At 38.3% G+C, this 116,199-nt stretch overlaps 7 protein-coding genes and 1 pseudogene across 13 annotated transcripts; 5 read left to right on the top strand and 3 right to left on the bottom strand.

Annotated features, from left to right (window-relative positions):
• Nucleotides 1–3,932: 3,932 nt before the first annotated feature.
• Nucleotides 3,933–6,585, top strand: LOC137717053 (phospholipase D alpha 1-like; annotated as a pseudogene).
• A 1,225-nt stretch (nt 6,586–7,810) lies between these two features.
• Nucleotides 7,811–11,297, top strand: LOC137718483 (uncharacterized). Of its 6 annotated transcripts, none has more exons than XM_068458043.1 (6): nt 7,811–7,978; nt 8,202–8,340; nt 9,855–10,108; nt 10,529–10,616; nt 10,889–10,955; nt 11,045–11,296. In XM_068458043.1, exons 2-6 carry the CDS (start codon nt 8,252–8,254, stop codon nt 11,096–11,098), a joined length of 552 nt encoding a protein of 183 aa, XP_068314144.1. In that variant the 5' UTR covers nt 7,811–7,978; nt 8,202–8,251; the 3' UTR covers nt 11,099–11,296. The 6 variants fall into 6 exon arrangements, with proteins under 6 accessions (XP_068314144.1, XP_068314147.1, XP_068314143.1 ...); XM_068458046.1 differs by having other exon boundaries at nt 8,262–8,340; XM_068458042.1 differs by having other exon boundaries at nt 8,226–8,340; nt 11,045–11,295.
• A 7,361-nt stretch (nt 11,298–18,658) lies between these two features.
• Nucleotides 18,659–19,126, top strand: LOC137717054 (uncharacterized). Its single transcript, XM_068456370.1, has one exon. The coding sequence runs from the start codon at nt 18,659–18,661 to the stop codon at nt 19,124–19,126; it is 468 nt and encodes a 155-aa protein (XP_068312471.1).
• A 9,361-nt stretch (nt 19,127–28,487) lies between these two features.
• LOC137717251 (EIN3-binding F-box protein 1-like) lies at nt 28,488–32,189 on the top strand. Its single transcript, XM_068456554.1, has 2 exons — nt 28,488–28,764; nt 29,434–32,189. The coding sequence occupies exons 1-2, from the start codon at nt 28,740–28,742 to the stop codon at nt 31,350–31,352; spliced, it is 1,944 nt and encodes a 647-aa protein (XP_068312655.1). The 5' UTR covers nt 28,488–28,739; the 3' UTR covers nt 31,353–32,189.
• A 3,424-nt stretch (nt 32,190–35,613) lies between these two features.
• On the bottom strand, nt 35,614–40,024 carry LOC137717385 (protein WVD2-like 5). 2 transcript variants are annotated; one of them, XM_068456748.1, is made up of 9 exons: nt 39,602–40,024; nt 38,785–39,041; nt 38,450–38,695; nt 38,275–38,315; nt 38,007–38,078; nt 37,799–37,895; nt 37,627–37,698; nt 37,435–37,545; nt 35,614–36,524 (listed from the first exon to the last, which is right to left on the bottom strand). In XM_068456748.1, the coding sequence occupies exons 2-9, from the start codon at nt 38,959–38,961 to the stop codon at nt 36,054–36,056; spliced, it is 1,287 nt and encodes a 428-aa protein (XP_068312849.1). In that variant the 5' UTR covers nt 38,962–39,041; nt 39,602–40,024; the 3' UTR covers nt 35,614–36,053. The 2 variants fall into 2 exon arrangements, with proteins under 2 accessions (XP_068312849.1, XP_068312848.1); XM_068456747.1 differs by having other exon boundaries at nt 38,785–39,061.
• A 26,097-nt stretch (nt 40,025–66,121) lies between these two features.
• On the bottom strand, nt 66,122–69,846 carry LOC137718426 (putative L-ascorbate peroxidase 6). Its single transcript, XM_068457974.1, has 10 exons — nt 69,658–69,846; nt 69,455–69,557; nt 69,235–69,350; nt 68,857–68,927; nt 68,653–68,695; nt 68,468–68,564; nt 68,133–68,216; nt 67,750–67,865; nt 67,295–67,352; nt 66,122–66,627 (listed from the first exon to the last, which is right to left on the bottom strand). The coding sequence occupies exons 1-10, from the start codon at nt 69,824–69,826 to the stop codon at nt 66,525–66,527; spliced, it is 960 nt and encodes a 319-aa protein (XP_068314075.1). The 5' UTR covers nt 69,827–69,846; the 3' UTR covers nt 66,122–66,524.
• A 1,024-nt stretch (nt 69,847–70,870) lies between these two features.
• On the bottom strand, nt 70,871–79,258 carry LOC137717055 (G-type lectin S-receptor-like serine/threonine-protein kinase SD2-5). Its single transcript, XM_068456371.1, has 3 exons — nt 79,098–79,258; nt 71,545–71,701; nt 70,871–71,425 (listed from the first exon to the last, which is right to left on the bottom strand). The coding sequence occupies exons 1-3, from the start codon at nt 79,256–79,258 to the stop codon at nt 70,871–70,873; spliced, it is 873 nt and encodes a 290-aa protein (XP_068312472.1).
• A 17,502-nt stretch (nt 79,259–96,760) lies between these two features.
• Nucleotides 96,761–97,138, top strand: LOC137717056 (uncharacterized). Its single transcript, XM_068456372.1, has one exon. The coding sequence runs from the start codon at nt 96,761–96,763 to the stop codon at nt 97,136–97,138; it is 378 nt and encodes a 125-aa protein (XP_068312473.1).
• The last annotated feature ends 19,061 nt before the right edge of the window (nt 97,139–116,199 follow it).

Consider the following 116,199-nt stretch of genomic DNA (forward strand, 5'->3'; position numbering starts at 1 on the left):
GGTGACGAAGTCATAAAGTGTAGTGATGTGGAAAATGTGAGTAAGTTTAAACCTAGATGTGCCTAAGTATAAGAGTGCGTTGGTGAGCGGGAATGAACCCATTTCACACGTGATGTCAAAGCATAAGTAAAGTACAGTAAAGTAGAATGAGAACTATACCATCGAAGATAACCACCTATACCAAGATTTGCCAAGAATTGTCGTCAACACGAAAGCTTAGCTACTAAAACTTGGAGGGGCGAAAAACAAGGGTGAGTGGGCCTAGAAATAAAGCTTTATAAAAACCTTTTTGAAAACATTATAACCACTCGCCATAAAACAAATATAGTTTCCAAAATATACATACTACGTGTAGTATGAAAATACTTACCGTAGCCTGCAATAACTCAAGAATTCAATATGTCACAAAATTCGTAAATAGCCATATACCTTCCAGTAATCACAATATCTCACAGAAATAAACATAGCACATCGAGTGCTCATCAACATATGCTGACACACGAGTTCATGCAGAGGTATTTTGACATGAACGAGAATGGGTGTAGTAATGATTTCTGCTCTAGTACTACAATCACATGAAGACTGGCGCTATACGCATCACATACGAATCCTAATTGCTTATAGCAATCTAGGATAGAATTGGCACCTACAATGGATCCAAAGTGAGTGTACTGTGCGATGTGAACATACATGTGAAAGACTAGCCCTGGCCCGGGCGAGTACTAACACCATTGCAACACATGATGAGCAGATAACGTAAATATGATCATGCTATAGTGAATCGATAATTCTAATCAATGCAATGCTATTCATAATCGTAAATACTATTAAAGCATCCATACTAATATGTATACATGTGCATCCCGTGGGATGTAGTATAATTGCATGAATTCTATCAATACGATAATTTTATATACGTTACCCTAATCTAAGTGTAACGTAGAAAATTCTTTATCAAATAGATAAATGGACACTAACATATATATATATATATATATATATATATATATATATATATATATATATAAGAAAAGACCCACTCACAGATAGTTGCAAGTTCACAGCCGTTCGGACTAAAGAAGTCAGAGTCTTCGATAGTAATCGCACCTAAGCATAATATTAGGGCTTGTTAGTAAAACTCAACTAAAACACTAAATTTGGGAAAAAGGAGTGCTGATTCGGAGTCAGAGCGTCGAATTACGCTAAGAGGTGTCCTAGGTAAATTTTGTAAAATGTCAACGAAATAGTCAACGGTCAACCCTAAAAAGTCAACCGAGATGCTCTGGCAGTCAACTACGGTAAAAATTTGGAATTTCACTAAATGGATATCAAAAATGTACTCGGGACATCGAAATTAGTTTAGAAGGGTTTCCGAAAAAATTTCGAAAAAGTCAATATAAGGAATATTCCAGGAATATTTCTAATCCACATTAGAATTCGGTCGGGCCGGATTCTGGGTTTGGATCCAGATCCAGGTTGCGGATCTGGTTTCTTAATTTTTTTTCTTTCTTTTTCTCAGGTTGGGTTGACTTGTTAGGCTTGTGGGTCAGCCGAACACAACGAAGGAAAAAGCTGGAAATTGGAAAATTTAGCTGGGAAAATTCCCCGACTCCGTTTAACTTCAAATCTCAATTAAAACTAGCAACCCAATATATCAAATTGAAGCCCAAGAAACAAGGAATCAAAATATACCATTGGGTTCCTCGGCCGTGGCCGAAGTTGGCCAAAAAAATCTCAAAAGTTGCTGGATTTCTGCCGGAATCTGGGGTGTCTTCCTCACAATGGTTTTGTACCAAAACCCACATCAAAACCCTTAAGAAAGCTAGAAACATATACTAAAACATGAACCAAGAATTTTTAGGTGTCCTCAAAGCTTACTCTCGTTGAAAGTTTGTGAACTCGCCGGAAAACATGGTGGCGTTCTCCGTCGAGTTTCTGTACAGTGTGCATGGAGTCCAAAGAATGAGAAATCCAAGGGAGAGAATGTAGTGCGTTGTTTTGTGGTTCAAGCTCATCAAAACAACGATGATGATGGATCGGTTTCTGGGTTTCACTGATAGGGGAAGAGAGAGAAAACTAAGATAGATTTAGAGTTGAGAGAGATGAAAGGGCGGAAGAGTGTTCGAGAGAAAATGGAGCAGTGTGAGGTGGTAATCTGGGTTGTGATGCTCGCCGGAGTCGATGATAGTGGTGGTGGTGCTATGCTTCACAGAGGATGGGAGAAGTTCGAGAGAGAGAAGGAGAAAGAGTTTTAAAATAATAAACTTAGTAAGAGGGAGTGAGGTGGCAACAAGAGTGTGGTCCAAGAGTTTAAAAAAATGAGAGTTTGAAAGAGAGAGGGACCAAAATTTATGGAGAGAAAGGACATGGGACAAGGCAAGAGTGAGGTGTGGGCCCCATGTGGCTCACAAAACAAGTCACAAAATATCTCTAAACATGAAATTATCAAATCGCCCTTCACATTCGTAAATCTGTAAAATCTCCGTCGTAGCTCCAAATTCGATTCCACTTATGGCCACGCATTCGTATCGTCGCGTACTATGCAAATACGCTAAAAGAATATTTTGTATGTCTCACTATTCTCTAGTCAACGAAATTCAACAATCTCACCTCTAGGGCATTTTCGTCAAATCACTCTTTTAAAATTTATAAAATCGTAAAATTAGGGACGGGTTGTCACAATTATATTTTGATAACCCAACTTTTTATTTTCTAAGTCATCATTTATAGGTCATTTTTAAGATGAATTGTTAGATCATTCTTACGAAAATAGATTTGAACTATTAAGACATCTAACTGCGACAAAGAAAAACACAAACATCTAAAAAAACAATAATAAGACGATCATTTAATCAAATGGTCAAATAATTTCCGAGTTAGAATGTAAAATGATCTTTAAGGAAAGACTTAAAACATAGTCTTCTGATCATTAAATTAAATTGTTCTTAAATTGAATTGGTCTTACGAGAGTATTCCTTAAATAGGTTTACTTGGAAAATCTTTCCATTCAATTTCTCTCCATGCTAACGTTGCAATAAATAACCCCTATACAATTGTAAAGAATTTTCATATCAAGGCAAATTTCTATTGCATGATATTATGAAATAGAGTACTGCATGATATTATGAAATAGAGTACAGTGAATTTTTTTTTTTTTAACAAATGATATTATCTATATTAAGGGGGAGGGGGTAGGTTTAGCCTCACAATATGCTAGCAATAATGTGGTTCAAATTCGTTTTTGGTGAGAATCGAACCTAAGACCTCTCACTTACAAGTGAAGATGAATACCACTAGACAGTCGTACTAAGTGGCATAGAGTACAATGATTTAACACACCTTTTTTTTTATCTTATGCATATCCTTTATTAATCTCGATTGTTAATTTTACTTCAATTGTTTAGCCTAACAACTACGAAACTAGATGGATGTGTATGAAGTAAGAAAAGAGTGTTAAAATCAATTTCTAAATATTTGTTGAGAAAAGCTTATGATCCTTGACTAAATCATAGTCATTTTCCCCAAATTGTACCAACCATATTCTAGTGCCTCCAAGAATGTGTCAAAATTTATTTCCCCTTCAAAATTTTGTAACTTTAAATCCTCTTTATCCTACACAAAATGAAGAGATGTCCTATGAGTCTGTGACTGGCATTCTATAAATCTTTCTTCTACTGTTTTGTTTCCTTACACGCAAATCTTCTTGCTAAAAAAAAAAAAAAAAAAATAGGTCTAGCCACTTAGTACTACAATCTAGTTGTATTCCTCTTCACTTGTAAGTGAGATGTCTTAGGTTCAATTCTCGTCAAAGGTGAATTTGAACCATATTATTACTAGCCCATTATGAGGCTAAACCCCCTAGTGTAGATAATATCATTTGTTAAAAAAAAAAAAAAAAAGGTTCTATTTCATCTTTGATCAGTAAAACAGCCATGCAGATTAATCTATTGATTTGTAACATTTGTTTCCATACATTTTTCTAGAATACCATGTGCACATATAATGTCTGATATTTCAAACTTTTTACCATCTTTCAATGGTTAAGTTCTTTTAAGCTCAAGTGTTTTTATCTGATACTTTTTCGTCCTTTACTTTTGACATTGTGGATGCACCAAATTCATCTCAAAAGTTTGCAGCTCAAGTCAAGAAGTTGGTGCTTTGCGGACATCAGCATGTACATTATTCTTTATTTGCTAAATATGTTTATCTAGATAAGGCGAGGGCCGGGCGGACGCAAATGATAAATGATCCAAACAATCCGCAATGGGGGGAAATTTGACATCTACTGTGCCCACATCTCACACATTATATTCACTGTCAAAGATGATGATCTCATTGGGGCAACCCTAATTGGAAGAGTCTATATACTTGTTGAGGAGATAATCAAGGGTTTTGTGGTCGACAGATGGGTTGAAATTTTAGATGAAGGTTACAATCCAATCCACGGTAATTCTAAAATTCATGTCAAATTATAGTTTTCTGGTGTTGCAGAAGATTTTCAATGGTCCCTGACTCCCTTGGGATTAGAAACCCTAAGTATGAAGGTGTTCCTCGAACATTTTTAAATCAAAGGCAGGGTTGTAGGGTTACCCTGTACCAAGATTCAGATGTCGCAGACGAATTTAATCCTCATATTCCTATGCCCCTATGAGGATTATATGAGCCCTAGAGATGTTGGGAGGACATCTTTGATGCAATCACTAATGTAAGGCAATTTATTTACATAACTGGCTGGTCTGTGTACACTGAAATAACGTTGATAAGGGACCCGAGAAGGTGAAAAGATGACATTACACTAGGGCAGCTTCTTAAGAGGAAGGCTAATGAGGGTGTTTTGGTTTTGTTGCTTGTTTGGGATGACAGGACTTCTGTTGAGGAGATAAAGAAGGATGGTTTGATGACAACTCATGATTAAGAAACAGAAGAATATTTTCGAAACACGAAAGTGCGTTGCTTCTTATGCCCTCGAAACCCTGATGAAGGGAAAAATGAGATTGTCACAATGTTTACTCACCATCAGAAAACAGTTTTGGTGGACAATGAGATATCCGGCGGAGGATCACAAAGGAGGATTGTGAGCTTTATCACAGGCATTGATCTTTTTGATGGAAGATATGATACTAAAAAAATCCCTTGTTTGCAACACTAGGCACAATCCTCCAGAATGATTTCCACCAGCCCAACTTTCCAGGCTCTTTAATTAGGAAAAGCGGTCCAAGGGAGCCATGGCATGATATTCATTGCAAATTGGAAGGTCCGGTTGCTCGAGATATCTTGTACAACTTTAAACAGAGGTGTAAAAAATAGGTTGGAGAAATGTTCTTAATTCCACTAGGAAAACTTGAAGAAATCACGGTTCAGCCTTTACAAAATATGTTTTCGAATGACAACAAATCATGGAATGTTCAACTGTTCAAATTGATATTGCTTTCCTGAAAAGCCTCTTGAAGCAACAAAAATGGGACTTGTGAGTGGGAAGAATAACATCATCAACCGAAGCATTTAGAACGTGTATATCTATGTTATCCGGCGAGCCACAAACTTCATTTACATTGAGAATCAGTATTTCCTTGGCAGCTTATTTGGGAGACATTAGAGATAAGGATATCAAACTTCTTATAATGAAGGAGCTTTCGGTGAAGATTTTAGCAAAATCGAAGTGGGAAAGAGATTCATCATCTACATTGTTGTCCCAAAGTGGCCAGAAGGTATACCTGAGAGTGCTTCTGTTCGAGCTATATTGGATTGGCAAAGGAGGACAGTGGAGATGATGTACACTGACATCTCTGAGGCCCTTCAAAGAAAGGCCTCAAATGTAAACCCTAAGGATTATCTCAATTCTTCTGCCTTGGCAACCTGAAGATGGAGATGGATGACGAATATAAACCTCTTGAGACTCCAGAGCCAGACACCGATTACAAAAGAAGTCAACAGGCCCGACGTTTCATGATTTTACATGCATTAAAAAATGATGATAGGTAAATAGACTCATAAATTTAAAGTTAACATTAGTACTAGCATGTCAGAATGTGCAGTCCTAATTCACAGTCTAATAACACAACATGTTAGATATACTATACCAGACTATTAGCCATGTTCGAGTGCAATTTGACGAATATTCTCTAACATGTTTTTTTTTTTTCTTTCAGTTGGTGATGAATACATAATCATTGGATCTGCAACACATAAATCAAAGGTCAATGGATGGGGCAAGGGACTCTGAGATTGCTATAGGATCATTCCAACTTAACCAGTTAGCTTCCACAATCCCAGCCAAAGGGCCAGATTTATGCTTTCAGACTAGCACTATAGTATGAGCTCCTCAAAGTGGATGACAACTCCTTCTGGCATCTAGAATCTTTGGAATGCATGCAACGTGTAAACCAGATTGCCGAAAAGAACTGGGAATTTTACTCGGCCGACACTTGTTATCAAGACCTTCCAGGTCATCTTCTCCACTACCCCATTAAGGTAAGCAAGAATAGAGCTCTAACAACACTGCCGGGCTTTGAATATTTCCCCAATACAAAGGCTAGAGTTTTCAGCACCAAATCCAAGTACATTCATCCAATCCCATTAAGGTAATGCAAATGCAGGGGACAATCAGCCATAAAAGTGATCCTTTTATTAGGCAATAGAGTACATGGTGTATGCTCATGAGGGAGAAATTCTTGATTGCGGTTGCAGGAACACATTAACGAGGGATAGCGTGTTGTCCTGGTCATACCTTAGAATTTCTCCATATGACCTCACCAAAAAAGACATTACGGCAGTAGCTGTTTGCTATCACCTAACAGTTTTAAAACTGATACATCTAGAAAGAGTTTTTTCGTGTTATATACAGAATTGTAGATTAGTTGGTACCCTTTTTTTCGCCTCATCCACTTCAATCCATAAAGTCAATATTCTGATTCATCCAAATTAAATCAAATCTTAGAATGTTAGGAAGACTAAATGTGTAGATAAAATTTTGTAAACTAAATGACATGGAAGTTGCTGATTGAATTATTACTTAAGTGTTGATTAACATGCTTATTTCTTATTAGACATATTATTTACAAATTTAGTCTACCTAACGTTACTTATACATGTATATATGTGTGTATTTATTTTGGGTAACCATAAAAATAATAATTATACATTTTCTACCGGGGACCCACAAACAAATGGGGAGAGAGGTGGCAATTAAATAATTGAGTTCTTTTTACCCAGATTCAATTACAATTAACAAAAGTTATCTAACCATGTACCTCAACAAGAAAATGATTTAAAATGATGCTAATTGAATGATGATAACATGATTGATGCTAATTGAATGATGATAACATGATTGATGGATTCCGTCACACTAGAATGGACCCCTCCAACACCAACACCTTCTTAAAATTTCATACAAATGGTTATAACCCGCAAGAAGGAAATGTAACAAAACAACCCAAAAAAGCAAATAAGTTTTCTTGACAAGCAAACCAAAAACAATAGTTAGGTAAGGACTTCATAGATACTGATCAGCGGTTCACGACTAATGATTATAGATATAATCCTCAAATTACATATTATTATCACATAAACAATGCAATGTTTTGTAATTCTATTATACACCACGACAGTTCAATACAATTAACTATAAAAACATTCATTATATATTGTATTTTATTTTATCAAATTTTCAACGTTCCATTTTTACATGATTCAACAAATTAATCTCTCCAAAATTACACAGCAAAAAGTGGTTGTACCGTTGGTTTTGCCTCCCACCTCCCAATAAATAAACTAATAATCACAAAACACACAAAAAAGGTGTTGAGAAAATAAAACAGCAAGAAGGAAAGAGGAGAGAAGGGGGGAAGGAGTTGAAGAACAAAAAAAGTGTGCCCCTTTGGTTGAATCAGAAGCCAACCAGAGGGCCATCTGTTTCATGAAGGAGAGAAGAACCTGACCTATACCCAATTTCAAATCCAACCATGCCATCCTTCAGGTTCATTATTATTAAATTAAATTAAATTAAAAAGTGCAGAATTAAAATTCTGTTTTTTTTTTTTAAAAAAACAAAGTGATCGGAATCATTTTCCTTTTTTTTTATTTTAATGTATTTTTTTTCCCCTGGGAATCAATCAGAAACATGATTCTTAGTGATTGCATATGAATTTTGCTAAATTAAATTGTGGATTAATTCAGATTAAATTGCTCCGAAAAAACAGCTGTAATTGTATGGGATTATGCAGGATCGTGAGGTTTGTCTTTCTCCTTCATGGATTTAGGGTTTTGGTGGACAAGTTTGAGCTTGGCCACTTGTAGATATCTTCCCTCTTGGGGCTCTGCCATTTTCACATGCATGGGGTGAGTTTCTTTTTCTTTAAGTTAATTTTTTTCTTAAAAAGTTGTGGGTTCTTTTTGTTTCCTGAGAAAATTAAGGGAAATGAAGAAAAATTTGAAAACTTGGATCGTTGTGAGAAACAAAGGGAAGAATTAAAAAAGTGAGACTCCACATGTCATGAGATTTTGTCTTTCCAAGTATTGAGACTCTAGAAATTGAAATCTAAGCTGAAATTGGATATGCAACTCGTCGGTGTAGTAAAATTGATTTTGCTCTTTTTGGGATGTTGACATCACAGGAAAAAAAGAAGATTTAAAAGTGGAAATTTGGTGTTTTTAATTTGTTTTTCCCCATGCTTTCTGGATGACTAAACAAGGGCTTCATGTTTCTTCTGTAGCACAAGCTTGTTCCTTTAACTTTGTTTTAGAATCTTGGTACTTTGGTTTACTTGTTCGTTAAGTGATTTTGAGAGTGAATGAACATGAAACGTGTTTGTAGCTTTTTATTTGGCATTCTTTGCTTCAAGCCTTGGGCATTTGGTAGTTATATTCTTCGGTTTCCCTTCGCATGGAGTTCTGTAGGAAATATGTATTCTAGGTGTTGTTTTTGGTCTCAGACAGCGAGATGCTTTGAGAAGAAATCGTGCTGTTCATTTTTTGTGTTTTCCAGTGCTTGCTTTCGAGCTTTTGTGGTTGTATTTATGGAGAAAATCCATAGGAAATGCAAGGCTCTTTTCAGAGTAAGGGAAGCAATTTCGTTCTTTTTCATACATAATTTATTTGTAATGAATTTCTACTCCGGGGAATGATAGTGCCTTGTTCTTGTTATAAGAGTTTTTCGTAGTTGGGTTGTCAGTACTGTCTGTGAAGTGTGGTGTTTGTTGAACTTGGATCTGGTGGCGTGAGTTTGAGTGGCTAAGTTATTTTCTCATGTGTGAGTTTAACTCATAGGCTTTATTTGTTGCAATGGTTGAATTCGGTATCATTGCGTTGATATTTTCGCCTATGGATAATGACAGGGCTTAATTCATGCATGGCAGTGTATTTCCATTATTGTTGAATGTTTCTTATGGGACATTGCCTCATTATTTTCTACCTGCATTTATTTCTTTTCTTATGCAGACTATGATTTAACTTTGACAGCAATTCAAACCTTTTTTGTGAGAATGCATGTTTAGGAGCTTGCATCATTTGTTCTTGTAAGGTTCTGTCTAGTTTACTCGAAAAAGAAAGCTGATTTGATTATAGGTGGAAGTTTCATTAACTTGAAGATTGTACAGTTCTAAATCATGGGGAAATGTATGCATTTGCGTTTTTATCATTTCCTTATTTTATTTGTTTCTGGGGTGTGGGGACTTAGAGAGATCCCAAAGAATTTTTGTATGCTGATTATATAAGCCCGTGTTTATTAATTTTCAATTTTCTTTATTTGTTACTGTTTGTCTTAAAATTTTTGTATCGCCACTCATGTTGATAGTTGTAGCAATAATCATTTTTTGTGGTTACTTCAACGGTCAACCTAATTTGTAACAGAGCAGAGGCTGTCTTGGATGCTGTAGCCAACCCCGACTACTTATTCCTGTCGACGAGCCATCAAACGGACTGAGAATTCAAGGTCAATCAGTGAGAAAAAATAGCATATCAGAGGATTTCTGGAGCACTAGCACAATTGAAATGGAGAACAATGGAATCCAGTTTCAGAAAAGCATCTTATCAATTAGCACTTCAAACCCCCTTGATTCCCATGGTACTTCTGGCAGCACAAGCAGTACACCTGAATTTGTAAATCATGGCAAGTTCTCTCTCTGTCTCTTTCTCTTCAGTGTACTTTTTGTGGGCACACCATGTTGACTGATATCCATGCACATTTTCTTTTATCTTCAACAACAAAAGAGAAGACAACGGTGGATATTTACGAAAGCTTGATCCACATAACCATTTTATTTTATTTTTTGTCATCATTGCTTTGATTGATTTTAGTGCTTTCTTTGCGAAAAATAGAAGTTTAGCCTGCTGTTGATGTTGCCATATTATCAAATCTGTAATATTTTAGACCAGCAAAGTGTAAGCAATGAATCAAAGGTTTTGCAGTGCTTTCTGGAACTATGCGGCTTTACTATTGTCTGGAATCGTTTTATTGTTTTACAGTGCCTCTAAATCGAATTGTTCTGTCAAACTAAATTTTTAACATTGAAAATTTAAATGGATTCAGGTCTTTTACTCTGGAACCAGACGAGGAATCTGTGGCTTGCAAATAAACAGCCTCAACGCCAGACACAACTTCGAGAACCTAGAATAAGGTGAATTTTCCCTGCACCTCTCGCTGATATTTCATTAAATCATCTCCGAACTGGTCAACCTTAACACTTCAAAAGTGTAAGCCGACACTTCAAAGCATGTAGAAATATGTGCCCTGATTTACCAACTTCACCACTTACTCAACTTCACTTGATTTTAGCTTCTCCCTTGTTTGCACCTTGGATTGTAATGCAGTTTTCCCCTACGCAATTATCTGTTCCTCGTGGTTGAATTATCAAATTTTTCGCTGATGATCGGTTACTGTGTTTTGTAGTTGGAACGCCACTTACGAGAGCTTACTCAGTACCAACAAGCCTTTTCGCCAGCCGATCCCTCTTCCTGTAAGTTGACATGGCTCCACACTTGTTTCCTCTATTGCTACTCTACCGCAACATTGTCATTCTGACTATTTCTTAAATTAAAAAAACAGGAAATGATCGATTTTCTCGTCGATATTTGGGAGCAAGATGGTTTGTATGATTGACCAAGAAAACCCTGAAAAAACACTTTCTTCTCTTCCTTTTTGCCCAGCTTTGTAATTTACATAAATACTGATGGTTTGCTTAATTATCATTTGCTACTTTACAATACTTTCCCTGCTATTGTTTTTGGGAGCTGTTATTAGTGTTTCAAAATAGTTGTTCTGCGCTTTCCTATTTTGGAGTGCTAATAATAATTTTCTTGTGTTTTCGGCAAAAAACAAAACCCAGAGACTGAGACTAGTGTTATGTATAGGAATTTGATACCAATAACATCAGTGCTACACTAAGAGCAAGTCCAGCCCAGCAGCAATTGACTGGCACCAAGTGAAGAAAATAGCCCGGCATGCAAGGAATGAGCTCCAGCCCGCACAATTGACTGGTACCCAGCCCGTGCCAGTCAACAGCCCAGCCCAAAATGGACAGACCCAGGAGCCGGTCTGTTTCTTGGCGCGTGCACAACACGCGGGTGCCCAGGCGAGTAGCCGACAGGCTTTGCAGGCGCTGGGGCCCGCGTGCAGGTCAACTTGCAGTCATCCGGGTGAGGGCTACGTGGCCCTCCTCAGAGCCGTTGGATTTCCAACGGCTAGTTTTTGTAGGCCGTTGGATTTCCAACGGTAAAAAAAATTTAAATTTAAATTTTAAATTGGACCATCCGATCACAGGTCAACGGTCCACGTTTATTTCACCAAAAAAAAAAAAAGGCCCAACGGTCAGAAATTTGACTGTTGGCCACGTGGCATCGTGTTGGCTGTTGATTTGATTATTTTTCAAATCCAACAGTCTAGATTAATTACAACATTAAAATTTATTAAAAATTAATTAAAAATGTCAAAAAAATTTTAAAAAATACAGAAAAATTTTAAAAAATTAATTTTTTTTTCTATAAATACCTAACCCTCATCTTCCACCTTACACCACATTTCAATATTTTCTACACTTTCTACACTTTCTACATTTGAATATTTTGTACACTTTGAGAGAAAAAAATGACTTCGTGGAAGCTCAATGAAGATGTTACGTTGTGTGAATGTTGGGTTCGCACTACTCATTACCCGATTACGGGTAATGAGATGGATAAGCGAGAAATGTGGAGTAAAATTACGAAATCGTTCAACGATGTACATGGAAAAGATGTACATGGAAAAGATGCCAGATCTAGTCAAGGTCTTCAAGGTCGTTGGAAAAAACTCAACGCATCCTTTACTTGTTGGAAAAACGCCCTCTCTCATGCTTCTGGTAATTTGCGTAGTGGGACAAGTTTAGCAGATGAGGTAACAATATTTTTATTTATTTATATGCATTCCACCCACATCAATATTTTAATTTATTTAATTTCTTATGTAATTTTTATGTAATTTTTATATAATTTTTATGCATTCCACAATTCTTATGTAATTTTTATAGACACTACAAGCACAAGCATTCTACAATGCAAAGAACCATAACAAATCATTCAACAAATGGGAATGTTGGCAAATTGTCAAAGATTGCCCTAGATACAAAATTGTGGCAACCGGTCCAGAAGTTGTCATGCACGGTATGGGTCTACACAGTTCGCCAGAAGTAGACACAACCGAACAAGAAGCCAACACATTTGAAGACACGGAAGGGATGCCTGAACAAGTGCCAGAGACCCAACCGACTCGTCAGTCCCTCAGGCCTCAAGGTAAAAAGGCATCAAAGAAAAAAGGTAGTTCTTCCAAAAATGACTACACTAAATATATGGAGGAACTTACTCGTCAAGGTGAACTGAACATGGCATGGGAAAAGACTAGAGATGAGGAAAAAGCTGCTGCCCTGGCAGCAATTATTGCAGCTACTGAGGCTCGTGATGCGGCGGCTGAGAGACAAAGAGAAATAGTTAATCGAGAGAACGAGATGATTAGAGAAGCACTTCATCGAGAGAATGAGATGCTTAGAGAAGAAAGGATGGCTCAAACGGATCGTGACACTATGAACAAGTCTCTAGTAGGACTGTCTCCGAATTCAAAATATTTTTGGACATCAGAAAAAAGAGATGTCGTGCGAAGGAGGCATGCAAGAGATGCCGAAACAAGTCAAGGGGGTTCCAGCTGCAGAAATCCTAGCAACCAAGATCCTAGCACCACATATCCTAACTCCACATACTTTATTTAATTTCTTATGTAATTTCTTATTTATTTTTAGAACTTTATTTGATTTCTTATGTAATTTCTTATTTACTTTTAGAACTTTATTTAATTTCTTATGTAATTTCTTATTTACTTTTAGAGCTTTATTTAATTTCTTATGTAATTTCTTATTTACTTTTAGAACTTTATTTAATTTCTTATGTAATTTCTTATTTACTTTTAGAACTTTATTTAATTTCTTATGTAATTTCTTATTTATTTTTAGAACTTTATTTAATTTCTTATGTAATTTCTTATTTACTTTTAGAACTTTATTTAATTTCTTATGTAATTTCTTATTTACTTTTAGAACTTTATTTAATTTCTTATGTAATTTCTTATTTACTTTTAGAACTTTATTTAATTTCTTATGTAATTTCTTATTTACTTTTAGAACTTTATGTAATTTCTTATTTACTTTTAGAACTTTATGTAATTTCTTATTTACTTTTAGAACTTTATTTAATTTCTTATGTAATTTCTTATTTATTTTTAGAATTAATTTCTTATGTAATTTCTTATGTAAACTTAAAACACCAAATAAAATTACATAAAACACCAATTAAACTTAAAACACCATTTAAACTTAAAATTACATAACCTCACCATTTAAACTTAAAACACCAAATAAAATTACATAACCTCACCATTTAAACTTAAAAAAAAAAAGCAAACACACTAAATAAGATTACTTAAAAAACAATACACTTTATTCTTCAACCACAAGCCTTATTTTAATTATCTTCACCTTCGTGCAATCTCCATTGATGGTCAATCAAGTCATTCTGGCGGGCTATGTGCCAGTATGGCTCATGCAATGAGGTGTATTGTTGAACGATCAATTCATTGTAACGTCCATCCCGTTCCAACGCCTCGTGTTGCATGGGATCTTCGGTCCGGTCATGAGCATAGTAGATTTGTGTTCTTGAGTTGTTCATCGGATCCGGCTCGTATTCATCGACGGCATCATAATCATCAACAATCATGTTGTGGAGAATAATACACGTCATCATGATGGATCGAAGAGGCTCGACATCAAACATTCTAGCTGCAGCCCTGACAATGGCCCAACGAGCTTGCAGGATACCAAAACAACGCTCGACATCCTTCCTACACCCTTCTTGACATTTTTGCGAAGTGTTTCTCTTTTTCACTCTGCGGGTGTGGCACTGTTTTGACAAATGTTGACCACCTTGGGTAAATACCATCTGCAAGGTAGTATGGTCCCTCGTATTTATTACCATTAACCCAATATGTGCATCTCGGCCCACGCCCTTGTAGCAGTTCGTCAAACACTGGAGATTGGGCAAGGACATTTAGGTCATTCTGAGCTCCTGGAACATCAAAAAAAGCATGCCAAATCCATGTATCAAAAGAAGCCACCGCTTCCAGAATGATGCTTTTGGCTCATTTTCTGCCGCCATAAGCTCCTTGCCATGCACTTGGACAATTTTTCCATGTCCAGTGCATGCAGTCGATGCTTCCAATCATGCCAGGGAAGCCTCGCATCTCACCCTTCCTCAGAAGCCTTCGCATGTCCCTTGTCGTGGGTTGCCGAAGGTACTCATTGGTGTAGAGGGCTTCAATTGCAGAGCAAAACCGCATCAGGGACTCCAGAACTGTTGTTTTTCCCATCCTTGCGATCTCATCCACTTGATCTGCAGATACTCCATATGCAAGCATTCGCAAGGCAGCCGTAATTTTTTGCTCAAGAAGAAGACCTAGAACATGAAAAGCATCATCTTTTTGCACAAAATATGGATCATGGTTGCAAACATCACTCATGATTTTAGCAAACAAACTTCGTTGCATTCTAAAACGACGTCTAAAAACATGATCAGGGAAAACGCTGTTGGGAATAAAATAATCTTCCAAGAGATCTTTACCTCGTCTTTCCCTTCTTCTATCGATGTTTGCCGCACGTCCGGGTTTGGCTATCTGACCCATAACTTCCATGATACTACGGGAATGTGAGGCCCTCCGCCTTCTATGGTGATCATCCTCATCCTCCTCCATTGCGAATGCCTCATCTCCACCTCCACCTTGGTCAAGATTGACCAATTCTTCCTGTTGTGCCAACAACCTTTTCTGCTGCTGTTGCAACTGTTTATACGCTCTCCTTGAAGAAGACATTGTAAGAACTCAAGATTTGAAAACGATAAAGAAGAATTCTGAGCTAAAAAAAAGGATTGAGTTTAGTGTGAGGATAGATGTAGGGATGTAGGGTTTATATGGACAAAAAAAAAAGAAGATGAGGTTCTGGACAATGCCACGTGGCACTACGTGATTGGTTGAAAATCTTAGCGGAAATCTATTCAAAAATTAGTACGTTCGGATAATGACACGTGGCGTGACGAGATTGGTTAAAAATCTTATCGAAATCTTGCCTAAATTATTGTAAACAGGAAGTGACATGTGGATTGTCAGGATTGGTTGAAAATCTTAGCGGAAATCTATTAAAAAAATAGTACGTTCGGATAATGACACGTGGCGTGACGAGATTGGTTAAAAATCCTATCCGAAATTATAACTATTTTTTTTATATTATTTTATAAAAAAATTATTTAATATTTTAAATGGACTGGGTGCCAGCGCATTTTGTAGGGGTGGAGATCATTTGTGCCAGCGCATTTTTAAACTAGGTGCCAACACATTTTTTTTGGGATGGAGATGCTTTGGCCTATTACTGTTCATTGGGTCTATTACTGTTCAATTAAGTGGATAAATGGGCTGGGTGTTGGCGCAAAATGGATAGGAGTGGACTTGCTCTAATGTGAGTTCAATACATTAGTATTGCACTCATCAGTTTAATATATTTAACTTATGAATATAATATTAATGTCAAACTCAAATTTTCCAATTCATATTAAGAGTGTAACTTTTATACGATTTGAATATATTGATATCACACTCACTCATAACTTAATGCGATTTTTCCATAACATCAAAACCTTTGAAAGCCAAGGATCACTTTGCCAAACACGAAATGTGGAGTCCCTTTTTCCTTTTTATTTTTATTAGGAAAAGACTTGGCACCTCAAGGATCGAGGATGAACTCCTCCTCAAGATATCTTTTTGCAGAAAAGTGATTTATAATATGTATAGTTTTAATCATAAACATGAACTTTGTACATGTGGCACAAAAGTATCTCTTTATTATAGGCGGTATAAATCTAGAGATGATAGAGTTTGAGCTCAGAACAGTGAGTTGAAAAATAAACTTTATTCACTATGATAATCCATCAAGAAGAAAAAAGTATATATTATTATGTACCAACTGAATCGATGATTATTCACGATTCCATAATTGAATCAATTACATAATCCCCCACTAAGAATCTTTTTTGTTGGATTGTATTATAACAAATTTTTTTGGCAGTTTTTAGGAAATATCTTAAAATTTTATTTAAAGTATTGCGTCAATTTAAAAATGCATCAAATAGGCAAATCCAACGAGAACAAGACAGCTTGACCAGAAAAATAAAATAAGAACAAGACAAATGGACAATGTTAAACTTTGATCATATGATGCACTGAAGACTTAGATTTAATGAATTTTTTTTTCTTTCTAAAATCCATAAATCATGGTTTTTTAAGTGTCGACTTTTTAATATAGTTGAATCGAATCGAACAAAATCGAAATTAAACCTAACCATCAAACATGAGACACTCAAGATGATGACAAAAGAAAGGAGAAAAAAAGGTACTAGCCATCTTAATTGGACCCAAGTCAAACAAATTGGAGGACTTAGGATTAATGTGATTGATATTTGAGTATCAATCTAGATACAATGTTTTACATCATGGATGTTCCATGTTTCACGTTTAATAATTGTATAGTAGAAAAGAAAATAATAAAATAAAAGTGGATGTGCGCAGTGTGAACCGGCTGCTAACTTCTCCTTTCAGTATGTTATGTCATAAATTCAACTTCATCATGAAAGTAACTTATAAAAAATGAATTTATCATTACTCTAATGTTTTCATTTGATAATATATTGTTATGAGAAAAAAGATTTATACCTACCAATGTTGTAATTGATGGGTTGATAAATGCATGAATGCCCACTTAAAAAGAACAAGACTTAGGAATAGTATTTGATACTTTCAAAAGTATCATCATTATTTTGTGGATAGTTGTAGTTACGGGGAGTCTCTTTATAAATAGAGCACTCTGTCTGTTAGTAAATGCACTGCAAAAGAAAGCAAGAGAAATAATATCAGTATCCCTCCCTCTCTTTATTTGTCATCCTTTTTGTGTTATAGCTGCTAAAGTTATAGTGTGATATTTTGCACCTACTTCGCTCATGTCCTTGGAAAGGTTATTTCTCTAACTTTTGCCTATTTATAACACGTTATCAGTACGACTCTCTAACCTTAAATAGTTCACATCTCCCTTCACTGAAAGAAAAAAAAAAATGCTTCCTTTAAGGTTTTTCCTGTTTTTCTTCTTCTTCTGCTTCATCTGCGTGATGCACCATCACGATGAACTGCTAGCACCATGCCTGCTTCTTGTTCTAAATTTAACAGTTACTTATATCTTTGATTTGTCGTTTGGTGCAGTTCTTGGTTTCTAACCCAATGTTTGTTTATGTTAATTTTACTGTAATCAAAGATGGTGCGGTACAATCGTCCATCTTGAACTGCAAATTTAATTTTCACTGCGATCAAAGATGGTGCGGTTGTGACATCCCACATCGCCTAGGGGAGTGATCCTTATATGTATATTCTCATCTCTACCTAGCACGAGGCCTTTTGGGAGCTCACTGGCTTCGGGTTCCGTAGGAACTCCGAAGTTAAGCGAGAAGGGGGCTAGAGCAATCCCATGATGGGTGACCCACTAGGAAGTTGCTCGTGAGTTCCCAAAAACAAAACCGTGAGGGAATGGTAAGCCCAAAGCGGACAATATCGTGCTACGGTGGTAGAGCGGGCCCAGGAAGTGATCCGCCCTGGGCCGGGATGTGACAGCGGTACAATCGTGCATCTTGAGATGCAGATTTAATTTTACTGCAAATTTTAGGTAGTGCAGTATAATCGTCCACATTGCCCTGCATATTCAAATCGATTATATCTTACTCTGCATAATTTTATCGCAATTTTAGGTGGTGCGATATCATCAACTACCCTACCCTACATATTCAAACTGCTCTACATATTAAAATTTTCCTGTTGTTTAAGTGGTGTGGAATAATCGCCCATCCTATACTTGTTTCGATAATAATGGTGCGGTACAATCGCCCTTCTCATTAATCATGAAAATCTCAAGCCTGAAGTTTCGAGTGCTTATCAATTTTGGCATGAAGATCAAAATGAAAATTTGTAAGAACCAGAAGTTCTAACACTATATTCCCTAGGAATACATATTATTGCAAGTTCTTACACATCTCACTTTTCTTTCAGAAAGAAAAGAAAATGACGAACTTGGCAAAACTTGATTTTTCTGCCCTGGACATTACTGGGAATAATTACCTTACCTGGGTACTGAATACCAAGATTCATCTGGAAGCAAAGAATCTTAGAGATACCATTAGGGAAGAAAACATCTCATCCTCTCAAGATCGGGCGAAGGTCATGATCTTTATTCATCACCATCTTGATGAGGGACTAAAGAGCGAGTACTTAACGGTTGAAGATCCGTTAGCTCTCTGGAAGGCATTGAGAAACAGATACAATCACCAGACAACGGTGATTCTTCCAATGGCTCGTTATAAATGGACTCACCTAAGGATCCAGGATTTCAAGTCAGTGGCTGAGTACAATTCTGCGTTGCTCAGAATCACCTCTCAGATGAAGCTATATGGGGATACCATTACTAAGGAAGATATGTTGGAAAAGACTTTCAGCACATTTCGTGCCTCTAACGTGCTCCTACATCAGTAGTATAGAGCACGAGGCTTCACTGAATACAACCAACTGATATCTGTGCTCTTGGTAGTTGAACAAAACATGAGAAATCGCGGAGATATTTGTCTTGTAGATAACATAACCACACATACAATACTTCATGATCGAAAGTATTTCTCAAGCTTGATGCTTACAAGAGTAAGGGCAACAATAATATCAGGTCAATCGAATGTAATTGAAGGCCCAAGGAAAGCCTATATTATGTTACCAAATGGAACAATATTGTCATATAGAATGCATTGTATGTTACTCGATCTACTCGAAATTTGTTGAGTTTCAAAGACATACGTTTAAATGGATACCACATTGAAACGAAAAGTACAGAAAATGTGGAGTATATATGCATTACCTTCAATGATACCCAGAATCGTATATTGGAGAAGTTCATTGATGTGGAACAATATTGTCATATAGAATGCATTGTATGTTACTCGATCTACTCGAAATTTGTTGAGTTTCAAAGACATACGTTTAAATGGATACCACATTGAAACGAAAAGTTCAGAAAATGTGGAGTATATATGCATTACCTTCAATGATACCCAGAATCGTATATTGGAGAAGTTGCGTGGTTTGTCGAGTGGATTGTATTATACATACATAAGGACAATTGAATCATATGCTGTCATGAACCAGAAGTTCATTGATTCACAAGATTACATGCTTTAGTATGACCGTTTGGGTCATCCAGGATCCACCATGATGCATATAATCATTACCAACTCTAATGGACATCCATTATTGAGCAGAGACATTGCTATCTCAAATGATAACCCTTGCAAAGCTTATTCTCAAGGGAAGTTGGTAATTAGACCATCACAACTAAAGGTTGATGCTGAATCCCCATCATTTTTGCAAAGAATTCAAGGGAATATTTGAGGACTTATGCAACCATCTTGTGGACCATTTCGATATTTTATGGTTTTGGTTGATGCATCTACCTGATGGTCACATGTTTGTCTCTTATCTACACGAAATATTGCTTTTGCGAGACTTCTTACTCAGATAATCAAGTTGTGAGCATAGTTCCCAGATTACCCCGTTAAGTCAATTCGACTTGATAACACTGGTGAATTTATGTCTCTAACCTTTGAAGATTACTGCATGATATTGGGCATTGATCTTGAACACCATGTTCCTTATGTCTATACTCAAAATAGTTTAGCAGAAGCATTGATCAAGCAGCTTCAATTAATAGCTCGCACTCTGCTAATCAAAACAAAATTGTCAGTTTTTGCATGGGGACATGCCATCTTACATGATTTATCATTGGTTCGATTGAGACTTATAGCCAACCACCAATACTCCCCAATACAACTCGTATTTGGAGATCAACCAAACATTTCACATTTACAAGTTTTTGGTTGTACTGTTTATGTGCCTATTGCACCACCGCAACGCACTAAAATGGGACCTCAGCGTAGACTGGGAATTTATGTGGGTTTTGATTCACCATATATCATTAGATATTTGGAACCCCTGACAGGTGATATGTTTACAGCTCGTTTTATTGGTTGTCACTTTGATGAGACTGTCTTCCCGTCATTAGGGGGAGAAAAGACCGTTCCAGAAAAACGGCAAGAGCTGACATGGGTTGTACCCACCTTGTCTCATTTTGATCCACGTAGCACTTAATGTGAAAATGAATTGAAAAAGATCGTTCATCTTCAAAGTATTGTCAATCAAATGCCAGATGCATTTAATGATGCTATGAAAGTGACAAAATCACATATATCAGCTGCAAATGCACCTGCAAGAATTGATGTCCCTGTTGGACAAAATAAAATGGTAGTGAATGATTCATCTGGTGCACGCCTGAAGTGTGGTAGTCCCCCCAGGTTCAAAAGATTCAGCCCCTCGAAAGAGAAAGACAAAGACATAGCTAAATCCAAACGAAATCATTCAGGAAGAAAAAATGAATGAAAAATCCGCAATTCATGATTCTGTACTTCCAGAAAAAGAAAATGTCCTTGATGAAACACATGTCCCTGAAGAGACAGTAGTACATGAAAGCAAAGAAATCTCCATAAATTATGCATGTACAAAGGAATCGTGGGATCAGAATGAAATAATCATCGATGATATGTTCGCATTCGCAGCAGCCATTAAAATCATATTAAATGATGATATTGGGCCTCGCTCTGTTGATGAATGCAAACAGAGACAAGATTGGCCTAAGTGGAAAGATGCAATCTAGACAGAATTAAATTCCTTGGAAAGACGAGGTGTTTTTGGATCGGTCCAAACTCCGCCTGATGTAAAGGTTCCAAAAAGGCTTAAGTTGCTTGAAACAACTAACAAACCACGATGTATGCTCTCGATCAAATTAAGACGATCATTGTATGGGCCGAAACAACCTGAACGAATGTGGTATAATCATCTCAGTGAATATTTGATCAAACAAGGATATATCAACAATGTCATTTGCCATTGTGTTCATTAAGAAATCCAATTCTGGATTTTCTATAGTGGCTGTATATGTTGATGATATAAACCTAGTTGGAACTCCTGAAGAGCTCAATAAAACTGCTGAATATCTGAAAAGCGAATTTGAAATGAAAGATCTCAGGAAAACAAAATATTGTCTCGACCTACAGATTGAGCATTGTGCTAATGGAATTTTGGTCTACCAATCAGCTTACATTGAAAAAATCTTGAAGCGATTTGGCATGGACAAGGCTTATCCACTCAGCATGCCAATGGTAGTTCGTTCTTTGGACATTAAGAAAGATCCATTCCGTCCAAAAGAAGATGATGAAATGGTCTTTGGTCCAGAAGTACCATATATGAGTGCAATAGGTGCTTTATTGTATTTAGCGCAATGTACTAGACCAGATATAGCTTTTTCAGTTAACTTGTTAGCAAGGTATAGCTCTGCTCTAACAATTCGTCATTGGAAATGAGTTAATGATGTTTTGCGATACCTTCGTGGGACAACAAACATGGGTCTCTTCTACTCAGGAAAATCCACAAATGACCAGATCCTTGCTGGACATGCAGATGTTGGTTTCCTCTCTGATCCGCATAAAGCTCGCTCACAAACTGAATATGTGTTCACTAATGGAGATACAGCAATCTCATGGCGCTCAACAAAACAAACATTAGTTACAACATCTTCAAATCACTCAGAAATACTTGTTTTACATAAAGCAAGTCGTGAATGTTCCTGGTTAAGATTAATGATCCATCATATCCGGAATTCATGTGGTCTACCTTCGAAGACAGACAATCCAACTATCATCCATGAAGATAATGCAGCATGTGTTGTCCAAATGAAGGAATGATTCATTAAGGGAGATAAAACTAAACACATATCTCCAAAAAATTTCAGTGCAAATGAGCTTCAGAAGGCTAAAGTTATTGAAGTCAGACAAATTCGTTCCAATGAAAATCTGGCAGATATGTTCACCAAATCTCTACCAAAGTGTACGTTTCAGAAGTTAGTGCAAAGTATCAGATTACGTCGACTTATTAATCAGCTAAATTTGAAGAATGCGGAATCAGAGGGAGCATCCATGATACATGCTTGTTGTACTCTTTTTCCTTCGACTAGGATTTTTCCCACTGGTTTTTCCTATCAAGGTTTTAACGAGGCAACATAAGCATACTTAAAACTATATCAACCATCCATGTAAAGTTGTACTCTTTTTTCATTCGCTATGGTTTTTTCCCACTGAGTTTTTCCAAGCAAGGTTTTAACGAGGCAATTGATGTTGATATGTAGCATCCAAGGGGGAGTGTTGTAAAATTGATGGATTGATGGATGAATGTATGCCCACTCAAAAAGAACGAGACTTAGGAATATTGTTTGATACTTTCAAAAGTATCATCATTGTTTTGTGGATGATTGTAGTTACGAGAGTCTCTCAATAAATAGAGCATTCGTCTGTTATCAAATGCACTACAAAAGAAAGCAAGAGAAATAATATCAATATCTCTCCCTCTCTTTATCTGTCGTCTTTTTGTATTATAGCTACTAAAGTTATAGTATGATATTTTACATCTGCTTTGCTTCTATCCTTAAAAAGATTATCCATCTAACTTTTGCCTATTTATAACAACCAATACATTATTTTGCCAAAAAATCACGTGATAAGGAACCCATTTTATATGAGTATTCCTCCGCATTTGTTCACTCTGTTTGTCTTCATACTACACAGTAGACATTGACATTCAGGCACCATGTTTTGTCCCACTCCTTCCAACATTGAAAATGGATGTAAGCCATCTCCATTTGACCTATATAAAGATAAAGATGGGCCTGCCGGGCCAATAATTGAGGTGCATAAACAAAATGCTTCAGATTAATTATTGAAAAAAAATTAATTAATTGTCCTCATGGTGAGATGTTAGTGAGAAGATAGCTTTTGTCATAAAAAAAATTAAAATTTAAACCTAAAGTCTGTTAAGATTTAAACCCCAAATTGAATATTTCAACTCCACACTGTATTTGATTTTTATACCTTCCTAGATACAGTTGCATTATTAGCTGACAAAATGTTTTTGTTATTTAATTTTTTAATATAAGATAAGGAAATGGGGAATGGGTTGTTTATATGGTAACTTTGAGGATAAACTAAATATGGATATGAAAATCGTCAACATGTTAATCGGAAAAGGAAGAGCAAAAAATAGTAAGACATTTTAGGTTCAAATTCTAATCGGTGAAAGTATAATTGGCACATGTGGTCTAGGAATAAATTAGATTGGATAATTCATTAGATTCAAAGCATGTTGACGCAAGAAATAAAGAAATTTTAATCAGGTTGAAAATAGAAGATGAATTACTCTCGAATGAAACTTACCTCTTCCGATCTCCCCAAGTCCGTGAAAAATGAGAATTCTTTACCCCTAACTTCATTTTTCACCTTGAATCTTATAAAGTTTCAATCTAATTCAATCTTAAGTAACCAACGAGCCCTTAATTGTACACTTGAGATACGCATGTAGACGATAAAAACAGAAATCAAGAATAAGTTGGCCAGCATGATCCCTCAAAATAAAATAAAAAACAAATCTTTTAGGTTTATTAGGGGATGTCATAAGATTTTCTTCTTCTTTTTCCATGAGAAGTCCTTACCTACAACTTAAATTAATATTTAGCTGGAAAAAACATATTTCAGAGAATCTTGGAATATGGATTCTGTTGACTGAGACGATCCAAAATCCATCCTCCTAGCAAATGCAAAACATAATTCTTAATTATATATTGATAGACCCACTAAGCCAGCCAGTGATGTTGCATGCTAATTAATTAGGTTTAGCTGGCTGATGATCTGAACCTGTATTAAAGTTGCTAGATTTTGTATATTTATGCAAATTAAGCATCATAATGCTTGTGCCTCTGAAATTTTGACTGGAATGGGTCTCGTACGACTTCTGACTAAGACAACATGAAATATTGGGGACATTTGAGGTTTCGCCGCCGCGGTTGAAAAACCTTCCAATCCAAGTTCTTGCGTGTTGGAATTGTAGGTGCAGTCGGATTAAAACGCAGCCTCGGCCCTTTTGCATATTATTGAAGAATAACTTCAAATATGCAGATATAAAGAACAAACAACACAAACATTCACATAATATAGCACACTGCTAGTTCCAACAAGGAATAAGGATTTTTACTAGTCTCAATAAGACGGAAACTTTAATTTATCATCAACGTGACAGCGTGTTTGTAGTGGATTTTAGTATACTTTCCGACATTTTAATTAATGAATGAGTAATGTTATTCATACTATATTTTTGTACCACATTTTTATACCATCTTAGGTTGCATTTGATGTGGACAGCTACATCATTTGAATTAATCAGATTTTTAAATTTAGTTCATTATTTAATAAACTAATAATTAAGAAAAACTAGTTAACTAAATAATGATTGTGGTATACGATGAGTCTTTCTCCTTCATTTCCTTGGGTTTTGCAAATTTTTCAAATGATATGACTGTCCACATCAGATGCCACCTAAGATGGTGCAGAAATGTGGTATAAAAACATGGTATAAATAACATTACTCTTATTATAATTCAAGCCGCTAGATTTCGTTGCTTAATTATAAACTTAATTGGGATTAAAAAACTGTGATTAATTAGCCTCAAAAGCAAGGATTCAAAGAATGAAAGATGTGCACAAAAGCCTTGGATGAATTGGAAAACGGTCAAACATAGGAGGTACACATGCATATGATGCACCAATTTCAAATTGCTTAAGAATCGAGACAGGGAGAAAGAGAGTAATATTAAAGTGTTCTTGTAGGTATCATGGGACTGCATACATAGGACTTAATTCTTTAATTAATACAAGTGGATGTATCTCAAGGAAACAATGATGCAAAATCACTGTTTTAAAAATCTCCATCCACTGCCGCAAAGGTCTCGTGGCTGGCAACTACCTTAATTAATTCCTTAACCGTTTGAAAATTTATAATGGATAGATCCGCTTAAGTCGTAACTCTCACTTATATAGAAGATAGATAACTTTCATTTTTTATTTTATTTTTTCAATAAATTGTAAGAAACTTGTTGAATACTTTGATAAATATTCACTATATGCTTGTTCCCCATGTTTTCAATATGTCCTATTTTATAATCTATATGTCATCTTATTTTACAATTTATGTAGCACAATACAATTATGTATTTCTTTTTAATTATAAGTAGACATTTATTTATTGTATAATAAGTTTACTTAAAATTAAAAAAAACCACCTAAGTCTCGCCTAAGCACTAGACACTTGCTTGCCATCCGACTAACACCCTTAGAACCTTGTGCCAAAATGGTTGGAGTATTGAATATTTCAATATTCCCTAGGGTTTGCTTTAAGTCACCAATGTTATGCTATGTAATTAAAGTAAGAGGAAAAAATATGGATAATACAAAAGGTTAATACATCACACACATTGACATTATTGTTTATGTCAAATGAGAAAAGATATCACGAGGGCAATGAGAGTGAAATGGTTATCCGAGCAGTAAACGGAGAAGTTTTTGCGTAGCGAAACTAGAGTGCAGTTGTTGTGAGAGAGAAGGTGAGACTAAAGTGGAGTCGGATTAGCATGACAAATCAAGAGATAGAGTAGGTTAATTCTTTTTATTTCTTGGACTGTCTGAATGAGTTGATTCGGAAATCAGACTTTAGAATTCCTCCGTTGAATGACATTTTAAAAATCAAAGCATGAATGAGGATCGTATAAAGTCAAGAATCACAATCGTGATTTTTATGGGGAATGTGGTATTGGGATTTATGGAGAAATGGCAGATTCACGAGTCCTATTTTTATTTATAATGATCGACTTTGATTCGCAGTCGCTCTGATTCATCACTCATGCTTGTCGAATTTGATCCTCTTGTAATTCCCCTTGAAACAAACATTATAAAATGTTAATAGCATTTATTCTTTGTGACATGAGATGGAGGAAAAAACACTAAATTTTAGTCTTTTCTTGGAAGGAAAAAGGAAATGAAGAAAATCATTAGAAGATTGAGTGTCTCGTTAGTATTTTAGTTGTTAGATTGTACTTTTATGATGGTTAAATCTTATATTTTTATTCTCGACAATTCCTTTGTTGTACCATTTAATGTTATCTACCATTGAAAAAAAATTGCGTAATCTTTTCTTCATGCATTATGGAATACAGAATTTACAAATGAAAACATTTGATTTGGGAAGCAACAAGTTCAAATTGGGTAAAAAAATAGGATCCTATAGTGAAAGGGATATGTTATCCATACACTTCTTTTTACTTCGTATACACTTTTTTAATTTCTGGTTGTGAGATCAACTGAATTGAAAAAGATCAAATGATAAAAATTAATAAGTTGTGTATGAAAAGTAAAAAGAGATGTATGGATATCAAACCTTATAGAGAAAAGTAGAGCTAAAGAAAGAATGAAAGCTTAGAGGTAATCCGTACATGTCATCCCTCTCTCCCCCCCCCCCCTCTCTCTCTCTCTCTCTCTCTCTCTCTCTCTCTCTGTGCATACCGCAACCTTTCAAGGTATTCTGTGCATTGTAAAAAGGAGCCCTAACGACGGCCTCTAAAAAATTAAGTAAAAGGTTGAAAATCTAACATAAATAAAAAATAAACCGCAAAATATCGTACCGCATCGACCTCTATCCCAATAAGTAAAAAAGGAGTAAATATAATATAAGAGGATGTATATGAATTGGTTCCGCTTCGGACTTTAGTGTTCATAGTCTAAAAATCAAAACATCTAGATTATTGATTGATGTGTAAAAGAAATCAGAATCGTTGATTTTGTGCGGTGGGCCAGGAAAATAAGTTAATGGGGACCATTAGATTCAATTTGTGCGATCCAGATGAATTGATTCTTAGACTCTGGACACTAAAGTCCGAAACGAATCCAATTTTTGTGTACCGGTACAAAATCGAACTGCATACATTGCTTCGCAAAATAAATAATAAATAAGAAATCTTCTGTCGTGGACTAAATCTAACATAATAGACAATCAAGTAAATTTTATCTTATAATAAAAAGGAAAACTAATGAAAAGAGCTTGAAAACTTTGAATTTTAATGATAAGGACAAAATATAGGGTAAAATGAATAGTATCAGGATTGACTTTTTAGTGTAAAAATGTGACTTTTCGTTAAACTGAACGTTACTATAAGTTTTCCGTTAAAACTCCTTATATAAAATACTATCTCATTCTCCATTTTCCTCCGTACATTGCAATAGCACTCTTAGCAATCTTCTTACCCTCCAGGAAGCAATCCAAAGAGTTTTCACATTAATCTTATTCCAATAAGGAGTGTTCTCTCACATATCTTTTCTTAATCTTCGAACCTCAGATCAAATGAATTAAATCAAATGATATGAACGAACAGAAAGTGTGTGGAAAGTAAAAAGGGATGTGTTGATAACATCATCTCGAAACCTAACCTTGTGTCCAAAGACCCCGGAAGAGAATCCTCTCCAGATCCACTTTGTGGGGATCCTAAGAATCCTCACATCTTAACCGTTCATCGTACATCGTGTGGTCATTTTTCGTCAAGTACTATTTGTGTTTAATTTTAAATAAAAATTTTAAATAATTTATAACCGTACGATACATAATGAATGACTAAAATGTAAGAATTCTTAAGATCCCACAATTTGGATCTGGATGGGATCCAAATCCCAAACACCCTAACTACGCAAACCCTCCCAAGCAAAAACCAAAGGGGAAAAAGGCAGGTTGCGGTTTGTGTGGTATTGATTGGATGGGTGGGAGAATATTACAAAGAAACCTACTTTCATAGCCCAAATGCATTGCATGTGAGTTAATCTTGCGTGTATTGTCACGTACCGAGCCCCATCACTCACAATAAATCTCCTATCAGACTAGTTCCATTCTTCATTACTCTCAGTTTCCTCTCTTTCCCTCTCCTCCATCTCTCCTTTTTTGCCCTACCTGATAGGGTTTCCATGTCCGTATAGCTCCAACCTCTCATGCATCAGTGCCTTCAACCTTTACTGATCGTTGTTGCAGCCTTAATCGTTTCCGGGTCTCTCTTTTTTGCTCTCTTTCGAGGGGTTTTTGGCGGAAAGCTTTGCACTTTCGGCCTCCCGGAGGTTTCTCAGTTGCACCCATGTCAAAGCTACTTGGTTTCTCCGGTAAGTCTTGAGATTTTTTATGTATTTTTGTTGAATTTATTGTTTTTGGGCTTAAATAATTGTCCGCTTGTTTGGAATTTGTGATTTGAATGATGTTTAGCTGTTAAATTTGTACATCAGAGATGGGATATTTGGAATTTTGATGAGCTAGCTTGTTGATCTGTTGGGTTTTCTTGTTTTTGTGAATTTTGATGATTTTAGTTTCATTTTTTAATAATATTTTGGATTTAGAATAATAATTTAGGGGGCTTAGATGAAATAGTTTTGGATTTGAAACCCTAAGATCTGATCAGCCTTTTGGTTCATGTATTCAATTTTGGGGTTATTGTATTTTTTTTTTCTTTTTTGGGTGAATTAATTGCTTTCTGAAATTAGATGAGGATTAATTAACCGATCATGGATCTGATGTGAATTTTAATAATATGGGTAGATTATGATCTGTCTTCAAATAGTTAGGGACCTGTCTGACCCAAATTTATCTTAGATCTCGGTTGAAAGTCTAATTTTGAATTCAATTTGGAATTATTTTTTTCTTCTAATGTTTCTGGATGAACTTTTTATTTCAGCTGAACATGTTTATTTGATTAGATCTTCATTAATTTATTATGTTGCCTTAGAGAGGGATTTGTAACATGTTGTGGATTTTAATATTGTGTTATTGGTTAGCAGGTAAAGATGATTTTTGCCCCGGGGGAATATACACAAACCTTAAAGAAGCTGGCCTCTTGTTGTCTCTTGGACATCATGCTGATGTCCTTTTTCCTCCTCGCAAGAGGTCTCGCATCAGTGCCCCCTTCATTTTTAGCGGAGGATATTTTGAGAAGAAGGAGGTGTCTATAAATGTTCTACCAGATGAGTGCCTCTTTGAAATCTTTAAACGAATTCCTGGAGGTGAGGAAAGGAGTGCATGTGCATGCGTTTCCAAGCGGTGGCTTAATGTTTTAAGTAATATTGATAGGGACGAATTCAGCAGCAACACAACCAACCAATCTTTCAAGCCTCAGGATGAGGTCTCTGGAAATAAGGCTGAAGATCAGGAAGTTGAGGGTTGTGGATATCTTTCCAGGAGCTTGGAAGGAAAGAAGGCAACAGATGTTAGACTTGCTGCAATGGCTGTTGGAACTGCTAGTCGTGGTGGACTGGGAAAGCTTATGATCCGTGGAAACAATTCTGTTCGTGGGGTGACAAACCTTGGCCTTAAGGCAATATCCCATGGCTGTCCTTCTCTGAGGGTTCTTTCTTTGTGGAACATGTCCTCTATTGGAGATGAGGGCTTGTGCGAGATTGCTAACCGCTGTCATCTGTTAGAGAAGCTTGACCTCTCCCGGTGTCCTGCAATATCTGATAAGGGTTTGATTGCAATTGCCAAGAAGTGTCCCAATTTGACTGACGTATCACTTGAGTCTTGTTCCAACATTGGAAACGGAAGTCTTCAAGCAATTGGCCAGTGCTGCCCCAATCTCAGATCCATTTCAATCAAGAATTGCCATCTTGTTGGGGATCACGGAATTGCTAGTTTGCTATCTTCGACCTCTTATGTCCTGACAAAGGTGAAGCTTCAGGCTTTGACCATCTCTGATGTGTCTCTTGCTGTTATTGGACACTATGGCAAGGCTGTTACGGATCTTGTCCTTACCAGCCTCTCGAATGTGACTGAGAGGGGTTTCTGGGTCATGGGCAATGGTCAGGGACTGCAGAAGTTGAAGTCCTTCACTGTTACATCCTGTCAAGGTGTTACGGATACAGGTCTTGAAGCAGTAGGAAAAGGTTGCCCGGACTTGAAACAGTTTTGCCTTCGCAAATGTCTATTCATATCTGACAGTGGGTTGGTATCGTTTTGCAAAGCAGCAGGATCTCTTGAGAGCCTTCATTTGGAGGAGTGCCACAGGATCACCCAATCTGGGCTTTTTGGTGCTCTGTCAACTGGTGGTTCAAAATTGAAGTCTCTGGCTTTTGTTTCCTGCCTGGGATTGAAAGATCTAAACTTTGGATCACCTGCGGTGTCTCCATGCCAATCTCTTCGATCATTGTCGATTCGTAGCTGCCCTGGATTTGGGAACGTTGGCCTGGCTCTTTTGGGTAAACTTTGCCCTCAATTGCAGCATGTAGACTTCAGTGGTCTTGAGAGTATAACAGATGTTGGGTTTCTCCCACTGGTTGAGAACTGTGAGGCTGGCCTGGTAAAGGTTAATCTCAGCGGTTGTGTGAATCTAACAGACAAAGTGGTTTCATCCATGGCTGGCCTACATGGTTGGACTCTGGAAGTCCTAAACCTTGAAGGCTGTAGAATGGTCAGCGATGCGGGCTTGGCAGCTATTGCAGGGAACTGCACATTGCTTAGTGATCTTGACGTCTCAAGGTGTGCAATCACTGATTTTGGAATTGCATCCCTAGCCCGTGCAGACCAGCTAAATCTGCAGATCCTCTCCGTATCTGGGTGCCCTTTAGTATCCGACAAGAGTTTGCCTGCCTTGGTGAAAATGGGTCAGACCCTTCATGGTTTGAATCTTCAGCATTGCAACGCAATCAGCAGCAGCACTGTTGACCGGCTCGTGGAGCAGCTGTGGCGTTGTGATATCCTTTCCTAGGCTGGGAAGAAACGGGTAATTGTTCATTTCAGAATCAGAATCGTCAACCACAGTGATCGGGATTGAAATAGTCAGGAAGTCCACAAATCATAGTCAGCTTTTGTGAGTAGCCACAGTTCATTTAGTTTTTGGGTCCATCAGCTATGGGTCTTTAGTCGTCAAGTGCCCCGGTTCCCTTTTTACCAGGGAAAACTGGCCATTTACCATTTTTTTGCAGGTTTCCTATCATTGGAGATCTGTTCCAGGTACTTGTGCCGTATATATCCCTGAGCAAACTGCTTTGGGGTGCTTGATCTAGGTTGCCCTTCCGGTTTCCAGTAGTTCTGGTTTGTATTGCTAGGTGCAGGAAGCCTCGACTTTTTGCTTGCCCATGTCCAATGCGTAGGCCAAGCTCTTTTAGGATTCCTACACCTAGTTCTAGTTCTAAGTCAGTCCAGTGTTGGTTTTACCGAGTCGCTCACGTTTTTTTACTTGTATGCCGTACGTGATGGTTGGGTCGTATGTTTTCCTCAGAGGGTGGGATCAGAGTTCCGAGGTCATCGATTTGTCAAAAGTCATGTAATCCGGTTGCTTTGGGCAGTTCCGAATGTGTGGTGTCCTTGTGTTTGGGGGCTTCGGCCTTGGCGGCGTTGTTATGCGTCTGCCTCGACAATCCTTTTCCTTTCGGGGAAAAGATTTGTTTTTTCTCCAAGCCCCTGTTTTTTGAGGCACCATTTGTTCATGGAATGTGCTCTGCAACTTCTTAATATTGTTAGTGAAATAAAATTCAGTTGAGGCACCCTTTGCGATGTATCCTTCTTATGATATGAAATAAAATTCAGTTGTGTTTTAAATGTGTTTTCGATTTCGCATATGCTTAGTAAATTTCCTTGTGAATAGAGAGTCCCGTTTACTGAATTTGATGTTAAAAGTTGAGATTAAAACACATAATAATCCGTCGGATTTGATATCAAATGTTGAGATTAAATCATTTAGTAGTTTGTCAGATTTGATATCAAGGGTTGAGATTAAAACACTGGTCAAGAACATCTATGTGAAGTCATGGATGTAAGCAATTGTTGGTAATGCGGAAGCTGTTTCCCAAGTGACAAACCATGTCGCTCGCTTCCTGGCACGTTCATCAGATATTTCAACGAGGCTTATTTACGGCAGAAAGTCCTTTCAATTAAGCGTTTGTTTGTACTCCCACTCCCATTTTCTCCTTCGGCACTCTCCCTTTAATTCTCCTTTGACGAGTTATTTTTTCCAAAACATTAGAAAGTCGAAGGTAATAGTGGAGGACATAAAATGGGGTGCCAAAGTCACCATCGCAGCGGCGACTGTTTGATAATTATTTTATTTTTAATTTTTTGAAAACTAAAAACTAAAATCTTATTTGGTAATTACTTTTAGTTAAAAAATAAATAAATAAAAAAACGAAAACTAAAATTTTCCTCCGTGAGTTTTCAAAATTTTGCCTTTGAGTTTTCTTATTATTGTTTCCCCGTTTTCATTTTTTTTAAAACTGAAAGTAATTTTTTTTTTTTTTTGGAACAAATAATATTATCTATACTAAGAGGGTGGAGAAGTGTGATAAGTCTCACACCGAGCTAGCCATAATAATATGGCTCCTATTCGCTTTTGGCGTGAATCGAATCTAAGATTTTTCACCTACAAGTAAAAAGGAATACCACTAGATCGTAGTACTAAGTAGAAAAAATAAAAGTAATTACTAAACAAAATTTTAGTTTTAAGTATTCAAAAAAGGGAAAAGTGACAACTACAAATTAAGAACGAAATAGTTATCAAATAGTCTCACAGGTAATGATAGGGCCTTGTTAGGGTTGGCTTGAAATGCAAGATAGAATAAGATATTTAAATAAGATTTGTATGTCTGGATGATGGTGGGCTTGACCTAATAACATATATGGTGGTTCCACATTTGCCTCTATTGTGGTGGGTTGCCCCAATTACTCGTCTCGATGATGGATGTTTTGACCTGTTCACACTGACATCAAACTTATTGAAGAAAAGTGGTGACAAACAGATTACCCACTACAAGATTGTTTGTGCCTCTGAAACATCACTGATTGGCTATTTGTATATAATCATGAAATCGTGATTTGTTTGCAAAGAGAAATAACTCCTCGTAAGCCGAGTACTTTCCTTTACGTTGTTGGGAACGTTTTGAAGTTGGAATTAGTGGAAGTTTAGGAAATTTATAGAGAAATGATTTACGCACACCTATTCTCGTTGTACAAACTGACATTCCTGTTTATAGCTTTTGATTCTCCTTTATTCTATTCGACCCAAAAGATGTGCGGGAATCTCTACATATCAAGGAAAAACAGAAAAAATGCAAAAAAGTTAATCAAGTTGAAGAATTTCTGCATTTGGTTGAATTACACTCTGTCAATGCAGCTGGAGTTGTTGTTCTGTATCAACTTTTATCCAACTCAAGACAGCGGAAATGGACCGAGGTTTATTTTTTTACCCTGGATAAATGTAGCAAATATTTAGGCTTAGTTACCGTGCTACTCCTCGAAGTGTTTTGGAGTCCCACTTTGCCCCGTAGAGTTATTTTGACCCAACTTATGCCCTAAATTATATGCAACACATTGGATCATTAGCATGCCACATTAGCATCTTAAACGAAAAAACTTAATGGACTTAACAACTGTTTGGGCCCAAAATATTATTTTGGGCCGAGCTTAGAGTCATTCTCGTCCCAGTAGCATTCATCTAGAATCTTGTTATGGGTAATATAGTCAAGGCCGGCCGAATCCTATTACAAAGAGGTTTGGTTTAGATAAGAGTGAGTTAGTCGAATCCTAGTGCAACAAGGAGTTTTAAGACTAAGGATGCTAAGAATTAGGGGATGAATCCGGTTTGTTAAAGAGTTTAGTTCAAAATCCAATGGGATTTAGGATTGGCCGAAACCTAATCGGATTGGGTTGAGGAGTTCTAATCCTAGTCCATTTCTAGTTCGGCCATGAGGGGATTTGCTTCTATAAATAGAGAAGGGAGTGCATCATTGAAAGCCCCTCCAATTCAACACACAAATTGTCCTGCGCAAAGCTTCTCAACAACTTTGAGATTTTATCTTCTTCCCCTTTCTTCCCGCCAACACATCTTCATTTTGGATATATAGCACTGTGAAGGCAACTGGCGACATTTTCAGTTTGGATAAACAGCACTGGAGCCGTAGAATCAGCCAACCAAGAAACACCTTCAGTTTGGATAGACAGCACTGCTTCGAGGCCGACTGGTTATTATCCAAGTCTCGGTCGACAAGGATTCTCGAGTCCTTATTGGTAGAGGTCATCTTATTAGCCTTCTCGCACAAAAGTGAGGTGTTACAAGTTACTAAGCTCGGCACATTGAACGTCAAGTTTGTTTTATGATTGGGTATTCACAAGTACGTTTTAGAGTTCAACATTCTAACGGCTAAACCACGTTTACCATCAAGACATATATCTCATTTGAGTATTTGTGTCCGTATAGTTTGGTGCCAATTCGGCGTGCTTATACACTTACGAATATAATCTCTGTGACCAAACCCGATGCCGACGATCTGTGAACTTCACAAGACTAGTAGCCTTGTCTTTAGGCTCTAAAACCCAAAGACCGAGACGTGTTCCTTCCTCGGCCGCAGTCACAAGATCGAGAAGTCAGCAGTGCGCTAAACACGACATCAGCATATTTTACTCCCCAATCGAGCTCAGCCGTCGAGTTGGCATGCCTCGCACATAACCAGAAGACGTAATTAGCTTATTAGTTACTGGACCTGTGCGCTATATAGTCTTAGTAGTTTTTAGGGTCAGCAACAACATATAGTAAAGTGAGACACCAAAACATGATTTGGAATGCATGTTGGGTCAAAATGACATTCAAACGTCTTGGTTATTTGGGACTACACTCAAACATCAAACATCAAACATCGAGTCTAGTCCACAATCCTTATCAGGGTACCGAACACAGGCTTTCACTAAATTGGAATAATAACGCATCCATTGGTAATTACAAAATTAAGTTTTATGTAGGTTTTGTTTAATTAAGGTCGTTTGATAATCATTCTTTTTGGTTTTTAGTTTGGTTTTCACTTTTTTGAGAACTACAATCTTGTTAGGTAACTACTTTCAATTTTTTTGAAAAAAATTGAAAACCCAAAAATTAAAAAATTAAAACTGAACCAGCAAGACACCTTTGTAAATTTTCCGTGGAGTTGAAGTAAAATACAGAAAGCAGTAAAGTTCAAGACATCGAAGCGACCAGGAAAATCTACAACACAAAATCAGCCTTGATTGATTCACTATTCCCAATTGTTCAACAGAACCAGCTTAACATATATCTTTTCCAAGCACCAACTATATATATCTAACAAAAGTTTTTCCAAAATTTTCCCCAAGTCTTCCCAATTATCTGGCAACTAATGCATACGCTTAAACATATAAATTAGAAAAACAACCCTGCAAATAGTTACATACGGTGCGGAAAACTGGAATTCAGAGTTCCGATGACAATGACCAGCAACCTTGAAAGCAAGCACACAAAACAACCATGCTGCTGACTACGGACAAGACAGACATCACAAACCATAATGCAAAATTCTTCATGCCTTCGTCGTTGAATTGATTCAGGTCTATTACCTTTCTTATTTTCATAAACGGTGTCTTTTGATGGAGCTCTCTCTGTGCGTCCAGTTTTGTCCATGCTTTCTGCTCAATGCTCCGAGGTTATAGGTTCTTGAACATAGACGGGCTGGTGTTGGTCTTCATCCGCTGTCTCGTCATCTGTATGGGACTGCTCTTTGCTTGCCTCGGCCTTGGGAACTGCTGCCTCCTCTTGGGTGTGAGATCCAGCTTCACTTTCTGCAGTGGGCACGGTGGCATTCTCCTCAATCATTGCAGCAATTAAGTTGGTCTTTTCCTCATTTACTGCCTTAGAAGTCGTTTTTGGCTCATTCACCACATTTGGTAAAGTGGTCTTCTCAGACGGGAGTCTAGGAAGAGACTTCCGTTGTGGCTTCTTTGGATGCACAGGAGAGGGCCCTTTAGCAGTGTTCTGAGGTACTTTCTCATCCAGACTAAGCCTGCTAGATCGACCATTGGTATTACCGTGTGCTTCAGAAACTGCAGGAGGTAAGCTCTTCCTACGTCCGAGCTTGGGAGACTTGGCTCTTGTAGTTGGTATCTGCATCAATTGCACTAGACATCAAGGCCAAAATATAGCAGTGCACTGCTGTCAAATAACAGCCAAGTATAGTGAAGCATGATTATCACGATGCAGTTCCAACTTAACTAATCATAGTAGGAATACATGTTTAGACTACATATTAGTCAAGAAACTTGACACCAATTTTTTATAAGCTTTCAGTAGACTAACAAAGTATGAACTGTAATGCTCAGTGCAATTTTGGGTAAAACAGTTGTTCGCAGCATCAAAATATTACGTCTGTCATGCCTCCTTTCCAATCAAACGGAGCATGGTAGCTGTACTAGACTAGTCAATAATAACTCAGATACTACCACTGTTCCAACCGACTGAATGGGGTAAGATTGTGAGAGTCTGATTAAGTGATTGATAACTTTAAGGATTGGCTTGATTAACATGTTCAATTTTCCAAAAATGAAAAAGGCGCATGAATTCAGAAGTATAAGTGATAAAAGATGCACTCTCTTGCTGTCGGACCTGAAGGAAAATTACACGTACAATACTGAAGAATGGGAAAATAATTTAGGACCAGTACTTTACCAAATAAGCAGTTGTTAACAGTTGCACATGCTACTAAACTAAGAAATATAAGCAGAACCATATAGGAAGATCTACCAAAGGCATCCTATACGACAACTGTACTATAAGAAAACTGGAAATGCAACCAGAATGCGTCCAACAGGGTCATGGCCAAAGTTATACACTAACCACCATTTAGAAGTCCGTCAATAATGTACTTGCACACCCCACCACTTTCTATATATGACAAAAAAAATAAAGAGTTTTCCAAACTCAAGCACAAAATCAGATTCACCAGAAAACTGGAAATTACGCATGAACAAAAGAATATGCATCATGCCATTTGTGATTTTGAAAGAAAAAGATGTACCTTCTTCAGCTCCACTTTAGGAGGTGGAGGCTCCTGATAGAAGCTTGGCATTGGAGTTGCTTTAAAAGTCAGTTTCTTCCTGAGCATCCTAATCTCAGCTTCCAGAGTTTCCTGTAAAAGAACAGACAACATTCATAATAAGAACAGGATTCGCACACAGGTTTCGGTTGACCACCATTGATTGAATACCACCTCGGACTTGGCTTGCAAATTATTCTTCTCCATCTCCTTTGCATGTATCTTTTCCTCCAGTTTAGTATAGAACTGCCCAAGGTAATGGTAAACGTTACATCGATAACAGAGATAGTGTTGGAAGACTCAGCATATGAAAAAAAATCAGAAAGATGCAATGCAGAAAACTAACCTCTCTCCTTTTCTCAGCTCGTTCATCGCACCTAAAACTGAAACCATATTTCGGAAGTGTCCCAACCCTAGGCTGTTTATCTCCTTCTGTTGGACTTCTAAGATGCAGTTAAGGATAAATGAAAAATGAAAATAAAAGGCAATAGACAAATGATGTAAGAAGACCAGCAGATTTAGTAGGCAACAAATGTTCAGAGGGTTAAGGATACAAAGAGGATTGCGATTCTCCTTCAGCCTGATTCTGGGAGCCTTTTTTCAAAGGCTTCAGCTTCGCCTTCTCCCTGTAAAAGAAAAATCACAATTAGCAAATAGCCAAGCGAACAATTCAATAGAGATAGTTTCCAAATTAAACATCTCAACTCAAGATGGTCTCCAAGAATTAGGGAGAAAAATCTAAACATAAGCTATAAGAGACATAAACCCCTAAGGCATAAAGAAGAGACAAGGAAATAGAACATAAACACAAGCACTACTCACACACTGCCTTCAGACAATTCTGCATCAAGTTTTTCAGGTTGCTGTTGGAATCAAATAAAAGATTAGACAAAATAATCAACAAGAACAAAGATATCAAAATAAAACAACACAAATGTTGTATCCAAAGATTGGAAAAGCTGCAAAAAAGGAAACCGAAGGTGAAATTGACGTTTACATTGGATGACTGAACCTGTCTCCCATTAAATGATCTATTCTTGTTAGGCTGTTTCGGGCGTGAATTTGAAGCAGCTGAACCATTTGAAACAGAAGCTTTTGCCTCTGTGCCATTTCCATCTTTGCTTTTCTTCATCAAAGTTGGGGAGACACTCTTGGGACCAGGGGCCTTCTCATTCTTGCTCTTACCTGGACCTTTATGCACTTTGGCGGGCTTTGAATGAGTAGAACCTTTCACTTCATCTTCCTGCAACACAGACATGCAGATGGAAATGTAAATCAGGTCGACGTGTATAATTAACTCAAACCAGCCAGCCGAAATCCAGCACTTCCTACCTTAGCAATAGTCAAAGCAACAGTCAAACCATTACTTTCAGGGTTGACATTGGCCTCTATAGCTTCCCAAACAGATGAGCTATTAGTCCCACCGTCATCCACCTTATCAGCATTTCCAATTTTCCCACTTGATGCTGCAGTCTCCGTCATAGCATTCTCGCTGAAGGTCCCATTCATGTCGTCTGAAACAACACCAGCTTGCCCATGAACACCATTTTGATGAGCCACCTCAAGCCCGTAGGTGGCTGCCAAATTATCTGAATCCATGACACACTAACTACAAAATTAAGAACAATCTTATTATTATTCCCATCAAAACTATTATCTATAGAATACGGGCTTGAATTTAAGGTATTGCCCAATAAGAACTGTAATTAAATTAATTTTCCTCCAGTTTCTCAGCAAACAAACAGAGTGCAGATATACTTGCCTCGGAGTAAATTCCGAAATTAGTTCAATCAAAATCTTCATTTAATAAAAAAATACACCGAGATTTAAAACTGAAAAATAAATAAATAAATTATATAATAAAATCCACATCAAGCACAAAACACAAGCCACATTTCCAGAACAAAAATCTTTAAATTTTACACTGATCTGACACAAACATGCAACAAGTAACCAGTAAGGAAATCAACGATCAATACAAAAGGCACAAGATTCAACATTTGGCTATCCCTAGAGCTCAGAACTCAGTCTTCAAGCCGAAATCAATACAAAAACCACAAGATTCAACATTTTCCTGCCATTTCATCACATTTTCTCGGCAGCCAAACGGACTGCCACTGTAAAACAAGCTCAAAGAGTATCCACTCACCTCGACAAGCGCACAACAACAACTACAACTCCATTAGCTCCGGCCCAACCGCAGAAACGGCTTCAAGGATCTGAGCGCCGGAGAGTGAAGAGAGTACGGCAGAGACGACGGCGGAAGCGGATCGGAGGATCCGGACCCAAAAGGGAAGATCTTTTTCGGCTTCAAAAGTCGGAGTTTTGACAATTCCCTTTCATTTTTTGGGGGTTTAAAGAAAATGAAATCGGAAATAATAATAAATTTTGTGGATTTGAAATTTGAACGAGTGAGTGAGTCTGTGAGTGAAGACTGAAGCGTATGAAACGTGAGTAAATAATGAAAGCGAGTCGGAGTGAGTGAGTGGAGACGCGGGGCCGACTCAGTTACGACTCGGATGAAGAGGCGTTTTTGCTTAATACGATTTCGGATTTAAAAACACCAAATCCAGGTCAGGTCTCTCTCTCTCTATCTATCTCTCTCTCTCTCTGTCTACGCCAACCTAATCACTGTATATACGGTCACCGTACTTTCAAGATATACGGTTTTACGGTTTTCGGGCAAGTATTAACTGCCCACTAACAAAGTAACAAACCCTCCACACCAACTTTTTTACAGTTACTTATTTCAGTTTAACTTCTAGAATGTGGAATGATATCTTCATTCTAGTTTTATTTGAGCGACATCATTGGAAGAAGGAATCGAACATAAGATATCGGGTACTTGGATATTTCTTTTGGAGACAAGATTTTTTGTTGTTTATTACAGAATAAATTGTCGTTATTGATAAAGTGCGAATATCGTATCGACAATGTTAATAGTCAATCTATGTTCCGTAACCAATACACGATGGATCTAAAGTGCAAAAATGAATGCACTTAACTAGTTGGACATTTCTTTTAGAGACAAGATATTTGTTGTTTTTCAAAAATGAATCGTCAGCATCGATAAAGTGTGGATATTGTAAATTTTGATGGGAAAATTATGTTTTGTAATCGAGACACGATTTGTAATCCTTTGACTGATACATTACCCTAGTGCCTATTCTAGTATTAACATTTTTTTTTTTTTATCATCATTTGAGGTTTTAGACAACTTAGGCATATCTATAGGATGGTGGTACCTTTGGAATTCCTTCTTACTTTATTTTATTTAGATACATTTACAAGTGGTAGTTTAGGGAGAGGAATATGAAAACTGAGACCACAAATATTCGTAACTTACTGAACTACAAGCTCATTACTATTAGATGTGTTTATTGATTGCAAACACTTGAAATTTGGAGTAATTAGATTATGATTATTTAATTTAATTTAATTTTTGCAAAATTGGAATGTTACATTAACTTAAGTAATATCGTTAGTAATTAAAAAAAAATTATATTTGAGGTGATTTTGTTTTTTTTAAATTTGTTAAAATACAAGTCATGTTTGAATCAAACAATAAATTAGAAATTTGAAGGCAGTAATGCATTAATTCTGATTTCTTACTTTGATTTTGGTCAATAATTTTTTACCTTGCTTTCTCTGGTGGAAATGTCAAATCTGTAACTCTCACTTTTTTTCTCTTTCAATTATTTAAATTAGTTTTCTGGTGGGGTTAATTTCCTTCTTTTTTTAATTCAATTGTTTGCAAATTGAGGGTTTCTATATTTGGAAATCAATATTTTCACTATATGGAACAAAATACATTGTTATTATTTATTTGCATCTTTATCTTACTTTCCCTTTTTTTTTAACAAACGATACTATTTATTTTCTAGGTATAATATATGAGGGGGAAATAGTAAAACGATTTATTTTATAACGCATCTCTCATTTTAATTTGGCAATACAACCATACAAACAATAGTATTGGAGTCATCAAATTTGCCAACTTTGCCGACCCGGAATGCCCACTTGGAATTCGAATCGAGCTGTGTTGTTCGATATCTGGAAGTTGACGAAGCCATAAAGTGTAGTGAAAAATGTGAATAATTTAAACCTAAAAGTGCTGAAATATAAGAATGCGCTATGAGCGGGAATGAACTCATTTCACACGTGATGTTAAAGCATAAGTAAAGTACAATAGAGTGGATTGAGAATCATACCATCGAAGGTAATCTCCAATACCAAGATTTGCCATGAATCCTCGTAGACAAGAAAGCTCGGCTATTAAAACCTGGAGGGGGCGAAAAATAAGGGTGGGTGGCCCTGAAAATAAAGTTTTATAAAAACCTTTCTGAAAACATTGTAACCCCTCACCGTAAAACAAGTATAATTTCCAAAATATACTTACTACGTATAGTATAAAAATACTTACTGTAGTTTGCAAAATCTCAAGAATTCATTACGACACAATATCTCGTAACTAAGGGCAAGACATCCAAAATCACAAAATCTCAACAATATTATAAGTAAAATCAGGTGTTAAATCAATCTATACTAGCACACAAGTCGGAGTCGCCTAATGCGACCTGTACGACTGAACTGATGCTTATCAATCTATGCTAGCACACGAGTCAGAGTTGTCTAATGCAACCTGTACGACAGGACTGGGTGTAATCATAATATACGCTATAATGCTACAATCATGTGAAGACTGACGCTATTCGTGGTCACCTATGAGTCAGAGTTGCCTAATGCAACTTGTAAGACAAGACAGGCACCTACTTGGATCCAAGGCAAGCGTGCGGTGCGGAGGTGAACATATACGTTAAAGACTGGGCCTAGCCCTGAGGAAGCACTAACTCCGGAGTGCAGCAATGATAGCAAACTACATAAATATAAGCATGCCACAGTAATTTGATAGTTCTAATCAACGTACTAACATTCATAGCCGTAGATATAATTATGGCATCAAAGATTATAAGCATACATGTGCATCCCGTAGGATGTAGCATATTTCATAAATTCCATCATTTCGCTAATTTTTATAACTTTAGTCTAATCCAGTCGGATGTAAGAAATTCTTTTTCAAATGCATAAATGGAAACTATCAATCATGTGTATGTTTATATACATATACACACACTATAAAAAGGAAAAGATCCACTCACCTGAAGTTCGCGCTACAACTCCCTAACATGAATATCGAGGCGTCACGATCAATCGTCGCTTAGAACAAATACCAAATCATGTCTTAGAATTCTTATTGATAGAACACGTAACTTACATAAAACACATCCCCAAGGACATTCTAGAATGACATGAAACCCATTGACCAAAAGTTAACCGTCGATCGAAGGTCGACGGTAGGGTTCACAACCCTGCGTAATTTGATTTGAAAGATCCATAGCTCAAATTTCTGATCTGTAACTTCCCAAGGGTTTCAATAAGCTTCTAGAACAACATCCTAAAGTTTCAGAACGATTCAACGGTCAGATCTTTGCCAATCGCTAAAATTAAGTGACGACCGACGTTTAGATTTACAAACTTAGAAATCCAATTCGGGAAGTTTTGTATGTCGGATTCCTGATCCATTAGTCCTATGGTCCTCAAATATTATGTACTATAGTGTATTAAGGTTTGGTGACGATCTAACGGTCGGATCGTCAATTCATATAAGGATCAAATGGAGGTCTCTATCAAAACTATGTTCAAACAATGAGATTTCATCAATCGGACTTCACCTACGGAATTGGGGTATCAAATTTAGCCTAGGAAGGTCAGGGGTGCCTCAGCCCACGCGCTGCCGCACACGGTGGCCGGCCGTCCAGACTCGTCAGAAAATTCAACTATTTCTAAAAATTACCAAATTTAACAGACATATAGAACAAGTCAGAATGAACAATTTTCATACCTAGGCCGATGTCCAATTCGGTCGGGAAGCACCTGAATTTTGCCTTGATCTGCCGGAAACCCTAGAAATGGGTGGCTTCGATCCTTCACCTTTGGTGCCCCACCACCCCTACAATTGTTTGGGCTTTGTTCCAGGCTTCAAGAGGAGTGTTTTGGTGGTGGTAGTGGTCGAAGTAGGTTTCACAATCGGTGGATTTCAACCGTGGCACCCCCAGAATCGACGGTTCCATTCTTCGCGATACGAGGCCAAAAACCAACAATCTTGGGTGTAAACTAAAGAGGGGATGATGGTGATTGATTTCTATGTGGTGGCAAGCCTTGGATTGTCGGAAAAACATAGGAAAATTAATGGGAAAGTCGGCGAGTCCGATGAGGAAGGAACGGGTCAACCTAGTTTGGGTTCCCTCCTATTCTTCTTTTCTCCTTTCCCTCATGTTCTCTTCTCTGATTCGTTCCTCACTCCCTCCCTCTTCCCCATTGGCCACCCATTTCCCCTCCTATTTTTTTCTGATTGGGCAAACCGTCCACCCCTATCTTTCTTCTCCTTCCTCCTTTCATCTGTCCCTCTCTTTCTCAACTAATATTATAATAATAATACAATAAAATAATAATGCAATAGTTATGAGAAATATATAAAATAATAAATAGTAATCTTTACAAAAGTACTTTTTGGATTTGTAATTCTATACAATTCTAAACGTAATTCTGAATTTGCTTTTGCTTGCACCTACGCGTTCGTATTGTCGGGTACTACACAATTATGTTGAAAGAATATTTCTTATGTCTCAATATATGCTTGTTAACGAAGGTCAACGCCCTCGCCTCCAGGGCATTTTCATCAAATTACTCTTAAAAATTTAATAAAGTCATAAAAGTAGGGACGGGGTTGTCACAAACTTTACGTGTTAAAAATAAATGAGATTTTTTTTTTGGAACAAATGATATTATCCACACTGAGAGGAAGGAGGTAGGCTTAGCCTCACAATCGGCTAGCAATTAGGGCTGGGTTCGGTTTGCTTCGGTTCGGTTTTTTCTCAAAACCGAAACCGAACCGAAATTTCGGTTCAGTTCGGTTCGGTTCAATTTTTTTTCGGTTTTTTTCGGTTCGGTTTCGGTTTTTTCGGTTTTTTTTTTTTTTTTTTTTTTTTTGTCTCCCTCCAAAATTATTAAAAAAAAAAAAGGAAATATGAAAGTTCACATTCATATTAATAGGCTAGGCGGAATGAAAAATAAGGAGGAGGAGGGTTAGGGTTAAAGTTAAGGGTTTTGTTAAAAAGATTAAAAAATTAAAAAAATTCTCACAAATCCTGGAGGCATGAGGGTTCGAACCCATGCCTCCATGCTTGTAAAGTTTCACTGAAACCAACTTGGCTACAGGTTCTGTTTTGTTATGATTGTATGACTAAACTATTTATAAATATTCAAAAAAATTATATATATATATATATCGGTTCGGTTCGGTTCGGTTCGGTTTCCGAGCCTCAAAAACCGAAACCGAACCGGTCAGATTCGGTTCGGTTCGGTTTGACAATTTCGGTTCGGTTTTTTTTTCGGTTCGGTTTTTTTCGGTCTCGGTCCGGTTCGGTTTTCGGTTTTTTTCGGTTTTCGGTTTTTTGAACCCACCCCTACTAGCAATAATGTGTTTCAAACTCAATAAATGAGATTTAAAATAGATCTAAACTTAAATCCAAATTTGGTAAGCTTAGAATGTTTCTAAGAGATGTAATAAACAACTAAAACTTTATTTTAAAGAGTCAAATTCAAAAATTCATCTTTAAGAGATGCTGTAAAACTGTAAAATAGTCTCTATTATACCAAGCGAACAATCATTTTTTGAATTTAGAGAGCAACTGTTCACTTGCTAGCTATTGAAATAAATAATAAAACTCGAGGGTGGACCCTTGAGCAAAGAGAAAAGGAAGAGAGAAAAGGCTATCTAAGCTGGGTCAGGGCTGGTCTTTTGAGGCCCAGGGTGACGCTAAAAACTATGCCTTAACTTCATATAAGAAAAATTATTTATTTTCACACGTAAAACTTCGACAAAATTATACTTAATAAAGCACTTCAAAATCAATAATTTAGAAACATGGAAAAAGAAATTTATTTTTATGGAAAGAAGGTAACCAAGATGAAATACCACTTCCGATTAACTTTTTTGATTATTTGACCAAATTTTATAAATATTTACTCTTATAAAAAAATTCATAAAAATTGGAAAGTAAAAACACACATAATGTTGTGAACCCAAGACCTCATTAATTTTAAATAGCATAAACCACTACTTCTAGTTTAACCAAATTTTATAAATATAAACTTGTATGAAAACACATAAGAATATATCATCCTAATAATTTCGTGGCCCCAATTTTCTTGGGCCTTGGACGGTTGTCCAGCCCACACGAGGTTAGGGCTGGCCCTGAACTTGGTTTGAATTGTTAATAATAAAATATTTAAAATTTGTTGGGTTTGAAGTGGAAATAGAGAGTGTTGTTGAGATAAAAAGTTAAATTGAGCAGCTAAATTTTTATTTTGATACTATTCACTTGCTAATTTAATAAAATTAGAGCTTCTCTTGAAAATGCTTTTACGCTATGTAGTAGTATCATATGGTTGAGTTTATACTCTATAGTACTGTTAAAGATTATTAGTTGAGTAAATTTCATTTTACGCCCTCAGGTTTAGATGCAATTGCAATCTTATACATCGTCTTTAAAATGTTTCAATCTCATACACAAACTTGTATTTAGTTGCAATTTCATACAACCGTCAGTTAAAGCGTTAATTTAACCGTTAAGTGATGAAGTGACAAATGTATAAACTATATTTTTGCTGACATGGCAATGAAATTTGTCCACATAGATTTAAAAATAAATTTAAATGAAAGATCAAATGGGTTTAATGGGCAAGCGGCAGCTTCTAGGACCTTGAAATGCCGACTTCGAGAATCCTCAAAGAACTGGTTAGACCCATTCCCGACGACCCAATTCCGTTGGTCCTCACCCGTGGCGGCAAGCTCTCCAGGCCCAAGCAAATCGTCTTCATGCAGCAAGCCTCCCATTTCGTCCCTTCCGCTCGGCAGATCTGGGATTTCAAAAAATTTTGAATTTTTGGGTTCAAATTGAGATACCGGATGGGAGCGAAGGAGTTTCTTCACTAGAGTAAGAGTGAAGGGCCGAGCAGCAACCACAAAGGGGGTGAATTGAATCCGAGGTTGTTACCGGCGAGAACCTCCCAGAGGACGCTGACGAATCTCATCTCGCTCGCGCCGTTCTCGACGAATTGGGGTCCGATTCAGATTCCCGCGCCCATCGACGAACCCTCAAGATCGGTGATGAACACCACGTAAGCCGGACCCATAAATCGTGTCGAGCACATTGAAGGCCTGATCCTCGTTGAGAGGCTTGGTCTGTGTGTGTTGCATAATGTGGGAATTGGGCTGGGATGATGCCATTATGAGATGATGTTGGAATCGGGAGGGATTGGGGATTTCATTTTCTTTTCTAATTTTTAAGGTTTTAATTATATAAAAAATCATTAATTAAATATTTCTATTAGTCTTGGTCATGTGTCACAAGTTAGTAGTCACGTCAGTACAAATGTGAAATTTAATGTTTCTACGTCATCACTTAACAGCTGTAATAACAGATTTTCTAACAACTCTACGAAATCGAAATGAAATAATAAAAGTTGTATGAATTTGAAATATTTTAAAAATATTGTATGAAGTTGTATGAAGTTGTAATTGCATATATACTTAGGATAAAATATAATTTACCCTTATTAGTAACATATCCTATTTATATGCAAAGTTAAAGAGAATATTTTTACGACAAATATAAAGCTTGTTTCTTCTCAAATTGGACGATACAAAGTTAAAGCACATATTTAATACAGTTACTATTTAAAAGTCAAATATAATTCATAGGAATATATATATATATATATATATTTAATACAATTACAATATAATCGTTGAAATAATAATTATAACAAATATATAGAAGCATTACAGTCAAATTCATATGTTTTATTTATTTATCAAGTAGTCAAATCCATAATAGATTTGACAACCCTATCTCGTTGGAAGATGATCCTCTTCTGAGCTTGGGATGGGATCCTCTTGACCAGCCCATCTGTGCCGTTCAAATTTAATCAAACGGCTTCAAACAGGGAGACCCTTTAAATGTTATAGTAATTGCAATCATTGAATTAAGTTTGAACGGCCCAGATAGGCTAGTCAAGAGGATCCCCATCCTAAGCTCATGAGAGGATCCTCTTCCCTATCTCGCCGTTGCCAAAAAAGTTATTAGGAAACTTCATTTTAATTCTTGGTAAAGATGACTTTTAGATTAAAATCATGAGTAAGATCAAAAATCTAATTTTAGCTCCTAGATACATTAAGCACCTCATTTATTAATTATATTTTTGATATTTTAATTATTTCTCTTTTTCTTCCTAATTTTAATGTATTAATTTTATTCATTATAATTATAATTTTCATTTCGTTCATCGTAATATATTTTGTTGTAAACATTTAGATAAACTAATTTTTATTTTACAATATATTTTGATATACTTTGTCTTCTTCATTTACGTGCATTAAATTCATTATAATACATTTCGGTGCATACATTTAGATACGCACATTTCAGTACATACATTTCGATACAAGCATTTAGATACATTAATTTAATATAATACATTTCGGTGCATACATTTTGGTACTAACATTTAAATACATTAACTCAATATAATACATTTCGGTACTAACATTTTGGTACATACATTTCAGTACTAACATTTAGGTACATTAGTTGAGTCTTTTCAAGTTTAAAGAATGTTAAATAAAATTAATAAATTAAAAAAACTTTTGTTTGGTAAAAAAAAAAATTTAAATTTGTATATTAATAAATTTAAATATTTAATAGGAGAATTTGAATAAAATATACATTAATTATCTATATATATAAAGTGAGAAAGATTAAAAGGTGAAACATTCAAAATACCAAAAATTGTCCTTCAAGAATTCTTAAAATTACAATTGAACCATAAGAATTTAAAGTAATTCACCACATTTTAATTTTGAATGAATTTTAAATTTAAAACTTTAATTAAAAAAAAACTCCCATGTTAGTGGGCGGTTTCATGGTTTTGCTTCATTTTTTTTTTATGAATAATTTTTTAATAAAAATATAAAATAGTTATTTTAAAAAAAAATTAAAAGACATAATCTAATATAAAAAGGCCAATTGCCACACGCGTATGCGTGTGGCAAGAGGCTAGTTTTGAATTAAAGACATATCAATGGACTATAATCAATATATAATCTAAAATCAGGTTTATTTTAAATTACAATCTTCTTCAAAGATTAAAGGTAGAAAACCCAAAAGTTATCTAGTATCTAAATCCGCCGTTGTGTAAGCCCAGATTCTTCTTAAATTGAGCTATATCCGTTGGTGTTTGAAACCTAATTTTTCTTGAATTTTCATGGGCGAATATATAGCAAGAGGGAGATGAGGAAGGGGGGAGAGAGGTGATGACCTCGTGACAAACCGACCAATTTCAGCTAAGTTGTCGGGTACGTAAAGAGCTGCATGCAACCAACACCAATCTTTCTCGGTCACCATCCGATCGTAACTGAACTACTCTCTCTCTCTCTCTCTCTCTCTCTCTGTGACATGCTTCTTCTCTGTTCTCACACTTGAATATAAGGCCATGCACATGCATATAGATATGGCGATCTCTACCATTTTTGCTACATCAAAACCTATTTTCTAATTTGCCACTTAGTAGTACAATTTAATAGTATTTTTCTTATTTGTAAGTGAGAGATGTTTAATTCTCGCTAAAGGCGAAGTTGAACCACATTATTATAGTTGGCTCAGTATGAGGCTTAACCCACCTCTTTACCCCTTACTATTGTTTGTTAAAAAAAAAAAAAAAAAAAAACCTATTTTCTAATTTAATTAAGTGCCAAAGAATTAAAAAAAAAAAAAAAAGGTATGTTTGAGTCCTGGGTCAAAGGATCTTTCTCTTTATATGATGGAATTCCGATTCCATCAAACAACACTAGAAACAAAGCTACATATTCCAATTGTTTTAAGTAAGAAGGGAAAAAAGAAGTGGGATAAAATATATGTAGATCTGTACCGTTCTCTTGTTAGCAAGTGTCAAGAACAAGCGACATATATAACAAATCAGACCGATCAAAAATATATATGATCGTTCAATGTTATTGTGTGACTAAGAATGTAATATTCGTTATATCTAATGTGAAATAAATTTTGTTACTGATGAATTAGCCAACTTGAGTCTTTCTCATCCTTTGGGTATGGTTTATTTTGAACAAACTCTATCTTCTTGTAAGTAGTTAGTATTGTATGACATTTCTAGAATCTCTCGACCTTGTGATATTATTTTGAGTTTCTCTTTTAATCGGTCTATTGGCTCCTTTGTTTAACCAAAAAAAGGAAACAATGACTTAATTAAGTTTATAATGGGTTAATTAACAAAGAAAAAAAGAAGGAAAGTTAGGCAAACAAAGTAGGGCCTACAATTCAAATTAACCACTTGATTTAGCAAAGCTTTGTGATGAGTGATGCAAGCTTTTGTTCATGTAATAACTTGCTGTGTTTTTTTTTTTTTTTTTTTTGGGAAACAACTTGCTGTGCTTTTAATATACTTTATTTTTTATTTTTATCATAGGTTTAAGGAACAGACTGGATTAGACAGTTGTTATTATTTCAAACTGTGCAATTTACTTTTGCTTTTGCTTTTGCTTATGCTTAATCCGCTGTATTGGCTTTTAAGCCAAGTTGGCTGGAAACATCAGATTTGTTCCAAATGGCATATGGTGGTGTTTTCCATTGTTATGTCCCCTCAAGAAAATTAAATCAATCAATTTCTAACAGCACCAAGAAGAAAACTTTGCACTTATTTTCAGTTTTATTCAGTCATTTTTTTTATTTTTCTAGAATGGGAATTACCATTAGGAATTATACTCTAGGTTTTCTATCTCGACTTATTAATTGCTTAAAATTTAGGTTTTGAGCTCAAAATTAATATTTTCTTTAAGCGGAACTATTGCGATTTTATAGTCATCTTAAGAAAATGTACTAACTTTACAGAGAGTATCTTAAATTAAATCTGTAGGATCATCAAACTAAAATGACTCCAAAACAAAAAACAAGAAGCCAACTTGGCCAATCTAATAGCCACCGTATCGGCGGTTCTTTTAGTGTGGCAAACACAAGAACACGAATAGCAGTCCAAAGTGAACTTCCATCTCGACACTAGAAATTCAATCACTTCATAATCCGTCACATGAGAGGTTTTGCGCACAAAATTGCCAACAAAACTGGTAAGCGACTCAAAGGAGCACATAGCAAATGCTACAATAAGGACTCTACGCTTAAAACCACCAACGAAGCTACTGATGACATCAGGATAAATTACACCAAAACGTCACCATAAAACATGGACAAAGGACACAAGCCACAACGAGCAAATTTAACACAAACAATAACCGCTTTATAATCTAGAAAACCCACATCACAAAAATTCAACATCATCTCTTGCCAAACCTACACTACTCAAAATCAATACTTAAAACGTAAAAACCTCCAAAAGTATCAATACCTTATATACACACAAATAGATATATACATTTGCTTGTTCCTTTTTTTTTTCCCCAATGACTTGTACTTATGTTGAAAGGACGCCGATTTCGAGTTTAATTCTGTAGTAGTAATAATTTATTACCTTCAAAATGATAATTCATTTAAAGATTTTTTAACTTTAATCCTTTAATAAGATTGAAATTTAAAATAAATCTATTGTTAGATTACATATTGATTATTATCTCTTGATGTGTCCTTAATTCGAAATATTTAATGTGCATTTTATTTAATGTCTCCCATTAAATATTTAAATTTATTAATATACAAATTTTAATTTATTTTTTGATCAAAAAAGAGTTTTTTAATTTTATTTAACATTCTTCAAACTTGAAAGACTCAATTAATGTATCTAAATATTAGTACCAAAATGTATGTATCGAAAAGTATTATATTGAACTAATGTATTTAAATGTCAGTACCGAAATGTATGTACCGAAATATATGCATCGAAATGTATTATATTAAATTAATATACTTAAATGTGTGTACCAAAATGTATGCACCAAAATGTATTATATTGAATTAAAGTACCTAAATATTAGTATCGAAATGTATGTACCGAAATGCATGTACCTAAATGTATGCACCGAAATGTATTATAATGAATTTAATGTACCTAAATGAAGAAGATCAAAATATATTGTATAACAAAAATTAATTTATCTAAATGTTTACAACAAAATGTATTACGATAAATGAAATGAAAATAAAAATTATAATGAAACAATATTAATACATTAAAAATTAGGAAGAAAAAGAGAGATAATTAAAAAATCAAAATATAATTAATAAATGAGGTTATTAATGCATCAAGGGACTAAAATTAGATTTTGATCTTACTCATAGTTTTAATTTAAAAGTCATCTTTAACAAGGATTAAAATGATTTTTTCTATTCATTTTGAACTTAAATTCCTATGTCTATGTACGTTCATATGTTTTAGAAATTAAGTGGGAATATATGAAAAATTGCAGATAAATTAAATTGGCATGGTATATGAATTAAATTTTTTTTTTTAACAAACGATGTTATTTATACTAAGGGGATGAGCTGTGTTTAGCCTTACAATAAACTAGTAATAGTGTAATTCAAATTTATTTTGAGCGAGAATCGAAATTAAGTGACTGTATATGAGTTCTATAAAGAGTGTACTGTCACAGAGGAGAGACACAAGGAAGCAGAGGAGCATGGGAGCTGCCAATGCATGCCCCCTCCTACTTATAACCCTCCACGACATCCACGACATTCTATATCATTTGCACGTGTGCTCTGTGTTCACAAATTTCTTGTTGGTTGCGCACAGATATCAGATATGTCACACACCATGACTCTTCTCCTCTAATTACATATATCACACATGGGTGGTTTTATCTATGTTGGAAAAAAATAGTTTAAATTTATATATTATTATGATTGTGTTGAATTCTCTCTTATTATGACTCAATGTTACACTATAAAACCTCTAACTGTGATATGAATGGTGTTATTTATGTTGGAAAAAATAGAGTTCACATTGATATATTATCACAATTGTGCTGAATTCTTTCTCATTTAGACTCAATGAAACACTATAAAACCTCTAACAATAGTGCAACATGTGTATGAATATGTGAATATAGAAGTGATTAAATGACTCCAAGAGAACTTGCATATTCATAGAAGTAGAGGTGTATCTTTAAAAGTATGTAACTATTTATGAAGAGTTAAAAGTTTCAACTCGTCATTTGAATTTTATGTTTGGAGAGACATTTTTTACCAAAAGGCACCGCTAATAATTTCCATTCAATTAATAAATATAATAATAATATTAAATTTTCACCAATCCTTACATGAATGGAAATTGACTCAATACTATGCAAACGACAATCTAAACATTAGAGTGAGATTCAATAGGAAAAGTACTACCTCTGGATATGTAGCTTTTGGTTTTGAACATTATGTAGTGAATTACTATTGAATTTCTTAGCTAATCAGTGAACACGATGTCTTGAAATGCTCAGCCGGTTTTGTAAACCAAGATAATAGTAATCACAAAATACATTTCTAAACACCTCGTGGTTGCTTGGTTGTGTTCGTTTCGGCCTTGAACAATTCCTAGTTTCTCATTAGCGCTCTAGAGAATTAAACCCTTCAAAAAATTCTCATAGGAATGACCTCATTCTTTACTCAAGATAGGTGACTTCCCACTAAAAGTATTATGCAATACCCCACTTGGACTTCTAAGTATTCCAAGCTATAGGAATCATTAAAAGCAAAGGTTAACCTAATCTCAATGGCAAGTAGCATTGTTATCATCATGGGATATAGGTAGTATAGATTATATCTCCATAGTGCCACTCCGAGTTGTCATAATTTAGCATTCCCTTTTGAACCTAGATCTTAGGATATCCAGTCAACTAGGTTGGGTTTCCATTATGACTACTCTTGCTACGGGCTATTAACCAATTCCCCTCGATGATACAACTCTCTCTCTAGTCAAACCTTTAAAAATTGGTACCACTTAGGATGATATCTCTAATATATGGCCCTTGTAAATTTCACATCCATGCATAGAGATAAAACAATTCGAAAGCACTTGTTTCCAATGTTAAGTCCTCCAAAACATATGCTAGGACTTACAAAATAATTTGCTAATACTCGGGTACATTCTTCCACATTTAAGGATTTGTAAGAATGTCTCCAACCTTTCAATGCCTAAAATTTACTCATTACAAGAGATAATTTTTAAGTAGTCAAGCTGAACTAATTAACTATATTTTTATTATCTCTTTCAAGAAGCAAATTACTTTTTCATGCTTTTTAAATACATATCATTTGACAAAGATAACTATGTTACTACAACAATCTCCTTTCATTGTGGTTGCTTCAAACACTATCAATAAATCACTTTCATATATACCTTATGATGTAAGAATATGTGAACGATAGGTTCTCTATCTTCACTTGCCAAGCCCTTTAGCCTCATTAGCCCTTCTAATGAGGAGAAGTCGGCAGTTTGAAGTACAAGCACCTTCATGGTTCTTAGCACTTTTGAACATTTTAAGTACATTTAAATACATTTGCAATCTATTTAACACCCACAAAATAAAGAGATTTTGTGTAATTGAGAATAAAAGTGAACTAATCTAATTGTTTAAAATTTATGCCATTTATGGTGTCACAGATCTATTCCATACATGCTACAAAAATAAAAATTATCATTCATCATCATTCATTCACGTTCAAGAAAACTTTTTTTTTTTCTTCTTGGATTGTGATTGAAAAAGACGGGAATGAAAATGGAAACTATATTTTTGTAGACAAAATAAAAGAAAATCTTAGGCTGACTTTAGGGTGATTACTGGACTCGATCATACCCAGACCCAGGTGAACAACCACCGGTCAGGTCAGGAGTTGCTCTTGCTCTGCCCCAACAATATATGTCCTTTTATTTACTTATTTAATTTGCTCCGTTTACGTCAAGTTTTCTTGCCCCCTCCCCTAATCACTCCCATTCGTATTGTCGAACAGCATATATATATATATATATATTATATATTTTTTTTTGACAAGAACAGCATATTGGTGTAAACATAACTAAAAAGAAAAAAAAAAAAAATTAAGAGTATTGTAACTTGTACGTTATAACTAAGCATGAAGAAAGTTGAAGTTTTACTTTAAATTAATTGACAATATAAAGAATAGTTCAGCTTATTTATAAGTCCATGCAATGTCTCTATTCCTATTAATGTCGCAATCATTCTCAACAAAGTAAATTGTAACATGGTGTAATTATTTTACTTAAATTATAACACATGATTTTATTTTTTAGTAGGGTAAATTACACTTTCATATATCAGGTTTGAGGTCTATTTCAATTCCTTACAACATCTTCAAAACATTTCACTTTCAACCTTAAGTACTATTTTATTTCAAAATAATACATCCGTTACATTTTCCATCCATTGATTTGTTAAATGCTGACCTGGCTGCCAAATGTCTGTCACGTGGCAAAAATATTTTTTTTATTTAAAAAAAAAGAATTTTTACAAAAAAAGAAAAAGAAAAAAAGAAACCCACAATGCATTGCCCCCCCGGGACCCACAATCTACAAGAACAAGAAGAAGAAGAGGGAGGAAGAAAGAAAAAAAAAATTGCCCCCCGCCGGTCCCGCCGGCCCCCCCCCCAAAAAAAAGCGACCCACATATGCAAGAAGATTTTTGGGGGTGGGTGATGGGGGGTGGCTTAGGTGGGATTTTGGGGTTTTTCTTTCTGTCTTTCTTGCTCCCTCTTCTTGTTGTTGTTCTTGCAGATGTGGGTCGCTGGGGGGGGGGGGGGGGGGGAAGGAATTATGGGTTTCAATTATTATTATTATTATTATTATTATTTTTTGAGAAAATTCAGGTTTAAAAAAAAAAATTTAATATTATTTTATTTGCCATTTGACAGACATTTGGCAGCTACGTCAGCATTTAAAGGATTAATGGATGGAAAATGTAACGGATGTATTATTTTGAAATAAAATAGTAGTTAAGGTATGAAAGTGAAATGTTTTAAAGATATTGTAATGAATTGAAATAGACTCTAAACCTGAGGTATGAAAATGTAATTTATGCTTTTTAGTAATATAAACCTAAAAGAGAGACATATATTAACTATGTCATTCACACATGCCCGGCTTATAAGTTATGTGAAATGTGCGACCGCACATGGCCCAACAAACTAAGGGCTTCAGTTGTGGAAAATTGTAGGGGCTGCGGGAGGTTGTGCAAGTTAGTTTTTTTTATTTTTTGAATGAATAATATTATTTACAATAAGGGGGTGGGGAAGTGACTAAACCTCACAATGAGCTAGCAATAATGTGATTCAAATTCATTTTTGGTGAGAATTAAACCTAAGACTTCTCACTTATTAGTAAAGAAAAATACAACTATATAAAAATAGAAAAAAAAATTGGCCACACTTTTTGTACAAAAAGATAAATGAGAGTCAAAAAAGCCTCTATAACTAGTAAAAATGGGCCTCTATAAAAAAAACCTGCAAACCTGTGCAAGGAAATGAAAACGTTTCTCTTTTTTCATGCTCTAGCCCTTACCCTTAATAAAAAAGATCTTTCCTATCTTTGTGGTTTAGGTTAAAATAATAGTAATTTCCTTGTGCTTGCCTTGAGCATTGAAAGGCAATAGATATTGCGTTCTTCGTGTTCTTCAAAATTAGGTGTTAATTTTACTTCCTACAGAAAAATGCCTCAATTTTTTTGCCCACACAGGGCCTTCGAAATCAGGTAGAGTTTGGTACATAGACGGGAGAAATGGGATAGAACAGGACAGAATGGGACATAATGGAATGGAACGCAGCGGAGGTTCCGTGCTGCGTTTGGTACGCACTGGATGGAATGAGACAGTTGTTCTATTCCGTGTTTGGTACGTGCAGGGCGGAATGAAATGAATGATTAAATGACAAACGTACCCATGGTTCTCCGTCGATTCCATTGACTCAACCCCATGGACTTTCTGTAGAAATTGGATTTTCCGCAGCCGTCATGGCTATGGGAAGGAAGGTTAGGCAACATGGGGGACCATCGTGTAGGACCATCATTGCCAGAGCTCTGTACCTCATCACCTGGCATGCCACTCGGCCTTCCCTGGACCTCTGGGTGCAAGTCGACTAGCGTCACTGCTCACAACAGGGACGATGTTGAAGCGTCCTGAGCTGCCGCAAAGAGGAAGTCGTAGAGGCGAAGGTTCTGGAGATTAAGGAGAGGGAAGAGAGGCGGTGGAGGATTTGGGAGTGATGGAGGCTACGTGAGAGAAAAGGTATAAGAGAAGGGGGTTACTGGAGAAAGAGAGAGGGTAGAAGCTCTGATCTTGTGACGACGCCAGAGAAGCAGCAGGGCATCGTCGAGCGACGGCGTCGGCCATGTCTTGCCAGTGGGTGGCCTTGATGTTGGTGCAGCAGAGGGAGACGGTCTCGTCGTGGGACCAGTAGGGATGAGAGAAGAGGTAGAAGAGACGGGGTTGGGTGGGTGGGTTTGTTGGGATTGGGTTAGCGTTGGGGCCGATTAGAGATGGAGGATGAAGTCGTCCTGTGGGGAAGACGGTGGAGAAGCCATGGTTGGGTTGCTGGATTTGTAGTGGAGGAGGAGAAGGAGAAGAGAGAGAGGCTACGTCAGAGAGAGGGTAGACAGTGGAATTAATGAAAAAGATAAGGGATATTGTTGTCCAAATATTTATAATTTTGTGTTCCATGAGTTGGAATGAGTCCATTCCAGAGGGTGAGGGTAGAATAAAAATTTAACTAAAATCTGTTCTACGGGACAACGCGTCCTACTCTTTTCGCACACCAAATGTGGAACAAGCACATTCCGTCCCGTACCAAATAGTACCTCAATGAACCAGCCTTGTATTCACCCTTATTATAACATATAAATAGTAGAGTCTGTGACTTAGAGTTTCCGATACCTACCAAAACTTTGTCTTTACAACTTATTGCAAATTAACTAGGTTGAAGCCAATCTTGTGAAAGTGTTTCGACCCCTCTCGGCCTCTGGAGATTACTTAATTTTGATCAAACCCCAATTAACAGTAATTAAAGCAAAAGAGGATTTATTCTTGCGGTACTTCGTCTTTATTTTTTAATAGAGAAAATCTTAAATTTAGATCTCATGGAGGACAGACGTTGAATAAATAAATATTACAGTGACAGACAAGTTGATTAACTTACGAAGATAAAAAAACATTTTAATATCCTTTTAGGGCCACAAATGCGTGAACTACTAATCTGGAATGTGCATGTATAGATCTTTATACACACATTTTTTATTTGGATGAACGCTTAGAGATACAGACATTATTGTGAAAGCCTGTTTAAAGTGATATCTTTGGTTTAATCAAATAAAATAATGAAGATTCCTAAGTACATATATTAGTATTAATTAAGATAAGCTGGTTGCAGAGATATGTGATGAAGATTTTTAAGTAATTTTGATTAAAAGGATTATAGTTTGATTATTTTCATAAAAAGAAAGATGCATAAACATCGGATCTTTTTCTTGGGGATTCCGGGGATCGTGTAATCATGTTCGTTCATCGTACATCGTACGGTTAGTTTTCGTTAGGTACTATTTATATTTAATTTTAAAATTTAAATTTTGTTTGTACCATACTTGACTAATCTCGAAACTACTAAGCACCGGTTAACAACATACCGTCAAGGACCCACAAGACTTTTCCTCCAACCAGGAGGCCAATCACAACACGACACATGTCGGTATCAGAAGCCAATCACAGCGCGACACGTGTCGATTTCAGAGGCTAATCATAACATGACATGTGTCAATGTCATAACAAAGCTAGAAACTCTCTTTTATAAAAGGGGATCATTCTTCCACAATAATCCCTAATGTCATTTATACTAAACTATTCACTAGAACTCACTAAAGGAGAGCTTGAACCTATGTATTTGTGTAAACCCTTCACAACTAATGAGAACTCCTCTACTCCGTGGACGTAGCCAATCTGGGTGAACCACGTACATCTTGTGTTGTTTGCCTCCCTGTCTCTATCCATTTACATACTTATCCACACTAATGACTAGAGCAATCTAGCGAATGTCACAAACTTCACACTTTCTGTTGTACCAAAGTCCTCGCCGATTTTGTGCATCAACATTTGGCGCCGTCTGTGGGAATCGCACTTATTCTTACTCTCTCCAGCTTTGTCAAGATGGTTTCCACCATTCGCATACTTTCTTTCAACCAGGCACCCTTCTCCAACATAGGGAGTGAAGGGAGCCACAACACGCAGAACGACACCCCCTCGCACTTAGTGCAAAGCAACGAAAGAAGGAACAAAAAAGGTTTGCTCTTCAGGCTAAAGTCGATGAGCTAGAGACTCAGAACAACAAGATAGTGATAAAGAATGAGATCCTCCAGGAGCAGCATAAGAAGCTCTTCAGAATGCTCCATGAAGCTAGGCATACTCAAACACATGAACTTATCGCCCCCGAGGAAGTCAACCACCACCTGGGTGCCCCCTAACACGGGGGATCACCTGCCTTCAACATGGATATCCATAATGGGGAGCGAGTTACTCATCAAGGTGTTGATCAACATGAGACTTCTCTCGACCCAGTTGCTTCGACCCGAAGCAGGAAAAGTGGAGGAAGGCACCTTCTTGCAGAAGGAGTATAAGGATCAAAAGCCGTTTATCACGACTGTTGGGACTTCCTGAGGCAATGTCGAGAGAACCCCATCCACATAAGCTTGAAGGTCAATGATCCAAGGGTTTCTGAAAGGTTCAGTCCTCTTCCATGCCCCAAGCCAATTGCCAATCTAGGGAATGAGCGACATGTCCTAGAGGAATATGAAGGTACGGGGGACTCGGGGGCGTTTCGACAGGCTCGCCCTGGAAGTCAGTACGGTGAGTCCAAAGAAAAATCCCATACCCTTGACCAGGCTTTCCTACTTCCAAGAGGAGATGGAGACTTACGGAAGAAGGATCCAGCAGTACCTGACTCCACTCAGGACCCCATTATCCTACAACTCCTTGAGGAAGTAAACAAGTTGAAGGCTAAACGTCAGGCCGAAATACCTGACTGAACCAACCTAGGCCTGACCCTCTTACAAGGAGGATCCTCGACGCCCCTTTCAAGCAAAAACAAAGCAGAAGCTTGGCTTACAACTCTACACTGGAAAGGATGACCCGATTGAACACCTTAACCTCTTTGAGTCCACCATGGCATACCGGATGCACACTGACGAAGAACGATGTATTCTCTTCCCCTCTACCCTCTCTGGCGAAGCTCTGAATTGGTATTGCCGTCTTCCACCTAAGACAGTAGACTCATTTGAGGAATTGAGGAAATTATTTATTTCTTAACACATCTTCCAGACCGATCGCTTACATTCTGCAGATAACTTGTACACTATTCACCAGAAACCGGACAAGTCACTACGAGAGTGTGCCCGTCGCTTCAGCCATGAGTATTCTTGCTGCATTGAGGCAAATGACAAGACCGCCCTCAAAGCCTTCACGGCAGGCCTACGTGATTGTTTCTTCAAGTACATGATCAATGCCAACACTTGGAAGACTTACTTTGGGGTGATGGCACAGGCTTACAACCACGCCTCTGCCGAAGCAAGGACATACCAAGGGAACCCCCATATGGTTAACCCCTATCAACAAGTGGGAAGTGGAAGTTAAGTTCTACCAAGTGAGGAGATCTTGGCCATTTAGACACCCATTGCATCATCTCCTGCCTCATTTAGCTACTCACTAAGTCACCAAACGTATTTGTCTCTTGGTAAGAAGAAGAATTTTTACTCTCAGCAAGCCTATTACAACAAGAGGGATAAAAGTTCGTATCAAGACAACCAGGGTTGAATGTACCGTTGAATATTATGATTATGGAGCCAAGCCTCACTTTTTCAAAGTGGAGGACCGGGTACTGAAGGAAATGCTATTATAAGAAGGCATACACATTACAAATGTTTTTGACTCTCAACCACTTGAGATCTTTTGTCACACAATCCATTCGGCAAATGTTTAAAGAAGAGGGAATTCAGATAACTTCTTCTGAGTCTTTTGCATTCCTAGCACTAGAACACTTGGTCTGCGCTGACCTACCCCTATACTCCAACTCGGAGCTTCAACATGCGTACTTTGACACAAAGTATGTGATACTAAGTGTTACAACCAACATGGTTCACATATCGAAAGCATGGACCCCTTCATGCATAGCAAAACATTCATAAGCATCACTCATGCCAATCAACATAAACATCATACGTTCCAACACATTCATACATAAACATCATACATTCCAACACATCCATACATAAGCCAACTGTGCTTCAAAAGGGTTCAACATACTTTATGTCATTCGACACTTGCTACAATGTGCCTCGACACCTTGCCCTTATTATCATCAACCAAGTGATGAAATGTGAAGAAATAACTCATCTTCATGCCACCAACGAGGTGATGAAATGTACAACCCGTGCTCTCCTTCATGCCACCAACCAGGTGATAAAATATACAACCTGTACTCTAATATCATTTGGCAACTTGCCACTCATGTCACCAACCAGGTGAAGAAGGAACTCATTTTCATGCCACCAAACAGGTGATGAAATGTACAACTCGTAATCTCCTTCATGCCACCAACCAGGTGATGAAATGTACAACCCGTACTCTAATATCATTTGGCAACTTGCCACTTATGCCACCAACCAAGTGAAGAATGAACTCATCTTTGTGCCACCAACCAGGTGATGAAATGTACAACCCGTACTCTAACATCATTTGGCAACTTGCCACTCATGCCACCAACCAGGTGAAGAAGGAACTCATCTTTATGCCACCAACCAGGTGATGAAATGTGATGAAAGGTGATAAAGGAACTCATGTTCGTACCACTAACCAAGTGATGAAAGCAACTCACCATTCATTCCACCAACAAGAAGACGAGTGGTACAACTTGTATATGTGACTCCTAGCATTCACAAATAATAAAAAACCCTCAAGCTTTACAACTCAACTAGGGGAGCACTTATGCCTAACAAGAGTTATAGTCACCAACAAAGTCTTATTGCAAGCCAACAACGGCTTCACTGCATGGTATACGAAGATCAAGCTCTTCAACCCTCTTACATCTGCTTCAGACATTTCTCCTCTGTAACAATGCAAACACTACAGCTTGGAGAAAGCTTCACATACTCTTGATCAAGACTGTTCGAAGCAAATTCAATTTATATAGTTCATCCAAACCTTCGACTACTACAAGGTGTGGCTTGCATCACAATCTCTTGCTCAACAGTGTGGAAGCAAAATTTGAATATGTTGTCTCTCCCACATTTTCAAATTTCTAATTTTCCCTAAAAAAAAAAAAAAAGGGAAATTCAACAACTTCAACAAATGGAGGGTAACTACAACTCTCAAAAACTTCACACACTCTTAATCAAGATAGTGTGAAGGAAAATCAATTCATGGTGCCCAACAAAGCTTCAACCTTAAAGCTTCACCTATAAAGTTTCAACATCAAAGCTTCACCACAAGAGCTTCAACAAATGGAGGGCAACAACAAATGTCAAAAGCCTCACACACTCTTGATCAAGATATTATGAAGCAAAATCAATTTATGGTGCCAACAAAAGCTTCAACAAGTGAAGGGCAACAACAATTCTCAAAAGCTTCACACACTCTTGATCAAGATAGTGTGAAGCAAAATCAATTTATGGTGCCAACAAAAGCTTCAACAAGTGAAGGGCAACTACAATTCTCAAAAGCTTCACACACTCTTGATCAAGATAGTGTGAAGCAAAATCAATTTATCGTGCCCAACAAAGCTTTAACACAAAAGCTTCACCTACAAAGTTTTAACATCAAACAAAGTTTTAACAACAAAGTTTCATCAATGGAGAGCAACTACAATTCTCAAAAGCTTCACACACTCTTGATCAAGATAGTGTGAAGCAAAATCAATTTATGGTGCCCAACAAAGCTTTAACACAAAAGCTTCACCTACAAAATTTTAACATCAAACAAAGTTTTAACAACAAAGTTTCATCAATGGAGAGCAACTACAATTCTCAAAAGTTTCACACACTCTTGATCAAGATAGTGTGAAGCAAAATCAATTTATGGTGCCCAACAAAGCTTCAACACAAAAGCTTCACCTACAAAGCTTCAATACAAAAGCTTCACCTACAAAGTTTCAACACAAAAGCTTCACCTACAAAGCCTCAACACTCCTACAAAGCCTCAACACAAAAGCTTCACCTACAAAGCTTCATTAATGGAGAGCAACTACAATTCTCAAAAGCTTCACACACTCTTGATCAAGATAGTGTGAAGCAAAATCAAGTTATGGTGCCCAACAAAGCTTCAATACAAAAGCTTCAACACAAAAGTTTCACCTACAAAGCTTCAACACCAAAGCTTCAACACCAAAGCTTCACCCACAAAACTTCAACACAAGAGCTTCACCTACAAAGCTTCACCCATTAAAAAAAAAAAAAAAAAAAAAAGAAAGAAAGAAATAAACGAGCCTAGGCCTCCCCTTCTTTGGGCCTAACAACTTTCATACCAAATATATATGAAGGAAAAATTTTGGGCAACCGCTTAGAAAGGAAAATGGTGAAGTTTTGTTTGGAAAATTGCCTACTAGCAAGATACCTCCCTCGTCAACTCTCTCGACCGGAGACTTGGGGGACTCTTACCATATACCACTACACCTTGGTACTCAGAAATTTCGCGACTACTCAGTGCCTTGGATTTTTCAAGTCCCCAACCGAGAAGTTTTCCTCACTCAAGAAATTAAGGGAGCACTACTTCAACCTACAGGTCCACCCACGAAGTTTCAACATGCAAACTTCAACAAAATAAAAAATCTAGGCTTGGCATCATTGCTCTAATTGAAGAGATTGAGAAGCCTCAACAGCCATTTGCCAACACCGTTGTCGAAGAACAAAGCTTCGCCATACCACATCTACTACTTTGTCAAACAGCAAAAGTATCCCATGTCATCAGGATCGAACATACTACAGGTTTGACGGACTTATTTTGACCCTCAAATTCTGGAGTCGGCTCGTTCCTTTGGAGGAAACCAGAAAACCCTCCGGCCCAGTTCAAGAATACACTTGTGGAAAGTTAAGTACAACAAAGCACGTGCCGATTTGTCCGTCTTCTCCAAAAACAAGAATACCTCATATCATATCTTCTCCTTGTTTCTTCTCTTTATCCTTGTTGCTGAATGAGAGACAGGGAGAATGAGTACAATCAACCGGAACCCAAGATCAACTTACCGATCTGAGACTGATTACTTTGAACCCTGATTGCTTACTTTGCCTGTCACCTCATTCGGCAGATCTCCTCGCTTAGAGACTTGGGGGACTCCTACTATATGGTTTGTATCGCACTTGACCAAACCCAAAACTACAAGTAAGCTTCAAATGAAAATGATACATTACCTTGTGCGTCAACGCCAACTAAAGATACCACTCCTGGATGAAGGAAAAGTACTTCCAAGAAAAATGCCACATCTATTTACAAGACAGAGAAGGCAAGTGAAGGCGACACCATACTTTGGTACTTGGAAGTTTCGTGATTACTCAATGACTTGGATCTTGCAAGTCCCCAACCGAGGAACTTTCTTCACTTGGGAACTTAGGGGAGCACTGTTTGTACCATACTTGACCAATCCTGAAACTACTAAGCACCGGTCAACAACATACCGTCAAGGACCCACAAGACTTTTCCTCCAACCAGGAGGCCAATCACAACACGACACATGTCGGTATTAAAAGCCAATCACAGCGCGACACGTGTCACGTGTCGATATCAGAGGCCAATCACAACATAACACGTGTCAATGTTAGAACAAAGCTAGAAACTCTCTTCTATAAAAGGGGATCATTCTCCCACAATAATCCCTAATGTCATTTGTACTAAACTATTCACTAGAACTCACTAAAGGAGAGCTTGAACCTATATATTTGTGTAAACCCTTCACAACTAATGAGAACTCCTCTACTCCGTGGACGTAGCCAATCTGGGTAAACCACGTACATCTTGTGTTGTTTGCCTCCCTGTCTCTATCCATTTACATACTTATCCACACTAATGACTAGAGCAATCTAACGAAGGTCATAAACTTCACACTTTCTGTTGTACCAAAGTCCTCGCCAATTTTGTGCATCAAAAAATTTAAAATGATTTCTGACTGTACGATGAACGATGAAAAAACATGATTACACCATCCCCGGAATTCCCAGGAAAAGGATCCGGCGGATAAACTGAACACAACATATGATACAGTCTAGTCTGATAGCAAAAGGACCCTGGGTCCTCTTCACTATCCTTATGTAGACAGGAAAAGAAAGGGAAAAATGATGTATCTAACTAAAAAGAGGGAAAAACAGCTAAAATTATTATAACTTTTAAAGTGGGCTTCTATTTGTAGCTGTTGGATCTTTCAATGGTCCGGATCTCCGGACTTGATGAATTAGGAGAAATCCGGATCCCTTTCTAGAAAAATACGTATTTCTTCTTAGGAACGAGTCTTTTTTTTTTTCTTACATGCAAATCACAATTTATGATGTAAATAATTTTTATTTATTTGTTTTATCAATAAGTTATTTCTTTATATGTCTGTCTTTCTAAGTTAAAAAATGGGGCGATGCTTAAATTTTCACATCAATGGTCTACACATTGATCATTATACTTAACATATTTCTAATTGGATTTGTTATCAGCACTCTAAAAATGTCATACTGTAGCAACTGACCCTCTAGCACAGTAGTGGAAAGAAGTATTACTTTTGCACCACGGCATGAGTTTAAACCCCGTCGGCTCTCTAATCTAATATCTTATTGAACAAATCTATCGTTTAATTCAAAAAAAAAAAAATGTCGTACTCTACTATTTATTTATATTTTTAGAAATAAAGAAAGTAGAATGACATTTTGTTAGATAACAATTCAATTTTTATCATGTTATTTTGCAATATTAATTTTCTTTTCCCATCAACGAGAACCATTAATTGGCGACCACAAAGACCAGAGCTAGTCAAATTAACAAAATAAAATAAAAGATGAAAGTGGAATTGAGGTGTCCATATATTTTCAGCATCTCCTTTGTACATGTATTCTTGTGTTGTTTATTATATGGAAAATTTTGAATCAAAGCTAGAATACCACCCTTAAGAGTTGCTTGACCCACAAGCACACCACACCACACCACCATCCTTTTTGGATAACAACTCCACTGAATATAATTACTCTCTTTTTAGTTTCTTTGTTTTTGGTGTTCGTTGAGAAATCGACCACAAGCAGATAATGGAGGTTCTTAAAACACATAACAGTGCGTGTGTGATTAGTTGTAGGTCTTTCATTTCGGACGGAACATGAATATGGGTCTCACATGTAGGCCCCAGCTTGGTGTGAGAGAATTGCATAATAGAGCGATCTCACGTAAGACGTTCAACTAGATTTGAATTTATCGCACGGGTCTCGCATGTTGATTCCATTGATCTCTAATAGAGAAGAGAGATTCTACTGTATCACCAGAGTATTTATCCCTGTTGCATGCTCAGAAAGAGAGAAGGCGATATATCTCCAGTCATACTCAAGGTTTTGGTCAGATAGAAAAGCGGTAAGTAAATGTGATACAAATAACACTCGTTCAAAAGGAAATGAGTCATGCACAGAGAAATTTATGATAGCTCTAATAACCTTGACTTTCTCACATCATGTAGCCATACTTGTAGTCCAAAAATTAGTTATTTCATATCTGAATTGGCTGAATTATTTGACATAATGTTAATTATACAAGATAAGTCTTGGTTGGGGTCTCACCTTATCTGTCAGCTAATCATTCAATTAACGCTTGCAGCTAATTAATTCTTCATTCTAGCAAGACTCAGCCCTTGTTGCCAATGCTTCGCTTCTTGATCTCTTTATTGTGTTCCATTACTGCGTCATAAACGTCAAGTTTGCTCGCTTCTGCAATTATTTCACAAGTTCTTCCACCTGGCTCCCGAATTCACTAGTTTGAGATAAGCCGTCTTGAAATCTTCGAAGAACGTATTCTGGTCCTCGGCATACTTTGTGATCCAGCTGCGCAGGAAGCAAGATTCTCTTCAGTTGGATATGAATAAGAAACAGATACTACACGTACATAAACATAGAGCATAGGTTACTCTGTCATTTTCTAAGCTGATGGCTGAAGTATGCAACATAATTATATATCTATTTTCTTCCGGAAAAGGGTGAAAGTAGTCCAGGTTTAACCAGTGGGAAATCAGACGCAGCATGAATCGAATAAAATGCACATGGCATTTCAGAAACGTATGTGTTTTGCTTGCATGGATCAGGAAATTTCTATTAACTTTCTGATCGCTGGAGCATGACGTATCAGGCAGTTATGCAAGATATGTTAGATCAAAGTAATACAGAAGTAGGCCATCGTTCTAAACATTCGCAATTGTTGCGTCAACTCACAGTGACAAAACCTTTAATTCCTCTCCTAGTGTAGAATATTAAGCAGAAATATCAACTCTTGCATATGGAAATTGTGAATGATCACAATTATCTCAACTACTGTGAGGAGCTTGTGGATTTATTTTCATTGAATTTAGATTTTTCTGCTTTAAATAATGGCTCTTTTTTTTCTTCGAAGTCTTCTGACCAGATAATATTCATTGTAATACGAGTACGAGTATCTGGGTCGAGTCGTCGACTGGCAGGAAAAAGTGCAGATTAAAGTTTTTGAAAGGAAATAGACCTTAAGCATTCATCATCCTTGGCAAGTGCACGGTCCGAGGGAAGGCCAATCATGCTACCTGCATGCAAAGAACAGAATCAGGAATCGAACAACAAAAATTGATATTTTGACAAGAGAAAATAATTGTCTATCAAGTCATGGATTTTCAAAGCCGTGTGTACAAGGCGAGATACTTTTTTTCCACGTTATCCTTGATATCATGATAGAAAAAACAATGGCTTTGTTAACCAAGCAATTGATCAATCATACTTGTGCATCAAAATGAAAAAGATAATCTCATTGAAGATTAAACAGAAATTTGAAAGTTCTCTCACTCTCATTACTCCGTTGTTTTCCTACGTTTCTCTTGTTGCTCAGTTATTGTGTTGCAACACAAATTCCCCAATAGTGGGAGCTTGAGTTTCTTTTAAGCCTCGTTTATTATGCACCTTATATCCATGTTACTGTTATTTTACCTGAAGATGGTTTGTCAAGCAGAATTTTGAAGTATGTATTGTCGAAAACAGTTGGGTTCCCGAAACCTTTATTTCCAATAGTATGAGCTCCTGACAGAGCAACAAGTTCCTGAGTTCTGAAAAAAATATAAAAGGTCATGTTTCCCTTCAACTCCTGTACCAAGGCAAGTCAAGGATAATAAAGTTTGACAAAGTGGTTTACTTATAACCATATAACGAGAACAGAAATCAATTAAATGCAGAAACTAAGTAAATCTATCAACAAAATGTCCATTGATATCTCAAGGACTATAATCTTCATGCATATCTGGTTTATTTTGAATATAACGAAACAACCACACCTCGTCCACCAAATGCAAAGGTTTTAGCATATGTGAACTTACGACAAGCCTTTTGTTTGAAAGCTTTGCTTCAGACCAAAAGCATCCAGAGTTTCTTCAGGCAGCTTTCCTTCAGGATCAGGCTCCCTGATGATAAAATAAATAAAAAACAAGAAAAAGATGAGAGATAGAGAGAAGTAGCTATTCACTACATCATTTCTTAAAATAGGAATTACCAGCTTTTGGTAGCATTAGATTAATGTTCCTACAAGAATTAGAAATTTTTTTTTTTTTTTTTTTCTTTCTCCTTATAGTGTTTGCGTTAACAATAGCAATACTTGGCAACTGAATTATTGAAAAGATTCAGATGTTGGCATTTTTCCCTTGATGCATCTTACTTTGCATCTAGTCTGCCCAACGGGACTTGGATTGTTGGACCTCCGCATATTGAAACTGCTTCTGCTCCAGCCACAGCAATCATGTCTGCCCAGGACACTAGTTTTGGAAACACCCACATGTTAGCACAGAACCAAAACACCGCCACTACTGAAACCTAGACAAACGTATCTAGTAGATGGAAAACCTGGGTTTACTGCATCCACCTCACTCTTTGCTTTCTCTAGAATCTAACCAACAATTCAATCCACAGAGGAGTTAGCTGGTAGAAGATCATATAAATTAATTTGTTTACTCAATCATTATGCAAAAGATTAAAAATTGTGAACTCGATGGAAACCAAAAGATTGAATCGGCACACATCTATATATGAAGTCAAGAAGGGGCATGCCTTGAAAGGACTTTTAAGACCTTTGTTTTCCGGTCTATCAAGTTCATAAACGATAGAACCATCCATACCACCTGCAAAGTTAACAACAGCTATGAAGATGCATTACAGTAATAGTAGAGCACTTGTAATACCTCATTTGAAAGAAATTTGGACAATATATCAGTTGTTTCAACGCGAAAGATGTCAGTGGCAAAATGATTGTACAATGCAACATATATCAACCACTCGTGCATCCCCGATCCACAAGACCTGAGTGGGTATTGCAGGAAGTGTAGGAATCTTAACTCCAATTGATGTTACTCCAACTTCCAAAGGCAATGAACTAGTGCAAATGAGTAAGGTGTATGGAGCAAGGTCAATGCGTATATCTATCTGCACCTGAATTATCATCAATTTGAAAGGTCCCGGCATCATGGAACACCAAACGAAGCACGCCGGCGGCCTTACCCTTCGTCACCACCTTCCTGATCTCCTCCTTCATAAGCTCATATTCCCTTCCATCCGACCATCCAAATGCCACAGACAAAACCCAGTAATTACTTTACACAAATTTAAATCTCTTGATACACGAAAAGATCAGAGATTTTGTTCAACTCACTCAGCCGCTTTCGCTGCCGTGCATTCATAGAAAGGAAGCAGCAATGGCAGTGTGGCAGTAAGTGAAAGCACCAGTCCTCTTCTGCCCAAGACGTGATCTTTACCTGAGATTTTCAACATTTGGTGCATCAATTTACAGAATTTAGATTCCTTTCACTTCTCCAACCAACCAAACAGATAATTTAGGGTTTTGTTAGCTTTTACCTGAAGTGGCGGCACTGACGGCGTGGAGAGGATTGGCGCTAAAATTCACCGTTGAGAGGGCTTTGGCGGGAAAGATGAAGTTGAACGGGAATGTGGTGGAGGAAGAGGCGGGAGAGATGGACGGGGTTGAGGAGATGAGGAGGAAGGCGGTGGAGGTAGTTGGCGCCATAGCTAACGGATGGTTGAGGTAATGAGACATGGGTTTGTGGCCATTTCAAGAAGAGAGATTTATGTAGGAAAAAGGGCCTCATCCCGTGTTGTCGAGTCCATGGGAAATCCTACACCCAATCTATTCAACGGGCGTGGTCAACGTAATTCAAACTTAGGATCTCTTACGGACATCCAATTTAAATTTGGGATCTTTTTCAACATTAAGAAAATAATTTGGGCGTTCATAATCGCAATTCAAACTTAGAATCTACTACGGACGCCTAATTCAAACTTGAGATCTTTTCCAACATTAAGAAGGGACGTATCGTTCATTAAAAAGTAAGGCAATTCAACTCGGGTCTCCCTTTGTAACATTAGGAAGAAAAGTATCATTAGATGAGTTGACTTATGACGTGATAAAATTTGTTCAAAGCCACCAAAACAATGGAGCAACGGTTTAGCTCTGGAGCTTGTCAACATGTAAGTAGGTCTATTACTGGCCTGTGATGGACCAGAAAGACCTAACGAAGTAATCCTTATCTCAAATCGGAGATGGTAACGGGCCGGGAATGGAAGCGGGAGACAAAGAAAGTAGCACATTTGTCTCTTGGAGTATGGTGCTTTGGCTCTTATTTGGTTTTCAGAGATGTATTGTTGAGTCTTAAACATTAAAACGTGCAGCTGCTTGAGAGAGATGAAGGGAATTCCATTTCATTTTGCAATATTCAACTATATTGAACACTCATTTATTTACAGGAAAAGCAATGCCAAGAAAAATATAAAGAACTTGAGCTAAGAAAAAGGTAACGGCTAAGGTTACAAAATTTCAGTAAACGGAGAAAAATATACAGAAATATGGGAGGTAAACAATGTGTACATGTCTTTCATCTTCAGCAAATGTTATCATGTGCCGGAGAGGCGCACTGTAGAAAGATAGGCATCGTTGTTGTAGTTCGATGGTCCTGAGGAAGTCCCCTCCTTGCTGACTAATTTGAATAAATTTGTATAAAAATGAGACCCCGTTGAGTTGGAGGCTGGAGGCTGAGGAATAGGATACATGCCTTCAAGCATTTGGACAACCTTCGTCATTGATGGTCTCAAAGACATATCTTCCTGTATGCACCACAGAGCAACCATAATGGATGTGTAACCTCGTGTCAGCTTCATCTTTTCCTAGTTTTGTGTCCAGGATGTCCCTCAGTTTGCCTTCTTCCAACATCTTGAAGGCATAAGATGGAAAATTTTCTGAAGTTTCTGTCGGGTCATAGTTCTTTCTCCCCCCGATGATCTCTAGCAATAGCATTCCATAGTTGTACACATCACTCTTCTCTGATATTGGGTAGTTGGTGATCCATTCCGGTGCAAGGTACCCATGGGTTTCTCTTAGCTTTGGGAAAACATGGCTCTGCTCCCTGGTCATTAGCTTTGCCAAACCAAAATCTGAGACTTTGGCAAGGTAACTAGTGTCGAGGAGAACGTTTTCAGGCTTTATGTCACAGTGACCAAACTTCGAATCACAATGTTCGTGGAGATAAGCTAGTCCTTTAGTCGTACACAATGTATGTTGAATCTTGTCTCCCAATCCAATATGAATTCTCCATTGTTTTTCTTGAAAATCCTATTATCAAGAGATCCATTTGCCATGTAATCGTAAACCAGAAGTCAATGACTTCCTTCTGCACAGAAGCCTCTGAGCAGGGCCAAGTGCAGATGATGGATGTTGACAATGATGCTAACTTCAGCTCCAAACTCTTTCTTTCCTTGACCAATGCCTTCCAACTTCTTCACAGCCAGTTGAGTCCCATCTGGGAGACTCCCTTGGTAAACTGAGCCAAAACCCCCTTGGCCTAGCGTCAGCGAATAATTATTAGTTGCAGTTTGGAGATCTTTGTAACTGAAACATCCAGCATCCAAGTCAAGTCAGCCTAATGGAGTCAGTCTGCATCTGCTTGTTTGCAAACTCATGTCGTGTACCGCTATGAGTTTGATAGAGGTGTTGAAAAATAGTTTAGTATTTTATGGTTATTTGATTATTTAGATTTGCTTGTTAATTAGTTTAGTATATGGGCTTAGCCCATCCGAATTAGCGTTTCTAGGTTTTGTTGTGTATAAATATAACTTATAGTTTAGTATGAATAGCAAGTTAGTTATGATGTAGCCTTTTAGGATTATGTTGCCGTTTTGGCGTTCTTATTTGTTTAATAATATTCTTATTATTTTTTAGTCTTGTTTATTGCGCACTTGGATATTCAATTGTTGCTACCCTCTTGGTCAATAAATTTTACATTGTGTATCTTTTTGTGTTTACAACACTTTTCTTGTGATGAATTATTTACAACTAACAATGAGTTGATCTTGTTGAATCCTAGTAGCGGAGTTAGGATTAGGGATCTCAGGATCTTTCTCACCTTTGACTTTGTATTTAGGGTCGGGAATAATGAGAGAGGGAAGAGGGTGAGAGCCATCCACGAAATTGTAAAAAATCATGGCCGACGAGATATGGCTTCACTTGATGAAGTCAACTAAATGGTATTCCCGTAGCAATTGATGTTATGGATTTTCAGTTTATGGGTGGTAATATGGGATCTGTAGTGGGCGAAAAAATCACACGTTTGACCGAGTATGCTACCAATTAATTTTTACCTCTTATTCAGTGTGTGCTTCCGGAGGAGCACGCATGCAAGGAGGAAGCTTGAGCTTGATGCAAATGGCTAAAATATCTTCCGCTTTGTATGATTATCAATTAAATAAAAAGTTATTTTATGTAGCGAAATAACATTATGCGAATGTCAGATGAAGCCACTTAGTGAGGGGTTTTAGGTTCGATTCTCTCGTAAAAGCAAATTTGAATCGCATTATTGCTAGTTCATTGTGAGGCAAGTCCACCTTTCCCTTTTAGTGTAGATAATATCAATTGTTAAAAAAAGAAGGGTTTTTAGTCAAAATGGTCTATGAGATTTGCATAACTCATCACTTTGGTCCCTAAGATTTGAAATCTATAGAATTGGTCCATGAGATTGTTCACCATCAATCATTTTGGTCATTCCTTGAAAAATCTCTATTAAATAAGAATTAAAATGACAAAAATACCCTTAAATTTTGTCAAATCATTGATATTGGACAATCTTAGAGACCACTTCTATCGATTTTAAAGCTCAAAGATCAAAGTGAGAAGTTATGCAAATCTTATGAATCATTTTGGCTAAAAAACCCAATAATGTTAGACCAAGGGCACAAAACCTATTGTGCTCCAGCTATAAAGGGCACTTATATTGTGCCCTATGTTGTGGGTCATGGTGCAAGCACGTTTAATGGGTCGGTTTGTGCAAGAACTTGAAAATTAAACAAGAAAAATAATTTAATTGAAAATTCAGAAAAAAAAGAGAAAAAGAAAAAGAAAAATTACCTATAAATAAAAAAAGAAAAAACCCAACCACGCTCTCGGAGTGACAACCTGAATATCTTAGGTTAAGTATGAATGGTGTGTCGTCGACTAGTCAAGCAAGAGCACGTGAGTTGGCGGCCAGTCAAAGTGAGTAGATCTCGAATTGAGTACGAGCAAGCGGCAGTGAGCTGATGCATAATAACGTTGGCAAGCAAGCGGCAGAGAGCTAAGACGAAGAAGGAAGATCCTGCGATGATTAGAGAAGGAAAGTTGAAATCTATTTTCGGGAAGGGAGATTTGGCGAGAGACGTCTTTGAAAGAGCAAGAGAAGAATTGAGAGAGAGAGAGAGAGAGAGAGAGAGAGAGAGAGAGAGAGAGAGAGAGAGAGAGAGAGAGAGAGAGAGAGGAGAAATTTGGGGAAAAAAATTAGTGTAACGCTATCCACACATCTCTTTTTACTTTCACCACATTCCTTTCAATTTTTGGCTGTCACAGTGAATTGAAGAAGATCAAGGACAAAAAATTAACAGAGAATGAATGACCGTATGGAAGATAAAAAGATGTGTGTGAATAGTACTATTAAAAAATTATAGTACAACTTTATCTTTTGAAGTCCCACCGGAGAAATATTAAAGATACAAACCTCGTAGTGGAATGAGAAAGCTTATTTGATACAAACATCATATTTGGAAACATATCACCCAACAAGGGATGGATTTTTTATTATAAATTATTGTGCCAATCGAACCGTGCCATACCGATTTTATGTCAAATTTTTGTGACAATTGGTAATGACACAATATTTGTGCCAAACCGAGATTTTCTATTATGGTATTGGTGTTCAATATCATTATCGATGATATTGAAAAGTGTAAAAAATGAATTTGTTTGTTTTGTCTCTTATATCTTCCCATCGACACTCTATCTTGTCGACTCTCACCTTCATCTTTGTCTCTCGATCTCGGCTGTCCGTATCATACTCTCTAACGAACTGTGGGTCAATTGTAAGGTGATTTCTAAAACCCTAAATCAATAAATTTGTTTGTTTTATGTTTAGTTGATTCTTCAACTCAAAGTCTGTATGATTATTGGTTGTTAATGGTTAATTGGACCTATATTAAGTGGTTATAGATGGCTTTATCCATTTTACCAAAACGAAATGGTAAAATATGCAAAGGTAATCCCATTTTTGAGTACTTACCGATCCTTAAGCCTTCTCCCATTTCAGGCTTCAGCTTGTCACTTATAATCTTTGTCTGCCATATTATCTGTATGTGTATTCCTAATAGCCTAAGTGTCTACTCTCACTTTCTCAATAATTTTCATGATTCTACTTTCTCAATAATTTTCATGATTCTACATTGAAACTTAGTGCAACCAAAAAGGTTACATCAATTTTGCTACTTGGTCAAGTGGTTGCTGATAGGAGCATATTTATGCAACTTAGTGAGCTTGTTTTCTTGCATTTATGTTGTTAGTTTCTAGTTATTTTAGTATTTTAAGTTATTTTCGTGTGTTTGTAGGTCCAATTGGCTAAAGTGGCAAGAAAGTGCATTTTGATGCATTTTGGAGCAGTTTTGGGCTTGGAATGGTTAGCACATGCTTGGAGCAAGGTGGATGGATGAAATTGAAGACCAAAGGAGGCTAGGAATCTGCTAAAGAGATGGAAGAAATTAATTCAAGACTTGAAAGAAAAGGAATCAGCTACAAAGAAGGAAACATGAGTCAAACTTCCTTATTTTGACTTAGTCAATCCTAATCTTTTTCTACTTATATTCCAGCTGCAAAAGGGGTTCCTAATTGATTTAGGACACTTAAATATAAGTTCTAGAAGCCCTAATCCTAGTCAAAGAGGGATGCCGCACCAAATTTGCAAGGAATCCTTCCTTGCCGTGCAAGGCATGACCTTTCCTTCCCTTTCCTTGCAGCAAATCCCTTTCCCTTTCTCTCTAGGACCTTGCCGCAGCTTCCCCTCCCTTTTCCTCTTAGGATTTTGATTTGTTACCCTTTTCTTCAAGGATTTGGAGTCTTAAAACCTTCCCAAATTAATTAATTAATGCCTTTCTCCCATTATTTTAGACAATCTGCCGCACAAAATAAAGCCCTACAACCAATCACCCATTCAGCCATCATTCATCCACTCTCCATCACCAAAATCCGCACCACCTATTCACCATACACCACAACCCAATTTTACACCCATTCACCCTTTGTGCCGCAACAAAGAAGAAGGAGAAAAGGCCCCTTGGAGCCGTGCTTGCCATTCAAGATTTTTGGATTGTTGGAGCGTTTCTAGGTGTATTCAATCTTTGTTTTCAATGTTTAATTTAAGTTTTCTTTGTTTTGCTGTGAACATGAGAGGCTAAACTTGTTTTAGCTAGAGGAGACTTTGAAACCATGATTATATTTGCAATATGAATTGATTAACTCCAGTTGTGATTTCATAAATCGTGAATGCAATTTGCTTAACTGTTGGATTAAGAACTTATTCTTGTATGTTGATTAAGGGTGCACTCTTAGTTTGCATGCATGAATTTGATGCTAGAATATAAGGGAGTTTCACATAATTATTATGAACTTATATTCACAAGTAGTGAAGGTCACTGGACATGATCGTGTTAAGTTGAATTCCTGGCATGAGTATCATGATGTCATAGTTACGAATGCCTTGTCAATGCTTATGATTTTCACAAAGCTTAATGATCTTTGATTGTGTCTCTATTATGCTGTTCATGTAAGGAACTATTGAAGAATAATTTGGTTGCCGATGCGTATTCCATCCAATTCAATGACTTAAGGAAAATCTGAGGGTTAATTAGTGATGTCACGGTTAATCTGGGGTGTTGAGGTTCATGGTTTATTGAAAAAGGAATTGGAAATCAATTTCTATGCAATTGTATCATGTGTGGAAAAGGACCCTCTAGCTAGCTAATCACCCATCAATTCACCCAAATTTGTATTCCTTTACTTAGTTTATGCAATTTTCTTGTTTTTACTTCAAATTCGTCAAAAACCCAATCCCCTTTGCTTTGTTGTGTCAAATTAGCTAGAATATGTCCAATTTGTGTTTTTAAGTGTTGTGAGTCAAGTTAAAGTTAGAATTCGTCCAAATCACCCTTTAGTGTCTAGTTTGAGTCTTTTTGATTGTTTTGTGCTGTTTTGAGTTTTTTTAGTTTGTTTTGAGTCATATAAGTCCAGTTAAGTATTTTTAAGCCTAGTTTTATGTTTTAAAGTAAGTTTTAAGTAGATTAGCAATCCCTCATAATCCCCGGTCTAGAACGATCCCTACTTGCATCTTTACTACAATTGTCAACAAGAGGGTTTAATTTGAGTGCTAGTTTCTAACACATCAGTTGCATTACAAATAGAGATTGAGAATAAAAAGATGCTATCAATACTACAGTGCAAAGGGTGGCTACTACAGTAATGTGGAAATTTAACAAGTATTGGGAGAGTTTTGAGAATGTGAACCCATTTATTTTTCTTGGCCAAGTTCTAGACCCTTGTTATAAACTTCAATGATTTTTATCAACTTCAAAACATTTGGATGGAATGATAGTAAGGTAGATTGATTCCTTAAGGAGATTAAAAAAAAAAAAAAAAAAAAATACTTGCTTGATTTTTATAATCAGTATAGCTGGTGTTTTTAATTTACGACTGGGGCTCAATGGAAGATGCATGTGGAACTCAATGAGTTCATAATTCAAGCTTGTTGGGGTGTTGAGTATAAAGTTGAAATGATGACGGAGGTTTTGGTACGGTAATTGGGGCTCCATTGACTTAGTAATTGATATAGATGTTTTAATATGATAACCATACCGAATACACTCTAAACCCAACATGCCACATTTGAAGCTTTTCGTGACATGTACCTGTGATGAACTGATAAGACAAACGCATGCGTTTGCATAATTGAAATCTAAGGCACGATTTTTAGCTTTGTGCTCTATGAGGTCATGTCAGGGGCCAGATTTTTGCTTTTACTGGTCTCCGAGGCACGAAAACTTGATGCGCGCTCTTTGCAAATGAAAATACATAAGGACGATCTTTTATTATTTGTACTTGTCATATTAAAAGCAAATATAAGTGGTACGATATCACAAATGTGTCCATTAATCAGATAATTTGTCACGAAACAGTTATTTGTGCCATTCAATATCAGCAATCCTCAGTCTGAAATGGTTATTCACACATTTCTTTCTATCATAAGGCCCGGTGATTGTGCCCACAATGTGCTGGGACACATCTATTTAGTATTTGTGCCCTGCTTAGGCACGAAATTATTATGTCTGTAACGTACAGAACACAATTAATTGTCAATTGCGCTGAATATCGGTTGAGAAGGCACCAATCTTGAATTGTGCGCTTAAACCAACATTGTTGTGGTGTAATTTTGTTGGGTTTGAAGTGAGAAGTTTGGGGACCGGGGAGAGAAAGAGGACGCCGTGAGAGAAGAGAAGAAAACTAGGAACACTACCAAAGTGAGAAGTTTTATGGAAAATAACCACAGATAAAATTTAGTTACATATGTAAATTGTAATACTACCAATAAAATTTAGTTAGATTATGATGAGAATATAAAACCTGTCTGAATTAGGTAGAGTTAAAGTTAGGTCTGGCAGTGTATGATGTGATCGACTCTCACTCCTTTTTGTGAGGATCATAGGAATCACTTCATTGTATCCGTTTATTTGTCATCATGTGACCATAAATCATTTTGAATTTTTTTATTTAAAATTGAACACAAACAGTACTTGACGAAAATTGACCGCATGATGTACGATAAACGGACGTAATGAAGTTATTCCCGGAATCCTCACAAAGAGGATCTAGAAAAAATCCCCATCCTCTATTTCCACCCTAAAAAGCCCTAAAAACTTGTCTGTCATATTTAATGAGGCCAAATGAAGAAGATAATCTCACTTAGGTGGCATTTAGCCCTCTAATATTAATTCAACAGAACGACCGAAAGCAACTCATGCACTTACTTAAAAGGATTATATGATATCATAACTTAACTTATCTCATTGGAGGCTTTCCAATGTTTTAGGACAGCTAACTTCTAATTAACCAAATCCCTCAAACGAGACAAACTCTCGTGCAACATGTTGTATACTACAACACCAAAAATGGATGCTAGAGCCAACCTTTCTCTAATTTGTTTATGTTTTTCCACATCTATGCTTCCATTATCTTATACTTAGTACAAGAAATTACGTCTTAAAACTCAAACAATTTGAATTAGAAGAGAAGAAAGGAAAGACCAGGTCCATTAATTGATCTAGTCATAGTCATTTGAATATACTCCCAAGTCTCCCACGGGCAAGGCCTCAATAACATAATCATACATGAATAAAAAATGTACTGTAATTACAAAGGTTAAATGAGTCGATCAAAGCAATATGTTTAGCCTTTTGCACCCAAGTTTGTATCACCTTCATATCCAACTATGGTTTGAACAAATCCTATGGGTTTAATTGACCTAAATCATCAAGCCAATAGGTTAGTCTTGCTTTTAAGTAATATTAGTGAGTGAGATTTCTATACCATAATGTGTAAATTACAATTTTTTTGTTATATTAGTCGAAACATAAGTCAAAACTTTTCTGCGACTATGCATTGAATTTATTGACATTCGGTTTTTAATTTCTTGGATGAGATCTTGAGTACAAAATCATGAATCTTATCATGATCATAATATACTTCTCTCCTTCAAACACTACCTTTTTACTTGTCCTTCTTTTGGGCCAATACTTCTCCTCCATCATTTATTCTCCAAGAAGCTCATAGACCAAATCTTTTACCAATTCACCATCTAGCGACCGAGGTGGATCCACTTTGGGGTAAGGTGAGTCAATTGACCTTTTCAAGCTTGGAAATTCTCAATAGAAGAGCTGTATGTTGCCCTTTGAAAATCTGAGATGTCCTTAAAAGCTTCCCTCCAATTGCTCGACAAATTGCCTCTATGAGCACTAGGTTGGGTAGCTGTAGCCTCATGCCTTTGTATGCATTGCTATAAGCATATGTTGATAGGCTCACTCGGCATATGTTACCATTTGTCGGCATGTTCGCTCAAAATTTATTGGCATTAGTCAACATACTCGCTCGGAAGCTATTGGCATATATCGACATGCATGCAAAAAAAATTGCGCACTATTCTTATTGGCCCCCCAAATAATATTTTATAAATCCACCACTGCAGCTGCCACTATCCCATTATTGCCTAACAATTTTTTAGAATATTGCAAGTTTTTCTCCTTAATATTATCTGTAACATTGTATGTCCAAGAACACGTGGCAATAAATGAAGAAAGTAGTATCCTTTTTTTTGGAAGATCATTCACTACGCAATGTGATTGCCCCCAATGACAAATGCTTATTCATTCGTCCAAATCCCTCCATCTAGAGAAATTCTTTGGTCTAGAGACCGTACCAGGTGGTCGTACGACCCATACATACAAAAACATCCCTACCCTACCTTATAATGAGTTAGCAATAATGTGGTTAAATTCGCCTTTGGCGAGAATCGAAACTAAGACCTCTCACTTACAAGTGACACTAGACAGTAGTATTAAGTGGTTCATATTTTATTTCAATAACTGAAAGTTGACAATGTTAAGTTGTGTTTAAGTTCTGTTATGTGCGTGGACATATGTTTGTAGAATTATCAAAGAGACAGGCCAAAGGCACACTAGAACAACTCTGATATTGTCTTAAACTTGGTAATTACCACCTGCACAATCCATCAAGTGTAGGGTTTTACCACAAAAGGCCTTGGTGTTAGTTAAAGTGGGGTTAGGATATTGAAACTCTTCTTTTCTCAGAGATACGGCCAATGTGAGATATTTTAACATGTCCCCTCATTTGAGACCCAATTAGTGGGTCACACTTGGGAGAATCCACGCGTGATGATGGTGTGTCCCATAGCCTCATGTGTAGGGTGAATCCCTTTGGCTCCACGTGGTTACCAATGTGTGGATCTCCCATGTGCGACCCACTAATTGGGTCTCACATGAGGGGGCATGTTGAAATATCCCACATCGGTCATATTTATGAGAAAAGAAGAATTTAAATATCATAACCCCATTCTAACTAACACCGATGCCCTTTGTGGTAAAACCTTATACTTGACGGATTGTGCAGGTGGTAATTATCAAGTTAGAGACAATATCAGTGTTGTTGAAAGTGGACCTTTGGCTCGTTTCTTTGATAATTCTCAATGTCACCAAGTTAAAAGGCCACAGAAAGGCCACAAAGACTTTTTGATGCTGAAGATTAAACTCTCCCAAACCTATTACTCAAACCAACTTGTCGAATCGTTGCCAGATGATCCTTGTCATACATTGTTGGAAGATTGGAGGCTATCGGGAGTCCCATTGATAGAAGTCTAATCCTATAGTCAACTAGGGTTTAGAGTTTTACTCAAAGTGTAATACAAAGCTAGGGTTTTGTCCTTTGTCCAATGTGCTTACTTGTGTTGTAATTAACCTTGTTATTGTAAATAGATTAGGAGTGATTTGTGGAGTGATTTGAGGGTTGACCGTTGTCCTCTCTAATCCTCTCGTTTATATGTTTGGTGTTGTAATCGATTTCATTCAAGAAATAGACACATCAAAATTCAAGATGGTATCAGAGTAAGAACCCTAAATTCCTGTTTCTGTTGTTTGTTTCTGCTGAGTTCTTCTTACTTTAAGCCAAGATGGCTGAAGAAAACTCCTCTAAAGTTGAAAGCCCATTGGCTTATTCAGTTCCACCCGACATTGATATCAACCCTAATTAACATCTTAGTTATGTTTTGTTGAATGAATTCAACTATTTTCCCTGGACTCGTGCTGTTTCACTTGCACTTGGAGGGAGATCCAAGCTAGGCTATGTCAATGGTGCCATCGTGGTTCCTGTAGTTACTTCTTTTGCCTATCAGTCGTGGTTATGCAAAGACCAGTTGGTCATGTCTTGGGTGCTCAACTCCATGGACCGTAGGATTGTTGAAATTTTTAGCTATTCTAAGTCATCTATGCATCTCTGGAATCAAGTCAAAGAGATGTATAGAAATTAAAATAATGTTGCACGTGTCTTCTAGCTTAAGAAAGATATCTCAAGCTTGTAAGTCCTACAAGCATGCGGAATGAGCTTGATGTTTATCGTCTTCACACCACTGTATTAATCAAGAGAGCTGAAGAAGACAAGATCTTTCAGCTCTTGGCAAGCTTAGGTCCAGAATTTGAGGATCTCAGAAGCCATGTTTTAATGAATGCTGAGCTTTCTTCTTTCTCCGGTGTTTGTGCCATCAGCCAAATGGCTTATGTCTCTAACAATAATCAATTTGAGGACAAAGTTTACAAAGGGAAGAGATCGGAGTTGAAATGTAGCTACTGTGACACATTTGGGCATACAAGAGACAAGTGTTGGATACTTTATCCAGAGTTGAAGCCCAAGTTCTTGAAAGAGACAAGCGGCCCACAGAGAAACATGAATAGCAGCAATGCCTACAAAGCCAATTATGCATCTACTTCTTTAACTGAGGGAATGGCAAACTTCACTGCCAATCATGTTGCACTACTTAATGAATTTGCTGCATACATTCACAACAAACAGGTGCATAACAGTGGAGATGAAGCCTATGTAGTTAAAGACAAGAATCACACAGCTCTACTTGGAAAATTTGCTGGTTTCTTAGCTGAACATGACCATGTCCCGCAGAAAGATATTCCAGGTATTTCAAGTGCTTTCTTTACTGCTCTAAATGCTAGTAGTGAGCATGATTATTGGATCATAGACTCAGGAGCCACAGATCATATGACAAATCAAATTACCAACTTGCATAATTTTGAAAGAAAGTTAAGACATTCTCTAGTGTCAGTAGCTAATGGTAAATGTGTCCCAGTAAAAGGAAAGGGAAAGGTCAACTTACTGTCAAAACACATAGAGTTAGTAGCCCTTTACATTCCTTCTTTTCCTTTTCAACTTTTATTAGTAGGAACCATCACCAATTCTCTAAACTGTCTAGCCATTTTTTCCCCTCACAATGTTATTTTTTAGGATATCATCACCAATAGGACGATTGGTGAAGGTTTATTTTTGAATGGCCTCTACTACCTAGCTAAAGACACCGAGGATCCCAAGTTTTTTCAAGTTAGTTCCAGTGTTTCTCAAGAGCAATAACTTTGGCACCAACGTTTGACACATCATTTGGAAAAAGTGATGTCTTTTTTGTTTCCAGGATTATGTAAAGACAAGTTACATTGTGATATTTGTCACTTGTCTATGTCTTTTAGGTTGCCTTTTGATTCTTCCACCTCTAGAGCTAGTCATCATTTTGAAATCATTCACTTAGACATTTGGGGTCCTGTACTAGAGTCCTTTGATGGGTATAGGTATTTTGTAACCTTTGTTGATGAATTTACAAGGATAAATTGGTTGTACCTTTTGAAATTTAAGAGTGAACTTCCAAATGTTTTTCAAGATTTTTATAAATTGGTTGGTACTCAATTTGCATAAAAAATTCATACACTAAGATCCAACAATGGCACTGAGCACATGTCCCATAACATGTCTCAATACCTGAGTGTTCATGGTATTCTGCATCAAACAACATGTGTTGGCACACCCCAACAAAATGGGATTGCTGAGAGAAAGAATAGAGACCTCCTTGAGAAAACAAGATCACTTCATATGAATGTGTCAAAGAAATTATGGTCACGAGGTGTACTTACATCCATATACCTTATCAATAGATTGCCTAGTAAAGTGCTAAGTTTCAAGTCTCCATATGAGGTATTGAAGGGCAGAAAAATTGATCTCACACACTTGAGAGTGTTTGGTTCCACTTGATTTGTTCACAATCAACCTTTCCACCGTGATAAACTTGATCCCAGAGCTTCCAAATGTGTTTTTATGGGTTATTCATCCACCTAGAAAGGTTACAAGTGTTATAATCCAACCACAAGAAAACTTGTGGTCTCAAGGGATGTGAGATTTGATGAAAACATCCTTTACTTCTCAAAGAAACTGAGTGATGAATGTCAAGGGGAGTTTTTAAGTGACATGTTTCCCTTGCCTAGTGTCCCTTACTACCATGAAAACTCCACATCGCTTGATACTTCAACCTTACCTTCAGAGTTGTCATCTCCTCAAGCCACTGGTCCTGAACCTCAGGTCTCAATTCGACGAAATCCTTCTCGGGTTCGACAGCCCCTACTTCGACTTCATGATTATGTTACTTATGCTTCTAGTTATCCCTTCACGGATTTTGTGTCTTATAAGTAGTTTTCACCTGCTCATACGTCCTTTCTTAGTACCTTGGATAGTACCCATGAACCACAAACATTTCAAGAAGCCAATGAACTTGAAATTTGGCGAAATGCAATGAGGGATGAACTGCAAACTCTTCATGATAATAGAACCTGGAGTGTAGTTAAACTTCCCAAAGGGAAGGAAGTAGTGGGCAATTCTTGGGTGTATAAAATGAGGTTCAGCACAAATGGGACTATTGAAAGTCACAAGGCTCGTTTGGTGGCTTGGGGTTTCACTCAGACCTATGGCTTAGATTACAAGGAAACCTTTGCTCCAGTGGTCAAAATGAACACTACAAGGGTTCTATTATCGGTTGTTGTGATTTAGTCTTGGCCTCTTTGTCAAATGGATGTGAAGAACGCTTTTTGACATGGTGAATTGGAGGAAGAAGTGTACATGAAACTCCCACTAGGTCACCCTCAATCTAGTGATTCTAACATGGTCTGTAAACTGTACAAATCCATTGATGGATTGAAACAGTCTGCACGCGTATGGTATGCAAAACTGAGCTCGGTTTTTGAAGAATTTGGCTTTCAAAGAAGCAATGCTAACTTCTCTCTTTTTGTTCGTATTGGTTCAGTTGGGAAGTTAATTGTTTTAATCTATATTGATGATCTCATAGTGACTGGTGACAACATTGAAGAAGTTCACTTTCTTAAGCTTGCTTTTTGAAGCAAGTTTGCACTCAAGGATCTGGGACATCTCAAATTCTTTCTCGGTATTGAGCTTGCCACATTATAGAAAGGCCTATTTCTCAATCAAAGGAAATACACCCTTGATCTCTTGAAGGAATCTGGCTTAATGGATTGCAAACCTGCTCGCACTCCTCTGGATAGTAAATTACAACTCAATGATCAAGGGGAAGCTCTTCTTGATGTCACTAAGTATCAAAGGTTGGTAGGCAAGCTTATTTACTCATATGCTGTGAGCATCATGAGCCAATTTATGCATGCACCTACATCAATTTATATGCAAATTGTGAAGAGAATTCTTTGCTATCTCAAAGGGTCTATTGGTTGAGGAATTTTAATGCAAAAGAATGACAACGTTGCCATCATGGGTTACACTGATGCTGATTGGGCAGGAAATTGCCTTAATCGTAAGTCAATTACAAGTTTTTGTACCTTTGTAGGTGGGAATCTGGTAACATGGCGAAGCAAAAAACAAAGTGTTGTAGCTCGATCCAGCGCTGAGGCTGAGTATCGAGCTATGACCTTCACTGCATGTGAACTAATTTGCTTGAAAAACCTTCTGTTTGATCTAGGGTTTTCCAGCAATGAACCTATGTCTATGCTTTGTGACAATCAAGCTGCCATGCATATTGCCTCCAACCCTGTCTTCCACGAGAGAACGAAGCATATTGAAGTGGATTGTCACTATGTTCGAGCTCAAGTTCAAGCAAAAGTCATACACACACATTACACTCACAACCATGATCAATTGGCTGATGTGTTTACCAAGTTTTTTCCTATTGTTCAGTTCCTGCGCATTTTGTGCAAGCTTGGCTCCAGGAATCCCTTAGATCCAGCTTGAGGGGGAGTGTTGGAAGATTGGAGGCTATTGGGATTCCCATTGACACAAGTCTAATCCTATAGTCAACTAGGGTTTAGAGTTTTACTCAAAGTGTAATACAAAGCTAGGTTTTGTCCTTTGTCCAATGTGCTTACTTATGTTGTAATTAACCTTGTTATTATAAATAGATTAGGAGTGATTTGTGGAGTGATTTGAGGGTTGAGTGTTGTCCTCTCTAATCCTTTCGTCCATATGTTTGGTGTTGTAACCGGTTTCATTCAAGAAATATACACATCAAAATTCAAGATACATTTACGTGACACTTTAGTGGAATATCCAAGAACGTGTAAAGTGATGGCCAATTGGGTCGCATGTTGGAAAAAGCTATGGAAAAACTGCTATATATTTTATTATAAACTATTAAATAACACATAATAGAATCTCTATAAATGCAAGAAGAACAAGGAATAGAAGAACCTTAAGAGATCGAGGCTAGAATTTGATTCTATGGCCTTAAGACAAGATTGCCCCTCAGTGGTGCCTCAAGGTTTGCGTTGGCAAATGTCTCCCAAGATACAATGATCTTTCTCTTTGCGGAAGTAGCACTCCAATCCACAAAGAACAGTGAACCAAAAATGTTTAAAACTCTCTCTTTATCAGACACTAAACTACTCTAATTTCTAATTGATTTATGGATGCAAAACTATATCTAAAATGCTTGATTTGGTGGTCTATTTATGGGCTTTGACATGCCTCCTTCTCCAAGGTTGTGGTTGCTTCCAAAAGACAAAGGATGCAATCTTTGTTCACCAGTCATATCCCAACCTTGTGGAAAAGCTGGAGGAAACCGTTTCGGTTTCCAAGTGATTCGAACAAAATGAGGCATCTCATAGTTGGTATTAGTGCCCACATGTATCAGTACCTTTTTAACCAATGTGTCTTTCGAATTTTTTGTTTGAATTCAAACAAGAACTGGTCAAACCCATGTCCACTTTGATAACAAGATAAAACTAAAAAAAACTATTGCAGACTGCTAATATATAGCCAATTCAAGACTAACCCATTTTTTCTATTTTAATTTCCATTCACTTGCATATTTAATATTTAAATACTAATAATATTAATATTTAAATTATTAAATTTCTAACAATCCCCACATGAATAAAAATTAATAAAACTTAATGCAAATGAAGATGCAAACACTTAGAGAGAGTTTAATTGGATAAATACCATATGGGGAGAGGTAGCTTTTTGCTTTGAACCTTCCTTAGTGAAATATTATCGGATTTACTAGCTAATCAGTGAACACGATGTCTTGAACTGCTCAGCCGTTGATGTAAACCAAGACAATAATATTCAAACGGTATTCCTCCGAACACATATGATTCTACGGTTGTGTTCATTTTGGCCCTGAACAATTCCTGGTAATCCTGAGTGCTTTAGAGACCTTATAATTCTCATAGAAACGGCCACTTTTCACACTCAAGTAGGTGATATCCCATTAAGAGTATCCTGCACAATACCCCACTTGTTATTTCCAAGTATAGGAAAAATTAAAAGCAAAGCTTATCCTAAACAAGATGCAGATAACACTGTTTCATCATATGAGATGGGTAGGAGATTATCTCTGCAGTGCTCCCACTGAATCATCCACAATTTGGTTGTCCTTATGAACCTAGATCTTGGGATCTCCAGTCTGCTAGGTTGGGTTGCCATTATGGCGATTCTTAAGACATAGGCTTTAAACCCATTCCCCTCGATGATTTATAAATGTGCTCTCTAGTCAAACCTTTAGCAAACGGATCCACTATATTTTCTTTTGACCTTATGTAATCAATGGTAATTATACCACTTGCGAGAAGTTGCCTAACGGTATTATGTCTACGATGTATGTGCGGGGACTTACCGTTATACATATGATTTTGTGCCCTTCCAATCGCTGATTGGCTATCACAATGTATACATATGGTGGGCACCGACTTCAGCCAATTGGGAATATCCTCAAAGAAATTACGAAGCAATTTAGCTTCTTCCCCTACTTTGTTTAAAGCAATGAACTCAGATTCCATAGTGGATCTAGCTATACACGTTTGTTTAGAGGATTTCCATGAAATGGCTCCGCCTCTCAAAGTAAAAACATATCCACTTATGGACTTCGAGTCTTATGTATCAGATATCCAGTTAGCATCACAATAGCCTTCAAGTACTGCTGGATATCTTGTGAAATGCAATCCATAGTTCTGCGTACATTTCAAATAACCAAGAACCCTTGCAATTGCCTTCCAATGATCCTTTCCAGGATTACTCGTGTATCTACTCAATCTGTTAATTGAATATGCAATGTCCACATGTGTACAATTTGTAATGTACATTAAACTACCAATTATTCGTGCATATTCACTTTGAGATATACATTGACCAATATTCTTTGTTAAATGCAAATTGACATCATATGGTGTTTTTGCAGGATTACTTACATAATTACTAAATTTTGTAAGTATTTTCTCAATATAATGTGATTGAGATAAAATTAGTCCTTCAGACGTTCTACAAATCTTGATTCCTAGTATAACATCTGCAACTCCCAAATGTTTCATATCAAACTTACTAGCCAACGTTCTTTTGGTAGATTTAATAATCTCATGATTACTACCAATTATTAGCATATCATCGACATATAAACACACAATGACATATCCCTTTAGTGTGCTTTTAGTGTAAACACATTTGTCATACTCATTTATTTTAAATCCATTTGACAACATTGTAGTATCAAACTTATGGTGCCATTGCTTAGGTGCTTGTTTTAAACCATAAAGTGATTTAACAAGTCTACATACCTTTCTCTCTTGGCCATGCACTATGAAACCTTCAGGTTGTTCCATATAAATTTCCTCGTCCAAATCACCATTTAGAAAAGCAGTCTTGACATCCATTTGATGAATCCCAAGATTATGAATTGCTGCAATAGCAATCAACATACGGATGGATGTTATCCTCGTGTCTGGCGAATATGTATCAAAATAGTCTAAGCCTTCTCTTTGCTTATAACCTTTGGCGACAAGTATTGCCTTGTACTTGTCAATAGATCCATCTGGTTTCATTTTCCTTTTGAAAATCCATTTATAACCTAAAGGTTTGTTTCCAGGAGGAAGATCCACCAATTCCTATGTATGATTTTGCATGATGGATTCAATTTCAGCATTAATAGCCTCTTTCCAAAATGAAGCTTCTGGAGAGGATATAGCTTCCTTATATATTCGAGGCTCATTTTCTAACAAGTAAGAAAGAAAATCAGGTCCAAAAGACGTTGATATCTTAGCCCTCTTACTACATCTTGGTTCTATTTCTTGTAAATGTTCTCAGTCAACAGAATTATCATTACTTTCTTTATGACTACTATTAAAGTCATCATAAGTTCTTTTCAAAGAACTTTGTTCTTGTGCAATTTTCCATGGAAATACGTTTTCAAATAATGTGGCATTCTTTGATTCAATTATTGTATTAACATGTACTTCGGGATTATCCGATTTATGTACAAGAAACCGATATGCACTACTATTTATGGCATAACCAATGAAAACACAATCAATGGTTTTAGGTCCTATTTTAATCTTCTTAGGATCAGGGATAGTTGCCTTAGCTAGACACCCCCAAACTTTGAGAAATTTATAAGAAGGCTTTCTGCCTTTCCATAATTCATAATGTGTCTTATCTAACTTCTTGTGAAGTAATTTATTGAGAATGTGGTTTGCAGAAAGCAATGCTTCTCCCCACAAATTCTGGGCTACCCCAGAACTTATCAACATAACATTCATCATTTCTTTCAATGTACGATTTTTGTGTTCAGCAACTCAGTTTTGTTGGGGTGAGTAAGGAGCAGTAGTTTGGTGAATAATCCCATGCTGAGTACAAAATTCAAAAAAGGGTGCAACGTATTCACCTCCCTTATCACTTCTTATAACCTTTATCTCTTTGCTAAGTTGATTCTCAACTTCGTTCTTATAATTTGTGAACGTTTCTAAGGCTTCATCTTTGCTTCTTAGCAAATACACATAGCAATACCTTGTGCAATCATTTATGAAAGTAATAAAATATTTCTTGCGTCCTCTAGTTTGCACAAACTTTAGATCACAAATATCACTATGAATTAATTCTAGAGGTTCTGTACTTCTTTCAATAGAGTGAAAATGTGCTTTAGTTGACTTTGTTTCCACACAAGTTTCGCATTTATGACTTATATCAATATGAAACTTAGGTAATAGGTCCATGTTAATTAGCCTACGGATAGTATCATAATTCACATGTCCTAACCTTCCACGCCATATATTTGGTGATTCCACAATATAAGCAGAAGAATTAACTTTATTGATAATTTTGGGTACAACAGTCGTTACATTCATTTTGAAAAGACCATCACTAAGATATCCTTTCCCAACATACATTCCACTATTTCTTAGTACAAATTTATTAGACTAAAAAACTAAACGAAAACCATTTTTGCTTAACAATGGTCCGGAGACTAAGTTCTTTCTGATGTTAGGCACATGAAGCACATCGGTAAGAGTGAGTTCCTTTCCAGAAGTCATCTTTAGAATTACCTTTCCTAGGCCTTCAACCTTGGATGTAGAAGAATTCTCCATGAACAATTGCTCTCTATGAGTAACTTCTTGATAGGTGGTAAACATTTTTCTATCAGAGCAAATATGGCGAGTAGCCCCAGTGTCAACCCACCATTCCTTAGTGTTTCCCACCATGATGACTTTAGATACCATGGCCGCAAGATTTATGTCAGAGATCTCTTTGGACAGCCTCTCTTCCTTGGTTATGTGTACTTCATTACTCTTCTTTTTGGAATTGTCTTGGCCTTTGTGGTTTTGACATTCGTTAGCACGATGTCTTGTCTTGTTGTAAACAAAACACTTGCCTTTGAAATTGTTGACCCTAAAAATTACAAAACCTACGTGGCGCGCAGGCCGAGTAACTAATAAGCTAACTATGTCCTTCGGCTGAATGCGGGGCGTGCCAACTCGTTGGCTGAGCTCGGCCGAGGAGTAAAATTTGTTGATGTTGCGTTGAGCGCGTTGCTGACTTCTTTATCCTGCGACTGCGGCTGAGGAAGGAACAAATCTCGGCCTTTAGATTCTTGAACCTGAAGACAAGGCTGCTAGTTCTACGAAGTTCACAAATCGTTGGCGCCGGATTCGATCACAGTGATTATATTCGTGAGAGTATAAGCACGTCGAATTGACACTAGACTGTACGGACATAAGTATTCAAAAGTGATGTATGTCTTGATGGTAAATATGGTTCGGCCGTCAGAATGCCGAACTCTGAAACTTACTTGTGAGTATCCAATCATAAAATCACTCGGCGCTCAATGTGCCGAATGTCGTAACTCGTAACACCTTACTTCGCCGAGAAGGCTAATAAGATGACCTCTGTCAGTAAGGATTCGGAAACCCTTCTTGATCGAGACTTGGATAGGTAACCAGTCGGTCTTAAAGTAGTGCTGTTTATCCAAACTGAAGGTGCTCCTCGGTCAGCTGATTCTATGGTAACAATGTTGTTTATACAAACTAAAGATGTTCACCGGTTGCCTTCACAATGCTATTTATCCAAACTAAAGATATGTCAGCGGAAAAAGAAAATAAAAAAATCTCAAGTTGTTTGAGAGGTTTGCGCAAGGCAATTGTGTGTTGAATTGGAGGTCTTTGAATTACACCCTCATTTCCCTATTTATAGCAGCAAGAACAAATCCTAACCATACTCGAACTAGGACTCCTTACCCCAATCCATCTTATCTTGGTCAATCCCACTTTTATTAGGATTTTGAATTCAACCTCTTACTAGGCCACATTCACTTCCACTTTTCGGTATCCTTATCTGGCTGAGAATCCTCACTGCATTAGGACTTAACCACTTCATTCATCTGCTTTGCAATAGGGTCCACCTACTTCCTATTCATCTAGAATATTTTTTTTCCAAATAGGGCTTGGCCAACTTTTAGTTAGGTGGCCCATGAACTGGCTGGTTTGTAGAAATCCTCGAACAGAGCTTCTGGGCCGAGAACAATTCCATACTCAGCCCAACCAATAATTTTAGGTCCAAACATTGCCCCCTCGTTTCTGAGGTCGTCGACCGCTAATCCTCGATTGAATCTCGATCTTGAAGAAGCGAAAACGTCATTTGCCTTTAGACTTAATTGTCTCGATAACCACCACCATGCGCATTTATGAAATATGATTGCACGATCTCTGTTTTTCCCCATGTCCTGCCACATGTCAATTCCTTGATTAACATAGCAGCCCTCAATCATGACCCTCGAAAACATGCGCCAGCCGAACTATCTTTTCCCCATTAATACATTGATTCCGCCGCAGCAAGCAATCGTGCATCCTTGAACCACGGAAACCTCGATCCTATCCTTGGAGAGTGCCAAAATATCCAAACTGATTAGGGATTTTCTCGGTTGATTTCGCCCTAAAATTTGAAAATCTAACGCTTTCAAACGTTTGATCTTCCTTTTGAAATGCTATAAATACCTGAATTTCCTTCATTTGCATTTTACACCTTCAGAAACTCCTCTCACCATTCCTGTTTTTTCACAACCAGAAAATATCAAGCTCACATATCACAAACCCTCTTTAGACCCAAACGAATCTTCGAATCTTCATCGATGGCATCCTTTATCTCAAAGCTCTTTGTAGACATCAAAATTTCGGTGAAATGAATGTTGACCAATAATTAAAATTTCAACGCTCACGGGTCACATAAATTTTACATGTAGCGTGTGACTCAACGAAAAATCGAAATAAATTGGAAAAGTCATCAAATGGGACACGTGTCAATACCTGGCAGAAATTATTTATTTCATCTGATTATTTAAATCCAAAAATCAAGTTTTGGAATTCTATAAATAGGAAGCCAAGGCATTCATTTTGGGGAAGGAGAAGAAGAAAGAAAGAAGGAAATTTACATTACACCAAAACCTTGAAGCCTTGAAACTCTAAAGCTCTCAAGCAAATCTCGAAGGACCAAGAAAGCTATCTTTGTTCTTCGTCAAATCTGAAGAGAAGTGTTCATCATTCATCATCCGTTCATCCTAAGATCAAGCCCCAACGACCCTTTGGATCAACAACCTCAACAAATCCACACATCCAATCGTTCTTCAAGATTAAGCCCAAAAGCCCTTTAAGATCCGCTCATCCATCAACCTTCAAGATCAAGCCCAAAAGCCCTTGAAGAAATCCATATACCCAGTCTTCAAGATCAAGCCCAATGCCCCTTGAAGATCCGTTCATCAACTGTTCATCCCTAGATCAAGCCCCGACGGCCCTTTGGATCAACAGCTCATCCACAAACCTACACCCTACGAAGATAGAATCAGAGGATCAAATTACAAAGAGATTGTAACCCCAAAATCATTAATACAAAATATATTTTGTACACGGTATTCTTGTTTCTTGTTGCAGGAACTTTTCATGTTTACAAATTTGGCACGCCCAGTGGGACCATCTCTACCTCTCATCTCTGTCTCCGTTCAAGATATTCAAGCACAGTCCATGACTTCAAACAAAGAACAAGTCATGACTATCGGCACTACCTCCATTGAAAAACAGCTGGTTCAGATGAAGGAAATAATTGCAAGGCTGATAAAGACTGCAGAGGAGAAAAACTTGCAAACCGCCGAACTCATCAACCGTCTGGAGGCGCAACATGGTGTCATAGTGAAACCAAGCTCTCTTCCAACTAAGAGGACCGAAGAAGGCTTTAACCCAAATGCCTACGAACTCATGTCAAAGGCTAGGCATGACTTTGCTTCCTCTTCAAATCTTGGAAAGAAGGTTTCAAACACCGTCAACGACAAAGATCGCGACCTCACCGAGACTCAAAAGAAGTTGAAGGAGCATGATTATGGAGTTGACAACAACAAAGCTGGACTTGGCTTCACACCAAATGCACCCGTGAAGATTTCAAGCAAAGTGAAGAAAGCTAGCGCTCAACATATCAGCGTGAACATTGAACAAGACCAAGAAAAGCCTAAACCCTCCCCTCGGACGTCGGTCTTCGATAGGATGAGCCATTCAAGCTCCAGAACTTCAGTGCTTAATCGCATTGGTGGTCAAGACCGAACCTCTGTCTTTAAGAGGCTTAACGCGCCGACATCCCAAAGCTCTGTTTTTGAAAGGTTGTTAAAGCCTAAGAAACAAAGCAACACAACTATCTCTCCTCTGCGACGATCAGCTTCAGAAAGATTTGAAGATAATGGTAAGCCTTTTGGAAAGAGGAAGACAACACCAAAGGAAGAAAAGCTCGATGAGTTAGGAGAAAAAGACGACGCTCGAAGCTTGATTCCTTCAAGGATGAAGCGCCAAGCAATCCTAGAGGTCGACACAAAAGGACCACTGAAGGTAAGGAGGCGCATCATCGTCCACACTGGCAAATCTTCATGCCAACAAACTCAAGAGAACGGCACTGAAGAGGAGATCCAAGATGTTTTCTACATCACGATTCAAGAAGGTAAAGAAGACGAAAGCCCGAGGAAATACTCAGAGTCCCTACTCTCCGACGCTGATCTGAGCGGCAGTACAACCATGCAAGTCATGACCACTGGAGCAACTTCAATCGAGGAGCAACTAGCTCGGATGAATGAAGCAATCGTAAAGCTCACACGGACTGTGGAAGAAAAGGACTTGCAGATTGCCGCACTCGTCAACCAACTAGATGCGCTGCCTGACGTGAAAGTCGACCCAAATGTTGGCCTATTAAAGAAAGAAGTCGACGAAGAAGAGGAGCCACCAGCGGAGAAAGTTGAAGAGAAGCCGAAGCTAGACCAAACAACGGCATTCATGGGATCTCTCTCTATCCAGCAGCTACAGGAGATGATCGCAAACACTATCAAGACACAGTACGAAGGAAGCTCGCATGACTCCGTATTGTACTCAAAGCCTTACTCCAAGAAGATTGATGCTTTGAAGATGCCAAGGGGTTATCAGCCCCCAAAATTCATGCAGTTCGATGGAAAAGGCAACCCGAAGCAACATGTGGCCCATTTCGTTGAAACTTGCAACAATGCTGGGACAGAGGGAGACTACCTCGTCAAACAGTTCGTGCGTTCGCTGAAAAGTAACGCTTTTGACTGGTACACTGACCTCGAACCTGAGTCTATCAACAGTTGGGACCAGCTAGAAAGGGAATTCCTTAACCGTTTCTACAGCACTCGTCGTACTGTAAGCATGCTAGAGCTGACCAGTACGAAACAGTGGAGAGATGAACCTGTCGTCGACTACATAAATAGATGGCGTTCATTAAGCCTGGATTGCAAAGATCGGCTTTCTGAAACCTCTGCCATTGAGATGTGCGTTCAAGGCATGCAGTGGGGACTACACTACATCCTTCAAGGCATCAAACCACGAACATTTGAGGAGTTAGCCACCCGCGCCCATGATATGGAGTTAAGCATCACCCGTCATGGGAAGAAAGAACAGATCGCCGACTAGAAGAATGACAAAGTTTTGGGGCCAAAGGTAGATAAGGCTACGTGGAAACCCACCAAGGAAGCAATGACGGTCAACACAACTCCAGTCAAAATCCATACACGAAGCAAGGCGATTTAAACCGAAGCTTTTCGTGATCAAGAGATACGTAGACGCACTTTGAAGGAGCTTGAGGAGAAGACTTATCCATTCCCTGACTCTGACGTGGTTGCCATGTTGAAAGACTTGCTTGACAAAAAGGTGATTGACCTACCTGAGTGCAAACGGCTAGAAGATATGAACCGTATTGACAGTCCAAGGTATTGTAAATTCCACCGCTTCATTAGTCATCCGACGGAAAAGTGCTTTGTGCTAAAAGATCTCATCATGAAGTTGGCTCAGAAAGGGATCATCGAGCTAGGTCTTAATGATGTGGTGAAGTCAAACTATACCACCGTCACTTCTGGCTCTTTGAACTCAAAATCTTCACCTCAACCGCTGGGGGCATGCTCCAAAACCATGTTAGTCAAGTCAAGTGAAGTTGAAGGATGGACTTATGTCACTCCAAAGAAAATGCACAAGAAACATAGGTCTCCTCCACAAGTTCACCAATCGGAAAGGGGGCAAAGCAGCTATCGTCAACCTTCAAAGCTACATGAAAGTGTTGAGGATGATGAAGTTATGACACAAAGATCATCCGTTGCCATCACGATGCGCGATTTCTTCCCCAAAGACTTCTTCAATCACTCAGTCAAGACTCCTTGCTATGAAGATTGCAAGGAATGCCTCTATAAGATCGCTTGACAAATCCAAAACAACAACCAACGCTCTTGGTCTGCATGAGCATAAAAGGCGACAACAAACGCTCCTTGCCTGCATGAGCTGAAACTGCAAACGGCACCAAAAGCTCCTGGTCTGCACGAGCCTAAAAGGTGACAACAAACGCTCCTGGCCCGCAAGAGCATAAACTGTGTACGGCAAAATCATCATCAACACCATCACTCATTTGAACTACGTCATGACTTGATCCCTCCTCAACCAAGGGTACGTAGGCAACTTGAAACTTCAAAACTTCAAGTACCTACACACACTAAAAAAAAAAGAAAAAAAAAAAGAGAGTATTTGAACTACATTATGACTTGATCTTTTCTTTGGAGGGGTACGTAGGCAACTCAAACATTCAATTTTCGAGTCCAGTCATATCAAAATAAAAAAAAAAATTAAAGGTTTCATTAAATGATTGACTAATAAAAGTCAATTTTATTACAGAGGAAGATATTACTTTTTATAAAATAGTTACAGTTTCTTTAAAAAAATATATATATATATATATATATATATATATAAAGAAGAAAAAAAAAAAACAAAAACAAAAAAAAAATAATAAAGAAAGGAATTGGGTTGCCCCTTTTTCTCCACCGACAAAAAGAGAGTCAAAAGCCAGGCCTCCCTCCAATTTACAGGCCCAGAAGCCTAGAGACCGGCTAATGCCATAGGCCACGCAAGAGGCCCATTCTGCTTCTTCTTCTTCGTTAATAGGGTCGTGCTGGTGACCCTCAACGACGTCAAATTCGTCAAGGTCGCCATTCACACCGCCGTAAAGCTTCCCGGTCGTCTGCCTGGTCGTGATATTGCTATGCGACAACCCCATCAACACTACTTGAGAAATCACCAATCCTTCGCTGATATCCAAAGCTCATTGATCTCTGGTATAAGGTCAGACACCCAAATGGATAGTGGTAACCCACACCCAGGTCCAGTTCTCGCCAAGCCCGCCAAATGCCACGGGCCGGCCCAATGTCATCATCATCATCACTTGCGAGACCCGTACCTCCTCCTGTTGATTCGCCGCGCCTTCTTCATGGTCTCCTCGGCAAGCTTACTTCTGCATATTCTGACTGCCGTCTCTGTTCGCCATGGTTTTCCTGTGCAGGAGGAGTTGGGTGTCTTGAGAAGTTCTCCTCGATCTCATCCTAAGTCGCCGTCTCATCCCCCGACCCTGCGCCGACGTCATACAGCAGCGTTCCTCCCCCCATGGAAGATTTCCAGCTGGCCAAGCAGAAGGCGCAAGAGATCGCGGCTCGGTTGTTGAACGGCGGAGATGCTAAGCGCTCTAGGGTTGACAATGGTGGCTCCGATTCTATTGACAAGGGCTTTAGCTCTGGTCCGCCAGATTTAAAGCCTCACTTCTCAAACCCAGCTCCTTCTTCAATCCCGGTATCTTACGGTGGTTTCCAGGGATCGAGCAAAAAAGATTGAGGTTCCCAATGGCAGGGTTGGTGTCATGATTGGTAAAGGTGGGGAGACTATCAAGTATCTACAGACTCAGTCGGGAGCCAAGATTCAAGTTACCCGAGATTCTGATGCGGACCTCAATTTTCGGACTAAGATGGTGGAGCTCATGGGTACTCCGGAGCAGATCGCAAAGGCTGAGCACTTGATCAATGAAGTTCTTGCTGAGGCTGAATCAGGAGGTCCTGCCATAGTTTCTAGAAGGTTAACAGTGCAAGCTAGGACTGGAGCTCGTATCCAGGTTATTCCCTTGCATCTGCCACCTGGTGACACATCAACAGAAAGGACGCTACATATTGACGGGACTACTGAACAAATTGAAGGTGCAAAACAGTTGGTAGCTGAAGTTATTAGTAAAAAACCGTGTTAGAAATCCAGCAATGTCTGGAGGATACTCTCAGCAAGGTTATCAAGCACGGCCTCCCTCAGGATGGGCTCCTTCTGGCCCCCTAATGCAACCACCTAGTTATGGCTGTATGGGCAGTCTGGATCGTATTCTGGCCCTCCACAGCAGTATAATGCATCCTAGCCTTCTTACCTTGGCTATCCTCCTCAACCAACATCTGGTGGATATCCATCCAGTTGGGACCAGTCAGCTGCTGCACCAACTCAGCAGACTTCCCAAGGTGGAGGTTATGATTACTATGGTCAGCCAGCACCTGTGCAGCCAAGATACCCGCATTCTCAGCCTCCAGCTTCTGCTGCATCTCAGCCTGCAGCATATGGACAAGGATTTCTGATCCACTAGCAACAAATCCACCAAACCCCGAGCCATCTCCGTCTTCGTTGAGCTCTTCGTCCATGCTCTCCGTTCTGCCCATCTACTCCAGTAAGATCTTCATGCTGCTGTATGGGCAGTTTGTCTCTCTAAGGTTGAGCAGCGCAGCCTTCTCCCTTCGATCATCGACCTCCGCCATGGCTGCTGCCTTTGAATGTGATCAACAAAACTAAAGTTTGTCAACTCACACCCAAAGACCTCATCCATTTTCTTGCCTCTGCTGCTGCATTTGAATTGGAGGAGAACTTCAACGACCGCTGTCAAACGACTAGCCGATCGTGAAGCTCGACGCTTTGCACTACCTCCAAGCTCGACTCCAGCTCTCTGTCCGTCTTCGTCCTCCTCTGCGAGCCCTCTCCTTCTACTGATCAGCTTCAGCAGCACAGACACCCCTTCCTCCTCCGTCTTCTCTCGAACTCGGCCTGGGTTTTCACCCACAAACCTCAGCCTTGCAGATCACCATATAAAGAAAAAAAAAATAATAAAAAAAAATAAAAAAAAAAGAAAAAGGAAAAGAGGAAGCAATGATGATGTTGGGAAGCAATGATGAAGGTAAAAAATAAAAAATAAAAAAATAAAAAGGCAGTAATGATGATGTTGGGAAGCACTGTAAAAGGCAGCACCAAATGCCAACTGTTTAAAATAGCAGATTGGAGGGCATTCAGCTCTCACAATGCCAAAAGCTGAAACCACTCACAATGGCAAGCTACTGTTAGCAAGTCAAGAAGAAAATAAGGAGAAGGTGGTGCACGGCATCACTTGCAAAAGTGTGTTTTTAAAAAAAAAAAAAAAAAAAAAAAGAAAAAAAAAGAAAAAATAACACATCTTGGAGATATATATGTTTTATCTGTATTTAGCACAATACACTGAATAAAATAAAGCATGTCCATTGATCTCCGAGAAATTACAAGTGCGTAAAAAAAAAAAAAAAAAAAAAAAAAAAAAAAAGATGGAGCTTTCACAAAGGTTGTTCACGTGAAGCCCCACTATTTGGCAAAACTCCAGGAGTTGGAGGCATCGAAGATAGATCATTCGAGGCCTCAATACTTGGTGGAACGCTAGAGGACCCAGGAAAAATGTGCCTCTGGAGATAAGCCGCAAACCTTTGACGGTCACTTTGAATCCGACCTTCAGATTCTTGCAGCTCATCAAGCTTCCTCTTCATGCCCGTCGAATAGTTATTTGCAAGCACGTGCAAACTTCTATTCTCGTACTTAAGCTGTTTGATCTCTTGCTTGAGATTTTCCACCTCTGCCATCAATGATTCCACTTGACGAGATCGAGCAAGTAGGCGTTGGCCCATGTTGGACACAGAGCCTGCACACTGAACACTGAGAGCGAGGGACTCTTGAACGGCCAACTCATCGGACCGTCCTGAAAGCAGCCTACTATCCTTCGGAGTGAGGAGGTTCCTAGCTACTATCGTAGCTGTTGTTGCGTCCTTCATCACAGAATCTTCACCTGTCAAAGGGCCATTAGAAGATAAGAAAGAAGGGCACCATACATTTACCTGACGCGGCGCACTCGGATCACTGCTGAGACTCAAATCTAAGCAAATGTTAGACGGGTTAGCCATTGTCAAAGGGTTAAAAGAGAAAGGTGGATGGAGTAAAATCAGAAAGGGCCGAAGACGATTTTCACAAACGGGCGATCTTCAAAGTGTGCATGTTGGAGGTGATCGATACCTCTATAAAAAGCCAAGGCGACACGACCACCGATTCAAAAAACTGGATGTTCCTGCGTGAAGTTCGGCGACGCTTTCGCGGCTTTTCAGATAACGCGTTCAACTTTGTCAAAAAATCTCTGACAAAGTTGAAAACACGTGAAGGTTATCATCCCAACTACGCGCATTTGCCAACAAGCGTGGTGACAGAGCCGCACCCGTGACTACTTTTTCGAAGAGGCGCTCGCTCAGAAATCGAAGAGACACTTGTTCAAAAATCGAAGAGACGTTTGTCGACAAGGGTAAAAGAACAGTACCACCACTGGTTATTAGGAAATCCCTATATATGTCGACCTTCATCTTTTATGGCAAGGCAGACCTGAAGAAAATGCCCAACTCTTCCTCACCTCTGAGGGCGCACTCCCAGCAAAGCCTTTCGAAATACTCAATTTTTTCTTCTTCCCCAAAGATGATACCAGATGCCTGGAGTACAGATGAGCCAGGAGGAAACGGTAGATCGAAGCATGTGGAGACAAGCACAACAAATATATGTGCTGATTCATTCGCTGCTTCTTTGAAAGCAAAGGTATCTCATATCATGTTTTTTCCCTGTCTTTTCCTTTGTCCTTGTTCTTACTCGCATGGCAAAGTGAAAGAAGCAATCAGCCGGCACTTGGAGTCAGTCTTCCGATCTGGAGCCGACTGCCTGGAAGCTATTCCCTGGTTGCTTACCTAGCGTTGCTCTCGAGTAGTCATCTTCAACGGTTGATACACTTCCAGAGAAGGGACCACTTCTGCAAAGGGGAGCAAGTAAGGCAAGTGAAAATGATACATTGAAGCATGTGGAGACAAGCAACAACTGCATATGCTGAGCTATCCTCTAACCCTCTTCAATACGAATTGGAGAGATTGAACAAAGAAACAGATAAAAGGAGTAAGCTCAGACCTTCGGGGGAGACCAAAAGAATCCTGCTGCCCAGTTCAAGAGTAGCTCAAAGGAAAATCAACGATTGGAGGAAACCAGAAAATCTTCCAGTCGAACTCAAGATCAAGCCTCGATGGCCCTTGAAGAAATCTCCAGCCTCGATGTCTACAAATGCCCTTGAAGTGGGGGCATTTGTAGACATCAAAATTTCGGTGAAATGAATGTTGACCAATAATTAAAATTTCAACGCTCACGTGTCACATAAATTTTACATGTAGCGTGTGACTCAACGAAAAATCGAAATAAATTGGAAAAGTCATCAAATGGGACACGTGTCAATACCTGGCAGAAATGATTTATTTCATCTGATTATTTAAATCCAAAAATCAAGTTTTGGAATTCTATAAATAGGAAGCCAAGGCATTCATTTTGGGGAAGGAGAAGAAGAAAGAAAGAAGGAAATTTACATTACACCAAAACCTTGAAGCCTTGAAACTCTAAAGCTCTCAAGCAAATCTCGAAGGACCAAGAAAGCTATCTTCGTTCTTCGTCAAATCTGAAGAGAAGTGTTCATCATTCATCATCCGTTCATCCTAAGATCAAGCCCCAACGGCCCTTTGGATCAACAACCTCAACAAATCCACACATCCAATCGTTCTTCAAGATTAAGCCTAAAAGCCCTTGAAGATCCGCTCATCCATCAACCTTCAAGATCAAGCCCAAAAGCCCTTGAAGAAATCCATACACCCAGTCTTCAAGATCAAGCCCAACGCCCCTTGAAGATCCGTTCATCAACTGTTCATCCCTAGATCAAGCCCCGACGACCCTTTGGATCAACAGCTCATCCACAAACCTACACCCTACGAAGATAGAATCAGAGGATCAAATTACAAAGAGATTGTAACCCCAAAATCATTAATACAAAATATATTTTGTACACGGTATTCTTGTTTCTTGTTGCAGGAATTTTTCGTGTTTACACTCTTTGACGAGTGCAACAAATGTAAGGATTTCATTGACCAGAGCGCCATCAAAACATTGCGCTTCGAGAGTGACTTAAACACCACTCATCAAATCCTGGGGCCACTTTTTAAAGATGTAGTGCCATCATTCGTCACCAACCTTCTCAAAGAACAGTGCCTGACACCCTTGGTGCAAGGGTTTGATTGGTCAAAGTGGTGCTTGGCAAGGCCCTAAGGAGCTTGGCCCTCGACCATTGTGAAGGAAAAATTTTGTCCTAGCTAAGAACATGTAAGAACATTTGAATACATATGCATACTAATAACACTTTAAAGTAGGCATGCATTCAAAAACAATTCATAAAACCCATGACTTTCAAAGCCTAGTATATGGTGAACCATAAGACTTTTTAACAATATTAAAGAGAATAAGAATTTAGAGATTCTTTACCCTTGAAGCTCATCCTTGATTGCACAAGGGATTCACCCAAGTGGAGGGCCTTCAAGTCACCTCCTTGGATCTTCCTTGTGATTTCCTCCCTTTTAGTGCTCCTTTTCTTCTTTGAGGATTTAAGGATTTGTTCTCCAAAACACCAAAGGTTTGGTGTCTCTAAGTCTCCACACCAAAGATGTAGTGTGAAGATGAAATGGATGACTTAGGGAAGAATAGATTGCTAGATGTTCCTCCCCTAAGTGGCCGGCCTCTATGTAGAAAATGAGAGAATATGTTTCACCCAAATTCAATTAGAAAACCCTTAATGTGAAACAAAGCTATAATGTTGATTTTATACTTCATTTCATGTGAGTGGCAAACTTGTAATTAATACAAGTTTGCTACCCCTCACCCTTATGGCCGGCCATATGTTGTTATTGGGCTTAATTGCCCATTTTGTTTTAGTTGTCATACAACTTAAACATAATGGGCCTTGTGGACCAAAACGTTTTTGTGCCCCGAAGCCCAAAACTAACTTAAACACCCAATACGAACGTTTCGTATAATTAATTAACTATTTAATTAATCTTGACCATTCTTCAATTAAACCATTTAATTGCTTATCCATTTCATATAATTTCTTCACTTATATCCTTACTCGGTGTACGATCCATTAGGTTCCAATTAGCGAGGTAGTGGGCGATGTTACTCTTAACGATCGATTGTGAATTGAAACCACATTTCAATTCTCCCTTAAAATTAGTGTTTGCTAATCTTTAGGGCTTCCACAAACCATGGGTGACGCCTAGCAGCATGTCATGGTTACCCAGGCTAAGTTGAATTGGTTGGAGAACCTATCCAGTTACAACTACAATGCAATACGGTCTTTCTCTAATACAATACTCTTAATCACATTGTTTAAGTGATAGTTTGTTTCATGTCTACTATCCAATGTGATACTTCTCTATATGATTCAATTGAATAAGATTTGGAACAAGCTTCCTTAGTCATATTCATATGCTTTGGCCAAAGACTCTCGAATCATATCTTAGAGTATTCTCCTTCCACCATGGAAGGTTAGAGATCCCTTGTTGTGCATTCATATGCCTACATGACTAGATAGCTTGACCCCAACAATGTCGTGGACACTCCAATGGAATGCCGTTGACATAATCAAAGATCAAGGACCTAACCATTAGACATCAATGATGCCTCAGGTCAAATGACTACTTTGCATATTGCAACTATCGAGTTCTCACATGACATGTATGTTCGAACTCTCGTTTGATCGTTGTTCAGTGTACTCGATTACTCTTTCGAGCACCTATGTGTTTGCCTTAGTGTCCAACACCAAATGACTTGAGACTAGTTCATACTCACGCTTGAGTCGACATAACACATACTAACCTTAGCGGATTGTCAATGCCCAATTGGCAATCCTATGGCTAGGAACGTTTTAGGAATGAACATAAGAGAAAGGTCTCGTTAATTTAACTAACTTAAATCACTTGTCTCTTAGATCAAATACATTCCTTGGATTCCCTTATTGCTTAAACACAAGATACTATAAATAGTGATTAACAATAAGCTTTGCCCTCTATTAAACATATAAAAGTTTAACACAATAAGTATTCCAAAAAGCTATTACATCAAATGAGTGGCTTTGTGGGCATACTTCCAACACATTGCAACCTGGGCAGCCTGGGTCGAACAAATGGAAAAATTCTTCGGCAAAGAATGAGAGACTTTTGGCATTTACGACACCATCAAACTCTCGACTATGGAGATTGCTATAGATAAATAACTACTTATGGCGGCTCTGAGTTTCTGGTGCTCGGCCACCAACACCATGATCCTTCATTTCGGCCTTCTCAGCCCCACCATCCTTGATATCTCAGCTATCCTTGGGACATCCCCATCTGGCCTCCCAATAGATGCTGCCATTTCTGGGTGCCCGTCGAATCTCGACCTTAAAACATTATTCGACGATCGGGCCGTCGAGACGCTCAGCCGAGAAAGTCAGGAACTTTCAAAAGAAGAAGTTCAAAAGTTGCACAAGAACTTTTTAAATTACAACACCCTCATCCTCTACTTCGCTGGCCATGGGGAGGCGAGTTTGCAGAAAGACGAGCACGAAGCCGTCTTATTCTACTGGTACAACAAGTTTATCTGTTGTACCAAGTCGAATAAGTGCTTGGTCAAAAATATGCCGGTGGCTCAAGCCCTAGCTAGTGGTCACTCATTGGTGCTCAGTCCAGTTATCTTCGCCAATCACCTTCGTTGTCTGGCAAAAACAACCATCAACAAAATCGACCCGCACCAGAACGGACCCCTCTGGCTATTCCAAATTTGGCTGCAGGTTTATTTTTCCACACTTCGGCTAGAAGTTCCCGTCTTGCAATCTACTGCAACGCTTGACCCTCAATTGACCTCTCGACCGGCACCTCCTTACTGGGCCGATGAAGTCTTTAAACATTTCTTCAGCCTAAACGTCATTTCTGATGATGAATTCTTAATATGTCGGTGTCAAGAATACCCCGCCTCGATCAGGCTTCCGAAATCAGCATGGGATGAGACTGAAGATGCTGATCTTTGTCAACACTGGGGGTCGTTCATGTTGACACGCGACCTTCCCTTCGGTTGCGATGCTCGCCAAGCCAGTTGGGAGGTCTATTATCCCCACTTTGTTGCCCGGTAGCTCGGCTACCTCCAAGGTTGCCCAGTACCCCTACTTACTTCTCACTCTTTCTTAAGTCGAGGACGCCTCTCCGGTTCCTACGAGAAGGAGTGTAGAGATATAGAAAAAAAGTTTTAGGAAAGGTGTAAAAAATTTCGACTCTGACCGACCGTTCCTGAATCTTTCGGTACTCACCTTTGGGGACAGGTGGGAAGAGTATACTCGCGACTTCTTTGGTGTCTCAACCGAAGACGTGGTTAATAAAATCTTCGGCGACCGACCCAAAAAAGCTCTTGTTGCCCAATCCAAAGAAACAACCTAAGGTATTTCTACCTTTATATTTCAACTACTTGCTCAATTTTACTAACTTGATTTCGCTCTCTCAGGTGGTCAAGTATTAAAACGAGCAGACGTGGTTGCTGCGGCTGCGACCAAGAAAAAATTGGCCCCCTCCTCTAAGAAAACTAAAACCATCGTGCAAACCCCGTCGATCAAACGACCCTTTCAAGACGTCGAGACAGGAGATGATGCTCCCCGACCTCCAAAACACGTCAAGAAATTGGTGAAAAAGGGGGGAACGGGAGATTCACGTCATCTCTAGCCAGACCATGGGAGTGATCAATCCTAGTGTCTCTTATCCCGTTTTGGTTGTCTAGGCCTTAACGGAACAACTGCCAATGCCATCCCACTAATTGGCCCCCTCGATCCCTAGGGTCGTGGTTGGACCAGCTGTAGCTTCGAAGTCGACTGTTGCGCCTGTTTTGGAGGAGACGGCCACACCCGTCGAGTTAACTCCTATCAAACAACCGACGATCATTCTGGAAGGGGTATGATTCTATTGCTAGTGATCTTCTTCATTTTATCAGATTTACAAGTCGTCACAGCTTTTTATTTCAGGACGATGAGAGCGACGAGGGTGATGAGATTCCGCTAGAGCGTCGCCCTCGACCAGTTGACCTTCCTTCCGCCAATCCTCCCCCCGTGGTTGAGGCGGCTGTTCAACAAGATCCCTCCATGGCCGATCATCGGAAACCCTTGGTATAGCCTGAGGCGACGACAGAAACGCTGCTCCATCCACAAGATGAAAACCTCGACATTCCTTCAAAAGAAGTTACCTCGGCTTTTATAAGGCTCGCTCCTCTTTTCTTCATTAATTTTATTATGACGCATCTGAACCCAGGAAAATATTAAATGTCAGGTGCCTGAACGTTTATTTAACCGACAATTCTATGCGCCGAAGGGTGTTATCTACATTTCCTGGCCACCTCAGTGGCCATCAAATGTAGATAAACTCCATCGGCCACGTGAATTGAGAAACAGTCGTAGAAATTAACCAGAGGACATGGCCGAAGTCTCCTCTTGGCAGGTTTAGAAATAAATTCCCTCTGTTATGCATTCCTTATAATTTTCCTTTTGCTTACAAATTTTCTTTTTCTGTGCAGCCTTCGTGGAAGGTCGAGCTTGACGCCTTGATTGCGACTACATCGGGAGCAGCTGACTCTTCAATGACTGCAATCAAACCTTCCGTGTCAACGGTCAAACCAGACGCCCTCATCAAGCTGCAGGAACTGCTGTCCCTTTTGGCGTTACAAATTCTTGAGTGCCAGGGCCTCGACTCCGTAGAGGCATATCTGGACAATCTTACGACTGATGGTCAGTTAAGCAACAAAGCCATTACTCGAGCATCTTCTACTCTGGAACGAACTCGAGAATATTTCGGTATTTTTGAAAGATCTCTTCGGGCGAAAGATGACTTGAAAGTTGGGATGGTCGTTCAAGAAGCTTTGTGTCCACAGGTCGACATGTTGAAGACGAAGAAAGAAGCGTTGACCGACCTCGATCGTCAAATTACCAAACTTCAAAACTGGTGGTCGGCCGTTAGTTCTGAGGTTGCAAGAGATTTCAAGTCAGGTGGGAAATCCTGCCTGACCGAATATACGGCTAGTGTGCGGCAAATCGAGCAGCTAAAGATGGATAAATGGAATCGACAAGTCGAGGTCACGATGGGTGAGGTCAGGTGGTTGGAATTGAAGGCTGTCCTTGAAACTCTTATTCCCTTCTTACTTTAGGGATATTTAGCTGTAAACGAATTGACCATCTGTACTTATATACTCGTTTTTTGCGAGCTCATTAATGAAATAAACTATTCTCGCATCTCCCACGTGACCGGATAATACTTCTTTAAAAATTTCCCATTGATTGGTAATTTGTGAATTAAACCGGTCCGGTCACTAAGATGGTATGCCCCATTGCTGAGAATTTTATGTATGACGAATGGCCCTTCCCAATTCGACGACCATTTACCGAACTTGGGATCTTTAATTCCTAAGGGTAGCACAGTTTGCCAAACTAATTCTCCCTTGCCGAACGTTTTCTGTCTAACCCGTTGATTATAGGCTCGCTCGGCAATCTGTTTCTGCGCCATTAATAAGTTATAAGCGTCAAGTTGCGTCTCCTCCAAATCTTTTAACTCCTGCCTCATGGCCTGATTGTATTCGGCACTGATCAAACTACTTTGTTCAATTACTCGCAATGAATTTATACTAAGCTCAACCGGTAATATTGCGTCGTGTCCATAGGTTAAGGCATATAGAGTTGTTCCGATGGCTGATCGAAGTGAAGTTTGATAAGCCCATAATGCTTCATTTAGCTTCAAATGCCACATCCTTGGCCTCTCTCTTACCACTTTTTCAAGAATACCAATCAAAACTTTATTACTTGCTTCACCCTACCCATTTGCCTACGAATAATACGGCGTAGACTGCTCGAGTCGAATTTTTAGGTTCGCCATATACTCTTTAAACCTATCGGCCGTAAAGATTATGCCATTGTCAGTTATGACCATTTTTGGTACTCCGAATCGAGTCACAATATTTCCTTCTAGAAAATTATAGATTTCTTTGGATGTTAATTCGGCGTATGATCTTGCTTCTACCCACTTTGTGAAGTAATTGGTTACCATTAATATCCATGCGTGTTTTGCTGCTCCAGAAGACAGCGTGATTTTGCCAATTACATCCATTGCCCATCCTCTGAACGTCCATGGTTTGGTAACCGAATAGGGTAATTCACCTGGGACTTTCTGTGTAGGTCCATGAATCTGACACTGTATACATCATTGGGCGTATTCGATACAATCCTTCAATATACTCGGCCAGAAATAACCATGTCGACGAAGCAGCCAACGCATCTTACGCCCGGATTGGTGTATTTCACAGATCCCTTCGTGCACCTCGGCCATTGCTTGGGCAGCATCCTGTGGGTCGAGGCACAATAATAGTAACCCATCCTCACCCTTTCGATATAATTCATTCTGGTACGACATGTAATTCGTGGCGTGGACCCTCATCCTCCGGTCGTGTTTATCGTTGGGGTTGTCGAGATATCGTAAAATCGCATTTTTTTCAATCATCTGGTAGTGTCTCGACAGCACATACTTCTATGGGGTATCCTCGCTTTAGTAACGATGGTAAAGACATCACTCTCGTGCGTATGACGTGATTACGCTGGAGGACTTGCTGATTGACCAATGCTAGGTAAGATCGTAGTTCTGTGGGTGTTACCCTGCTTAACTTGCCCCCCGTGAGTTGTGCTACGGAGGCTATTTGGGCGAGTTCGTCTGTGTCAATGTTTCGAACAAGCGAAATGTGCTCAAATGTTATCCGCTCAAATGACTAAGCCAAATAGGTGGCAACCATATGATAAGGTGCCAAATTACAACTCATGCAATGAAAAATGCCGTTTAATTGGTTAATCACGAGTTCGGAATCATCGAGGACAAGGACACGGGTTGCTCTTAAGTAGTGGAGGACGTGAAGGCCGATGATGAAAGCTTTATACTTAGCCTGATTATTCGTACAGCTGAAATCTAACTTGAGAGAGAAACACCATCGGTAGTGGTCGGGGGATTGAATGATGATACCAACACCAGCCGAGGTAGCGGTGCTAGATCCATCAAATTGCATTGTCCAGTAGTTGTCGCGTGTTTAGACTAAACCGATGTCGACTTCGCTGCCCCCAAAACCATAAGAAGAGGGGTGCTCGACCAAAAAATCGGCTAAGGCTTGACCTTTGACGGTCTTTTGGGGGACGTACTGCAAACTAAACTCGGATAATGCCATGGTCCATTTCCCAATTCGGCCTTTGACGATAGGCCGAGTAAGTATGTAACGAATAACATCTGTTTGGGCGATGACTTGGGTAACTAATGGGAGCATGTAATGTCGAAGTTTGGTCGCGGTGAAAAACAAAGTTAAGCAAAGTTTCTTGACGGGTAAATAATTGATCTCAGGTGAATTCAAATTCTGGCTGAAATAAAAGATAGCTTGTTCACGCCCAACATCGTTATCTTGCACGAGGAGGCAACCAATGGACTCATCGGCTGCTGCAATGTACAGTTTGGGAGGCCTACCGCAGCGAGGTGGTACTAGTATTGGTGGCGTGGTAAATGAGACCTTGATTTACGTGAAAGCCGCTTGGTGTTTGTTGCGCCACTCAAACTTATCTGAGTCTTTAAGTTTCAAGAGTGTAGAGAAAGCTTTCATTTTGCTTGCCGAATTAGCTATGAAACGACGGAGAAAATTTATCTTCCCGAGCAACGATTGGAGTTGCTTCTTGGTTGTCGGGGGTGGAGCATTAATGATTGCATGAACTTTATTTTCGTCGACCTCTATGCCACGATGGTGCACAAGAAAACCCAAAAAATTACCGACCGATACATCGAAGACGCATTTGGCCGGGTTCATTTTAAGATTATGTTGACCCATACGAAGGAAAACTTGCCAAAGATCATGCAGGTGCGTTCGGCGACTTTTCGATTTCACAACCACATCATCGATATAAACTTCTACGACCGTACTGATCAAATCATGGAATATCATATTCATAGCTCGTTGGTATAGGGCACCAGCGTTCTTAAGGCCGAATGACATGACGACCCATTCGTAGGTGCCAAGTGCCCCTGGGTAACGGAAGACGGTTTTGTGAACGTCAGCTTCAGCGATAAAGATTTGGTTGTAACTAGCATAGCTGTTCATGAAGGATAACATTTCATGATTGGCTGCGGCATCAATCAGTAAATCCGAGATTAGCATTGTGTATTCATCCTTGGGAATTGCCAGATTCAAATTATGAAAATTGATGTAGATGTGTAGGGCTCCATTTTTCTTTAACACCTAGACGATATTGGGCAACCATTCGACGTATTGAGCGGTCCAAATAAACTGGCTTTCAAAAGCTGAACTAATTTGTCCTTTATGCCGAGCTGTACTTCTGTCGAGAACCGGCGTGAGAGTTGTCGGAAAGGCTTACAACCCACTTTGATGTGTAACTCATGTTCGATGAGGTTTCGGTCAAGGCCTGGTATCTCATGATAATTCCACGCGAAACAACCTTTAACTTCATGAAGCAGTTTACAAAGCTTGACCTTCATGGGGGCGGCAACAAAGCACTAATAAACAACGGTCGAGGCTCGTCGGCTGTGCCAACATTTATTTCTTCTAATGGGTCTTTGACTTAGGGTAAATTGTCTTCAAGTTTGGCCGGTGCGGCCTGAACTTTGTTTAACGATAAAACTATGCCATTATTCGTTTCGGCCAAAAATTCGATTAAGTTTACACCTGAGTGTGGTTACTTGGCAATGGCATACCAATGAGCCAGCAGACGTTCCATGGTGGATGAAACCGCGGCCCGATACCGTTCTTGTTTGGCGGCATCAATCATCGACGTTGGTAATTAGATTAGCCAAGCCGAGTCTCGTCGAATCATGTTGTACAGTCTCGACGCCTACCTCGATGGCTTTCTGAACTGAAATTTGAGTCGGCTGTCCATCTTTGTTAAAACCCTGTAGGGTGATTTAGCTGACGTGATTGTCATAATAGTGAACCTGAATCTTGTTGGTCTCAAACGGCTGATTATCGGCTGGATGAACTACGGTCGATTTGCCGTCCCAAAAGATGAGAACTTGGTACAGTGATGAAGGGATGCAACTTGTTTGATGAATCTAATCACGGCCAAGCAATACATTATAGTCGGTCTTTGAGTCAATTATAAAGAATGCAGTCATGTGGTTGCGACCTGCGACATTGACTTTTAACGGGAGCATTCCTTTGGTTTGAGACTTGTCGTCGATGAAGTTGCTCATCGTAATCTCTGATGGTATGACCTTGTCATTGGAGCGACGTAATGGCTTCATGATGGAGATCGGCATGATGTTGACTGTGGCTCCACAGTCGATAAACACCTTAGAAATGAGATATCCTTCAATATGAGCCGTGCCGTATAACGGCTTTAGATGTTGGAGATTAACAGAAGGAGAACGGGGGAACAATTCGACTAGGGCTGCCCTAAGTTTATCGTCTTTACTGATTTCCTCATCTTCCTCAGTAGCGATGAAATCTACTTGTGTCGCTTCTTCGGCAACCACGTCCTTATCCAAAAAATTTGACTGATGGGTTCTTGGTTGAAATTTAGCCGAGAGAACATGGACCATGCTGATTTCCATGTGCTCGAATATCGAAGGGCCCATCAGGTCTTGGTCGTCAACTTCCAGATTAGGAGATGTATCAGTCTTTGGAGTGTTTTCAACTGGATTATTTATCGCCTCGGTATGTACCTGCTCTTGGGGCGCGTTGATTGAACCTATTTCATTCTGGTTATCGTCCTCGAGCTTGTTTATTGTCGAAGCGTGATTTTGTTCTTGTAATGCTCTACAGGCTCGTTCTTCGTAGGTGATTCGGACGTTCCTTGTGTCTAGGTATACATCTAAACGAGCCACATTATTTTCCTCATCGGCCGTAAGGCTGAAAAGAGACAGGGCTGAGAAGACTTCGAAATGATATTGCAGGTGCTGAAGGTCTTCTAGTGAAAAAGGTAGCTCGACGGTGTTTATATCTGTGTATGGGTCAACCTCAAAATCGAGAACTCGAGCCTCATGTATATGCTGGAATCTAGCTTTTACTGCCGAATCGGTGGTTTTTTGAATAATCTGTTTAGCATCAGGGCAAGTTAATGCTAGGTCGATGGCTTCCTGACATGCCTTGGTAGTCCGTACAAGTCATTGGCGAAATATTTCTTATGAAATTCTCGCATGTACTTTAAGGATTCACGGAGGAATGGAGGGTGCAGATTGCGTCGTACTTTTATTAACAGTTCCTGCGGTGGTAACGAGGGAAGCTTACTTTCGGCCTCTTGTTTGAAATGCTCAAGACGAGCTTTCATTTCTCCAGGCCGAAGAAGGAGCTTGATGCATTTCTCGGACTCTTCAATGGTGGTTTCAAAGTCGCAATCAACTGCCTTTTTTTCTTGAAATAATTCGGCCATAATGGTCGGGGTAGGTAGGTCGTCGCTGCTTTCTACGGCCTCTTTTGGCTGCCACCGGGTAGTCGAATTAGTGTGTACTTCTTGTCGTCGGACCATGCAGTCTATCCGCTGCCGTCGACGTTTTTGAGATTTGGATAACGTCGTATACATACCAGTCGGAGAATTGTAACTGTACCAATGTTGATCGCGTGGCTTAGGTGGCTTGAAGGTTTTTTGACCCACCGATGAACTCGAACTACTAGAGTTACGCGAGTAATAATCTTCATTATAGAATGGCGCGTCAAAGTCAAGACGTCGTCTGACTAGGGTTGCGTCTTTTGCTTGTACATGTGGGCTGAGCTTCTCAAACACTTACCGTCATTGGCCGGCACCGAGTTCCTTCAGTGGTTTTGCTGCGGCCGTGAACAGCGGACATGAAGTTGGAGCTGGAGATGTTCTCTTTTTAGGTTCGATCCATGTTTTACAGTGGTTGCACAAAACTATTGATTCATTAGTTGCACCAGACATGGGTTCAACGATGGCCAACCTTGAAGCCTCCGTGGGTGGTGCATTTGAAAATAAATCAATCTTGAGTCTCGGCTGACCACCTTGCTTACGGATATGTTGTATCGGGATGAATTCGACCTTCTCTTTTCCTTTGGTTTTAGGGAGACGAGCATCCACCATTCCAATTGTCGTCAAGGGAAAGGGATTGACATCAACCGCCATCTGTTTCTCAGGGAATTTTAACTTGCCCTTCTCAATCCAACTTTGAATCGCATCACGGAACACGACGCAATTATTGGTAGCATGCTTGTTTGAATTATGGTACTTTCAATATGTTTTGCCTTTCAATTCCTCGGCCTTAGGAATGTTGTGTCCTGGTCGAAGTTTTATGATCTTTGCTACCAACAACTGGTTGAAAATTGCATCGGCCTTGGTGATATCGAAAGTATAAACTTTTGATGTTTTAATCATCTCTTCAAAGGCTGAGTGGGTTTTGGCATCTTTGGGATTGATTTAAGCTAATGCCTTGCAAACGTATGGTTTATTTATCACTATTTCAGCTGCGTCCACGCTGACGTATTGGGAATCCTCGCTTTCGGCCAATGCATAGCTGACTGTGGGATTCTTGTATATCATTCCTTGGGATGAAGACTTTAATATTTTTTTCCTCTTGGAGTAAATAATCATACTGCTCAACGTGCTAAGCAAGTTCGTACATATCTCGGATATTTGCCCCAGGAATTTCTTTTTGTATTCCATGTCCAGGCCGTTTAGAGCAATTCTGACGAATTCAACTTCAGGGAGAGGTACTCGGCACCAATTCCTAGCCGACTTGAACCTTGTTAAGTATTCCATTGGTGATTCGTCTGAAGCTTGAGCCATCCTCGCCAACGATGAAACAGACATTTCCATTCCTGATCGATAAAATTGTTCATGGAATTTCTTGACTAATTCCTCCTAACTCTGGACGGATTCAGTGGGAGGTTAATATACCAAGCAAATGTTGAACCCGTTAGTGAGAAGTTGAAAAATCGTAGTTTATGGAAGTCGCTATTAACATCCCCACATTGTGCAGTGAACCGAGCTACATGTTCTAACGAAGATAAGGACGATTCTTTGGTGAAAAAACTGAAGTCCGGAACCTTGAAGCCTTTAGGATATTCGAATTTTTCTACATAAGCCGGGTATGGATGGATGAACTTTGGGAACTTTGGCCCTTTTTTTTACGGCCGAATTGATCATCATTTAGACCTCGGTCATATTGACGGATGCTGCTTCTTCTCCTTGGTCAGGTCCATGAGATCTACTGCTTGATCCGCCTCTTTTTTCCAAGTCAATTGGTTAGAGCCGTGCGGATCCTTTCTCGGCTTGCAATGGAACATTCTTAAAGGGAAACTGTCGAGGTTAGCTGACATAGCCATCTTCGAAGGCTTTACTGACCAGTAGTTCAAGCAACTTAGTCTTTGTATCACTATTGCTTTGTATTGCTTTAAGCAAATTATTCATTTTCTGGCCAATTGACTGCTCGACCTACCAAGACTGCTCATCCAGTCATCTTCAAAGAAACGACCTAGTTGGCGGATCAGAACCTTCCGCACCATCTTTGTCGCAATCTTCCACTATTCATTCGACAAAAATGCCTGCCGTTTAGTTGGGAATTTCTGGGTTGCGAGGCTGTCTGCCGAGACAAATTTCTTTCTCTCGATGTGTCGCACTTGTAGCCTCGGGTGGCACAACAATGAGGGGATTTTGTACCTGAGACAAATCTTGTCCAGGGCTTTATACTGGTAAGTCAGTTGTTGACTTTCCCATGATTGTTTTCTTCTTTACTGATCGTGTCTCAATGGTCATGAACTCTGAAGGTCTAGCACAAGGTCCCATTGGACGTGCCAAAATGTTGACCCTAAAAATTACAAAACCTACGTGGCGCGTAGGCCAAGTAACTAATAAGCTAACTACGTCATTCGGTTGAATACAGAATGTGCCAACTCGTCGGCCGATCTCGGCCGAGGAGTAAAATTTGTTGATGTTGCATTGAGCGCGTTGCTGACTTTTTCGGTTGAATACAGGATGTGCCAACTCGTCGGCTGATCTCGGCTGAGGAGTAAAATTTGTTGATGTTGCATTGAGCGCGTTGCTGACTTCTTTATCCTGCGACTGCAGCCGAGGAAGGAACAAATCTCGGCCTTTGGATTCTCAAACCTGAAGATAAGGCTGCTAGTTCTTCGAAGTTCACAAATCGTTGGCGCCGGATTCGGTCACAGTGATTATATTCGTGAGAGTATAAGCACATCGAATCGACACTAGACTGTACGGACACAAGTATTCAAAGGTGATGTATGTTTTGATGGTAAATGTGGTTCGGCCGTCAGAATGCCGAACTCTGAAACTCATATGAGTATCCAATCATAAAATCACTCGGCGTTCAATGCGCCGAATGTCGTAACTCGTAACACCTTACTTGGTCGAGAAGGCTAATAAGATGACCTCTATCAATAAGGATTCGGAAATCCTTCTCGACCGAGACTTGGATAGGTAACCAGTCGGCCTTGACGCAATGTTGTTTATCCAAACTGAAAGTGCTCATAGGTCGGCTAATTCTACAGCAACAGTGCTGTTTATCCAAACTGAAGATGTTCACCGGTTGCCTTCACAATGCTGTTTATCCAAATTGAAGATGTGTCGGCGGAAAAAGAAAATAAAAAAATCTCAAGTTGTTTGAGAGGTTTGCGCAGGGCAATTGTGTGTTGAATTGGAGGTCCCTGAATTGCACCCTCCTTTCTTTATTTATAGCAACAAGAACAAATCCTAACCATACTTGAACTAGGACTCCGTACCCCAATCCATCTTATCTCGGCCAATCCCACTTCTATTAGGATTTTGAATTCAACCTCTTACTAGGCCACATTCAGTTCCACTTTCCGGTATCCTTATCTGGCCGAGAATCCTTACTACATTAGGACTTAACCACTTCATTCATTTGCTTCGCAGTAGGGCCCACCTACTTCCTATTCATCTGGAATATTCTTTTCCAAACAAAGCTTGGTCGACTTTTAGTTAGGCGGCCCATGAACCAGCTGGTTTGTAGAAATCCTCGAACAAAGCTTTTGGGCCTAGAACAATTCCATACTCGGCCCAACCCAATAATTTTAGGTCCAAACAGAACTTAAAATTCCCTTGGCTTGAACCTTCACTAGAGTGCTTCCTCTTTTTGTTATTGTTTGACCTACCTTCCATAATGTGTGCCTTGACTTGCATAAGTTGACTGTTAGACTTCTTTTCAGAGCAACGATTATCCTCCTCAATCCTTAATCCTACAATTAAACCCTTAAGTCCCATCTCTTTGCGCTTATGCTTGAGATAATTTTTGAAATCTTTCCAAGCAGGAGGTAATTTTTCAATTACTGCAGCCACTTGAAAGATTTCACTTACCGACATCCTTTCAACATGTAATTCATGAAGAATAAGTTGTAGCTCTTGGACTTGATTAATAACCTTCTTGGAGTCTGTCATCTTGTAGTCAAGAAATCGACCGACCACGAATTTTTCATGCCAACATTTTCAGTCTTATATTTCTTGTCAAGAGAGTTCCATAAGGCTTTTGCAATTTTAATTAGACTATACACATTGTATTGCATTGAGGATATAATTCTTGCATAGAAAATCAGAATGGTTCCATGCATCTACTGCAGCCACTTCTTCTGCGGTAGTTCCACAAACAGGTGCATTTCAGTCTTCCATGCATCTACTGCAGCCACTTCTTCTGCGTTAGTTCCACACACAGGTGCATTTCAGTCAGAAACTTTGCCAAGTTTAGAGTGGTGAGGTAAAATAACATTTTCTGTTGCCACCTCTTGAAGTTTGTCCCATTGAACTTCTCAGGCTTCTCACCATGATTGGTGGAAGATGGGATCACCACGGGAACAACACTCACAACTAATGTGCTGCCTAGTTTACTAGAAGAATTACTAGTATCATCCATTTTCCCTTAAGAGAGAAAATCACACAATTCAATATATTATAATTAAAATAAAAAAACAACAAAGTATTTAGGAAACAAACTGACGTTAATTTCTTAATACTATAACCCACTGTCAAATAAACAGTTCATGCCATACAACTTAACCTTAACGCTCAGGCTTCACAAAATTAAAATTTAATGCAAGGCAAAGATGTAACCAACTAATCAA

This window comes from Pyrus communis, chromosome 15 (genome assembly GCF_963583255.1).
Source record: "Pyrus communis chromosome 15, drPyrComm1.1, whole genome shotgun sequence".
NCBI classification, from domain to species: domain Eukaryota; kingdom Viridiplantae; phylum Streptophyta; class Magnoliopsida; order Rosales; family Rosaceae; genus Pyrus; species Pyrus communis.

Bases quoted from the DNA above. Each gene is read 5' to 3' on its own strand.
- LOC137717056 (XM_068456372.1), top strand. From the start codon at position 96,761: ATGATTGGTAAAGGTGGGGAGACTATCAAGTATCTACAGACTCAGTCG.
- LOC137717055 (XM_068456371.1), bottom strand. From the start codon at position 79,258: ATGCCGACAAATGGTAACATATGCCGAGTGAGCCTATCAACATATGCT. The intron at 71,702-79,097 runs GCAACATACAGC...TGGATGTTTCAG, and splicing joins ACATCTCAGATTTTCAAAGG to TTACAAAGATCTCCAAACTG. The intron at 71,426-71,544 runs GTTAGCATCATT...TCTTGATAATAG, and splicing joins AGAAAGAGTTTGGAGCTGAA to GATTTTCAAGAAAAACAATG.
- LOC137717385 (XM_068456747.1), bottom strand. From the start codon at position 39,051: ATGGATTCAGATAATTTGGCAGCCACCTACGGGCTTGAGGTGGCTCAT. The intron at 37,896-38,006 runs GTATCCTTAACC...ACTGCATCTTAG, and splicing joins GGAGAATCGCAATCCTCTTT to AAGTCCAACAGAAGGAGATA. The intron at 37,699-37,798 runs GTTAGTTTTCTG...TACCTTGGGCAG, and splicing joins GAGCTGAGAAAAGGAGAGAG to TTCTATACTAAACTGGAGGA.
- LOC137718426 (XM_068457974.1), bottom strand. From the start codon at position 69,826: ATGGCGCCAACTACCTCCACCGCCTTCCTCCTCATCTCCTCAACCCCG. The intron at 69,351-69,454 runs GTGAGTTGAACA...GTCGGATGGAAG, and splicing joins ACGGCAGCGAAAGCGGCTGA to GGAATATGAGCTTATGAAGG. The intron at 68,217-68,467 runs GTAAGATGCATC...TTTTATCATCAG, and splicing joins TTGGGCAGACTAGATGCAAA to GGAGCCTGATCCTGAAGGAA.
- LOC137717251 (XM_068456554.1), top strand. From the start codon at position 28,740: ATGTCAAAGCTACTTGGTTTCTCCG. The intron at 28,765-29,433 runs GTAAGTCTTGAG...ATTGGTTAGCAG, and splicing joins AAAGCTACTTGGTTTCTCCG to GTAAAGATGATTTTTGCCCC.
- LOC137718483 (XM_068458041.1), top strand. From the start codon at position 8,793: ATGAACATGAAACGTGTTTGTAGCTTTTTATTTGGCATTCTTTGCTTC. The intron at 10,109-10,528 runs GCAAGTTCTCTC...AAATGGATTCAG, and splicing joins ACCTGAATTTGTAAATCATG to GTCTTTTACTCTGGAACCAG. The intron at 10,617-10,888 runs GTGAATTTTCCC...TGTGTTTTGTAG, and splicing joins CTTCGAGAACCTAGAATAAG to TTGGAACGCCACTTACGAGA.
- LOC137717054 (XM_068456370.1), top strand. From the start codon at position 18,659: ATGACGAACTTGGCAAAACTTGATTTTTCTGCCCTGGACATTACTGGG.